At 40.9% G+C, this 144,179-nt stretch overlaps 1 protein-coding gene across 1 annotated transcript; it reads right to left on the bottom strand.

Moving 5' to 3' along the window:
* Positions 1-70,590: 70,590 nt before the first annotated feature.
* nxph1 (neurexophilin 1) lies at positions 70,591-133,283 on the bottom strand. The gene is made up of 2 exons (XM_086061924.1): positions 132,865-133,283; positions 70,591-72,859 (listed from the first exon to the last, which is right to left on the bottom strand). Exons 1-2 carry the CDS (start codon positions 132,913-132,915, stop codon positions 72,104-72,106), a joined length of 807 nt encoding a protein of 268 aa, XP_085918050.1. The 5' UTR covers positions 132,916-133,283; the 3' UTR covers positions 70,591-72,103.
* Between the last annotated feature and the right edge of the window lie 10,896 nt (positions 133,284-144,179).

Genomic DNA, 144,179 nt, shown 5'->3' with positions numbered 1-144,179 from the left:
CACAGCACTAGTAAAATATTTGATGGTAAATGTCTTCTATAATTTACAGAATGTACATCAACCAGTGGATCCAAGAAAAAAGGTAAACATATATATTTATATATATATATATTGCATCACACTGATCTAAAATAAATATTATATGATATTGAAATGTATATTTGCAGATCCCAAAAATTCTGGCTGGCATGAAACAGGCCGGCAGCCAAACACATTCCCTTTTACCGAAACACCAGGACCAAGGGGTGCCGCAGCAGAGCTGAATTCAACCCTGCCAGCTGACTTCCTGCAGCTGTTCATCACGGACGAACTTCTCCAGCACATTGCTGACCAAACAAACTTATATGCACGTCAGTCTATGCAGAAGCAGACTGAAAGTCTGCCACACTGTAGGAGTTGTGCTTGGAAGCCAGTGTCTGTGTCCGAACTGAAAACTTTTTTTGCACTTCAATTTCTTACTGGGTATATAAAAAAGCCCAGTATAGAAATGTATTGGACTCAGGATGAAATTGAAACAACACCATTTTTCAGTCGCGCGATGCCTCGAAACTGCTTCCAGCTCATCTGGAGTTTCCTACATTTTAACAATAACGAGAGACACAGTTCAGACGACAAACTATTTAAAATCCGTCCTGTGTTCAACCATATTGTAAAAAAATTCAAAGAACTGTTCCAACCCGGGAGGAATGTGTGTATTGATGAGGGAATGATGAATTTTCAGGGACGTCTATCGTTCAAAGTTTACAACCCCCAAAAACCAATCAAATATGGAATCAAGTCATACATCCTGTGTGACTCCCAAACAGGATATTGTTTTAATATGCAACCTTATGTAGGTACCAGTTGTTCTCTGCCTGATACCGTGTTCAATTTGCTAGATCGTCTGCCAGGAAATGGGTACACGCTGTTTATGGACAATTTTTATAATTCAATTGGCTTGTGTGAACGTCTCCTGGCAGCACGTACAAATGTTTGTGGAACACTGAGAAAAAACAGGGGTGAACCCAGTGAGATCACTTCTCTTACAAACACTGGCATTGGGGTGGGGGGGAAATTGGTGAGACACAACACAAATGTTTTGGTTGTGGCATGGCAGGACAAGCGTTTGTTGAGGATGGTGACTACTTTTCACAATGATGAAATGCGGACAGTTGATGTGTGGCGGAAGGCACTAAAAAAAAAGAGTGCCTTTCCCAAAACCTGTGTGTGTTTTGGACTACAATTCCACGATGAATGGCGTGGATAAGATGGATCAAAACATCTCTTACCACCCATTCACGCGGAAGACGTTGAAATGGCACAAAAAAAATTGTTGCCTTTATCCTGCACAAAGCAAACCATCCTGGCAAATGTCAACATTTTTTGGAGTTTATCCAGCAGGTGGTGAGAGGGTGGCTCTTACCACAAGACCAGGAGGAGGACGTTGCTACAAGCATACAAACTGAAGGACATGAGGAAGCCAGACAGAACACCAGGTCACCGTATAACGATCCTGAAAGTCGACTTGATGGCAACATGGCCAAACACACACTGCAATACATACCTGCTACCCCCCGGAAAAAAAAGCCAGCAAGAAAGTGTAGGGTCTGCACGCGAAGGGGCATTCGCAGCGAAACAAATCTGTGGTGCAAATCCTGCTGCGTCCCCTTGCACCCAGGGGAATGTTACACGATATACCACACCAAAAAAAAAATTGTGTAGTTGAAACATCCACACAATTGTAAATAGAAACACATACACACACCACACATGCACAGTTGCACACGTTTGTTTTATTACACTGTTGAATGTTGAATGTAAATAAACTGTTATTTTGCTATCAAAAAACACTTTTTCATTCTTGGTGGTAGTGTTTTATAGAAGTAAAGCACTATTTAGGTGTTTGTGGCATCATTCATGGACAAAAAGAAGTGTAAAATTCACTAGAGTGCATGAAATAATATCGTTTCACTAAAAGCTTGATTTCTCCGTATTTTGGTCCAAAACAAGCGCATTTGGACAAACTAACCATTTTCTATTGTTGATTACTAAAGAACGGAATAAGGTAGAAACAAACTCTTTCTTTTCTGATGAAAGATGAAAGTTCAATCTTTCATTTGGTAGTATGTGTGTTTCCATAGTCCAAACAGAACATTTTCTGTGGAACTTGAAAGATCAGTCAAAATGCTTAAATCGGCTGGCACTGACAGCATCCCTTTTCTGAAAACGTCTGGCAGTCAAAGAGTTAATATTATATTTATAATATAGCCTATACATAATAAGTATTAATATTTTAGGTCTTATAACCAAATATATGTGTATACATCTAATAATCAAACTAAGTCCAGTTCCACTAATGCCAACTAGAGCAGCCAGGGAGTGGAGTTGGGGTTCCGGAATAGTTGGCCATCGATGTATAGCTTATCATCGTAGTCCGTTTACCGTTTACCGTTTACGTCTCATAATGGGAAACAGTACCTTTCGCCGCTCATTAATCTCTTTCGTGAATTGGTCATTCATCCCGAAAGAGGTCCCTTTAAGATCCAGTCCTTTACTTTTAACAAATTATTTCTGTTTAAAATGCTCAAACTTGGCGATAATAGGACAGGGCTTGTTGCCTCTACTAGCTCCAAGACGATGTACACGGTGAAAAGAGATATTATTTACCGTCTCCTGAGGAATTTTTAACGATGTTGTCATAATTTTTTTTATCTCGGCCTCTGGATTGTCAGAGCTGTTCTCGGATATGCCTGAGAATATTAAATTATTCCGCATGCTACGGGATTGGACATCCAAAACCGTTTCTTTTAGCGTTTTATTCTCCTTTTTAATCGTCTCCAACTCGGCTAAAACAGCCGCGTGTGAAGAACGTAACTCGGTATTATCTCGTTGGAGGTCACTTACCTGTTGGCAGACAAATTCCAAACTCAACTTTAATTCCTTGACTTCCTCGCAGATGAGGCAGAGTACATCTAGCGCACTACTGATTGGTGGGCTGGTGGACTCCTTTCGCAGATTGTATTAGGAGTTGGATTCATGTCTTGCATGCATAAATTATGCAAATTAAGCGGTGCGAACGGCGGCTCCCGATTGGTGGACTATTTTCACGCTCGCTCATGTTCGGCTTCCTTGAGTCAGTCTTTACAATTAGAGCAGAAACCAGTCTGACACACTTTTTTTCCATCTCATAATGCCAGAGTAGCGATGTTGGAAGAGGTAGAAATATTTTGGAGAAATGAGGGGAGACTCCTTGATAAAGTAATTTCATTGAAGATGACGTTGTGTCATTGACGTGCGTGATGAACCGTCTGCAGGGCCGCTGAATTTCTACTGTGGCCACAAACCTTTATGCTTCATGTTACAAGTGTGATTAAATTAAAGACAAATAAAAAAGTTAACACTGTTACTCAAAACAGCTTTGTATATTCACAGACGTGTCAGTAGTCTCCCTTTCAAGCACTCTCTGCCGCCCGCACAGAGTGCATATCAGGCTTTTGATGACTTATGAATCAGATGCATGTTTACAGTGCAGACGCATCGCATACATGTCCGATTTATATCCACATACGAAAGAGGCCCAGGTTGGGTGTGAAAAAATTGGAATTGTACCATTCAAACTGCATGAAAAAATCTTATAAATCGGAATTGAGCTGCTGTATGAACGCAGGCTTAATAATAAGTCTGCATTCAATCGCAGCAACGAGCTGCGTGGTGCAGATCCTCTCCTCCGTGGTGAAAAATAAACTACCCTACTAAAAGTAGCGCTTTCACAAAGGCAAACGGGAGTCGCTAAGCATGCTAATAGCGCATGTGAAATGGACCCAAAATAAGTGCTTGGGCATACAGTAGACTTTTCACAGAAGTGTGGTTAGAACCTATTTAAGGCGGAGAGCTAGTAGCTATAAACAGAACATTCGTACTACAATTAATACGGATTCTAGACTGAAAATAAGATGACGGATACATTATGCCTTTACAGTTGGACTGAGCACGCTAATGGCTGACGTCAAGCTCGAGGTCCAAAGTAAATTAATATCAGCATGTTATTGAAAATGTTATATCCATAAATGTAAATTTCTAAACTTGAAACCAACAAGAAATGTCATTTGATAGTTAATATCCATGCACAAATATTTAAAAATATATATATATATCTCTTGGAGCTACCTGAATGTTTTTCTGACCCTTTTTAAAAAAAAATTAAACTTTTCACAATTATGCCAATCAGAATTACTCCATTAGGATTTTTACACTTTTACACTCACCATTACAGTAAAAAGACCAAAAGAGTTAATACCATGATACAAATTTCACAGTATATGACCTCAGTCTCTGTTCGAAGCAGTTAAGTCTAGAGCAAAACTATGGGAGTATGGGGAAGATATTTATTTACATATAATATTACACACATTTTCAAAGAACATTACATTAGCATGAAATGTAAAACATTTTTGGTTACATAGACTGCTACACATAATTGCATATTAGTACTGTAGGTCTTGCCTTTATTTGAACTATTTAAAAGGACTGCCTCTCTCACACAACCTCTTTTGCATTATTCGAGTAATAACTTTTAATATTTTGATGGTATGTCATTTTCAGTCATTTTTGGAAACATTATTGTACATTGTGAATTAAAAAGCTAAATGTGAACAAAATTAATTATTTATTATTTTTTGCTGCAGCTAATGTTTGTCTATGTTCCAGTGCATATGTTGCCAATATCAGAGAAAATGGCAAAGCAAAAGCCTCCTTGCAAACCTGGCCGTGTGCAGTCTGCTCCGGATTATCTGAGCAGAGAGCCATCGGCCATATTGTCCAGTATTGAGTGCAAAGAAAATGGTTTTCTTGGGTTAGCATCTTCTTAAGATGCCCACTTGGTCACCTTTCTCTGACATTAACCATTACAAGGAACGGCCTTCAGCTTGGAGGTAGTATCATGGCTCAACAAACATAAATATGCAAAATTTGTGTGCCATTTTTATTTATATAATTTATCATTCAAATTCCAAACAAACTGGATGTGGTTAATTTTACTGTCATTAGATAACAGCAAACAATAATAATAATAATATGAATATGAATATATATTTTCATAAAACCATGACTTAAAAATATACTCTATGGTATGAAATACAGCAATAGAAAACTTCCATGCAAATCAAGAACTTAAAACTGATGGGGGTGGAAAAATAAATGAAATGCTTCTCTAAAGAGACTTTAAATGTTCCTAACTAAGCTGTTCAGGGGAGCGTGAAGTAGACCCTATGCATACATTCAGGGCATCAATGGCAATTGATGCAAGTGGTGTCTCAGACAAGTAGCCTAATGAGTTTTAATATACATGCAGGTGGGGGGGAGCTGGGCTGCTGAAGCCCCTAATAAACCCATGACAGACTAATTAGCCACAATTTTCAATCAGGGGCACTGAAATGCTGCCATACATATTTGTGTGAATTACTATTTTTAAAGAAGTCAGAGAACAAATGGAAGGATGTATTTTGTACAGCGAAAAGGGAAGCCCCTTAATGCTACAGTGGGCTTCCAAGTCATGTCCTAATCCTGTAAAACACGTTAAAAATAAAGGTTTTATTGCAGAAATCAAAAAGTGCTTTGCACATTTTTTACTGCATTTTTACCATCACCTCTGCCTGAAGCTGATCACGAGTACACACGCACACACGCGCTTGCACGCACGCGCGCGCTCGCTCGCACGCACACACGCACACACACACACACACACAGTGGTGATCAAAAGTTTACATACACTCGTAAAGAACATAATATGGCTCTCCTGAGCTTCCAGTTATTTCTATAACGCTGATTTTTCTCTGATATAGTAATTGGAACGGATACTTTGTCACAAAAAAGATTCATTAAAAGTTGTTCTTTTATGACTATTAGTGATTAGAGCTCCTTTGACTGTCCATTGTTGCATTTGTGGGCATTGGTATCAATGAGCCCTATTTCAATGGCCTCAGAGAAGTCACAGTCACTCATAATCATAATCACACACAAGAAGATAAGAGGCAATAGTATGAAGCTCATTTAATTGACAAAGTTTCACCAAGTCACCAAATTGCTAATTCATAATATATTTTATTTATTATATATTTCATGTATATTTTTGACCCAGCAGATTCAGTCCCTTTTTCAGCAGATTCAGTCACTTTCAGGAGTGCCATTATATTATGTTCTTTACAAGTGTATGTAAACTTTTGATCACGACATATATATATATATATATATATATATATATATATATATATACACACATATATACAGAGTGCTCAGCATAAATGAGTACACCCCCTTCATAAAATTAAACTTTAAACAATATGTCAATGAAGACAAAAACAATTTCCAAAATGATGACCAGACTAAATTTATTTAACATCTGTTTAGCTTATAACATGAAAGTAAGGTTAATATAAATTATATTACACATTTTTCAATATAAATTCGATTACACATTTTTCAGTTTTACTCAAATTAAGGTGATGCAAAAATGAGTACACCCCACAGAACGTCTCTGGAGCAAAGACCAAAAAGCCCAAATTTTAGACTAGATACGTCTAGTTGAGTCTCATAATTCGTTACACAAGTGTCAAGCAGACAGTTGACTATAAAAGGGGTGTCACTTAAAGAAAACATTGCTGTTAGCAATGGCACCACATGGAAGAGAAATATCACAAGATCTGAGAAAGAAAATAATTTCTTTACACATCAAAGTTCAAGGCTACAGGAAAATCAGCAAAGCTTTACTTATCAGTCAGAATACTTAGCAAAAGTGATAGAAAAATGTAAAAAAGATGGAACTGCAACCATCTGACAGAGACGTCCAGGTCGTTCACGGATGTTAACAACTCGACAGCAGCGTCTTCTGATAAGAAGGGTGGAAGAAAATCGACATGTAAGTTCGCTGCAGTTATCTAAGGAAATAGAAAGCCAAACTGGGGTGACTATTTCCCATGACAAAATATGGAATACACTGCAGAGGAATGGCATACATGGGTGCCGTCCACGGAGGAAACCTCTCCTAAAGCCCAGGCACAAAAATGCGCGCCTAGAGTTTGCCAGGGCCCATGCTGACAAAGATGAAGACTACTGGGACTCTATACTCTCTAAAAGAGGCCATTCTTGAAGAATGGAAAAAGATTGATGCAACAAAACGTTGCCAGCTTGTTCATTTCATGCCTAAAAGCTGTGCTGTGATTAAAAATTGTGTAGACCATACAAAGTACTAGATTTCATAATTTTTGTTGAGGGGTGCAATATATATATATATATATATATATATATATATATATATATATATATATTCTTCTTTTCCTTCCGGCTTTCCTCGCCACAGTGAATTAGTTGCCTCCATCTAACCCTAACCTCTGCATCATCTGCTCTCACACCAACACACCAACTACCTTCATGTCCTCTTTAAATACATCCATAAACCTCCTCTTCGGTCTTCCTCTAGACTTCCTGCCTGGCATTTTGAAACTCAGCATCCTTCTGCCAATATACTCACTATCTCTCCTCTGGACATGTCCAAACCATCTCAGTCTGGCCTCTCTGACCAAAGCCTCTGTGCAGTCCCTCAGATGTACTCATTCCTGATTCTATCCATCCTGGTCACTCCCAAAGAGAACCACAGCAACTCCATCTCCGCCACTTCTAGCTCTGCCTCCTTTCTTTTCGTCAGTGGCACTGTCGCCAGTCATCGCCGGTCTCACCACAGTTTTATAAACCTTTCCTTTCATTTTAGCTGAAACTCTTCAATCACACATCACACCTGACAAATTTCTCCACAGGTTCCAGCCTGCCTGCACACGCACACGCTTCTGCACTTCTTTTCCACACTCTCCATTGCTCTGAAAAAGTTAGTTTCTACCTTATTCCGTTGTTCAGTAATCAACAATAGAAAATAGGTTAGTTTCACCCAAATGCTCTGTTTTGGACCAAAATACGGAGAAATCAAGCTTTTTGTGAAACGATATTATTTCATGCACTCTAGTGAATTTGACACCTTTTTTTTCCATGAATGATGCCACAAACACCTAAACAGTGCTTTACTTCAGTAAAACACTACCACCAACAATGAAAAAGTGTTTTTTGATAGCAAAATACGTTTATTTATATTCAACAGTGTAACAATTTGACAAAACAATTTGGCAAACTATTTACAAATGTGTGCAACTGCGGTACTGTTTACAATTGTGTGGATGTTTCAACTACACAGTTTTTCTTTTTGTGAGGTATATTGTGTAAAACTCCCCTGCGTGCAATGGTACGCAGCAGGATTTGCACCACAGATTAGTTTCACTGCGATTGCCCCTTCGCGTGCACTTTCTTGCCGGCCTATTTTTCCGGAGAGTAGCAGGTTTATACTGCAGTGTGTGTTTGGCCATGTTGTCATCAAGTCTACTCTCAGGATCATCAGTTCCTATACCGGGTGGTAAGAGATGTTCTGATCCATCTTATCCACTCCATTCATGGTGGCATCGTAGTCCAGAACCAGTGTCTTCTCCGTGATCAGACTGTACCCACTCCTTCGATGAATATGCATTGGACTCGGGGTACTCTTCATCGTCCGATTGAACGTCCGCCTGTACAGAAGTGCTCGGTTGTGCACCACGTTTTCCGGTGTTAGCATCGCTAGCCGGTGAGGCTTTACGACGTGATCGAAGCCGCCGCGTCAACGCTTCCAACTTCGGCGTCAACGCTTCCAACTTCGGCGTCAACCTCGGAGTCACCATCATCATCATCAATGTGCTTTTTAGCATTGGTCGATGCTTTTCGTCTTTGAAAAAAATGCTCAAGCGTGAGCTGCTTGCAACCGGTCGCCATTTTCGCTTCCTCAGCCATTCTCCCCTCAACACTCTAGCTCCGCCTCACGTCTTCTACTGACTCCTACCCGATCTTGTCCAAAGAGAGTCATCGCTGCCATCTAGTGCCCAAAAATAGTCATTATACTAACTCGATCTGCTTGATACTTTCAGCACATCTTGCCAAGGCTTTCCTCCACCCGTTTCCCCCCCAAAAAAACAAAAAACCTAGTGAACGTCTTTTAACTCATTTGGATTTTACTAAACATTATTAAATGTTTTTGGCGGTCAAAGAGTTAATGATTAAATGAATAGAATCTAAAAGGATATGCCAATATTAATCGGTCAGAAAATTATCATGGTTTTGACTTGCAAGCTTTTTGTATATATATATATATTATTAGATATGTTAATAATATCAAACATTATTATTAAAAAACACTTGTTCAAATTAGACCTGTAACTGCATTACAAATCAATTTAAAATAAATGTATATGCATGTTATTATTTGCTAAAGCTTTGTGTTTGACAGTCTGTTAAGTGGTTCACATGAATGATTAAATGAATAGAATCTAAACCGATATGCGAATATTAATCCGTCAGAAAATGATCATGGTTTTGACTTGCAAGCTTGTAATATTCATACTGACATGGTTCAGCCTGCGTGTCAAGCTTAAGCATGTATGTAATTACTTGGGTTTATTGGAAACCCTTTTGTGTGTGTGAGTGGGTTTCTTTGTTGTGTCCAAGACATGGTATGCAAAATTGTTGATGTACAATTTTCAATCTTCTCTTCCATTTCCAATAGACTCCTCAGTGTAACGGCTGTGGGCCAGAGTTGCATTTTAACAGCATTGTTGTGCAATCTGTCTAAACAATGAGTAAGCCGATTTGTATACAAAGAGACAGAATGTAATTCCAAATGAGAATTTGGACTATTCATCCCCTCTTCACTGGCTGTGACGGGTAATTCTCAAATATTTCTGGATGACATGATCATAATTTCCAAGTTTTTTCATCATTGACCTGTGCTTCTTTAAGTTAAATCACATCACAGGGATTAAAGGAAGCTATTAAAACCAAATCCCCTCATGTTTGCCAAAGGATGAGATTCAACTTGAATTGAAGTTTGAAGCTTAGCAGTTTCATTTTGTTATCGATGGGATTTTCAGATTTTTTTATATAAAGCTACACAAAGGCTCTTCACAAACCTAAATTAATATGAACGCTTTCTTCAATGCGGAGATCGGAGTAGTCAATAATTTCCTGACGTTAGTACAGTAGCATGAAGTCTGCTGGCTCAATCACTATCAGAAGCACAAACCTCTATTTACAACTTACATTGAGTTGGTAATAATTATTTCTAACAGTATTTTGTCTTCATTTCATAGTGTGTGTCTTGACAGCGTAGCTTCTAGTCATTTATGGTATTTTTTTTATTGGTCCAATCAGATTTTAGCTTCTATGAGTTGTCATAAGCTGTAAAGCCCAAAGCCTTCAGAATCCCGAGTGCTGGTGTCGTACACACACACGCGCGCACACACACACACGCACCCCCACACACACGCACACACACACACACACAAATAGTTGTGTGCATTAATTTCATATAGGTGTGGGATAGACTTTCAGTGCTGTGAGTAAGCGTGTTTCAGCTGTGTTTATGAGAGAGCGTTCATCTCGATGTATGTACAAGACATTTACATTTATCAAAATAAAACACATTGGCTGGCCAAAAAGCATTAAGTAACCTAACTCAAGCCGCAGCATAACTTGGTGACATGGTGTATAGTAGATGCACATAACGATCCGTCTATTTGTCATATACTTGTTGATTATTGCCTTACAACATCATTCTTATGTATGCCAGCTTTTATAGATTGGTAGAAAGCTGACATAGTTTAAATATTTGCAATTAACAGTTAATGCATTGATGAACTTTTTGCATTTGAATGCAGCTGCAGTTTGGCTCGCCGAACACTGTTATTTGTTTACGCTCCCGTTAGTGGCTAGTAGCTAACACTGCAGACTTGTGTCGTATCATACAATGACAGACCACCTCTGATAGTATGTCACTAAAAATGAAACTGTGATGTTATGGAAACCAGTGACTGTCTTTCTCTGTGATATTGAGGATATGCAGTAATCCATGCCTCAGTAAATGTGCTAATAAATTGGATGCCTGGACAAGAATCTAACTGGATGCCATAGTAAGACCTGCTTAACTAAATGCAAAGAAGGTATATAGCTGAGCATAATTGCACAGGTTTTTACCAAGGAAATGTGCATCTCTCTTTCATTAGGCACATGCAGCACACTGGAGGAAGGCAAATTGGGCCGAACTAATTACAAATTAAACGAAACCATAATTGGACATTTTGTGCTTGTCATACGATGAGAGACAGATGGGTATGTAATTACATTACAAGTCTGACATCACTGCGGTGAATTACATGGCAACTCCCCATGCCCTTCATGGAGTGCAGCAGTAAAGTGGCCCAAATTCAAAAACAATTTAGTGATGATTTCCGTAATCAGTCACGGTTGACACGGAGATACTTCATCATACAAATCAGGATAAATCACCACACTTATCAACATCATGTTAATTATATTTAAAGCTTTCATAGCAAAATTAGATGAAAATGGAAAGATGTGCATTTACTGAATAATCTTGATTACAGAGGAAACTGTAATAATAAATGCACATATGAAATACTGTAGTTTAATCTATTTTTGGTCGCTCCTCTTAACTCACTGCACTAGTTTTGCACAATACACTTTGTTTATAGACATATAGGGCACATAACACACTTGGGGGGGGGGCGGTAGCCTGGAGACACTGTCTTCGCCCTACAACCCCCCCCCCCCCCCAATTTTAATGCAGCCACACAACTGGGGGGGGTGCCATCGGTTGGGGCAGACCGCGGTATAGAGCAGTGCTGCGGTCCCCTGTCCGTGTCCCCGGGGTCTGAGGGTCGGGGGCGGCGGCTTGGTTGGGGTGGTGGTGGTGGGGGGGGTGCTGGGGGCGGCTGGGGCTGGGTTGGGGTGGATGGCGGGGGTGGTGGGGGGCAGGGAGGTCGTGGGGGGAGCGGGGGCTGTGGACCAGTGGGGTGCCTGGCGGGCCTGCAGTGCCCCGTCCTGCTGCGTTGGGTTGGGGGCGCGGGCCGTGGGGGGGTGCTCCTGCTCCTGGGTTTGCTCTCCGGCCGGTGGCCCCTGTGGGGCCCGGGGGTTGTCCCTGGCGCTGCCGTGGCCTGGGGGGCCCTGAGGTGTTGCGCTTGCTCTGTCCTGGCGGGGGTCGACGGCTCCCCTCTTTGGTGGAGATTTTCATGCACGCCACCACACCAGCATCTATCGAAACTCAGACACAATCTGCTTCTTCCTCAGGTCATTGAATCGGTGGAGGCTGGTGGTCTGGTCTGTGGATCTCACTCTGCTTCGTCTGTCCTTCCTTCCTTTCCTCAGTCTCTCTTTTGGTCTCTTCAGGTCTCCCTGATTTGTTGGAATTTAGATGTTTCTGGGGTTGGTGAAGGACTCTGGTTGGGGGGCCGGTGGGTGGTGGGTGGTGTCTGGTCAGTGATGGATTTCACTTTCCTTTATTTTCTTTGGTCCTTCCTCGGGTCTCCTGACGGCCTCACGACTCTGACTGGATTCTGAAGTGTTCGGTTTAGGTGAACGAATACATACACACTCACACGCACGCACACACGCACGTACTATTTGGTATTTTGTTCTATTTTGTTTGTTTTAACTCATTTGCTCACAAAAACTTATAAATATGTTCTATTTTAAATATGACAATGCTCCCAAATACGTATTTATACGTTGTCGTTTTTCTTTAATGCTAGAGCATACAGAAGTCTTTGATGCAGCCTCTGAAATGGAGAATGCTTGAAGAAATGGTAGTTATTATAAAAACGGCCAGCAGGTGGAAGCAGAGTATACGAGATCAACCAGGTTCATGTTGCAAAAAGCTCTTTTCCCTACTGTTTTAAACAGATTTAGGAATAATGATGAAACTTAACTATATTCTAATGCTATTTGCTGCAAAACAGAAACAGATACAAACATACTTTTTTTTCCTGATGAAAGAAGAGTCTCTAAACTTTCTTTTGGTAGGTTACGTGTTTTTATAGCAATAGAACACAATATTCTGTGGGCCTGGCAAAATCAGTCAAAATCCAGTAAAACAGCCGGGAGCAAAAGCGGTTGCTTCAGTGAAAATGGCTGGTAGTGAATGAGTTAAGATCTTTTTGCTCACTTCGTTTTGTCAGACAGATTCTATTTTAAGAGATTCCTGTTATGTTCTGTCTTAGGTATGTATGTTTTGTTTTTACAAGCTGTCCATATGATCTGTTAGTGGCCCATAGGTGGGGCAGCTGAGCACAGAAGTGCACCTGTGGGCAATTAGTTCCTTGTTTTATGGCTTCCCCAGCATACCAGCTGGTTGCTGGATCCATTCCTGTGATTGCAGTGTGCATTCTGGTTTTCGTCTTTTTGGGTTCCTGATTTTTTTTGTACTTTGTAATTTATTTCCTAGCCAATTGGTAGCACCTTTTGTTCCACAGTTTTGTTCTTTTGTACTTTACAGTTTTGTTTGCCCCTTTAGTTTTTTTGTAATATAGACTATTTTAGTTTTCTGACGTCTTTGTTGCTGCTTTGGGGTCCAAGTTCCAACTAATCACAAACCGTAACAATTCCATGATTAATCATGCCTGAAGATCCGACCCAGTCAGACCTGTTGGAGCAGTCGTACTCCAAGCAGTAGAAAGGGTTATGCAGTGCACATCCAATAGGAGCAGAAAGAAAAAGGAATCTGCAGTGTTTAGACAGCCCTCAAAACAAAGCTCTCACATTGCTTTTGAGTAATGAAATGTCCGCATTGTTTATAAATGTGAATGAATACACAGGTGACCTGTCAAAATTTGTGTTTTAATTTTGAGTTAATTTAAAGTTCCTTTAACGGCACAAATTGTTTTACTTGGAAAGCCTGTACTGGGGGAATTCCAGTCGCAACGCAGCAGACAAGTCCACGTCAAAATGTTGCAGTAATACATTTAATAATAGTGCATATATTTGTGAAGACTGGGGTCAAGTTGGATTTTACAATTTAAAAAATGTGCAGAATTTCACAAATTACTTAATGTTAAAGATTAGATAGCTCTTAATATGAAAAGGAAAAATGCACTGAGCTGTCACCAAATGCAATTATGCCATCTAGTGGCAGAATAATGACCTCAACACAAATCAATATCACACACATTTTTTTACAATACAGTACATATTTTTAAATTTTGACTCAATTTTATGAATTATTATGAAATTAATGTATCAATGACTAAAAGATGCAGCCATATTTCTATTAGTTTAACATATTTTTCCACTTTTATGTTAACAGGAGTATGAAAAATTAGAAACAAATATTTTATTGAAAATTTAGAACAGATCTAAAATTTGTGATTAATAATTTTTAGTTAATTATTGAAGTTATGTGAATAATTACGAATAAAACATTTAATTGCCCTACACCCATAATTTCAATATTCTCTGCCAGGTGAACCATGTGTTGTTTCACAAACAGAAATCTCAATAGACCTCTCGCTGCTAGCTCACTGGAACAGGTAGTTAAACTATACATTTGAAGAATGCAGCACAAAAATGATCAAGCAAAAGACACTCAAGATGATTACAAATTATATTATTTGTACAGTCATCACTGCATTTTGTATGTGCCGTATTGTTATTACACAAAGACGTTCAGATTAAGGTGCTCTGGTTCACATTCTTTGCCGGCAATCTAACAGCATTTCTGCCTCTTTGTTGCTGCTGCTTTTCGTTGTCAGTTAATTAATTTGTAATTACAACTACTGGGCCTAGATGATATTGCAGGCAGTCTGTTTTTGCAATCAGGGGGCACAGGCATCCAAAACCAATTAAAAATGTCTCGTGTCTGGCATTTCCTTGGAAGGCAACCAGGTAGAAGCATACATATCATTAGACTATGAAACAAAATACCAATGCCCTTAAGCACTCAGAAAGTAGCAGTACAACAAGACACCCACTATGGTATTTCACTTGCATAGTTATCATTAAATTATTGTAGCTTGGCATATTTAATTCCAGTGAGACAAATCTTTATTTGAAAATCTTACGCCATTTCACTGTTTCATTCTACCATTGTATGTCTCTAAAAATCGCTACAAATCATGAAATAAATGCTTTACATAAGCACACAAAGTGGATGTGTTGGAGAAACAGTAGCATCCTAGCCATTCATGAGAAATGTCATCTTAAATGAACAAATATCACAAAGTTTGAGAAGTTGCATGAATGAGGTGTTATTTTCATCAATTCATTATGGTTGAAAAAGAGCTACCCAGTGTAGAATTTCAAAATAGGAATGCTACATTATGCTTTTGGACTTGGGCTCTGGAGCCATAGTGATAGGATAAGTCCTGCAGCAAAATAAATTGCCACTAGTTGCAGAGACGCTAGTCTAATGTAATAATGTTGTGATAGTGAATAGGAAATCAAAATGAAATCCAACTAAATAGGCTCAATTTGTGTCAGGAAATGCCAAAGAATATTTAATGTGGTGGTATATTACATCAAAATGTTGCAATTTACAATAAATTCCAAATGGCGGGAGTTCAAATTGGCATGAAAATACAATAACAATAACAGCCCCTCAGCTTCCCTTAATCCAAAGAAATACCCAGAAACACCAAATGTGCAAGTAGCACTGCAATGCATTTGATTTAAAGTTCACAATCTTCCCCCAAAAAATAAAATAAAAAATAATGGCGGCACACGGTTAAAAATTATGTGAAAATTTAAATTGAATTTAACAAAAAATCTATTTAATTAAAACAACAAATACTCTTGTTCGAAATTCTGACCATTTGCCAAATTGAGGTGTGCAAATGTACAGTCCTGCTCACCATTATTGGCACCCATGAAGGTAAAGTATATAATGTGGAATATCTTCTAAAAAATTAATCAATTAAATCATTTTATTTGTTTACAGTGAACTTGTGTTTTATCCTAAAGTCCAAATGATTAAAAAAACAACAATTTAAAACAATAAAGAATGGGCGGGAAAAAATTTAAATCTTAAAATGTGCTCTGTCACTGGCATTGTAAATCAGTATGGAAACACATTGTGACTCAGCTTTGGTAAATCACAAATGATAATTCCCTGTTTTAAATTGTCTGTGCCTAATTGACATGAATTAACCAATGAATGATGACGTTGATGTTTTTAAAAGCCACGTGTTACACTTTTCTTTTGTCAAAATTGTGAAAACAAAGGAGCTGTCTGAGGACATCAGAAGTGCAATTATTCACAAACACAAGACCTCCAAAAGGTATAGAACCATTTCCAAAGATTTTGGTAGCCCTGTTTCAGCAGTGTGTAATGTTATTAAGAAGTTGACGAGCATGGAACTGTCAAGAACCTTCATGGACGTGGGGGGAAGAGAGAAATTGATGACAGAAGTCTTCAACGGTTGGTGCAAATGGTGGAAAAAACACCACGTTAAACCAAAGACCTGAAAGCCAACCTGCAACAGTTTGGGATTATGGTTTCAAGAAGCATCATACGCCACACACTGAACCAAAAACAGGGCTTCATGAGCGAAGACCATTCCTAAAACAGACATAAAAAATAATGGCTAACCTTTGGCAAGGAGTACCTAGACAAACCACAATTCTTTTGGGAAAATGTTCTGTGGCTGGATTAAACATAAATAGAGCTTTTCCGCAATGCACACCAACAGTTTGTTTACAGACAATGAATCTTCCAAGAAAAAGAACACCCTTCCGATAGTTAAGCATGGTGGAATAATAATTATGTGGGGCTGCTTTGCTGCATCTGGTACTGGAGGCCTTGATCGTATCACACAAATTATGAAACCAGAGAATTATCAAGACTTCCTAGGGAGACAATGTCCTACCACGTGTTAGACAACTTGGTTTGAGTTGAAGGTCATGGGTTTTCCAGCAAGACAGACCCAAAGCACACATCAAAAAGCATACAGGAATGGTAAAAAAGCAAAAAATACTGTTTTAAAAGCAATGACCCCTGATCTCAATCCGATTGAATATCTTTGATATGAGCTGAAATGTGCCAATATCAAAGAGGGGTGCCATTATTGCTGCACATGCTGTGTTTTCTATTTTTTCCATTATGTAAATTGTCCTTTTTTTTGTCCGTTCAATATTAAAAGATGTCCGGCGGTTTTGGCATTTTTGCTAGCAAGGAAATGACGTACAGTCAGATAGCCACACATGGAGATTTGTTTACATTTATTGAACCAATGATATACGAGATTTTTAATTTAAGCCACTCTTGGCCAATACAGGCCATTTGTGACAAACGGGTGGGGCTGATGTTGGGTCACATAAAATCAACCACGTCTCATTTTCTTTAAAAGACGGACAAACCAGCGTCCAGCTTAGGGTTGCGCAGGACGCAGGACACATCACTGAAAAGTAGGACTGTCTGGCCTAAATCTGGATGTCTGGCCACCCTAATGTAGACTAGCATCTCTCCAACTAGTTGCAATTTATTTTGCCTGGTGTAAAACTTGACCAAGGGGTCTATTTTAGTGCCAAATGCAAATCTGCCACAAAAAGCATTTTAACTGTGCGCATGGGTGGAGTTTTCGATTGGTATTTTCGAAGACTGCGAACAGTAGAACTTGGCATAATGGAAGTGCAGTCAATCCAAGTATGCCAGGCCTGACATAGCGGAAACAGAAAGAGACTCGCTGGGGTCCTTCGTTGACAAAGGGAGGTAAACGTCAAGGTCTCTTCTTTTGGATGATATGATGTGGGCAATGTGAAACCACCTTGCATCGACGACGTGCGTGGTGACACGTGGGACTCTTCCCCGAACCCTGCGTGCGCCTCACGACCCATTGTGCCACGAGCAAGGTGCTGCATTAAAAATGAATTTCGGATGATGATGATAATAATGTGTCATACGCTTTCGCTAGCCCCTCATTGACTATATTGTCCCGCACTATATAGTTGTCTAATATATAGTGCCCTTACTCAGGCGATTCAGACTGCCAGCTCACTACTTGCTTCTCGTCGCATATCACGGGACCACTGTACCTGTCATGACGCACTAGCGCATAAATATCTGACTATTTATTGTCAATAAAAACGTTTTAAAACTGTATTTTATGTCTTTGTTGGACATCTTTTCAATTACAATTAATTATTTCCATAGTATCTAGTTAATGTAATTATTTTTATTTTTATATTTTCATACACGCATTGCATTGTGGTCTACATCAACCGGTTGAGTGACCATCGATGTTCACTTATTTTTAAAGTGCATTGTGGGTAATTTTTATTGCACTAGATTTTTATCTTTTGAACATTCAGACACCCATACAAATTGCCGTCCCTTAGTAAATGGTACTTGGTAAATGGTCCTTCATTGTGGTTGAAGCATTCCCACCATTACTGGTATTGTGAGTTTTATTCTCCGCAATTTTTTGCCGTGAAACAACTCCCACATATTATTTCAAATTTCAACTTTCTTCAAAAAATTACGCCTTCTGGGGTATTTATTGTCTGATTCCACATTACTTACAGTATTCGCACATTTTAACGTTAAATATAAATTTTTCCCATTAATTTTCAATGGGACTGATATTGAACTTTTTTCTAAGTCCCACTTTCCACGCTCACTTCCATACATACAACTGATCATCATTACCAGCTCTCTGATACTGCTCAGCGGCGCACTTGGTAAATTGCATTGTCCAGAAACCAGGAGGTCACGAATTCGAATCCCACCTCCGACTGCACATAGCAAATGTATCCATGGCAATTATACTAAGTGTTACATGCTAACCGATCATTTCAGGAAATGCATTATCATTTCACTGAAATTATTAAAAGCATGTGTCCCCATTCAGCATCAATACATTTCAGCATCAGGTGACACTTTTAAATATAAATACCCATAAGCCATGATTTTGAACAAGAAAGTTAGGTCAGTTGTTTGAGCAATTGCCTGCCACACTGGAAGACCTGGTTTCAAACCTAGTTTGGACAACTCTTTAGTACAAATGCAATAATGAATACTAATCATTGTCAAATTATTTCACTAACTATACTTTGTAATTTTCACATAATTTATCTTTCAATTTAATTCATAACAATTCAGTTTAGCATTCAGCTTTCAGCATTCCCATGAAATTTCAGCAGAAATTGTACTTAGTCTAGTTTATATAGTAGTGCACATTTGGACAAAGTCAATGACTATATACAATTTTTCTACATGTTTGTATTACTGTGTGTTGTTTAAATAAAGTTCATTGTAAAAAACAAAACAAAAAAACAAACCTCCTTAGCCAATCCTAGCCAACAGAGATCCTTTATTGAAGTAGTCGCTCTCTCACACATATATTCGATGCAGTCCTCTCACGAACAAACACACAAAAGAAGCGTGTGCTTCCTTCCGTCAGCAAAACAGGTGTCTGCCTGTGAGTAGCACTTGACCCGTTGAGTGACATATTACAGAGTCCAACTGTGTTATACTGACAGCTAAGGTCAAATCAACATGTCGTGACAAAAGTGAGGTGTGAGCTTTACCATTTTCTGAGCTGCCAAGTATTGTCTGTATTTTATTATTGGAATCACAGAACGCAGCTGTGTTGCATCCGATGCTGCTCCCTTCATTAGCAGCGAAGCTATCGGGTAGAAAATAGACGAGTCCTTTTGCCTAACATTTTGATGCTAACCCCAATCACTGTTACTTATATTAGGCAGCGTTACGCCCAGTACTCAGTGAAATAACGCATCACAGCTATCACTGGTTATTCAAGAGCAACGAGGCTAGCGAGAGTAGCATCGTTAGCAGAAAGCTAACGGCTTGATGCTAACCTAACCCCAATCACTGTTATTCTTATCAGAACGTGGAAAAGAAGGAAAGTGAGGTGTTATGAAAAGATCAAATGTGACCTACAGTGCCTGAACATTTTATTTTGCCAACAGAGTGCCATAGCAAATAGTTTGCTGCTCAAATGGGATGTCCCATTCATCCGTCCTTCTGTCACTGGCGCTGTTATAGTCTCAAGACCGGGAGTTTACCGGATATAAAGTACACGTGTGTGTGTGTGTGTGTGTTAATATATTTTAGTTGTTACCTGTTTCTCTTTTCTGAATGGCTTTAAATCAGTAGCAGGTGCCGTTCAGGTCTCCGTCTTTTTCACGGAAAACCGCATCCTTGTAGAGCCGAAACAGGCTCATGCCATCCTCCCGTCGCTTCGAACAAAAGCTAGAAACGGAACGTAATGGCATAATCCAAATGTATCAAAACATTTAAATGAATCAGTAGGAAAAAAACACATGCACAAATAACTAGCAGGTAATTGTTTACATGGCTGTAGTACATCATATTGTTTACATGGCTGTAGTACATCATATCAGGTTTGGCCGCTGAGCTCGCCCGGCTTGGAAGGTTTTACTAAGTACTGATTTGAGGAAACGTTAATTTTGCCATGTATATTGCAATGTTTGCCGTGTATATCATATTGTTTAATACAACATAATAAAATGTGTCCCACGAGCGCAGTCTTCCAGTTACCAAATTGCCAGATGCGCTGGAGGCGCGGCTGCTGTGTCCACCTGAACGGCAGGAAAGGCCCAGACGGTAACAGCGCAGAATCGTGTTGCACTGCCACGTAAATTGAGATGTGCCCATTTTTATGCCGAGCATGCGTTCGTCAGTCGGCAAAAATAGAGCCCCAAGTCTAAAAACATAACATAATATTCCAATTTTCAAATTTATTGGGTAGCTCTTTTTAAAAAAGAATCCAAAATGCATTAATTGATTTGATGAAAATAACTCCTCAGTGCAACTTTTCAAATTTTTAAATATTTGTTCATATAAGATGGCAGTTCTCATGAATGGCCAGAAGGATCTCATTGTTTCTCCAACATCATGCATTAACATAATAAAATGCAATACTTTCAATAAAACAATTAAGTTTGACCATGAATAAAAGACCCCCAAATTGAATGAATTAATAGTCTTCTATTTTCTCCTAAAATGGGAAACCCATGCTATTTTTCGCACCTCATTTACACTGTTAGAAATGTTTGATCTCTTCATTTTCATATTATTGACTGGCTTTACAATTCATTACAAGTTAACTACAATATTGGCTAAAACATTAAATACATTTTAATCCACCAATTTTTTTTTGTACATGTACATTTGTACAATGACTAGATTATAGAAACTCCATGCTTTAATTGTTGCAATAATATCAAGGTGGCTTTTCAACACCCAAATCCCCTTTAAACTCAGTGTCAGCCAGACTTCACTTTCTGTCTGACATTAATTACAGGTGACAGGCCTAAGAACAAAACGCCACACAATTATAACAATAACTCTAGTGAAGGTTCTTCATGCTTTCACTTTCGTCTGCTGTGACAGGAATGATTATGCAGACTCTGAGCTTGTCACGACTACAATTTCAAACCCCAGACAGTGGCCAACCAATATGGGTCAAAAGACAAAATCCAAACAGCATTAAAAATACAATTTTATCCGTCATTCCAAGAGCTAGAATCTAATCTAAATGTCATCTAAATTTGAATCCTGGATTCATTACTCTGTCAGAATCACTTTCCCTATAGTTTATGACAAGCATATTTAATCTCAATCTCGGTGACTATTTCAGAGAAATTCTAATCACTATTGCATCCGAGAGAGGTTGCACAACAGTTGGTTCAACAAATCAAAGTGAAGTGAAGGTGAAGTTGTTTTTAGAAAAGTGGTAGAGTAAGAGGGCAAGTGAAAACTATGTACTACAAGCTTGACAATTTATAGGTGCTTCTTAATGTAAGTGGGACATGAAAAAATACATCCAGAATGTGTGTGCGTGTGGGTGTGTGTGTGTGTGTGCGTGTGTTTAGATCACATCACGAGGGCCATTTTCTGGGTTTTGATCATTTTGAGTCGAAACCACTTTATGAGGGTTTGAATTGGGTTTTGGTTGGGGTTAGGGTAAGGGTTAGGGTAAGGGTTAGGGTAAAGCAGTCAGTTGTGATGGTTAAGGTTAGGGTAAGGGTCTAGGAAATGCATTATGTCAATGAGATGTCCCCACAAGAAATGTAAACCCAACGTATGTGTGTGTGTGTGCGCGCGCGCGTGCGTGCGTAAACCCTGTAAACCCTCGAAGAAAACAGTTTTAAAGCAAACATAAAATTGTCTTCCCATAAAAAAGACACTGAGACACTGCAGCTTCAAAACAATAAGTATTATGCCAACATTAAACCATCTTTGCCAATCCCATCCTAACCTAATCCACGCTTTGTCCCAGAACAGAATTTCAGCTTTAATCAAAATCAGAATGGGAAAAAGACCCTGCGTGCCTCTGGGATATTTTTCCATTAACCATTTTGACACATGACTGACTGTAGGGGATTATTGGTTTTTGAAGAACTATTAACAGCTCTACATTAGCATTTTAATACAGTTCTCCTCAACATACTAATGCAATTTACTTCTCAGCTTTGTTGCCAACTCATTCCTGTAGCAATTCAAACCAACAGAAATAAGAACCCAGCTTTAATTATTTTTAAATATTTTAATTATTAATCACTTTTAAATCTTCTGACACCATTGAGTGAAACTCCTGTCTGGATTGTAACTTATGACTTCAGGTAAAAAAAAAAAAGTTAGACAACCTGAAAAAGTAAATTTTTGATAGGCTTGAACTGAGATACTTGCTTTATGACTACTTTTATTGTTTCCAAAGTTGCATTGCAGACAAGTGAACAAATTAACCATCCATTCCAGCATAAATCTCCAATAAATCTTCAAATAGCCATTAGAATTACAAAAAGATTAATGAAATAATAACTCCAATTTCTGTGTGTCAACCTGTCTGGCCTTGTGGGATTGCTAGGTGAAATGTTTCTAGGGAGTTGCCTGATTGAGGTCCCAAAAGGGCTCTTGAGCACAGTGAAAAGCTTCTAGTGAATTAATTATTCAAATTCCTTGTCATGTCTAGTCATTCAATGCACATTTTATTTGGAAGTTTGTCACTCACTTTGTCCTGTTGTTAATTTGTTGTTCAGTAAGAAAGGCAGCAAAAGAATACCTGCAACCACAGCCCTCGGACGCGGCGTCCAAATGACCAATAATAAATACAAAATTACCTCTGAATGAATGGTTGTTGTTGCATTCACATTGGACACCATTAACTGATCACTGTTAGCTTCGCAAAATACTAAATGCCTGCAGCTGAACTGCGCGGCTTGCAAATCCTGCTCATGCACAAGAATACACACAAAAAATAATAATTGTGCGTGCAAGTACCATGAAAAGAACTATCCGTCCATTTTATTGTACGTTGCTTCCAATAAAACTGCACACTACGCAAAACTACTCTGCCATTAAGTAATAAACACGCTGCCCCTTGCCCTTCTTGTCGTCTCCTTCCCCCCTCCCTTCCCCCTCCCCTGTCCGCCTTCCTTCCCCTCCCCTGGGCCGGGGGCTCCATCCGTGGCCCGGGTATCGGCGCTCCGGGGGCCGGGGTGGGTTTTGGTGTTGTGCCCGCCCCGCTCCGGTGGAACTCCTGGCACCTCAGGCGGGCCCCAGTATCCGGGGGGCGAGCCCTATCGCCCCGCCGGGCTGGTCCCATATGCCCGCCGGGGCCCCGTGGGGTGGGTGGGGCTTTGGTGGGCGGGTTGGGGGGGGGCCCGCTGGTCGCTCCTCTTAACTCACTGCACTAGTTTTGCACAATACATTTGGGGGGAGCGTGGGCTGTGGACCGGTGGGGTGCCTGGCGGGCCTGCAGTGCCCCATCCTGCTGCGTTGGTTTGGGGGCGCGGGCCGTGTTGAGGTGGGGGGCGCTCCTGCTCCTGGGTTTTCTTTCCGGCCGGTGGCCCTGGTGGGGCCCGGAGGTCGTCCTTTGGCGCTGCCGCGGCCTGGGGGGCCCTGAGGTGTTGCACTTGCATGCCAGATCCACCACACCAGCATCTATCGAAACTCAGACACAATCTGCTTCTTCCTCAGGTCATTGAATCGGTGGAGGCTGGTGTCTGTGGATCTCACTCTGCTTCGTCTGTCCTTCCTTCCTTTCCTCAGTCTCTCCTTTGGTCTCTTGAGGTCTCCTTGATTTGTTGGAATTTAGATGTTTCTGGGGTTGGTGAAGGACTCTGGTTGGTGGCCCGGTAGGTGGTGTCTGGTCGGTGCTGGATTTCACTTTCCTTTCTTTTCTTTGGTCCTTCCTCGGGTCTCCTGATGGCGGTGTTCGGTTTAGGTGAACGGTATGGGATTTTTTAATAGGTTTTTGGTGAACTAACGAATACACACACACTCGCACGCACGCACGCACATACACATACTCACCCACATACAAAATAATAAAACAATTTAAAAAAAGAGAGCGCAATGATGATGACATTACCGAATGAACAATACTGAGCTCTTCAAAAAAAAAAAGAACAAAAAAAAAAGTAATAAACAAAAAACTTTATTACATTAAAATGTGTTAACAGTGTATTTTAAACTGATACAATTGAACTTCCGGTTTTCGTTTCTATAGTAGTTCCAGTGGATAATATTAAGACTTTTGTTTTATTTATCGTCGCAGGAACCTCGTGGACTCAAAATTAAATGACCAACAGATCTTTTTTCTAACCGGCTTCTTCTCAGATTACGGACATCATGGAATACGATTAAATGGTACTGTGTTGTCATTTCCTTCAGCCAGTGTATTGGTAACAACTCTTTTTTAAAGCTGATGCAAATTATTGGTGTAAAGGGTTGGTTGCTGGTTCGAAAAAGGTGGTTTATTTTATCTCTGCATTATGCAATATTGGAAATCTGGTGATTGATTTTACAGAGAGAAAAAAATATTGTCTCTAAAACTCGGTCACCATCCGCAGACCACCTTTTCTGAGAACAACCTTAATTAGCACATTCAGGATGGATAAAGTGTATTCCTCCAGGACATTATATACTGGTGTGCACTGAACTTGAAGCACAGAGGCAGCGTCACTGGTCCCCATCGTGATGCTCTTGACCAAAGGTGGCCTCTTCCATCAACCATCAATTCCCCTTAATGATAATGTCCACCTTTCTGCAAATGACGCGAAGCCTCGAAAAAATATACGGACTGAGCACCGATTGAAGCATGAGTACAGACGGTCGTTCTCCTTTTGTGTATTTTTGCCAGGCTTCGTGTGACAAAGCATTCGCCAAAAATGCGGAAGCACTTATGTTTGTGTAAACACAGTCCAGTTTGTTTTTCCCCTGCGTTGGTACGGTGACATCCTGCCGTCAACTATCCATCAGTTCTACGTGGTTAACTCATTCACTGCCCAAATTCATTTTAAGTATTTCTATTAGTTTAACATTTCCCCCCACTTTTGTTAACAAGAGTAAGAAAAACGAGATTTAAAAAAAATTGTATTAGAACAGATATAAAATTTTAGATTAATCGGGAGTTAACTAGTGAAGTTATTTGATTACAAATTGTAATCGCCTGATGCTCTTAATTTTTAATAATATTTTCTTTTTTTGGAAAAGATACAAAATTAGGGGCGTCAGGCGATTAATTTATTTTATCGTAATTAATCGAATGACTTCACTGTTAACTCACAATTAATCACAAATTTTAGATCTGTTCTACATGTAATTATTTTTTTCTAGGTTTTCATACTCTTGTTAACAAAAGTGGGAAAATGTTAAACTAATAGAAATAGTTAAAATACATTTTTGATTTGACATACCTATTAGTAGGTATGTTGTGCCAATTTAGCTAATAATAATTAGGCTACTTGGCGCAGTAGCACGCATGCATTGAATGATAGCAATGCAACATTACTGGCTTGTTTTTATTTAGAGGCATGATGGATATCAGGTAATGGTGGGGTTGAGGACCCAATCACAGAAAAGCAAGGCGGCGAAGCAGGTGTGAACTCCAAAAGGCAATTTGATTAAACCTAAACAAAAAGGCAAACAAGCCTAAGCCTTACCCAAAAGTCCAAATCAAGATCCAAAGTAACAAACACACAAGGAACAAGACATGGCAAGTACATGACATACACAATGAACTGACAAGGACTGAAAAACAAAATAAAAGTACCCAAAATTTACATTCAGTACCGGTATCGATTCTCAGGTACTGAGAATTAAAAGCAAACTGGTTCTAATGTGAAAGGCCATCCCTAGTGTCCCAAATGGCAGACAGTAGGTGAGGGCAGCAGAGCTTGCGTTGCCAAAGCAGGAGCAGGAAGCGGTCGCATAGCTTGTGCCGCCGCCAGAGAAGGATCAGAAAGCAACTGCAAGGAGGAAGAGCAGAAGGCAGCCGCAACTCGTGCGCCGCCAGAATAGGATTAGTGGGAGGCCAAAACTCATGCGCCCCAGAACAGGAACAGAGGAACACGTTTGGAAGGACGGGACATGGAAAACGAGGAAGAAGAACTAGGGGAAACAGAACCTTTACTTTGGTGTCTACCTTGGCCACCCCGCGGAGGTCCCGGACAGATGGCCAACCAGGTGCCCTAGTAAAAGTCTGAGGGACAGGATTTGGAGGTGGACCTATTCGAGTGATCAAAAGATGTGACAAAAACTGTATTGAGATTGGAAAATTACCAGTAAAAGTGACATCTGTATCCAAATAAGAATCTGAGTCAGTAAGAAGATTAAACACGACTAAAAAGGAATTTACCTTCTTTTTCGCGGTGCACTGATTTTTTTCTAGAATATTTTTTTTTCCTTACAAATAATTATATTGCTGATAAAATTGGTATAAAAATACATCCTATTATTATTAGGGACCATGCATCAGTCTTCCTCACCCTAAAACCTAATACCTTTAAACCACCCCCGACATGGTGTTTTAACAACTCACTGCTAAATGATGCATAGTTTGACAAAATTATAAGAGTGGGCAGACTTCCTGGAAATAAATGACTCTCCAAACGTATCTCCATTTCTTCTCTGGGAAGCTGGGAAAGCGGTAATTAGAGGTAAAATTATATCATATTCATCTTATAAAAAGAAACAGGATCAAAAATTAGAAAATGACCTGGAAGATCAAATTAAACGACTGACGGATGAGTACGCAATAAACCCATATAACCAAATATGGACTGACTTACGAAATACAAAAATACAGTTAGACGATATGTTATCTAAAAAGACAGAGTTTATAATACAACAAATGAGATACAACAACTTTGAATATAATAACAAATCAGGTAAATTTCTTGCAAACCAACTTCAATGTAATCGGGAAAAATCTCTTATAACGGCTATTAAAGGGACATACAATATATATACAATCACCAGAAGAAATTAATAATATTTTTTATAACTATTATCGCAACCTATACTCAGAAACTAACAAGCCTAACCCTGAGCATATTGAGGCATTCCTCAGTATCTTAAATATGCCTCAGTTATCTACTGAAAGATAAAGATATCATAGATGTGCCACTGACTATAAACGAGCTGTATAGTGCTCTAGATAGTATGCCTAATGGCAGAGCACCTGGCCTGGATGGTTATCCGACCATATTTTTTTGAACACTTTTGGTTAATGCTTGCTCCATTATTCTTAAGAGTAGTAACATAAATTAAAACTAATGGTTACATACGTCCACACATGAATAGCAGCAATTAAACTTTTATTAAAGCCAGAAAAAGAGCCCACCCTTCCGTCAAGTTACGGTCTGATATCACTAATTAATACTTGTCACACCGCGGTGAGGTTGTCTTGTCATTTCCTGTTTTATTTTGAAAATTCTGACTCCTTTCGTTTCAGGTCACTTGCCGTTCCTCATGTGGTGTCAGTGTCAACCCTGATTCCTGATTGTGTCCACCTGTTTCCCATTACCCTCATGTGTTAAATGGTCTGCGTCTCCCCTGTGTTGTGCCTAAGTGTTTTGGTCATAGCCACTCAAGCCAGTCACAGTCCTCAGCCTTGTTGTCCTGTCTCTTGTGTGAGCTAACCAGCTACAATATATCATTATATGGGCACAACCCAACAGAGATACTAACTGTTGGCTGGAACAAGAACAGAAGGATTGTAACAACCTCAGACTTTTAGATTTACTCTTTATTACAATATCGACTAAGCGCCATAACTGCTTTAAAAATCCAATGATTTCCGCCACCCTGACTGCCTGGTGGAAGGCACTAGAAATGACAAAAGCCCAAGTGGAGCCCAGCGGGCTTTCTCCCCTATGGCATAACCCCGACTTTCAAATTAACAACCAATCGTTTTATTTGAATGTGTGGGAGCAGAAAGGAATTACACATCTCCACCATCTCTTCTCAGATAATATGTTTATATCATATACATCCTTGCTCCAAAAATATAAAATAAAAAACGGAAACTTTTTACATTATTTGCAAGTTAAAAGTATGATAAAGAAACAAATTCCAACACTCCAGGGTATGCTCCAACCGCCTGTTTTAGCTAAAGATATTACCAAGCTTTCTCCGACAACAACAAAAAAACTCTCAAAAATATATAAGTTACTTTCATATACTGATAAAACGTCTTTACCCATCTCAAAATGGGAAACAGACTTGTCTATAGTTCCGGAATCTGTCTTTTGGATTCAAGTTTGTGAAAATGTTTTTAAAATGACAAAACACACAAATTTACAACTTATCCAATATAAAATTATTCACAGAACATACATTACTCAATATATGATGAAGAAAATGGGACTCTCAGACTCCGACATTTGTCTCCAGTGTTTACAAAACACTACAGACACTTATTTTCATGCTTTATGGTTATGTACTCCGGTTATGTGTTTCTGGACTAAAGTCTTAGAAAAACTTTCCGCTGTCTTGGACTGTAGGATACCGTTCTCTCCAAACTTGTGTTAGCTAGGTGACTTAACAACAATTGACTTACCACATAAACAATTTCAATCTATACTTGTAGCCCTTACTATCGCAAAAAAAACAATTCTTGTTAACTGGAAAAATAAACAAACTTTGAATATCGACCAATGGTCTAACCTCCTCATAAATCATATTTTAATGGAAAAAATATCTGCCTCAAATAAAAACCAAATGTCAAAATTTAAAGAAACATGGTCTACGTATATAGAATTTTTTAACCTAAACTTGGATTTTAATTCTGCCTGTTAGCGAGAGCCACAGCAGCGTTATAACTTGCATTGATGTTTCTGTATTAGGCAATTTGTAACTAATGGTTGTGTTTCTATAGTCAGGAACCCGGCTGCTGCCAGCAGGATCGAGCAGATTCACCTCCGATGGGCACCAGGGGTTGATATTCGGATTCACGGCATGCCAGTGGGTTAATTTTGTGGGTGCTGTCCCCCCTGGCGGGGAGTGGGCGGGTCTGCCCCTCTGTTGGCTGCTGGGTGGCGGCTGCGTCTTGGCCGTTCCCTGGGTCTCTTGGGGGGTGCTGCGTTGCGGGGCTTTCCCTGGTGTCGGGGGCGGCGCCGTTCCGGCGCGGTTCGTCGCTCTGGGCCCGGCGACGCGGTTCGGGGCCTGTGGGCCGCCGGGGTGCCCGGTGGTTCCCTCTCCCCTCCCCCTTCCTCCCCCTTGCTGCCTCTCCCTCCTCGCCTCTCCCCGCCCGTCCTCCGCCTCCCTGTCCCCTCTCCCTCGTCACCCTTCCTCCTCCTCTCCCCCTCTCCTTGCGTCCCTGCCGCTGCCCCCTGCCCTTCTTGTCGTCCCCTTCCCTCCTCCCTTCCCCTTCCCCGGTACGCCTTCCTTCCCCTCCCCTGGGCCGGGGGCTCCATCCATGGCCCGGGTCTCGGTGCTATGGGGGCCGGCGGGGGTGGCTGGGGTTTGGTGTCGTGCCCGCCCCGCTCCGGTGGGCGTCCTGACACCTCGGGCGGGACCCAGTATCCGGGGGGCGAGCCCTATCGCCCCGCCGGACGGGTCCCATATGCCCGCCGGGGTCCTGGTGGGGTGGGTGGGGGCTTGGTGGGCCGGTGCGCCTCCTGCCCCCGCCCAGTTGGGGAGGGCCCCGCTGGTCACACCTCTTAACTCACTACACTAGGTTTGCACAATACACTTTTATAGACATATAGGGCACATAACACACTTTGGGGGGTGGGGTAGGGTGGAAACACCGTCTTCACCCTACAACTCCCCTCCAATTTTAATACACCACACAACTTGTGGGTGGGGGGGGGGCTTGTGGGGGTGCCATCGGTTGGGGGCCGCAGTATAGAGCAGTGCTGCGGTCCCCTGTCCGTGTCGCCACCCCCCCCCCCCCGCCCTATCTTTTTTTTAATGCACCACATACACTCAGCAACATGCTTGGGTGGCGGGTGGATCGGAGCGTGGGAATATCATTTCCATCGGCTCCGGTTCACCTGCTCCTAATTTTAATGCACCACACACACACACTTGTATATACACTGGGTGGGGTCACATTCACGGTTTAGGGGTAGAGTTCGCCAGTCCACGAGCTGGCGGACTCAGTAACAGGGGTTAATTTTCACAAAGAACGCTGGGGTGACGACCGGGGCCTTCCCCCGCTGGGCCTGGGGTTCGGGGGTGTCGGCCGCCCTCCGGTGCCCCCATCTCCCCCTTCTGCCCCCGGTGTTCCGTCCTTCCACACGGCGGGGGGTGGGGTGGGCGCGGCTGCCCTCTCCGCTCCGCTGTCCGGCCCCTCTTCGGCGCCGGTGCCTGGGTGCGGGTGGTCCCCGGGGGCTGGGGGTTGGGGGGATGCCGGTTGGTCGGGGGGGGGGCGGCTTTGTTGGGGGGTGGTGGTGGGGGGGTGTCTGGGGGATTGGGGACCTGGGGGTGGCTGGGGCTGGGTTGGGGTGGGTGGCGGGGGTGGATGGGGGGCGGGGGTCGTGGGGGGTGCGGGGGTTGGGGGCCGGTGGGGTGCCTGGCGGGCCTGCAGTGCCCCGTCCTGCTGCGTTGGGTCGGGGGCGCGGGCCGTGTTGGGGCGGGGGGCGCTCCTGCTCCTGGGTTTGCTCTCCGGCCGGTGGCCCTGGCGGGGCCCGGGGGTCGTCCTTTGGCCTGGGGGGCCCTGAGGTGTTGCGCTTGCTCTGTTCCGGCGGGGGTCGACGGCTCCCCTCTTTGGTGGAGATTTTCATGCATGCCAGATCCACCACACCAGCATCTACCGAAACTCAGACACAATCTGTTTCCTCCTCAGGTCATTGAATCGGTGGAGGCTGGTGTCTGTGGATCTCACTCGGCTTCGTCTGTCCTTCCTTCCTTTTCTCAGTCTCTCCTTTGGTCTCTTGAGGTCTCCCAGATTTGATGTTTTTTGGATTTGTTGGGGTCTGGATGTTTCTTGGGTTGGGGAGGAGTTCTGGTGGGTGGTGTCTGGTCGGTGCTGGATTTCACCTTCCTTGGTTTTCTTTGGTCCCCTCGGGTCTCCTGACGGCGGTGTTCGGTTTAGGTGAACGGTATGAGATTTTTTCTAGAAGTTTTTTTGGTGAGCTAACAAATGCACGCACGCTCGCACACACGCACGCACGCACATACACATACTCACCCACACACACACAAAAAAAAATAAAAAATAAAAAAAAATAAAGAGCAATGATGATGACATTTCCGAATGAACAATACTGAGCTCTTTAAAAAAAAAAGAAAAAAAAAGTTAAAAACAAATTCCATCACTTTAGGGTGCGCTTCAACCACCTGTTTTAGCTAAGGATATTACAAAGCTTTCTCCGACAACAAAAAAACTCTCAAAAATATATAAGTTACTTTCTTACACAGATAAAATGTGGGGGGTCATGGGAGAGCGGGAGCTGTGGGCCGGTGGGGTGCCTGGTGTGCCTGCCTTGCCCCATTCTGCTGTGTTCGGCTGGGGTGCAGGCCATGTTGGGGTGGGGGGTGCTCCGGGCTCCTGAGTTTGCTCTCCGGCCGGTGATCTCTGCGGAGCACGGGGGTTGTGCCCAGGTGCTGCCAAGGCTTGGGGGGCCCTGGGGGGTTGTGCTTGCCCTGTCCTGGCTGGGGTCGACGGCTCCCCTCTTTGGTGGAGGTTTTTCATGCATGCCAGATCCACCACACCAGCATCTACCGAAATTCAAACACAATCTGCTTCTTCCTTAAGGACAGCAACAGCATAAAAGGTTCTCAGTAGGTATGTTATCCTTATTAAAATTTCAGTAACAATATGGAAAACAATTAATTTGAACTAATTATGTCTGAAAAAGCCTTTGCCCTAGGGCGTTCTGAAAAAGTCTATAGAACGATCTAGCATTTCAAAATTAGGAAAGTTAACTACTATCTGATGTACATAACCCTAATTTTAGCTTCTCCCAAGGACATCATCTTTCTGACACTTTCCTGCTCCTCTGATTGACTGAAGGAAGAAAAAAAAAACACTCTCTATAAACTTTGTGACTTAAATAGAAAAAGTTTGCAACTCTACTGACTTGAGGGCTAAATGGGAGTCAAATACAGGGCATGTCACTTTCTTCACACTTCCGTTTGTATTTAATATGTTTTGGTATTAAGGGGGATTATACACTAAATACTGCATGGGTTTAAAAATTGAAGGATATGTATTTCTTCATACAGAGTCAAATGTTATCAAAAGTTGAACAACAAAAATCTGCTTTAAAACCCTAAAAGATGATTTCCCCCACAAACCCCGTGCAGAAATACAAAACAACCAATGGTAATTCTAAATTAGATACAAAACCGTTATAAGCCAGGTTTACATGGAGCCATGTATTCCGATTAAAATTAATCAGCACGGCCAAACGAAATGAAAATGCTCCATATAAACCCCTCAATTGGAATGAAAAGGTTGAATCCGAACGGAATTTCATTAGGAATCACACGGGTGGTATATTCCTTTTGTCAATCTGAACGAGCGTCATGTAAACACTTCAATCGGAATGGTGAGGCTACGTGCGGCATGGCATGCATATGCTCTGTCTTGACGTAAATGCATCATGACGTCGTTGTTTCCACCCACTAAAATGGCAACGTCTCCCTAAGAGCTCGTCTGCAAGGGGAGAACTTGTTTTAAAGTACTTGAAACTTGTTTTTATCAAGACATTAGTATCGATTGGGTATCTACTACGCTATAATAAAGTATCAACACTAACACTCTGAATTAAAGTTGAGCATTTCTCGCAATGTGATATAAGTCAATGCAATTTGGGCGCATAGGCGAGATGCATTTGCATGCTGTACTGAGTAGTTGTTCAATTAGTACTACTATTAGTTTAACTATTCAGTTGTCAAAAAAATGTTTTTCCCAATTTCCATACATTTGCTCAGTTTTTGTTAGTTTTTTAAATTACATATCTGTACTAAATAGAACATTCATAGTTATGTTCTACATATTGTATGCATTATCAAAGTAAAGTTATTAAATGTTAAGTGAGAGTATTATTAACATTTAATAACTTTACTTTGATAATGCATACAATATGTAGAACAAAACTATGAATGTTCTATTTATCTGGAATCTATGTTGCTATGATGAATTAGTAATGGATTAATACATTACTATAAATGTCTCCTAAGTGTGGCCATCTTGAAATTTAGTTAACAACTAGTCTGTTATTGTTACGTTTCGGTTTTGTAGTGGTTGGGGTTTTACCTGTATGTTTCCCCTGTCTTGTTATGTCTGATTACGCCCGCCTGTGTGTCTTTCCCCTTCCCAGTGTGTTTGACCAATCAGTGCCCTCACCCTATTGTGTTTCCCAGCTGTTTCTCATTAGTGTTGGTGTATTTAGTCTGTTGTCTTTGTCCAGTCGGTGTGGGATCATTGTCTATGTCAGGTGTCAGTGTCGCAGTTCGTCAGGAATCCGTGCATGTGTTTTTCGCTCAAGCCAAGCCAGAGTTTATGCAAGTCATCTTTGTTTCAGTCTAGTCACCCACGTTTCCGCAAGGTTCTCCACGTTCCTGCAAGGTTCTCCACGTTCCTGCAAGGTTCTCCACGTTCCTGCAAGGTTCTCCACATTCTGCCAGCTACAGTCATGGCAGCCAGTCTCCACTCGCCCGGTCCAGTCACGGCAGCCAGTCTCCACTCGCCCGGTCCAGTCACGGCAGCCAGTCTCCACTCGCCCGGTCCAGTCACGGCAGCCAGTCTCCACTCGCCCGGTCCAGTCACGGCAGCCAGTCTCCACTCGCCCAGTCCAGTTGTCATGTTTGGGTTCTGTTTTTCCTTGTGTGTCTCCCTTGGTCTTGTTAAGTGTAATCCTGCCCTTCCCCGTGTCAACCAATCAGTGCCCTCAGCCACTTGTGTCTTGCCCCAGGTGTGTCTTATTGTGTTGTTAGTGTGTGTATTTAGTCTCCTGTCTCCCCTCTGTCTGTGTCGATTCATTGTCATTTTCCTCCCGTCATGCTGCCAGTTTTTTGCCTTGTAGTCCTCCCCATGGTTTGTTTTGCTTGCCATTTGTAGTTCGCTTTTGTTTCGTATAATTAAATTAATTCAAGTCCCCGAACCACGTCTGCCGCAGCCTCAAGTCACCGAACCACATCTGCCGCAGCCTCAGTCTCAAGCCTTTTCACCTGTGCCGCTGGCTTCCTTGCCTCTGCTATGGCGGTCTCAAGCCCATGATTGTGGACAGGCGGCGCACGTCCCACTGCCGCCATCTGCTCCTCGGCCGGCGGCGCACGCCCTGCGGTCGCCCTCTGCTCCCCGTCCGGCGACGCACGCCCTGCCACAGCCGCTTTCTGCTCCAGTGTGGTGACTGGGATGCCCTCCGGACTGGCCCTGAAGGGTGGGCCAGGTTCCTGCCTCTGTGCCCTCTTCCCCCCGCCCTGTTTTAGGGACGTCTGGGAGCCGTCCCTTGAGGGAGGGGTACTGTCATGGATGGGTTATGTTTTTCCTTGTGAGTCTCCCTTGGTCTTGTTAAGTGTAATCCTGCCCTTCCTCATGTCAACCAATCAGTGCCCTCAGCCACTTGTGTTTTGCTCCTGGTGTGTCTTGTTGTGTCGTTAGTGTGTGTATTTAGTCTCCTGTCTCCCCTCTGTCTGTGTCGATTCATTGTCATTTTCCTCCCGTCATGCTGCCAGTTTTTTGCCTTGTAGTCCTCCCCATGGTTTGTTTTGCTTGCCATTTGTAGTTTGCTTTTGTTTCGTATAATTAAATTAATTCAAGTCCCCGAACCACGTCTGCCGCAGCCTCAAGTCACCGAACCACGTCTGCCGCAGCCTCAGTCTCAAGCCTTTTCACCTGTGCCGCTGGCTTCCTTGCCTCTGCTATGGCGGTCTCAAGCCCATGATTGTGGACAGGCGGCGCACGTCCCACTGCCGCCATCTGCTCCTCGGCCGGCGGCGCACGCCCTGCGGTCACCCTCTGCTCCCCGTCCGGCGACGCACGCCCTGCCACAGCCGCTTTCTGCTCCAGTGTGGTGACTGGGATGCCCTCCGGACTGGCCCTGAAGGGTGGGCCAGGTTCCTGCCTCTGTGCCCTCTTCCCCCCGCCCTGTTTTAGGGATGTCTGGGAGCCGTCCCTTGAGGGAGGGGTACTGTCATAGTTGGGTTATGTTTTTCCTTGTGAGTCTCCCTTGGTCTTGTTAAGTGTAATCCTGCCCTTCCTCATGTCAACCAATCAGTGCCCTCAGCCACTTGTGTTTTGCTCCTGGTGTGTCTTGTTGTGTCGTTAGTGTGTGTATTTAGTCTCCTGTCTCCCCTCTGTCGACGTCGATTCATTGTTGTTTTCCACCCATCATGCTGCCAGTTTTTTTCTTTTTTGCCTTGTTGTCCTCCCCATGTTTTTTTTTTTTTGCCATTTGGAGTTAACTTTTGTTTTGAATAATTAAATTCCTTTTTTGTGCATCACCTTTGCCCTGCTTCCCAGCGTTTGGGTCCGCCACCAAACTTTAACCCCTGACACCAGTCACGTCTTCTCCAGTCTTCGCAGCCCTTATCATGACAGTTATATTGTGCTAATTGATTCATGATTACGGCATCATTAATAATAATAATAAATATTATTATAATAATTAATTACTCAGCAGAAGAAGTACAAAAAACTAATCTTTACAGCTGAGTGGAGTCCCTTTTGTTCACTGTTACTGTTTTGATTGCATTGTTAATTAATTAGAGACAATAATTGGAAAAGCAGTGGGTGGGGTGGTTGGGTGACAAGGGTAAAATAGGTTTTTGGATTTCTAGAGCCACACTTCAGGCTTTCAATAACAGGATTAATGTGGCCCCCGGTGCTACTGTTCCAGCTGGAATGGGATCAATCTAAAAAAGGCAAAAGCGTTTTAAAAGGATTATAGATTAGCAATTAGATGTCTTTTTGACTGCAGGTTAAAAACAGCGCTCACACAGCATTGTTAGTAGTTTCAGGTGAGTTGAATGAGTCGTTGACACTGTGGTCCACAGTTTATCTTCTTAGTTTGACTTCTAAAGGTTTATCTCAGCCGACAGACTCCTAGCAGTTCAGTAGCAAGTAGCGTCTGCTAATCTTTTTGCTACATACAGTACATACATGTACTGTATACATACTGTACTAACTTTTCTTTAAAAAATTAAAAACTTGAAAAGTTTAATTGTCAGATTTTATTGTAGTCCACTGCTGCTGTAGCATGAGGCTTGTTCATGTTTTCAAATTGAACATGCAATAATAATTTACAGTATTACAAAACATGCAGTATTTATTTATTTAATTTAACAATATCCTTATCCACAGAATCCATCTAAAATGTCTCCCCATTAATATCAGTTAACAGTTCCACTCACCTTGTAATGATCCGAAGCATTTTTAACTCTATTTATTTTAATAAACAACAAGAGCTAATGTACAGTAGGTATTGTTTACCCTAGATCACATTCCTTGTGTAAATGTTTTGAAATATATCTTTATCTGTTTATATCACAAAAATGACATTATAAAATAACTAATATAAGAGATGAACTGGCGGAACAAGGGCTTGCTCTCCCTCTCCAGGGAAAACAGCTATATTAGCATTTCTCCCTGTGTCACTCTTCTACCTTAGATGGTGTCTTCTTGCTAGAGTGCAACTATCAAGAGCAAACCCATATGGCCATAAAATTGGTAGTATTCGGGCAATCGTTCTAAATTTTCTTACAGAGATGTCATCATAAATTTTGTTGATGATTGAGTACAGTTTTTTACATTACATATTTAGACTATCACTGGCACAATCCCAGTATGCAAGTGAGGAGGGAAAACTAAAGAGCCATTTGGACCCATTTTGTGAAACAAAAGTTAAACAAGTTACACATTAATGAGTTAAAAAAAAAATACAACTAAAATGAAGATCGATTTTCTTTGCGTTTCTTTCTTTTTATATCTGCTGCTGACAGACACCTGTTCAGTTGGGTTTCCCCTTTGAAGCTCTTTTGGAAGGACATTTGGGAGAACAGACCATTTTCTTACGTCCTGTTCGGGCGTCCGTTTAAAAAAAAAAAATTATGAAAAAGTCCGGTTGGCATTGCGTGACTAATAGGAGGTGAAGTGTGTGTAACTGCGACTGGTACCACAATTTCAAGGCCGGGACAAGTGTCCTCTTTTTTTGGGAAATGGGAATATGGTCACCCTACCATTGACGATTATTGACTGGGAGTGGCAGTGCTACATGAGTAGAGTACGGTAGCATCAAATATTTGGAATAAAGCAGATATATGGAGCAAAGTGTACTGATTTTGTAGGGTATTGACAATTAATTTATTGCAAGATACAAAATAATTATCATACATTTCACAGTAACTGCTGATGATCACTCATGCTTGTAAGGCCATTGCCTGAGTATTAAACCATGAATTTTCTGCTCCATTAGGTGTCTTCTATTGCGTTTCACCCATAAAAAAAAAAAAAAGGCATATCTATCAAGAAGTGACCTGTAAAAGGCTTCACATGGCATAACCTGCATCTCTGCCATCACTTTAAGCTGACTGTATGTATGTATATTTGTTATGTCCAAGGTGACTCTGCAGGGTCATTTAAGGATTTGGGTGCAAGAGATGAGACATTTCTGAAGCTTCACTTGAATCAAAAATATGTTTTTTGTACATATATATGTCCAAAATTGGTCTAAAACCTTATTTGCTCAAAAGAGGAAATCCCAAACTTGTGAAAATAGATACATCTCGGGTCCAGAAAGAATCTTGGATTACACATTCTTACTAGGCCTATTTAAACTATTTTAAATTTACTTAGGTGCATTGTTGTTAGCGACAGTGCAGAGATGTCTTTTTAAAACCATGCGCTCTGTAGACGTTATTTACTGAGACTCAGGTTTCGGTAAATATCAGCTGACTTTTGATAGCAGGCTGTTTTAAGCCCATTACATTCACTAAAGCTTTGTTCGCCTTGACAAATATTATTCCTTGTTTTAAAACACTCCTTGATATAATTTACCCACAGAACTAAGGCTTGGGAGCATGGTCCCGCACGAGTGTTGTTGCGGACAGGACCATATGCTCAGTTTCCTCTTTTCTCTGATGATCAGCAAAGTGTTTTAGAATGCTCCTCTCCTTATGCCCGGCCTGCCTCAGTGAACTATGAACTAAGTTCCATGGCCCTGAAATGACAAGTAATACTGGCTGCTACAGGACAAATTTGCACCCAAAAAACAACCATAAAACGCTTTGTGCCCACAACTGTGGTGCACGGAAAGTGGACTTAAAAATAAATAAAAACAAAATCAATACGTCTTTGACTCTGCATCTGATATTTAGAACACAAGCTAATGAGCACCATTACAAAGTAAATTCTGCAGAGTAAATTTGACTCTATTTAGAGTGGGACCAAATAGACTCAGTTTTAGAGTAATATTTACCTTTGGAAGAGAGTAAAATAACGAATTGAAAGAAACGACCTTCAGCTTGGGAGACCACCAATTTACTTGTGCAGCTCCTGATTTGTTATTAGTATATTGCTCGTGTCAGCTGGAATCTTCCTAACTCCAAGACAAAAAATTATGTTTTCGGTCTCCTCTTGTAGATAAGCAAACAGGAGGAGGGGAATAGCTCAGGCGGTAGTGTGGCAGTCTCCCAAGCTGAAGGTCGGGACTTTGTTCCTCAACCCTTGAGTGACTTGTATTTGTATTTTTTGCAATTCTTTATTTTACTCTCTTCTGAGTGTAAATATTAGCCTACTCTTAAACTGAGTCTATTTGGTCCCACTATAAATAGTCAAATTTACTCTAAATAGAGTAAAAATTTACTGTGTAGAACAAGTAACGACTTGATACAAACAACTTTAATGAATACAAATTTTATGAAAACAAATTATGAACATATATGACATAAATCAACATCGGAAATTATGCATATGTAGAACACCATCACGGAAATTTGGGGGAACAACCTCCTTTCGCTCCTTGGCTCCCGAACGTATAAATATGTTCTAATTTAAATATTACCATGATCCCAAAAATGTATTTATACTTAAAAAAAAAAAAAAAATATGCTAGAACATACAGAAGGCTTTGATGCAGCCTCTGGACTGAAGAAAAAGCTTAAAGTAATTGTATGTATTACAAAAAGGGCCAGCAGGTGGCAGCAGAGTATAGGAGATCAACCAGGGCCAGGTTGAAAAAAAGGCTTTCCCCCCCAGTGTTTTAAACAGATTTGTGAAGAATGATGAAACTTAGCTATATTCTAATGCTAATTGCTGCAAAACGGAAACAAATAGAAATAGAAATATACTTTTTTTTTCCTGATGAAAGAAGAGACTCTAATCTTTTTTTCGCTAGTTTCAATGTTTGAATAGCAATAGAACACAATATTCTGTGGGCCTTGCAAAATCGGTCGAAATCCAGTAAAACAGCTGGGAGCGAAGAGGGTTACTTCAGTGAAAATGGCTGGGAGTGAATGAGTTAATTTTTGAAGATGATTGATTTTGAGCTTTGCATTTTATTTTATTGTATCTTTCCTTCAATGTCGCATTCCCTCAGTCTGCTTAGGTCTCTCCACCCACCTCAAATATATCCACTGTTTAATTCCTAATGTGGACAGGAACATGCATTGGTACACTGAAATTCTTCTGGAAACTTCTTTCCACCTGTTCACACTCCTCACTTCTACCAACGACTAGACAAACAAATAAACTCATTGTGTGAAGTTTTGTCAGTGTGCAGGGGATTCTTATTTCTGGTTGTCATGAGTATATGTTATTTTAGCGTGATGTGGAGGCTGCCACGTTACGTTTAAACTTTCTCCAAATTTAAGATGTGGCCTGTAGGGCAGTACTCCAGTAGCTACTGTGTTTCGTGTCCTGCAGACATCACTAGCTACATTCATCCCAAACTTCTTCTTCTTTTTTTTATTTATTTTTTTATTTACTTTTTTTACTTTTTTAAAAATACCCTTTTTAATTTGCCTTATTAGGCCTGCTGGTCAACTGCTCCAAATTCATAAATTCAGAATTATTGTCATTGTCACAAAAGAACAACAAAACTTCGTTTGGAGCATCCATACAGCTCATACAGAGTTGGTAATGTGTAAAGTCCCACAAAATAAATAAATGCACAATCACTACCCTGACGTATAATGTAAGTGTACAATTTGAATAAACTGTTGATTAAAATTTTTAATTTTAAGTGTTTTAATTACTCTTTATCCAAGCAAAAATATATTTAATCCGAGTACTTGAGTGCTCAAAAGGATTTTCAGTCAAGTATTCAAATACTAAAATTGCAGCCCTACTGTATTCCTGAAAAGGAACCACATATTTTGATTGGGACTTTTTTCCTGGCCACTTGATTATTTGTTTCAATATATTTATCAATTTTTTATTATTATTTATTTTAATGTGTGCTCTTTGCAAAATGACTTTTATGAGAAAATTGAAAGAATATAATTGCTACTGTCAAGCAATTTTAAGGAAATTTGCTATTATTGGAATATATAGGTCTTTTTTTTATCTGTTTGTTTTTTGTGTGGAATTTTTATGTATCAAAAGTACTAAGGTATCGGCACTTGGCATTGGTATCGGTAAGTACTGACGATTTGAGTATCGCATCGGTATTGGTCTAAAAAAAAAGTGGTATCGAACAACCCTAGTTCTGAAGATTTTTTTTGGGGGGGGGCACAGACTAATATGGCATACTAGGGATGCCCCAATCACACTTGGACCCGAGTCACCTTATTTTTAGATTGGCCGATTCTGAGTCCCAATCCGATACCTCGGCATTTTATTAAGGAGATTTTTTTTTTTTTTGTTAAAACAAAACACCTCCAACATCTTTTATATGGTGAGTGGACAGTGGTTAAACTAAGTAAACCATTTAAACCCATTTAAATGAAAAAACGAGTGACATGGGACTGGAAGGATATGAATTGTTTGCAACAAATAGGGAAAATAGAAGGGGGGGGGGGTCGCAACATATGTAGACCAAGCTCTAAGAAGCAGTAAAATTAAACATTTGACTACCACCGTTGACAACATAATGGAATGTTTAACCATCAAAGTACATATTTAAAATGCACCAAATGTCATTATAAGTTGTATGTATAGGACACCAGGATCATGTCTTGACATAAAACTAACGGACATTCTCAGATAGACAAATGATTAAAAAAAACGCAAATAATGTGTGGTGATTTTAACATTGATTTGTTAAATCCGAATGGGCATCAGAAAACTGATTATATATATACAATGTATAGTAATAATATTCTATGTAATTATGAAACCTAGCAGAATAACAAGTGATGCAGCTACACTAATAGATAACATATGTATAAATAAAATTGACCATAAAATAGAAAGTGGACTTCTTATTAATGATATACAGTAAGTGATCATCTTCCGGTCTTTGCGATCTTCCAAGACTATTTTGATTAAAAACAAACAAAAAAACAACAACAATAACTTACACATCATTAACAAGACTAAGAACACAACGCTCCATGGCTGCCTTTAAATTGGATTTAGAAAAACATAATTGGTCTGAGGTCTATTCAAATGATGATCCCAATATCGCATAGAGTGTATTTCAGTCTACCATTATTTCCCTATACAATAAACAAATAAGGCATGGATGACAAAGGGGATAGAGAATGCATGTAAAAAAAAAAAAACATTTATACCAAAGATTTATTAATTTAAGAACTATGGAAGCTGAAATAAAGTACAAGACCTAAAAATAAACAATTTCATATTATACGAACAAGTAAGAAAGATTATTATCATGCATTACTAGAGCAGAATAAAAGCAACACACAAATCATGTAATTGAAAAAAATAGATTATCCAGAATGTTTTATAAAAGATACAAAATATTGTTATTGAAAACATTTCAGACATAGCTAATGATTTTAATGAGTATTTTTTTTAATGATGGCAGAAATTTGGCAAAAGAAGTCCCTGAGCCAAGAAACAAACATGAAATAGATAAGCACATCCCCCCCCCAAAAAAAAATCCATCCACTATGTGGCTTAATGCTGTTAATGATACAGAAGTACTAAATGTTGTTAAAATATAAAAAAAATAAAAAGTCGACTGACTGCTTCAACATTGATATGACATTAATAAAAAGTGTTATAGAATGTGTTGTGCAATCTTTCACATATATATATGTAATTTGTCTTTTAAAGTCAGTATATTTCCATCAAAAATGAAAATAGCAAAAGTTATTCCTATTCATAAAAATGAAGAAAGACATATATTCACTAATTGTATCAATGCAGCCACAGTTATTATTTTCATATAGACTGGACAATTTGAAAAACATAAGCTTTTAAGTAAAACTCAATATGGGTTTAGAGAAAAACGGACCACCTCAATTGCAGTCATGGAACTCGTAGAAACAATATCTACTAACATAGATTAAAAAATAATTAAATCACTTGAAATTTGTATAGATTTAAAAAAAGCATTTGATACTATAAATCATTTTACACGAATGAATAAATCAGAAAGATATGGTATGAGAGGTTTGGCATTTAAATGGATGAAAAGTTATTTGGATATTATATATCAGTACTTAGAGTTTAACAATATACAATCAAAACACTTGAAGATTACTCATGGAGTCCCCCAAGGGTATGTGCTAGGCCCCAAATTATTTATATTGTATATAAATGATATCTGTTGTGTCTCAAAAATATTCAAAAGTGTCTTACTCGCCGGTGACACAACTCTCTACTGTTCAGGAGAGAACCTGAAGCAGCTTCTGACTTCTGTGGAGAATGAACTAAACACATTAAAAAACTGGTTTGATATGAACAAATTATCACTAAACTTAAATAAAACAAAGTTGATAGTTTTTGGTACTAGACAAACCACACAACAGGTCAAAATTGTGGTAAATTCAATTGAAATAGAAAGAGTGTATGAAAATAAATTTCTTGGCGTAGTTATTGATGAAAAATTATGTTGGAAGTCACACATAATGTCAAAAGGAAAATTATAGAGATAATTTCTAAAACTAAGGATGTCCTGAATAAGAAATCATTATACTGTCATGTTTGGGTTCTGTTTTTCCTTGTGTGACTTCTTTGGTCTTGTTAAGTGTAATCCTGCCCTTCCTCGTGTCAACCAATCAGTGCCCTCAGCCACTTGTGTCTTGCCCCAGGTGTGTCTTGTTGCGTCCTTAGTGTGTTTGTGTAATTAGTCTCCTGTCTCCCCTCTGTCTGCGTCGATTCATTGTCGTTTTCCTCCCGTCATGCTGCCAGTTTTTTGCTTTGTTGTCCCACCCACTTTTTGTTTCACTTGCCATTTGGAGTTCGCTTTTGTTTTGTATAATTAAATTATTTTTTTTTTTTACATCACCTATGCCTCCTTGCCCTGTTTCCCTGCGTTTGGGTCCGCAACCACCACTATCCCCTGACAAAATGAATCGACCACAGAAGGACCCAGCGGGGTCATGCCACAAAGAAATACTTGCCTTCGGAGCTCTGACGATAACATTGTTGGACGAAGCCCTGCAGCACCTGGCTTTGGCTGGTGGTGCTCTGGGTGACAGGTCGGACAGTCCTCAAGTCCCCGAACCACGTCTGCTGCAGCCTCAAGTCCCCGAAACACATCTGCCGCAGCCTCAAGTCCCCGAACCACGTCTGCAGCAGCCTCAAGTCCCCGAATCACGTCTGCAGCAGCCTCAAGTCCCCAAACCACGTCTGCAGCAGCCTCAAGTCCCCGAACCACGTCTGCAGCAGCCTCAAGTCCCCGAACCACGTCTGCAGCAGCCTCAAGTCCCCGTCCCGGCTCCACGGCAGCCTCAAGTCCCCGTCCTGGCTCCACGGCAGCCTCAAGTCCCCGTTCCAGCTCCACGGCAGCCTCAAGTCCCCGTCCCGGCTCCACGGCAGCCCCGGCTGGGCCTCCTCGCCTCTGCCTCCTTGCCTCTGCCGCTGCAGCCCCGGGCCTCCTTGCCTCTTCCAACGGCGGTGCACGCCCTGCGGCCACTCTCTGCTCCTCGTCCAGCACCGCATGCCCTGCGGCCGCCCTCTGCTCCTCGTCCGGCGAGGACCGAGATTGCCCACCTCTGCTCAAAGGGCTATTATTAACCAATATATTAACTTTTCACAAGAGCTTTTTTGGGGGGGGAGAACCTACTGTAGTCGTTATAAAGCAAGCTACTTAACACAAATTGATGTACTAACCTAATGTTGTTTTACTTTAGGAAGAATAAAAACGGTATATATGTGTGTGTGAAACTTCACAACACACAAAAGGCTGCAAGCAAATGTATTGTAACGTCTTGCAAGAACGCCACCAGCAAATGTTGGTTGTGATGCCACCCTTTTATTTCTCTCAACAAATGCCACTGTTGACCATTCCCAACACCGGAAAACAGAGTACAACTCACAAGGCTAACAGAAAACCCCCCAACAACACATGCAACCAAACCGCACGTCTTGTCCCGCCTCACTCGCTAGACCTGTGTTGCGTTCACTTACAGTCGGACATAAGAGTGCTAAACAGAAATGGCAACCCTGGAAAACACAACACGATTAGTTCGTTACAGTATTTAATCTTACCATATCATGACTTTGGGTCTGGACTCGCAACAGGCTAGATTACCGGCCCGGGCGGGATTTGGTGACCGCGCTAAGGACGTCTGACCATCCGGATTCGAGCTAGGCTAGGCGAGGCGCCGCTCCCTTCGAAGGGCGTCCAGAGTTGCCGCGGGGAGGAAACTGTAATGAGGCTTGTACACACTTGTCACTGGGCATTGTGGAATTTGAGCACCATGTTAGTCTGTAGGCACAGGGGAATGACTTTGCTGCAGCGTGAAGCTCTTTGACCTCTGCCACGTCCACCCAGACGCTGGAGGTTGCTGTCTGCAATCGTGGACCCGATGACACATTTCGGCCCTCCCTGGAGCTCACCCCGACCAATGAATGCACCCTGCTTCATCCAGTGCACTTCAACCCGTCAGACTGAGCTAGATGAGTTCCATAGCAAGACAGTTCACTTCCTGCTTTCTCAAAAATGTTTCAACAATACCATAGCCTGTTTTTTGGGAATGCCCTTCAAAATAGCTACTAGCAATACTTACCAATACAACGTATCAGCAGCTGGGGCGCATCCCGTTCGCAGTTTGTAATCAGTGAAGGCCATCAAACCCCCATCTGCTTTGGAACTTTAGCATCAGTTTCTGAAATGACACACTCAGAGAAAAAACAAATATTAAAAATCATTATTATTATTTCGACTTCAAAAACATTTCTAACTACTCATTCAACTATCTTAAATCTAGCTACAGCTGTACAGATGTAGGTATAATTATGTTAACTTAATATAGCTCAATACAAAATACTATTATTTTTTCATTATTCTTTATTCATTTTCCTAAAAAAGAGAAAGCTAACAAATCTATCCTCTGTATCAAAAATAATATAATATAAAAGACTTTCTATCCAGTCACTTAAAAAAAAAAATCGAATCTAATATTCTTCTACAAGAATTCAGCAATATCCTTCAAATACTGTTATTTGTTTTTTATTGTTTATCATTCCTCTCTTACCTAGAAAAGAGAAAAACTCCCATCTCACACACACAAAGCCCCCCCCCCTTTTTTTTCTTTGTTTTTAGAGACAGGGGGGGAGCGGAAAAAGAAAAAATCTTAGCATCATCACATCGCAAAACCTATTTTACCACATTCCCATTCGAAAAACAAACGGCATTATCACACCAGTCTCATCTCACACAAAAACAACAGCAAACATACAGTTAAAGATATTGAAGAAAAACAAACAAAATCTCAATACGCACATTTCTCACTCACAATCACAACCCACTAGGGTAGCCCCCACCTTTGGTATCTAGGTCACATACGATTACTCAACAAGTCTCCCAATTTCTCAAACTTTTGCAAGTACATACACATACACTCTTTATTTTTTTCAAAATAATAAACGGTTTTATTCTGTCAATTCGTTGCCTGCAAATCTTGCAGCATTTGAACCGCAGTTTTGTACGGTGATTCAGTAAACGGGTTAATAGCTTTAAACAAATCACCCGTAAGCGACTAACCATATGCCGGAGGAGAAGTTATTTTAGCAACAAAATCAGCCACTGTATCATCACCAGCTTCTATCAAAGCCCCCCGAGCGATTTTAACGGAACTGGCCAAAGCCAACATTCTAGCATTTCACATAATTTGATCCACTTATTTACAATTTCGTCCGACTCTTCTACCATTCAAAGAAAATACAAAAGTCTCTCGTACCATTTTGTCCAGCGACAGCCGTTCATTCAATCAATCAATAGTTTTTTCATTTTTCGTCGATGTTTTTCGGGCATGGCTCCGACTACAACCTCGGAAGCATTCTTAACTTGTGCATCCAAGAATAAGTTCCGACTATGAACCGGAATCACATTTAGATCAAACCATTCGGTGTCACGGACAAAAGCGCCCTCCATTATTTATTTTAATTATTCACTTCAGTTTATATTCTACTCAAGTCGTATTAATATTTATCAATACAGTGACGTCTCACTTGTAGTATGATAGTTCAATAGGTTAAATTTATTCGACAACGTTAAACAATTTCACAAGAACAACACAGACGCCCACAAAAACGCACACACATAACAGACCTTAAACATACATAAATAACGAATCACGTGACCTATCGATCGCACAAACAGCGGTACAAATCCAATCCCCGCTGTGTCAACCTGTCTCCTTTAATACTGTATCATTTATACAGGGCGCCCGTTTAAAATAACTCGTCACGTGCTAGCGAATATACCGTAGAGGAAAAATTAATCACACATGGTAATCCTGAACCAAAGAACTGTCGAAACAGAGGCGCCTACTATGACCCATATAATTCTTAGTGGAAGAAAAAATCTCCACGTCACTCCGTAGTCCCCTAAAAATTTACAAAATAAATGTCATAGTCTAGCGATTTATTCGTAGCGAGACGGAATAAAACAAAATAAAGAACCGCTACTTCAACCTGTATTCCAAAAAATGGCTTCTTCAGCCGCGCGCATAACCTTCCCGGGCCAGCACTTCCGTCACTTCATGCTCCACCCCACGTACGTGTACAGTTCAATGTCGTAGTAAAAATCCCAAATCAAGGACTCCGCGTCCCTCTGTTAATTGAACGACATCAAACTACAACTCGTTCACACAGACCTCATGTAAAAATTTAGACAATTTAGAAGACGAAAACCAGTAGCAGCGGTCCCAAACAGACAGAACTTCCCTACGTGGATAAAAGTCTCCACTTACCGTAATTATTGATTTAGGCCTAGAAGTTCTGCCCGTCCGTGAACGCCGCAGCTCGCAAACATCTAGAACGTCACCATTCCTTCAAGAATTCAGCGTCGGGGTTCACCATTTGATAGAGTAGACAATATTTTTGTACTCTTTGCGTGTTCCAATAAATTGAAGTTGAGTCTCTGTGAAGAAGTTCCTTTGCAAAGGTTTTTTATTCAGAAGCTTCTGATCACAAAATGAAGTCACCCAAGCAGTGATCCGTTCAAAATGTGTCTCTCTCCTCGAGCGCACAGCACATTTATTGAAAATCAGTGAATACAGGAAATCGCCTCTCCCCTCCCCTCAGCAAGTTCTCAAAAGTACAAAATCAGATTAGACTTCAACAGCAGTATACCAGCCTGTCCTTGGACTTTCTTTGACCGAACAGAGACTCCTACAAACACTACTCCCTTTAGATAATAGAAAAGAAACCTGTTACCTTCCTCTTTCCCAGGCAAGAGAACAAAGGACTATAGATTGACTTAACATATTAATTAACTATTGTCTTATTATTACACAGCTCTAACTAATATCCAAAACGGTTAAAATATAAATCAAAACAGAAAAACAATGTTAATAATCTAACAAAACGAAGCACTTCCAAGTCGCCAGCGCCTAATGGCGGCAGGGCTGCTTGGCTGCCCGTCAATGAAGTGCAGCGGTGCAGCGGTGCAGCGGTGCAGCGGTGCAGCAGTGCAGCGGTGCAGCGGTGCAGCGGTGCAGCGGTGCAGCGGTGCAGCGGTGCAGCGGTGCAGTGGGGAAGTGTACAACGCATCTACTGTACTTCCTTTCCACCACCCAAAATGCTCACTTTGCACTAGTGATGAGCATGACAGTTCTTTTAGGTGAACTGAATCATTAGAACCAGTTTATTTAAAAAAATAACATTCAAAAGATTTGTTCACCGAATCGTTCAACCAATCCCCTTCCCCCGCACAACCGTCGTAAGTAAAAAAATAATAAAAAAGGAATGTAATGCGGTCTCTTGATTATCCCAACCCAGGATTGGTGCCTTATTCGCCTCCTTTTCTGGATATTGACTTTCCAGGTCTCTGAGGCTTCCCTTTATACTGCTTCTCTTTATAATTCAAAGAAAAACTAAGAAATTACCGGTAAATATAAGCTGTGTGTCTTTGTGCAAAGGTATGACATTACACACTTTCATGTGTGCAGTGTCTTTGCCATTTATAACCCCTTTATTATCATATCTTATTCTATAAGCTCAAGAGGTTCCTTCTTCCATCTTTCATTTCTACTTTCCATTTTCCCTCACTCTTGTACCATTGTTTGACATAAAGGCAACATTACTATAGGTTGACAGCAGCAATTTTTTTTTTATATAAGACCATTTCATAAACATTTAGTATTCAAAATAGGCGGTCGCCTAGGGTGCCATCTAGTGGATGGGTCACCAAATTGCAGGGCAAAAAAAAAAGATAAAAACTATTTGCGTTGTTCTATTGTGCTATTATAATATAGTTGATACTTTTATTTTGAAGGATACAGGAAAAGGTCTCATAAACCGGTAGGAACTGACGTAAGTAACCGACCTACTTAGTAGCGTTGTCTTCCAAGTGTAGAGAAGACGTGTGCACGCCACAGGAAATCAGAGAAAGCTGAAGCTTACAACTAATTCAGTGAACGATTCTTTAGCACCTGGCTGAGCTGAGGTTCATACTGGAGCAATATTTCATTGTTTAACTAATGTTGCTATATTTCATGTTCATTGTGTAATTTACTGTATAGTAAAACGTTACCGTTTTCGTCCACTGGAGTGTGCTAACGCTCCTTGGTAAATATTTAGCAATGCTATTGCTCAAGATTCTGTTTTATTGACTAAGAATCTGTATTTCTGTAAGGTTTATTTTTGTTTTAAGGTATTAATAAAGGCAACATGCAAGGTTAAAATGTTTATTTACAATATAAATTGTACTCAAAAGATTGTCATGGCTATAAAAGGTAATAATTTAAGGCAATTCATTTATAGTATACGGTAGGGAGACCAAATGTGTCGTCTTTTGGGTGGACAGACAATTTTTTAACATCCTATTGGGGCATCCGGGGGTTTTATAAATTCATGAAAATGTCCGGTTGGCATTGCGTGACTAATAAAAGGTGAACTGTGTAACTGCGACTGGTACCACAATTATAAGGCCGGGGCAATTGTCCCCTTTTTTTGTAAAATAGGAATATGGTCACCCTATTATATGGCTTAAATATGGTAAAATGATACACAAAACATATCGTTTGAGTTATTAATGGCAATATTTGTTTATTTGTATTGTAGCTCTTACAATGTGTTCACACAAAGGAAGGTTTAATAAAAGTTGTGAACCATCAGTTGGAGAGACCACCTATATTTCAACCGAGGATGCTACAAATGTTATAGAGCATACATATATATATTTTTACATTACAAAACAACAGTTAACAATGTCAGCACAAATTGCACTAAACAGTTGTATTGCACTGTACTTATGCTATTTATTTGTATTACTTGTAGTTGTCTGGGGTGGGGGGGGCTACAATCTATACTTTCGCCTAGGGCACCAAATCACCTAGGTACCTAGGTAGAGGTGGAGTCGTGCGAGCCACGTTTTGAATGACAAGTTTGACGTCCAAATTAAGATATGTTTTAAATACATGACATCACAAAATGCTTTTTCATTGGTCATGTACAGTACTCAAATTTAGTGTTTGGTATAAGCAAAATAAATTGTTTTGGAAACAATTGTTTTATTATGTCGCAAGGTTCTGGTTGGTACTCACAAATAAGGCCGAAAAGTTTAATGCAATGTTCCAATCTATTTGAAAACAAGTCACAAAATTGTTCACAAAAATGGTTCTCTGCCAAAAACTGTGTTCCTCTCCCTACCAGATCCCAACTCACACTGCCCAAGACACCGATGCTGGCCCATTTTAACACCCAGGCTCGTCCCCTCAGCCAATTAATTCATAAAATAGCCGTTTTATCCATCAACACTACATTCCAATAATTAAAAGTAATATTGATAATTATAGAAAAATAAGATTAATGTAGCCGCAAGGGGGCACAAGCCAGTGTCTTCTTTGTGTCGGTCCCAAGACCGGATAAATACAGAGGGTTGTGTCAGGAAGGGCATCCGAAGTAAAAACTTTGGCCAAATCAAACATGCGAATCAAATATATGACTTCCATACCAGATCGGTCCAGGCCCGGGTTAACAACGACCGCCATCGGTGCTGTTGACCTACAGGGTGCCGGTGGAAACTTGACTACTGTTGGTCGAAGAAGGAGACGAGGAAGGTGTGTTCGTAGGAGGAAAGAGAAGAGGAACACCAAGAGTCTAAAAATGAGAGTAGGGACTTTGAATGTTGAAACTATGAGGAAAAGGTCGAGAGCTGGTTGACATGATGCAGAGGAGGAAGGTGGACATATTGTGTGTTCAGGAGACCAGGTGGAAAGGGGGCAGAGCTAGAAGTTTAGAAGCAGGGTTCAAGTTATTCTATCATGGTGTAGATAGGAAGAGAAATGCAGTAGGAGTTATCGGGAAGGAGGAGTTTGTTAGGAACGTCCTGGAGGTAAAAAGAATGTCAGATAGAGTGATGAGCCTGAAGCTAGGAATCGAAAGTGTGTGATAATCAATGTTGTTAGTAGGTATGCGCCACAGGTAGGATGTGAGCTGGAGGAGAAGGAGAACTTTTGGTTGGAACTTGATGAAATGATGCAGAACATCCCTAGAAGTGAGAAAGTTGTCATTGGGTAGACTTCAATGGACACGGTGCAGGAAACTGAGGTGATGAGGAGGTGATGGGCAAGTTTGGTATCCAGGAGAGGAACGCATAAGTACAGATGGTGGATGACTTTGCAAAAAGAATGGAAATGGCTGTCATGAATACTTTCTTCCAGAAGAGGACCTGAAGAAAGTAGGCAGGAGTACAGGAAAATGCAGCGTAGGGTGAAAGTAGAAGTGGCAATGGCCAAACAAGGGGCTTACGATGACTTGTATGCTAGGTTGGATAGTAAGGAGGGAGAGACTGATCTATACAGGTTGGCAAGGCAAAGAGACAGGGATGGGAAGGATGTGCAACAGATTTGTGTAATAAAGGACAGGGATAGAAGTGTGTTGACAGATGCCAGTAGTGTGATGAGAAGATGGAAAGAGTACTTTGAAGAGTTGATGAATGAGGAAAATAAGAGAGAACAAAGAGTAAAATAGGTGACAATTGTGGACCAGGAAGTAGCAAAGATTAGTATTAATAAGTGTCTAGGGGAGGTAGCAGTAGAATTTCTGACTGGGTTGTTCAACAGGATCTTAGATAGTGAGAAGATGCCTGAGGAATGGAGGAGAAGTGTGCTTGTACCCATTTTTAAGAACAAGGGAGCCGTGCAGAGTTGTGGTAACTACCGAGGAATAAAGCTAATGAGCCACACAATGAAGCTTTGGGAAAGAGTAGTTGAAGCTAGACTGAGGGCAGAGGTGAACATTTGTGAGCAGCAGTATGGTTTCATGCCAAAAAAAAAGAGATGCAGTATTTGCTTTGAGGATGTTGATAGAGAAGTACAGAGAAGGTCATAAGGAGCTACATTGCGTCTTTGTAGATCTGGAGAAAACTTACGACAGGGTGCCCAGAGAGGAACTGTGGTCTTGTATGAGGAAGTCTGGAGTAGCAGCGAAGTATGTTAAAGTAGTGCAGGAAATGTATGAGGACTGTAAGACAGTGGTGAGGTGTGCTGTAAGTGTGACGGAGGAGTTCAAAGTGGAGGTGGGACTACATTAGGGATCAGCTCTGAGCCCCTTTTTAATTGCTATGGTAATGGACATGATAACAGATTAGGTTAGACAGGAGTCTCCATGGATTATGATGTTTGCAGATGACATTGTGATCTGTAGTGAGAGCAGGGAACAGGTGGAGGAGAAGCTCGAGGTGTGGAGGTTTGCCCTGAAAAGGAGGGGAATGAAGGTTAGTCGTAGTAAGACGGAGTATCTGTGGGTCAATGGAAGGGGCCCAAGTGGAAGAGTGAGGTTACAGGGAGAAGAGACCAAGAAGGTGGAGGAGTTTAAGTATTTAGGGTCAACAGTCCAGAGCAATGGAGAGTGTGGAAAAGAAGTGATGAAGCGTGTGCAGGCAGGCTGGAATGGGTGGAGAAAAGTGTCAGGTGTGATGTGTGATAGAAGAGTTTCAGCTAAAAAGAAAGTAAAGGCTTATAAAACTGTGGTGAGACCAGCGATGTTGTTTGGTCTGGAGACAGTGCCACTGAGGAAAAAACAGGAGGCAGAGCTGGAGGTGGCAGAGTTGAAGATGCTAAAGTTCTCTTTGGGAGTGACCAGGATGGATATTATCAGGGATGAGTACATCAGAGGGACAGCACATGTTAGAGGCTTTGGAGATGTCAGAGAGGCCAGACTGAGATGGTTTGGACATGTCCAGAGGAGAGGTAGTGAGTATATTGGCAGAAGGAAGCTAAGTTTCCAAATGACAAAAGTCTAGAGGAAGACCAAAGAGGAGGTATATGGATGTAGTTAAAGAGGACATGAAGGTAGTTGGTGAAAGCAGAGGAAGCAGAGGACATGGTTAGATGGAGGCAACTGATTCGCTGTGGCGACCCCTGAAGGGAAAAGCCAAAAGGAAAAGAAGAAGAGGATAGGAAAATAAGATTGTTTAACCTGACATATCAAATTATAGTATTGTAAAACCCGGTATTTCGTATGTGTGTGTGGAGTTAATGTGGTTAACAACAGTGGTCTTTCTACAGCACCTGACGGAGCTACTCCGCCACATATTAACATAAACGGACTATGTGCAAACTTTAGCCCAAGATGAGAAGACAGGATTAATTTTGAAAATATATATTTGACAAGGTTTTTCACAATGTTTCGTGAAGTAACAGGGAAATTGATATTTACATTGTAAGCCCATTTTACACACTGAAGTACTAATGGTTGAGTGTATTGTTTTTAGTGCAGCACCCTGGATTGAGACACACTCTTAATTATTTTTATTATTATTATTATTATTATTATTATTATTATTATTATTATTATTATTATTATTATTATTATTATTAGAGATTTGAGGCAGGTCATGAGTTGTTGTCCAGATCTATGTGGATTTTTGGTCTCCCTTGTGTATCAAATTATTGCTACTTTTGGTATAAAATTATTGTGAAAGAAAGTAAATGTTGAGCAGCATATAAAGCATGATGTAAGAAGGTTTGTTGGATGCTACCGTACGTATCCAGGGCAGAGTGGTGGTATCAGCTCCTGCGCCGAAGCTTATCTTAAATGCAATCTTTATCTGGCAGACTGAATTCTGCGGCGAGTCAATGATTCTCCATGAGAGCAAAGAGATATTATCAAAAGGAGAATTAATATCCACTCTGCTCTGTCCTCTGTGGCTGGCGTGTTGCACACCAGGTCTTTGCTTTATATGATTGTTCAAATGGCAGATGTTTGTCACTTCCTTATCCATTCAGAGATTTACACACATGTATTAGAAATTGAGCCATGTTTATTATTAAACTGTGCACTCTAAAAACAGTTGGGTCAAAAATGGACCGATCCTCTACTTCGGTCTAGTTGACCCAACTTTGAGTCAAGAAATGGGTCTTTTTTCTGCTAGGCTAAGCTACACGTTGTGTGCTAAGCACGCTTAAGCCCACATTAGGAGAGGCAACTCCCCACCGCCCCAGCCCCACACGGAATGACATGATCCCTGACGTGTTTAGGATTTTACTCTGATCAGAATTGGCGGAGTAATTGGCATAGAAGACTGTCTTTTTCGTTCTCATTACATCAGCAAACTCCCATTGAAATGAACGAAGGCAGCTTTCGTTTATGCACGGGATACATCATCACAATCACGTGCCCAAGATAATGGCATTCACCACGTTTAAAAATAAATGAATACTTAATCGGTTTAAAAGAACTTTCAGGGAATAAAATGCCAGAGATATTTGCACTTTTATTCTTTATACACAATGCCTAATCTAATACTGGAAAATTAGTTATAAGTCTTGTACCGCTTTAACATTTCTTCCAACCCTTCTAGCAACTATTAAGCAAAAAGCCACCAGCGACAACATTTTGTGACTATGTGCTGAGTTTTTGGTTACTCTGAGACTTCATAGACAGCAGGGGGTGTATTTCACAAAGCAGGTTTAGTCAGAACACTGGGTCAAGAAACCCTGAAATGTTGTAAACTCTGCATCTTCCATTTCAGAAAGGGAGGTAACTGAAACCATAGGAAAAGAGGTATCTCTAGCCTGTTTCATAAAAAGAGGTAATTTAAGCTCCCGGTCAGTTACCATAAATAAACATTGTCCATGAATCAAACATGGTCGGTTGCAGGTTTTTCACTATGAACTTCGAGGTTTTCTCTGTCCTCACCCCCTTTCAGCCACGCACGACATTTCATTTCCTCATTTATAAAGTCCACTGCGGCAAGTTTTTGTGTAAATACGCCTACAGTCTATAGCGTAAATGCCACAAACATGGCATGTCCTCATGACAATGACCCTATTGATGAAGGTGCCGCAGCAGTGCGCAGGGAATTAAATATTGTTATCAGACCGCGAAAAGATATGCTGGCATTTCCGGACAGTTAACTTTTTGAACGGTACCGTTTCACATCACAGTCCATCATCTACATACACAACTTAAAGGTGTATTCAAGGATCTTTTGTCACTGTGTCTTCCAGGTAGATAATCTTAACGATTGGTTATCGATCCCATCAATCAATCTGCCATAACAACGTCGTGCGTGCTCGTTCCTAGCTGCGCATGCACACTTAGAGTGCTTGTAGCATGTAGCCGCAGAAATTCCGATTCAGCCATTCATCATTGTAGCTCTGCCGATCTCATCGCATACTTTGAAAAATGGCTGACAGCCGCAAGAGGACATCCGTCTTTGAAATTAGGCCGGCTGCAGAGACTGATGAAGATGATGATGAAGATGAGCTCGCATGTTCCCGACATTTGATAGACGTTTCCCCCGAACGAGCAGGAGAGCTGGTAGAATGGTCTTCCGCATGTGCGTTTTAAAAAAAGTGACAAACGGACGTTTGGCTTCTACTCTTTGAGAAGATCCTTGAATACACCTTTAATTCATCCTTACATTTGCAACAATCCCGGTGCCGTAGTCATGCGCTCACATCACAGCATATATTGTGTGTTGCGCTCTGTGTTGCGACTACATTTAAATTTACGTATTGACCCGAGCAGCAACGTTCTTCCACGCTGCCTTCCTCTATAGAGAGCCGCTGCGGTGTTGCATTTTTTTTTCTTCTAAAGACATGTTCAAATTCGCCATATGATCGCATTTAGATTTTCAGTTTGAGAGGGGTAAAAAAAACAACAACACGGAAGCAGAGGGCGGTTCCAATGTGCTTCCCCATTGTCATGATGACTTGACTAATCGGGGCTCCATTGGTGTGTCTTTTTTGGTGTAGTGGCATCGACTGGTGAAATTACTCTGCGTTGATATAACTGCCTCAAATCAGCTGTCCTGGAACCATAAACGCAGAGTTTCCTATCTCAGGGCATGTCAACTCACTGTTCACGGTTAGTCTCGGTGTTTGTTGAACATGCTTTGTGAAATGGACCCCGGGAGACGCTCACCATTCTAGTACAAACTATGAATGGCTATTGTGGAATTTTGTACAGCATGTCAAATAGATGTAAGACTCCTCCCTCACATTAGTCAGATGTCTCATGTTGCAATGCATCACCTCGTGCTAAATTGGGGCCCCCACAAAAGATGGGGCCCTGTGCACATTGTGTGAACTGCGTGTAAGGAGGGGCTGTTCTAAGGCCCTGTTTACACGTAGGCAGGGGTTTTGCAAACGGGAGACATTTTTCTGCATTTTGCCCTGTCATCCACACATCCCCGGGGAGTTTGTTCATTAAAAACTAAGGTTTCTAAAATACACTGGCCAAAGTAAAGATTTGTGGATTTCTCTGAATTCCTGTTTGCGTGTGACCGTCGTAAACAGAGTTTTACGTCATCACTCTACATGACGTCATTCACACACATACCTTAAGTTGTTAAAAAAAGACAAGTGAAGCTTTATTAAAATTTATATTTATCCTCTTTGTTTTCTTCTTCTTTCCATTTATGATGCACTCACTCTGATTGACTTGATATATTTTTTTTATTAAAAAAAAAAGTATTGTGTGCGCTGACAGTGCGTGCTTGTGTGACGTATAGTGAAAGTGACGTCAAGGGTCGATCAGTATTTGGCAAACTACTGCCACCTTAAGGCTTGGTATGAATCTAAATGATCTTAAAAATGCACTTCTCCATTTTTGTGTGCGTTTATGTAGATGTGTGGGTTTTTCTTTTAAGCAAACGAGTCAGTGTGGATAGATTTTTTTCTACACAGCGAGGAGGGAAATATTCTGTTTTGAAAATACCCTGCTTCTCTCTCTCTCTCACACACACATATGTACTGTGTGTAAATATATATATATATATATATATATATATATATATATATATATATATATAAAATGCTTTTTTACAACTGCATCGAATACACAACTTTTAAGATAGCATTATGGAACGAGTTTGAAGATTGACTTTGCCAGTCCAAAACATTCCGCTTCATACCCCTGATGACCTCACTTGTAGTTTGTAGTTTTGCCAGTGTGTTCACATTCATTATATTTCTGCATGATAAAAGATCTCCCAATCAGTCTTGTTGGTCCCATCTTTAAATTGGCAAACAAAATGTTGCCTTGGACAACTGAGTTTGTTTTGCTGCTGCCATCATGCAGTAAATCAGTGACTATTAATGAGCCCGCTCGAGATAAGGCCACGCAACCCAAGGCATGACCTTACCTCAGTGAATTTTTACAGACCAGGTTTTTTGTTGGGATTATGAGGAGACCCTTTCTTTCTTGATGATTTAAACTTTAGCTCTCAGCGTCACAATTGCTTGTTTTTCCACCCATAGACAGCTCTTTAGTCTCAGAATTATGATTCAATATTATGATTCTTGTATATTTGATGTTTTCAGTGGTGTACTGAATCATAAAGAAAGCTGTATAAAATATTTTAGTTCACTGTTAGTTGCCACTCACAGCAGCCACTCAATCTGCCCCAGGGCAGCTGTGACTACATATGTAGTTTGTTGCAACTAGTGTGAATGTTTGAGTGCATGAATAATATTTTCATTGTGTCTTTGAGCATCCAGAAAAGCGCTATATAAATCTGATGCATTATTATTAGACTTATGCTACGCTCACTCTGCAGGGTGTGATGCCCAATTCGGATTTTTGTTAAAACCAATCTTTTTATGTACTCGTTCATGACACAACGTGGTAGTTTTAGAACCCAGACGCAGAGATAGAGGTTGAGGCTGAAGCAGCTTTTATTAAACAAAACAAAAGCTCCTCATTGAGAGTCATCCATAATGAAGCGGGAAGGAACCCACTGTCTCTCCTCGGGCCCATACCCCTCCCAGTCCACCAAGAACTGCTTGCCCCGGCCCCGATTGCGGACGGCCAGCAGTCGCTTCACTTTGTAGACGGGACCCCCATCCACAATCACAGGAGGCGGCGGGGCCGAAGGAGCCGGAACCAGGGAACTCTCCCTGACTGGCTTGACTTGGCTAACGTGGAATGTTGGGTGAACACGAAGGGACCGAGGCAGGCGAAGACGGACAGCGGCCGGGTTGATCACCTTGGAAATGGGGTACGGGCCCACAAACCGTGGTGCCAACTTTTGGCATGGCACCTTCAAGTGAAGGTTTTTGGAGGACAGCCACACTTTATCCCCCGGCTGGTATGCTGGAGCAGGTCTCCTCTTCCGATCAGCTGCTCGCTTGCCTCTGTCCCTCTGGCGCTCCAGTACCTGCCGAGCGGCTGCCCAGATGCGATGGCAGCGATGGACCAAGGCATGGGCAGAAGGAACAGAGGCCTCAGACTCCAGGTTAGCAAAAAAGGGGGGATCGTAGCCAAAAACGCATTTGAATGGGGTGAGTCCTGTGGCAGAGGTAGGCAGGGAGTTATGGGCTAGCTCAACCCAGACCAGGTGTTTGCTCCACGTTGCAGGATTCTGGGAGACAAGGCACCGTAGACCGGTTTCTAACTGTTGGTTGAGGCGTTCAGACTGGCCATTAGCCTCAGGGTGGTACCCTGAGGTTAGGCTGGCTTTGGCGCCGATTAAGCGGCAAAATTCCCTCCAGAAACGAGACACAAACTGGGGCCCTCGGTCCGACACAATGTCTCTAGGGAACCCATGAACTCGAAAGACGTGGTTAATCATGACCTCAGCCGTTTCCTTGGCTGAGGGAATCTTAGGCAAGGCAATTAATCTGACCATTTTAGAAAATCTGTCGACTACAGTGAGAACTGTGGTTTTACATCGGGAGATGGGGAGTCCTGTGACAAAATCCAGGGATATTTCTGCCCATGGTCTGGAAGGAATGGGAAGGGGCTGCAGCAGGCCCATGCGCGATCTGGTGGATGTCTTATTTCGGGCACATACAGAGCAGGCCTCGATGTACTCCCGGACCTCCGGCTCCATGGAAGGCCACCAGAATCGCCGGAAGATGGCGTACATTGTCCGTCGGACTCCCGGATGACAGGAAAGAAGCGAGGTGTGGGCCCAATGGATCACCTGTGGGCGCAGCTGCACTGGGACAAATAGTCTATTAAGCGGGCATCCATTTGGTGGAGTTGCCTCACCGTTGGCTTGTTTAACATCCCTCTCGATTTGCCATGTCACGGCTCCAACCACACAGTTCGGCGAAAGGATGGTCTCTGGTTCCTTAGCTGCAGGCTCGGGCTCATAGAGACGGGACAGGGCGTCGGGCTTGACGTTACGAGACCCCGGCCTTTAAGTGAGAGAGAAGGAAAAACGGTTAAAGAACAGCGCCCACCTGGCCTGGCGTGGGTTAAGTCTCTTGGCTTTGCGTATGTACTCCAGGTTCTTGTGATCGGTCCAGACCACAAACGGATGCTTCGCCCCCTCAAGCCAGTGCCTCCATTCTTCCAAAGCAATCTTGACAGCCAGAAGCTCTCTGTCCCCAACATCATAGTTTCGTTCAGCCTTGGATAGTCGTCGCGACAAGAAGGCGCAGGGATGCATCTTTCCATCCTTCTCTGCACGCTGAGACAGGACAGCTCCGATCCCCTCATTGGACGCGTCCACTTCTACAACAAATTGCCGCTGTGGATCTGGCATTGTGAGGATTGGTGCTGTGACAAAGCGTTGTTTGAGTGCTTGAAATGCGGCTTCTGCCTCCGGTGACCAGCTGAACCTCACCAGAGGGGAGGTGAGGGCATGCAGAGGGGCAGCTATTGCGCTGAACCCTCTGATGAAGCGTCTGTAAAAGTTGGCAAACCCGAGGAATTGCTGAACCTTCTTGCGGCTATAAGGTGTGGGCCACTCCCTCACGGCACTAGTTTTAGCCAGATCCATCTGTACCTTCCCAGGGGCTATGACAAAGCCCAGGAAGGAGACGGTTTTGGCATGAAAAACACTTTTCTCTGCCTTGACATATAGTTTGTTCTCAAGCAGTCTTTGAAGAACCTTGGAAACATGGATTTGATGTGTGGCTAGATCTGACGAGTATATAAGTATGTCGTCTAAATAAACATACACAAACTGGTCCAGAAAGTCTCTCAACACGTCATTAATCATGGCCTGGAAAACCGCAGGAGCATTAGTGAGACCGAAGGGCATGACTAGGTACTCGTAATGGCCACTAGGTGTATTAAACCCGGTTTTCCATTCATCCCCCTCACGGATCCTAATGAGATGGTAGGCATTGCGCAAATCCAATTTGGTAAAGATCGTAGCTTGTTGAAGATTTTCAAACACGGAAGACATGAGAGGAAGGGGGTAGCGGTTCTTTATTGTAATGTCATTAAGGAGGCTATAGTCTATACAAGGCCGTAAGGAACCATGCCCCCATCTCCCCCTTCTGCCCCCGGTGTTCCGTCCTTCCACACGGCGGGGGGTGGGGTGGGCGCGGCTGCCCTCTCCGCTCCGCTGTCCGGCCCCTCTTCGGCGCCGGTGCCTGGGTGCGGGTGGTCCCCGGGGGCTGGGGGTCGGGGGTTGGGGGGCTGCCGGTTGGTCGGGGTGGGGTCGGGGGGGGGCCGGCTTTGTTGGGGGGGGGCGGTGGTGGGGGTTGCGGGGTGGGGGGGTGCTGGGGGTGGGGGGTGTCTGGGGGATTGGGGGCATGGGGGCGGCTGGGGCTGGGTTGGGGTGGGTGGCGGGGGGTGGATGGGGGGCGGGGGGTGGTGGGGGGGCGGGGGTTGGGGGCCGGTGGGGTGCCTGGTGGGCCTGCAGTGCCCCGTCCTGCTGCGTTGGGCCGGGGGCGCGGGCCGTGTTGGGGCGGGGGGCGCTCCTGCTCCTGGGTTTGCTCTCCGGCCGGTGGCCCTGGTGGGGCCCGGGGGTCGTCCTTTGGCGCTGCCGCGGCCTGGGGGGCCCTGAGGTGTTGCGCTTGCTCTGTTCCGGCGGGGGTCGACGGCTCCCCTCTTTGGTGGAGATTTTCATGCATGCCAGATCCACCACACCAGCATCTACCGAAACTCAGACACAATCTGTTTCCTCCTCAGGTTATTGAATCGGTGGAGGCTGGTGTCTCGGATCTCACGCGGCTTCGTCTGTCCTTCCTTCCTTTTCTCGGTCTCTGTTGGTCTCTTGAGGCCTCCCTGACTTTATGTTTTTTGGATTTGTTGGGGTCTGGATGTTTCTTGGGCTGGGGAGGAGTTCTGGTGGGGGGTGTCTGGTCGGTGCTGGATTTCACCTTCCTTGGTTTTCTTCGGTCCCCTCGGGTCTCCTGGTGTTCGATTTAGGTGAACGGTATAAGATTTTTTTTTTCTAATAGGTTTTCTGGTGAGCTAACAAACACACGCACGCACGCACGCACACACACATACTCACCCACACACACAAAAAAAAAAAAAAAAAAAAAAAGGTATGTATGTATGTATGTATATATGTATATATGTATGTATATATGTGTATATATATATATATATATATTTAAAAAAAAAAAAAAAAAAAAAAAAAAAAAGAGCAATGATGATGACATTTCCGAATGAACAATACTGAGCTCTAAAAAAAAAAAAAAAAGAAAAAAAAAAAGGAACCATGCTTTTTCCCCACAAAAAAGAAACCTGCTCCCGCTGGTGATGAGGAAGGACGAATCAGTCCAGCCTTCAGGGAAGTCTCGATGTATTCCTTCAGGGCCGCCTTCTCTGGTCCTGAAACAGAATATAGGCGTCCCTTGGGAATGGTGGAACCTGGAATCAGCTCTATGGCACAGTCATAGGCACGATGGGGTGGGAGCGACATGGCTTTGGTCTTGTTGAAAATCTCCTGGAGGTGATGGTAGCAAGAAGGGACGATGCTCAAATTTGGGTATTCAGAGTCTGTGAAGGAATTAACAGAAATGTGATTAACAGTCGTGATGTCCACTTCTCGAATTGGCGAACCAACCCCATGGCTCACACAATTCTTCCCCCATCCCAGAACTTCGCCAGTCAACCAGTTTACATGGGGGTTGTGTTCACACAACCATGGGTGTCCTAGGACCAGAGTCTGTGAAGGAGACTGAAACACATGAAAAACTAGGTGCTCCTTATGTTTTCCAACTTGGAACTGGATGGGTTCTGTGATGTGTGTAATGGTGAATAACTCACTTCCATTTAGTGCCCTAGCCTTAATGGGCTTAATTAGTGGCTCAGTCTTGGCTCCAAAATGTCTCACAAGCCCCCAGTCTATCAGGCTCTCATCAGCCCCAGACTCTATCAGGGCATGGAGGTCTGTGGGAGTGGTGCGGTGAATGATTCTTACTGGTGTGAGTTTTCGTGGAACCGACACTGGAGTCGTAACTTGACTCACCGTTTGGGTCCTTTTGGCTGGGCAGGCGGCCACGAGATGATCTCGGTTACCGCAGTAAAAGCACAGACCTTCCAGCTTTCGGCGCAGTCTCTCCTCCAGCAAAAGCCGCGCTCTGCCCAGTTGCATGAGCTCCTCCTCTCGCCCCAAGGGAACGGGTTGGCGCTGAACTGCCGAAGAACCGAGAGGAGCTGACACACCTGGTGCTTGGAAGAGCGGGGATCCCTCCATCGTCCTTGCCCGGCGACCGCGGCTCTGCGTCACCTCCTGCAGCCGATGATCCGTCCGTATGGCAAGGGCGATGAGGGAGTCCAAATCCGGTGGCAGATCGACTGAGATGAGCAGCTCTTGGATGGAAGTCGCCAGGCCCTTAAGGAAGACGTCATAGAGAGCCGTGGAGTTCCAGCCACTCTCTGCCGCGAGAGTGCGGAAGCGGATGGCATAGTCGCTCACGGAGTCCTTTCCTTGTATCAGGCTGCTTAGCTGCCGGGCCTTTTCCCGGTCGGAACAGGCTGGATCAAAGACCCTCTGAAGAGCGGCTCGGAATTCCGTGACGGAGCCGCAGAGTGGGGAACTGCGGGCCCACTCTGCCGTGGCCCAGGTTCTGGCTCTCCCAGTCAGGTGGGAAATCATGAAAGCCACCCGGGATCGATCTGTGGGAAAGGCCTGGGGGGAGTACTCAAAATGAATGTCACAGTCAGTCAAAAATGCCTTGCATTGTCTTGGCTCCCCAGAGAATCGCTCAGGGGAGGCTAGCTTGATCCCCGACCCGGTATACGGCACGGGCGGAATTGGCATGGCTGATTGAGTCTCTGGCACGGCAGGAGGGCTATTGGTGCGATCCTGAACGTCCTGTAACTGTGCTGTGAGCTGGACTATTTGCGCTGCCATGGCTGTCTGAAACTCCTTTTGCTGGGAGAGACGGGCTTCCTGAGCTCGCATTGCTGCGGCAATTTGCTCCCTCTCTGCTGGGTCCATACTGGCCTAAGTGTTCAGACACAACGTGGTAGTTTTAGAACCCAGCTGCAGAGATAGAGGTTGAGGCTGAAGCAGCTTTTATTAAACAAAACAAAAGCTCCTCATTGAGAGGGAAAAAACAAAAGCTATTCAAGGTTAAACTAAAGGCGCTCCAAAAGGGAGGAAGTCTAAACTACAATCAAAACAAAATCACTCCTTAACTAAAACAATACTGTGGCTATTCAAAGTTACAAACCAAAGTTCTCTCAAGGGACAGGGCAACAAGGCTGTGGACGGTAACTGGCTTTAGTGGCTCTGACGAAAACACTTAGGCACAAAACAGGGGAGACGCAGACCATTTAACACATGAGGGTAATGGGAAACAGGTGGACACAATCAGGAATCAGGGTTGACACTGACACCACACGAGGAAGGGCAAGTGACCTGAAACGAGAGGAGTCAGAATTTTCAAAATAAAACAGGAAATGACAGGACAACCTCACGCGGTGTGACAGTTCTGGTTTACAAGAACAAATGTGACTTCAATTGTGAACGCAACGCGCCCGTGAGGCGACACTCATGCGTAAATAGGACACGTCAAGCCGCCTAGGCAAGCGGCTTTTATCAGTCCCATATGCTAATTCAGCTGCGCAAACCCCCGCACTCCTGGTTGGTGGACTGTTTTCACGCTCGTTCCTGGTTGGCTGCTGTCCTCGTCTATTTTGAATGTGGTGTTTACAAACAGCAACAGAAATCCGTGTGATTCATTATTTCCATCTCATATCAACAGAGTAGCGAGGTTGGAAGAGGTAGAAATATTTTGGGGAAATCAAAATGAGGGGACACTCCTCGACCTCCTCATTTCATTGAGACACCTACGGAAGATGACGCCACGTCATTGCTGTGTGTGATGTCTGCAAGGCTGAATACGACAACTAATTTGGAGGTAACTTGTTTTGCACAATCACTTTGCCTTTGAATGGATCATGAATCGCCACTAAGTTACTTAGATGAAATCATCAACAATTTTTTTCTTTTCTTTTTGATATTTATTGGTAAGATGAATAAAAGAATCAAAACATTTTCACACCAAATTCACAAAATGAAAAATACAAAAAAGTACAATAATCCTATCAAATTGTACAAAGTACAAAATGCACTGTAAATAAAAATGTTTTTGTATTGTCTCCCGGGCAGAGAATGCTAGCCACGCCTCCCGCGTCTAAAGCCGACACAGTACTTTACACGACATACGACCTTGCTGGATTTGAGCTTGTGAGCTGAAGTGGAATCGCAAAATAAAAAGATTGTCTCGACCAACAACCAACCCCATCGCCGACAGTCGAGAGAGCAGCTGGTCAAGTCATCTCAGAAGCCATTTAGATCACGCCTGCCTGTCGATGAAAGACAGTGGCCACAAGGGCCATGAAACAATAAAAATACTTTGACAATTTCAGCACTCTTTAAATAAACCATTCAACTAGAGAGTAAATTCCTTTGCTCGCTGGCTCAAGTAACGAACATGTTTTCACGATGTGAGCTTGTGTTTTTTTTGCATTTTCCATGTCGGTGGGAAATGTTCAAAATGTACCCGCCGACAAAGCGGCGATCTTATGCATAACGGTGGTTGGAGTTCGGCAAGCGCCAGCTTGTTTTTGTGTGTGAGTGTGCGTCTGTCAACGTAAAGTCTATCGTCAACTCCCAACTTGATCATTTGTCCCGGAATTGAAATAGTTGACTGGGCAGTCCCCCAACCGCAGCGTCCCCTCCTACCCCACACCCACACAGAAACTCCTGCAAATGGCAGCATTTACCAATGAAAGGGGGGCAATTGTATTCAGCAGAGTTGTTAGTTAAAACTTTGAACAATTTTGTGGGAATTGACCGAGGTGCAGAAATCCAGGGGGTGCTGGTGTTAACACCCGCCAACCTGCCAAATGCGGGGTGGTCAAAAATATTTACTATCCAATTTGGCTGGTAATGTGAGAGGAATAGACCTTCTTCACAAAACCCAGAAGTTAAGTAATCGTTGTCCGGTGTCGTTCCCAGCGTCTAAACAATTCCGTGGGCGAAAAATAAAAGACACTGTTCCTGCATTTTAAACTTTATAAAACAGCCATACCTTTAATTTCATTAGTTTCCCTGCGACACGGAACTAAAAGAGAAGTGGATTCGAGCGATTCGAAGGCAGGAAGGACTTTATTATCGGGAAAGGGTAGCATGCAAGTCTACAGTAGCATTTCACCTCTGAGGATGATTTCGTGTTGGGGTTAAAGTGTCAGATGCCCGAAACCCGAGGCTATTCCAAGCCTTTTCCCTTGGATTAACTTTATGCCGCCTCTTACGAGGGAATCTGTGTTTTTGATCGAAGCTGCTGCAACACAAACGAGCCCTCACCGGAGACTTCGTCAGTACATACTGGGATTATGACACACGTACTAAAACACAAACACACATTACACGTTGCCATCATCATCATTGAAAACAGACTATAATACTAAATAAGGTCCTCTATATCCTTACTATGAATTAGGCCAACAGAGTTAGCGGTTACCGTCGTACCTTATGACAGGTTGTAGGGGAGGGTGGGGGGAGCTCGTACGTGGCTTAATTTCAGAAAACCAATTGTAAACAAACCGATCATATTGCTATTTTAAGAGACTGATATAGGCCTAAATCGTACGCCCAGATCAACCTCTGAAAATAAAAAAAAACAATCGCCACAGTATTTTGTATTGGCATTCAGCCTTCCTACCCATAGACGCTCACTATGAAAATCTTAACGTGTTAACTATGACCAATCACCACCAGAATTGACATGCACATCTCTAACTTAGGCCTACATCAATCTCTTAAAATAGCAATACTGCCATAGATATTCTGTTGTTACTTTATGTTAAGGATTTCAAAAAGAAAAAAATCTCTGAAAATTTTCATGGCGGGATAAAAAAAAATTGGCTGGTGGAAATTGTGTTTGGCTAGTAACTTTAGAGAGTCACCAGCCACGTAAAAAAAAAAAAGAAGTTAATTTAGAGCCCTGAACACTGAATTTGATCTGTAATTTGCAGAACCGACTCCAGACACTAAGACCATCCACAAATGAAGGATGTGTGTATGTTTTTTTAAATTTGTTTCTCAAAGCCAAAAACTCAGAGGAAAACATTTGAATGGGGGTTCAACTTGTGCAGACGTCCAAAAGACCAGTTTATCAGCAGCGAAGTGAAGCCTTCCACCTTCATATATATTAAACATTTTGTACAGATAACAATCCTGATCCCTTGCCGGCCACCGCCTGTCCCCAAGAGGTAAGTGATTGGCTTTCTTTTTTTGTTTGGCGTTTGGCACTACACCAACTGCCGGACAACAATAATGAATAACAAGAAAAAATGCTAAAATGGCTTGCTTGGACCTGTCTAGCTAACTGCCTGTTTTGCTTTTCATATAAATTGTGGCATGGTGGTGACGGATAGCGTTTTGAAACTGGAGTATGTCAGTCAGTGTGGTAGGACGTTTTGAAAGATTTTTTCCTGTCTTTTTTTTTAGTCCTCTACACTTAAATCATTTCTTCAATTGAACATTAGTATGTTCTTTAACGTCTATACCAGTGAATTTGGCACCGGGGACATCATTCTCGGACATAATTAGTAGGTTTAGCTCAGTAGACATCTTGCTCGTGGACTGTTTATATGCGTCTAGCATGACTGACCCGCCGAGTTTGAACCCCCCCCACAATGAATATTAATTAAGTGTGGTGATGTGTATCGTGCGGCACGATATTGAGCTGCAGTGTGAACGTAGTTTTTGTGTAGGAAATACATTTTCCTAAGGGGCCACATGAGAAACTGGAACTGTTGTAGAGGACCACACCAACATGCTAACCTCAATTGATTTAAATATTAATTATTTAATATTAATTATTTATGATGAATATATATAAATGTATGTTTGTATGAATGTATACAATAAAATGGTATATGTGTCCAAACGTTTTTGTTCGAGGGTCGCATACAGAGAAATCAAATGATGCGATGACCGCTTTGACATTGTCTGACTTTATCAAATATGATAAAAGCAATCAAATCAAGCAATTATGCATTATGCTTATTCTAGCATTTTTTTGGTTTGTTTTTGTTTGTATTTTTCCCCCAATACTGTTATAATACTGTTTAAGGTGATAAGGTCAAGAGTTTAGGATTTTTCATGATTTTAGGGTGGTGCACAGCCCTGTATCCCACTAGAATAGATTTGCCCCTTCCCTTAGTAGATATTCACATTCAGAATCAACTAAAGAGTAATCGGTAACAAGATAGCAACTTTTAAAGGAGTGTTTTATTGAGGATCTTAGTTAATCATTCATGTGATATGTTCACAAATCAGACGTTGACACAGACAGTAGAAAGTAGAGGAAAACAGTTTTGCTTCTGAATTTGATGGCCTCAAATGGCTCCCGGGACATAAATTGGACACCATTGGTACATAATTAACATAACAATGTGTGTCCAAATAAAACCCCTAACATACTCTTAATAAGAACTCACAGCCACTGTAAATAAGAAAAGGAACTGTATTTCTAGTCTAGTCTAGAAACAGTTCATGTTCTCTGAAGTCTTTTGATATTTCGCTAGAATGTCAAGCTTCCTTTTAGTTAGTTTTTTGCTGACATCTCTTGGGGTTTTTTTCAGTATAGTATAGATTTCAAATAGGTGATGTGTTTGGCAGCATTATTTTTGCTATTTTGTCATATGCACTCATGTGCAAGGAATCCCTACAGACTTGTTAAACATTTATGGTAAACTTTTAGAGGCGGACCTTTAACGAGGACAGCTAAAAAAGCACCCTGTGGACCACGAATGAACACACAAACCTGGCATCCACTTTAATTACTGATAAGTTGAGCAAGCTAAATGCAGCGGATTTCCCAGCCCCAGTGGCTCTAATCTGTTTTAAGCTGACTGCTGATCCAAACTGCTGAGTCGGAGGATTCAATAGCAGGTGCCACTCTGAAGTCCCTGAACAGACGCTATCAGTCTGTCATCCCCATCTCCACATCTCTCTGGGATTGAAAACCAAGTTTGCCTTGATGTTCAACTTTCTAGAATGCTTTATTATTAGAAAATGTGGTTGTTTATGCTTGCTGTGAGATCTGAAGAACTGCTAAGAAGTAATTATTATCAGGCGGCGATCTCGTATTCTGACTGTGGGGGTTTCTGTGTTGGCAGAATTACAGGTTACTTGGGCTGTTTGCAAACACTAGCTGCTCCCAAGTCAGGGTCTGCATCCTCCAAAGGACCCAGCCTATGGGTTGATAATGTCCACATCTTCAGAGGTCACTCCGAAGTCCACGCCAACACTTGTTAAATGGGATGGTCAAAACCTTCATGAAACTTCCTGGTGTTCACATGCATACATTTACACCACTGTGTAAGAATGGGTGTGGGGGAAAAAATTTCATTAAACAAAAAAGATATGGCAATGTCTGTGATTGGCTGGCAACCATTTCGGGGTGTACCCCACCCCAAAACCAGCTGGGATAGGCTCCAGCACCCCACGACCATTGTGAGGAGTAAGCGGTTCAGGAAATTGATTTGGCAATGTAGCAAATGAGCGATAGTTTTTATTTATTTAAACTGTGTAATCAACTGTTTTTATTTAAAAAAAAAATTACATTGTGTATAGGAGGTTCACCAAACAACCTGTTTTACCTGGAAATGTCCAGTTTTTTTAGATCCTGTCCGGTTATCCAGGGAGGTTTTATAAATTTATGAAAATGTTCGGTTTTCATTGTTTTTCACTGAATCTATTAGCATGTGTTGAATTTGACAGACACGTTGCGCGACAAATGGGAGCCGGAGTGCACCGTGTTGTTACCGCGACTGGTAAACTTCGGACTGCTCCCAAGTTGATTGCGAGGGGTTTGCTTTATGTGTGCGTGTTATTATTGTTGTATGTTAAAACAGTAATTTTTTTTTTTTTTTTAAGAAAAAAGTAGGTCAGCTGAGCTGTATCGGCGGCACAGAATTTTACCTCACTGGTGCTCCCAAACCGGAGACGTGGTTGTTTAATTTCTGGTTTCCGGTTATATTTAGTGCAGGTGTGAGCAAACTAAGTGCTTGTGGGCAGGATTCCTGCAGGTTTTAGAGGTTTCCCTCCTCCAAGACATCTGATTCCAATGAACGGGATTATTAATAACCTTATACAGAGCTTTCTGATATTAATCAGGTTTGTTGGAGAAGGGACACATCCAAAACCTGGAGGACTCCGGCCCTCGAGAAGTGAGTATGATTTAGGGCTGGGCAATATATCGAAAAAATATTGATATTGAAATATTGGCAATATTTTATTGTGTTATTGTGTATAATATTGTGCTTTTTAAATTTGGCAAGCAACATTTTTTGATAAGAAACCATTTTAATTAAATGATTAATAGATTAATCAAAATTCTAAAATGTATTAATCTGATTCTGATTAAAAAATGTAATCATTTGACAGCTTTTATATATAACACACAGTCAAGCCCAAAATTATTCATACAAATTTTGATTTAGTTAATTGTATTCAACCAGCAATTTTTCCCTGGATTGGAAATGACACAGGTGCCTCCCAAAAAATAATAGGAGGTTGTACAAAAGGCATTACTGTGGAAAACAAATATTTAGCTCTTATTTGCTTTTGAACAAAAGGTAGTACGTACAAAATTATTTCATACACTTTGCAAACTGTCGAAGTCTGTGGGAAAATCTGTGATTGACTGAATGTGCATGGCCGGAAGTTAACGTTACTTGCTGATTGATGAAAGATATTAAAGAGATGTTAAAATTAAATACTGTAGTTCTTTTATTTGGTCTAAATAAAATGGTTTTCAGACTTTTTACCAGTAAATAATAATAATAATAATAATAGTAATAATAATAAAAATACACAAAGGCTAATACTTTGTGATTGGATGGTCGAGGGCGCAAAGACGGAACTTCCGACTCCCAGCGCTAAGCCATTCCGCATTCGCAGCACGTAAGAAAAATAAAAATAGATTAGCTGTCGGACACCCCCCTAACACTAGCACAGAACAACTTTGGAGTGAAGGAGGTTGTTTTTGCTGTAATGTCCTATTTTGTGGATCCGATCAATGACGACATTGATCGATCAGGCAAATTATGACATTACAGGCGATCACCGTCATTGATCATGCATAAAATGCCTATGCTTATATATATATATATATATATATATATATATATATATATATATATATATATATATATATATATATATATATCCTTGTTAAATAATTGTTGATAATAATGAGAAATCATTAATGAACAAACTGAGTGCATGATTAGTGGACAATACAGAACAACACAATTCAAACAAAAATCAGTCAGACAATACAATTTACTATATTTTTATTCATATGTACATGTCCAACGTTTTCTGGCAATAAAGATAATTGTAATGAATAATTGTATTCTACACAGTGTCCACAAAAAACACTCTCTGGTTTCAAACATGTACATTTACTGTGATATTATTTATATTTAGTAGCTACAGTAGGTGTATGATTTGATACAATTTGATATGGTATATGGTAGCATTACAGAAACTCAATGTAAAGCCCTGAGGTTACAATTGACAATAGTCTAGCTCGGGTCATCAGGCTTAAATTTTCAGCTTGCAGAATATTGCCTTATTTAAACTTTTTTCTTTATGTACCCCCATTTCGGAAATCATGTTAAGGAGTAGTAGAGAGATAGCAAGGAGCCAAACAATATTTATAGGATTCTGTGGGGAAATCGTCTAGCCTGGGGATTTGTTGTCAGACATTTGGAGTAAACCCTTAATGTACCCCATATAAATCAAAGCTATCATCTTCATTATTATTATCATTATCATTATTATTATCATCATCATTATTATTATATTTAAAGTAGTTGACATGTCATAACTATAATCTGGGAGGGTTTAAGTGGACACATTTTATGTAATCAGTCATGAGGTTCTGTACAGGATTGCTGTTTTCAAATCACATCTAGGGTAACAACATTATTCTTTGATAAAATACCCAAGAACAAGCACCAAATGGGTGGGCTAGTAGACTAAGCAAGAAAGGAGTAACACGGACAGCTCACGGGGGTGCGTATACATAAGCAGAAGGAGAAATTATTTACAATACAAATCGTTTATACAAATTAGGCAATAAGATATAGAATTCAATACATTACATTTCTATAACATGTGTAATATTAAGTGATAATGCGTGAGTTCCATCTCCCCAAAACTACCTACTGACCAGGTTACAGTCAGGTAATCGTGGCCACTCAGCTGAGAATCTGTTTGCTCTAGTAATAGCATTCTGAAGACATCTGAGGAGTGGTAGTGTTCCAGAGTCAAATCTTAATAATCAGTGTTAACACTGAAACTCAGCTGGGCAGCATATGCTCAAACCCATTTTAACCCTATACAGACTACCTCACATACTAAAACATTACACGCACATTAGAATCTTCACAGCATATTCAACTGCACTGTGCGGACTAGTATATATATATATATATATATATATATATATATACGTTTTTAAACATTTGTTTAAATGATGTCTTTATACCTGCTTTAGTTAAATAATAGATTTACAATGTGTTAATAATAAAGTTGTGAGTATGACCAAAAAATTAAGAAAAAATATAATCTGACATTATATCGTATATTTGACCTCATTGGATTATGCACATATATCTACTTCTGTGGCTTATTGGTGTCCAATCAATCAAACCCTGATATCAACATATTCCAAAGACATAACATTCAGGGAAGGGGTTTGATACACATTCCTCAGTGGTAGGTCGAAGCCCTGGTCTGTGTCTCACTCATCAACGATATTGCATTTGTTTGTATTAATATATCAGCCAGATGGGAAATAGGGCGTGTCACTATGGTAGTTGTAGTCCGGACACACTTTCTGCACCAATTTGTAGTCAGTGCTATAGAAGGAAATGAAGATGCAAATAACTTTAAAAGGTTTTGAGCACAGCCAGGAGACATGGCTCTGGGTTTGCTCCTGGTAGCATGTCTTGGAAGGGTCAAAGTTGCAGAGCGTGTTCTTGGCGCCCTTCTCCACCTTCTCGTACTCTATGCGGCAATTGAATGACTTTGAGTCCTTGGCATCAATGACGGACTGTTGAGCCGCTATGTCGAATTCCACTATCTTAGTTGGAGGGACCAAACTGACAGATACGTTGCCCTGACCTGTAGAGTTGTGGCGGAAGTAGACACTGAACGTGCCATTACCATGATCCACAATCTTGCCGGTGATCAGCAGGTTGAGTTTGACTGTCTTTATATTAGAGTGGAAGTCCCCCCAGCCAAACATCTTTTTAAACTTTCCAGTCTTGACCATAGGCCGCCGTTTAGCCCGGGGCCGTGCGTCTTGCAGATCTGTGGAGTTCCTCAACCATTCCCACAGATCCTGTTCCAAATAGGGCTCTGGGGTATCATAACGAAGGTCCAGTGCGGTATTGTTCTCTTTGCCATGCAGAGTCTGTAACAACAGCCTACTTATGGACATGTATTTACTGCTTTCTGTCCATATATGCTTGAGAGTAGATTTGGGGCTCCCAGACTTTACAATCTCTGAATTTGAGGAGTGGATACTTGAAATCTGATTGAGAAAAAGAAAATGAGAGAAACAAGTAGAATCATCAATATTGTTATGAGTTTTACACTTTCATGCTGTATGTACTACATATATGGATTAAAAAAACAAAAAAAACACCACCAACAACAAAAGCAGTGGACCCTTTTAACCTTTTTTTTGAGGGCGGGGGGGTTATTTTGATCATTGTTTGTATAATAAAACCAAAATGATCATTTTACTTATAAATCTAAAAACAGAGAAATTGATAGCTTTGCAGTTGCCTTTATTTTTCTCTCCAGAACCATGTATACAGTGTTGACAAAGTACCTGCTTTCCTCTCAAATTCTTACTTTTTTTGCGGTTTCCCTATGTTGAAGATCAACAAAAGTAAATATAATTTAAAATATTAATTGTATCTATTAAGGGGGGGGGGGGGACTAGATAAAGCTACCCGGTTACCAGCAGCAATATGGATCCAATCCCTTCATATGAGGAAGGACATAAAAGTAGGACACAGAGAATCTTTACCAACAGGCAATTTTGAGTCTGAAGTTAACCATGCAAACTCCACATAGAATGGCCCTAAGCAAACCAAGACTTAAACATGAAATCCTTTTGCATAACAGTCTGAACAAGCAATCATCCATTTCAATGGTAAAGTAATCAAAATGCAGCTTGTTGTGTAAGAAACAAAAGAATAAAGTGTTAGTAAAACGTATTGCTTCTACAGAAACGAATATTAACTTCCATCAGAAATAAAGGACTGTTCAGCAGGTAAAAACGACCCTATTAACCAAAGAGTGCTCATTGAATGAATTGATTTATGAATGCTAGAATTTTCATTTTTGTGTCGAATGAGTGGAGTTAGATTCATACAGTGGAGGTGGAGGTGTATGTGGTATTGGCATTGATTGGCTGATTTATGCCGGTATGACAGACAATCAGTCATGATAGTTTTTTGCAATTTATGGGTTGGCCTTAGGATCAATAAAGGGAAAATAAGGGTTCGTTAACAATCACATATACCTTCAAACTAACTTGCCTCAAAGCTACCATAGCGACATTATGAAACATTTCACATACTGATACATGGAGAGAAATTTGGTAGTGAGTTACCTGTACATATTGGCATTAAAATTACATCTACAATGGAAGCTCAATTTAACGGATCCTGATTTAATGGCCTTCAGATTTAATGGACAGAAAATAGTGTCTGTTCCACTCAAGAATCCCTTTTGTACAGTAGCTGAGTAGCTGTCAAAGTCTTTTAATTCCATCATGGGTCGCTGTTGTCTACTGTACAGGTGCTATATATACATACAGACATATATATATATATATATATATATATATATATATATATATATATATATATATATATTAGGGGTGTGCAAAAAAATCCATTCTCATAAGAATCACGATTCTCATTTAGTACGATTCAGAATCGATTTTAAATGTCCCAAAATCGATTTTATTTGAATTATTTTATACTGTCTTGCCTTTGTCTGTGTGTGGAGCGCTGTTCATGTTGTAGCCGGTTTGGCCACTGAGAGGCAGTGTGGTTCCACGTGGTCTAATAGTCACATTAGAAAGTAGAAGGAAAAAGTCACGATCAAGTTATATATATAAAAAAAATAAAAAATATTCAGTGTGGAGCCGTTGTTTTGAGTGACAATACATATATATATATAGATTAGGGGTGGGAATCTATGAATGTCTCACGATTCTATACCGATTTTTTGGGCCTGCGATTCGATTACTACTATTACTATTCGCGGCACTTTTGTCACTCAAAAGAACGGCTCCACACAGAATTATTATTTTTTTTTTTATTGGAATAACTTGATTGTGACTTTTTCCTTCTACTCTCTAATGTGGCTACAACTTAACAGTGTATTAGACCACGTGGAACCACACTGCCCCTCAGTGGCCAAATTGGGTACAACATGAACAGCGCTCCAAATAAAGGCACACACAGACAAAGGCAAGACAGTACAAAATAATTTAAATAAAATCTATTTTGGGACATTTAAAATCGATTCTGAATCGCACCCAATGAGAATCGCGATTCTTTTGAGAATCAATTTTTGGGCACACCCCTAATATATATACATACATTTATTGATTGATTTAAGAAAAGTCAGATTAAATTGATTTAGAAGCTGAAGAGATATTGTACGTTTTGCTAATACGCCGATAAAGAAGACGACTGAGGGCTGCTTTTTATGAAATCGTCAAGGAGAGCCTCTAAAATGTACTCAGTGTGGCGCCAATATCGATTGCATGATTTGTGCGTGCGCTGTGGCAGCTGAGGCTGTGCCGACAGAGAGGTAGTTGAATTGCGCAAATGGCGCGCTGCTGCTCGGCGGGGTTGTGGCAGAGAGGGGCACTACAGTACAATACTGTACCATAATGTATGATGTGGCGCGCAATAAATGTTAACTTGCACGCAAAATACAGCTTTTTTAGATCATCAGTCAGCCTTTGTTCGTATCTGTGTAATGTAATGTTCATAACGCAAATGTTCCCAACTCCCTGTATGTATGTATGTATGTATGTATATATATATATATATATATATATATATATATATATAAACACAATAATAATAAATGTGAATAACACACTCCTGTATATAATTCATCCAACACACACACTATTTTTTCCAGATACTTGTGTATAATAGGATCCCTCGGTTTGCTGGTATCCTTTATTATCATAGTGAATGATATGAATGAATATCTATTTGAAACATACCAATTAAGTGTAAATGTTTTTAAACACAGGTTTAGAAATAATAATAAATAAATGTTATTCACGGGATTTGACAGGACACCTTCGTTCTTATCTGTATTAATTGCCTGGTCCAGTGGGTTCGCTCTCTGCACTACACACGTTTATCTGTGCAGTTCATAGACACAGACAGCATCTAGCAAGTTCTAGGATGCAACCAGCTGCTTGGTAGCTTTCTTAATTTGCCAGCTGCAATGCACTCACCTGGGGGAATGGTACATCTGGTAAAGAAATGCTGGCACTGATAAAAGACAAGGCCTCACAGATACCTTAGTAAATGCCAGACAGTCAGTTTTTGCCCATAGCAAATAGAGTCTGTGCTGACAGGTCCTATGCACATGTACTGTGGGAGGACCAAAATTGCCAAAACTAAATATGGATAAATAAAAGTGGAAACACACACACATATGTACAAGCAGACAAGCAGACTTTCACTTGAATGTAGTGGCGCGGATGCATTAAGCATCGTCATTACTCGGCAGCCAGTGTTTCGGGTAGGGATGTCTCCATTCCATACGTGATCAGAAATCGGACCCGATGTTGTCTCCCGATCAGGACTCGGATAAATATATGAGGTGATTTTCATAGCTTTTTATCAGATCTGAAGTTACGCAGTGGCACAGAGTGAGACCTCTTTTTTCCACACAGCTAAGCGTGCAACATGACATCACTTTGCTACAATGAGACTTTTGGCTGAATGCCCTACAGCCGATAAAACAAGAAAATAGACCTAAAACCCGGAAGTTAAGTGATTGTTGTGTGCATCAACTTCCGGTGCCGTTTACAGTGACTGGAACAATGCCACAGGCGAAAAATAAATGTATCATATTCATCATACTAGGATGCTCTTCCTCCTTACCTTTCATTTTATTCGTTTCCCTGCGACGCGGAACTAAAACAGAAGTGGATTTGAGCAATTCGGTGGAATTAAAGACCGCATTATATTATCAGGAAAAGGCAGCACCCATGTCTACAGTAGCATTTCACTTCCGAGGATTTTGTGTTGGGGCTAAAGTGTCAATGTGTGATGTGTGTTTTTGTTTTTGTCCACATGTCATAATCCCAGTATGTACTGACCAAGTTTCCGGTGAGGGCTCGTTTGCTTGCAGCAGCATTGATCAAAAACACAGATTCCCTCATAGGAGACGGCATCAAGTAAATTCAAGGGAACAGCCTCCGGTTTTGGGCATCTGACACTTTAGCCCCAACACGAAATCCTCGGAGGTGAAATGCTACTGTAGACTTGCGTGCTGCCCTTTCAAGATAATAAAATGTGGCCTTTAATCCCGCCGAATCGTTCAAATCCACTTCTGTTTTAATTCCGTGTCGCAGGGAAAGGACTGAAATGAAAGATAAGGCTGCTTTAATAAAGTTTAAAACGCAGGAACAGCATCCCAGTACGATACAGTGGCTTTTATTTTTTGCCTGCGGCATTGTCCCAGTCAGTGTGAACGGCACCGGAAGTTGATGCGCACAACGTTCACCTAACTTCTGGGTTTATAGCTATTCAGTATGTCAGCTGTTTGGAGGTATTTGGAAATAGATAAGTTATCATCTTTATTGTGTAAAGCCGAAACAGTTGGGTTTCCATCCACCCATTTTTATTAGACTTTTTAAGAAATGCGAAAATAGTGACCTTCAACGAAATAATGCCGAGTTACAATCTTCACTCGCGGCTGTTTCAGCCGAGTTGGAAACGATTAAAAAGGAGAATAAAACGCTAAAAGAAACGGTTCTGGATGTCCAATCCCGTAGCATGCGGGAGAATTTAATATTCTCAGGCATATCCGAGAATACCTATGACGACATCGTTAAATATTCCTCAGGAGACGGTAAATAATATCTCTTTTTACCATATAAATCGGCTTGGAGCCCGTAGGGGCAACAAACCACGTCCTATTATCGCTAAATTTGAGCATTTTAAACAGAAATAATTTGTTAAAAGTAAAGGACGGGAGCTTTCGGAATGAATGACCAATTCCCGAGAGAGATTAATGAGCGGCGAAAGGTACTGTTTCCTATAATGAGACAAAATAGGCAGGAGGGTATACGGACTACAATAGTCGTTGATAAGCTATACATCTATGGCCAACTATTACGGAATCCCAACTCCACACCCTGACTGTTCTAATTGGCATTGGTGGAACTAAACTTTGTTTGATTATTAGATGTTTACATATACTGTTAATGTGGTTATAATACCTAAAATATGAATACTCATTATGCATAGGCTATATTACAAATATAATATTAATACATAACTATATCTAAAATATATTTAAACAAAAAATCTTGCTTAGGTTACCAGTTACTGGTGTATTGTTACATGTTTAATCCCCCGCTAATTTCCTTCACTTCCACCTCCCTCCCCGTTTTTTCACTGTTATATTCACTTACACGTTACCTCTTATTTCATACAAATTACATAAACCACCTAACCACTTTGATTCCTGCCGTTAAGAATTTTTACTGGAATAAGAAAAAAAGCAAAGATTAGTCTATCTACTCTTCAGAAAAGTAAATCCAAAGGTCTAGAGGCACCAAATTGTATGCACTACTATAAAGCTAACCAGCTACAATATATCATTCAAAACAGTCATGTTTTAAAAATGCAACATTTGTTGGCTGGAACTAGAACAGAAGGATTGTAATAACCTCAGACTTTTAGATGTACTCTTCATTACAACATTGATTAAGCGACACAATTGTTTTAAAAACCCAATGATTACCGCCACCCTGACCGCCTGGTGGAAGGCACTAGAAATTACAAAAAAATTGGAGCCCTGCGGGCTTTCTCCCATATGGCATAACTCCGACTTTCAACTTAACAACCAATCATTTTATTTAGGTGTGTGGGAGCAGAAAGGAATTACTCATCTCCACCATCTTTTCTCAGATAATATGTTTATATCATTTACATCCTTGCTCCAAAATACAAAATAAAAAATGGAATTTTTTTACATTATCTGCAAGTTAAAAGTATGATAAAGAAAAAAATTCCAACACTTCGGGGTTCACTCCAACCGCCTGTTTTAGCTAAAGATATTACAAAGCTTTCACCGAATATAAATATAAATATAAATGCTATTTTAGATGGAAAACAGCAAAGGAACGCTACGGTTTATCAAGAATTACAAAACCAAACTCATAAGACATCATCGCACGGCGCAGTCGCTTCCTGGTCTTCTTCTTCCTCTTTAAAATTACTGGTGGATTACATCTCTTAATGGTGTATACGGCCAACTATAACGGCGGAGTCCCCTCTCAATATTCAGAAAAGAAGAATGGATGTAAAGGGGCATGTCCATTTTGGGCATTTTCAGTAAATTTGCATAAAAAAATTTAAACAATTCGATGGAAACTTGACTGGTGCTACTTGAAGTGTGAGCAAAGTCAGCATTTTGTGTGGCGGAAAGGATATAGATGCGTTCCACGCTTCCCCGCTGCACTTCACTGACTGGCTGCACGATCAGGCACCCGCTTTGGGCCCTTCCCGCAGATCCCGCTACGCCGCACGCCGGGACTCCTTAGTAGCGTCGTTCACCCCTGGTGGGGACACTGGCACCTAGCCTAGCCTGGTGCAAATCCAGGGCGTCAGTCGTGCTTCCCAGGAACACCTAGCCGAGTTTGGTGCTAATCCGGAGAGTAAGTCATCGTCAGAATACTGTAAATACATTGTTTGCTTGCCCTTCAAATGCAGCTTTTTGTTTGTCGTGAAGTTGTCCCCTCACCACACGCAAAATTTGAGGGAAATAATCTGTTACGTTCATGCTGGTTTGCGTCATTAAAATATATTTTTTTTGTGCTGCTACTGTTTTGCAGTTATTAGCAATTATTTTTTAGGTCGTTCACAGTTCACCCAGCCCCCATCTACTAAGAAATGGACCCAAAATGGTACCATTTGTTTGTGCTGCTACGGTTTTTATAGATATTACCGTAAACATTTTAGTTTTGTGTGATGACTCACCCAGCCGCCCATCTACAGCGAAATGAACCCAAAATGACACAATTCGTTAAATAAAGCTTTCGTGAAAAATTAATACACTGGTTAATAGTAGCCCTTTGAGTAGCTCATAGATGTGCCAACAACAACAAAAAAGTTTACTTGGGCTGCCTTTCACACTGCAGCTCAATTAAAAAAATTTCAGTATCTGATTTTTTCAGTGAACGGTACAATTCCGATTTTTTTCACACCCGACCAGGGCCTCTTTCATATGTGGATATAAATCGGTTATGTATGTGTCTGCACTGTGAATGCTCATCTGCACGCATCCGATTCATACGTCATCAAAAGCCAGATTTTCGCTCTGCGCGGGTAGGAGTGCTTGGAAGGGAGACTACTTACACTTCTGTGAATATATACAAAGCTGTTTTGAGTAACAGCGTTACATTTTTATTTGTCTTTAATTTAATCACACTTGAAACATGAAGCATGACAATGACGTGTGGGGATAGTACAAATTCAGCCTTGCAGACGGTTCATCACGAACGGCAAGGACGCAACGTCATCTTCCGTAGACTTTACAATGAAATGAGGAAGTCGAGGAGTGTCCCCTCATTTCCCCCAAATTACCTCTTCCAACCTCGCTACTCTGGCAACATGAGATAAGAAAAAATAAGTCAGACGGATTTCTGTTGCTGTTTGTAAACAGCACATTCAAAACTGACGTACGAGGAAGCCGAGGATACCAGCCAACCAGGAGCGAGCGTGAAAACAGTCCACCAACCAGGAGCGCGGGCGTTCGCATAGCTGAATTTATATAATGTATGCAGACAAGACATATGAATCGTACTCCTAACGAGTCCCCCAGTCCCCCAATTTGTAGCGTACGTTGGCACAGCTAAAATTGCATATTACACTGATAAAAGTCGCTTGCCACAGTGACTTGACCGGCGGAAAAACGTTTCAAGTCGGGACAATATTTACTTCCGTGAAGACCGCAATGTGACGTCGTTGTTTTGGGTGTACGTCACTCGACGTGTGCTCTTTGCGCATGCAAGTCGCATCACGGCCGCTTGCGTTCACATTAGATGTTGTCATGTTTGGTTTCTGTTTTTGGTTGTGTGTTTTCCTTAGTCTTGTTGAGTGTAATCCTGCTCTTCCTCGTGTCAACCAATCCGTGCCCTCAGCCACTTGTGTCTTGCCCAAGGTGTGTCTTGTTGTGTCGTTAGTGTGTGTGTATATAGTCTCCTGTCTCCCCTCTGTCTGGGTTGGATCTGTCGCTGTCACCACTGGTGTTTTGGTGTTACTTTGATTTTTGGTCTTTTCAGATCTTTGTTGGTTTTGTTCACCCAGTACACCTGTTAGTGGTTTAGTTAGTGGTCCCTGCATTTGGGTCCTCCACTCCGAATCGTGACAGAATGATCCAACCAGAAACGGACCCAGCAGAGCAAGAGGCAAGTACCAGTTCCTGTTCCGACGGCGCAAGTCCTGTGGCCGCCTCCAGTTCACATTTCCGGCGGCGCACGTGCTGCGCCCGCCACCAGTTCCAGTTTACGGCGGTGCACGTGCTGCGTCCGCCCTCAGTTCCAGTTTACGGCGGCGCACGTGCTGCGCCCGCCACCCATTCCAGTTTCCGGCGGCGCATGTGCTGTGCCGCCACCCTTTCTAGTTTCCGGCGGCGCATGTGCTGCGCCCGCCACCCATTCCAGTTTCCGGCGGCGCATGTGCTGCGCCCGCCACCCGTTCCAGTTTCCGGCGGCGCGTTTCCGGCGGTGTGTTTCCGGCGGCGCGTTTCCGGCGGCGCATGTGCTGCGGCCCGCCACCCGTTCCAGTTCCCGGCGGCGCACGTGATGCGCCCGCCACCCGTTCCAGTTTCCGGCGGCCCACGTGATGCGCCCGCCACCCGTTCCAGTTTCCGGCGGCGCATGTGCTGCGCCCGCCACCCGTTCCAGTTTCCGGCGGCGCGTTTCCGGCGGCGCGTTTCCGGCGGCGCATGTGCTGCGCCCGCCACCCAATCCAGTTTCCGGCGGCACGTTTCTGGCGGCGCATGTGCTGCGCCCGCCACCCGTTCCAGTTTCCGGCGGCCCACGTGATGCGCCCGCCACCCGTTCCAGTTTCCGGCGGCGCATGTGCTGCGCCCGCCACCCGTTCCAGTTTCCGGCGGCGCGTTTCCGGCGGCGCATGTGCTGCGCCCGCCACCCAATCCAGTTTCCGGCGGCACGTTTCTGGCGGCGCATGTGCTGCGCCCGCCACCCGTTCCAGTTTCCGGCGGCGCACGTGATGCGGCCGCCACCCGTTCCAGTTTCCGGCGGCGCACGTGATGCGCCCGCCACCCGTTCCAGTTTCCGGCGGCGCACGTGCTGCGCCCGCCACCCGTTCCAGTTACCGGCAGCGCACGTGATGCGGCCGCCACCCGTTCCAGTTTCCGGCAGCGCACATGATGTGCCCGCCACCCGTTCCAGTTTCCAGCGGGGCATGTGCTGCGCCCGCCACCCGTTCCAGTTTCCGGCGGCGCACGTGATGCGCCCGCCACCCGTTCCAGTTTCCGGCGGCGCACGTGCTGCGCCCGCCACCCGTTCCAGTTTCCGGCGGCGCGTTTCCGGCGGCGCGTTTCCGGCGGCGCGTTTCCGGCGGCGCGTTTCCGGCGGCGCGTTTCCGGCGGCGCACGTGATGCGCCCGCCACCCGTTCCAGTTTCCGGCGGCGCACGTCATGCCGCTGCAGCCCCTGGCCTCTTCGCCTGTGCCGCTGCAGCCCCTGGCCTCTTCGCCTGTGCCGCTGCAGCCCCTGGCCTCTACGCCTGTGCCCTCTTCCTGGCCTTACTGCCATGTTTGACTTTTGTTTGAGACGTCTGGGATCCGTCCCTTGAGGGAGGGGTACTGTCATGTTTGGTTTCTGTTTTTGGTTGTGTGTCTCCCTTGGTCTTGTTGAGTGTAATCCTGCCCTTCCTCGTGTCAACCAATCCGTGCCCTCAGCCACTTGTGTCTTGTTGTGTCGTTAGTGTGTGTGTATATAGTCTCCTGTCTCCCCTCTGTCACGGTTGCGGAGTGGAGGACCCAAATGCAGGGAGGCAGGAGAACCACGGCAGGGATGCATGTTAAACTGAACACAATTTATTTAACAGAAACACTACCAGGGGTACTGGGTGAACAAAACCAACAAAGATCTGAAAAGACCAAAAATCAAAGTAACAACAAAACACCAGTGGTGACAGTGACAGATCCAACCCAGACAGAGGGGAGACAGGAGACTATATACACACACACGAACGACACAACAAGACACACCTGGGGCAAGACACAAGTGGCTGAGGGCACGGATTGGTTGACACGAGGAAGGGCAGGATTACACTCAACAAGACCAAGGGAGACACACAACCAAAAACAGAAACCAAACATTGCAAAATTTGTTTTTGTAATGTTAACGTTACATAAAAAGATCGGATTTAACAAAAAACTTACGTAGCCTTAGTTTTAACTAGCGGTGAGCCGGATATTCGTACAACACGAGTATCCGGTACAGATAATGTATTTTTCCCGGATACGATTAAAACACGGATAGACTTCCTTAATATCCGTACTGAAGGAAAGCCGGCCCCTCCCTCCTCTTCGCGAGAGGATCTGTCCGCACGGCGTCGCCTTCTGGCACGCGGACAGTAATTAATTATCTCTTAATTAGTCCTTAATTTTCTGCAGCCGCAGCGTTCTTGACAAGGCAGAGCTTGGTTCGCGTAGCGTCAGTCTCTCATGTTGGTTGCTTAAGTCCATTTTTATTTAGCTGGTAAAAGCACTAAACATGCACAGCTGAACACATTACGAATCAATATATATTATTTAAAAAAAAACATGTTCTAAATAGTTCCCTTACTTTTGTGATAAAAAAATGTGAATCTCTATTCTCAGACTGTTCTGTAAATATTTATTCATACACATAGCCTACTAGGGGTGGGGAAATTTCAGATTCTTAGATGTATCGCGATTCAGACATGGACGAGTCTGAATCGAGCCACAAACGTTGATTCAACTGATGATTAAAATATGTTTAAAAAAAAGTATACAGAAGGTTCAAAATATTGTGAAACTCAGAAGCGCGGTACCGTCATTTTCCGGGGACTTTGGGAAGCACACGCGTCACACGCAGTGCGCGGTGCACAGACGAAAACAAACATAGATGATGCCAACCTCGTCGTGAGATCCAAAAAGCTGCTTTTTATTTAAAAGCACGTTCACGTGACGGCAACAAGATCAGTCCACATTTACTGTAAGTAGCATATATGGGAGCATTTTGTGTGACTTGCGACTAGTTTGTGAGTTGTCAAGATAGCTACAAACATTAAATAAAGTACCATGTCACCTGAACAAAGGCTAATTTCAAAATAAAATTCAAGAAAGAATATGTTGATGCCATGCAATAGCCTTAGTACGCTTTTATTTTGAAGTTGGCCTGCATGGTGGCGTGACCGGCTGACGGCAAGCTTGACTTGCCTTCTTCACATTTCGGCTTGCCTTATCATAGTTTTTCATTCATTGCCATTACATGCCAGCATCAACACATCGCCATCCCGAAATCATATAAATTGATAATTTAGGGCACTAAGAAAGATCTAGTTCATTACGCCGCAATTGTGTGATTGGTCTCTTGTGTTAGCGGCTAGTCGCTAGCTGCTAGAAGTGAGTGCACATTTGCCTGTTTTTAAAGTACTGGTAGTCCGACAACTGTGGCTTTGTTATTTTACTTTGCCTCTTTTTCAATGATGAGGAACATAGGCTAGTTTGTCATTCACTCTGTAGAAGGAGTATGTGCCTTAAATTGCAGTTTGAGGTATTTTTCTTTCTTAAAAAAAAAGAAAGAAAGAAAATATAATTTGAATCATTTTCATCCTCATTTTCTTTATAAAACTTTTTCCCTTTAAATAAATAAAAACATTCATCTAAAAATGTCAAATATGGCTTGTGTTCCTAGATTCTAAATGGACATATTTGGCAATTTGAGTTGAAGTGTTTTATAAAATAAAAGGAAGACAAAATTATATTCATCTTTTTTTTTTGCTGATCCCAAAAATGATCTGATCGTGATTCAAATCCGTCATCTCACTGAACCGTGAAGCTTTTTATTATCCATTGCACCAAGTGATCAATACTTAGTGAGATTAATAGAAATGAGTAGTGTAAAAAACTGCATCAATATACAAAAATTAAAAATGGATCAATAATCGTTTAGTAATCGAATTGTTGCCCCTGAATCGTAATTGTAATCAAATCGTGAAGTGTCCAAAGATTCCCACCCCTATAGCATACATTTTCTAGTTTTAAAAACATTTTTGAAAAATAGTTATTTTGTGATCAAAAGCATTGATTTGAATCTTTATTAGGCTGTTTTGTCAATGATTTTCAAATAAACAAAAAATATAAAAACTTTTGATCAAACCATATCAATTTCAAACAAAATTTTTATTTTTTCAATTTCATATTAAAAAAATTCAGTAATGTATTGATGTAAGCACCACTCATTTATGTTAAGCCACGCCTACCTCCGGTTACACCACATTCATATCCCGTTTATGCCACGCCCACTCTGAATACAGATACAGATTATTTAGTAGCTCGAACAGATACAGCTAGTGCTGTACTCGCTCAGCCCTAGTTTAAACCACTGCTACACTCACCATATAAAAGGTGTTATGTTGGAATAGTTTTGTTTAAAAAAAAATTATGCACTTTTTTTTCTCCTTAATACAATGCCGAGATATCGGATCTTCAAAATGAGGTGACTCAGACTTGGGTCCAAATAAATGTTATCGGGACATCCCTAATTTCGGGCCAGCGTCGAGAGCATACTTTGAGGCATGGGTGGGCGCTGAACATATGCAGGCAGACACTCAGCGGATGTTAAATAAAAACAATATGCGATGAAGTCATCTGTGGGAATGTGATGCAGCGTACCAAGCATTACATTTCCACACTGATTCCTTCATTTCTACCCCAGTTAAATCTACACGACACGTCCCCCTCGGTTTCATAAAGACTACGATATGTCCCCTCCTATTTCAAAATGTTTGTTTCACGTGAACGCATCGTGCACATTTACAGGAGTCATACTTTTGTCCAAGAGGATTCATCTGATTGGTTTCAATTTTGGGCTGTACTATGTCAAGACGTGGAACAATAAGTGGGGGAAAAAATATTGAGTTTTCAAAATACTATCTCAATAGATTGATCATTTGTATCTTATCCATCCATCCATCCATCTTCTGTACCGCTTGTCCTCACAAGGGTCGCGGGGGTTGCTGGAGCCTATCCCAGCTGGCTTCGGGCAGTAGGCGGGGTACACCCTGATCTGGTTGCCAGCCAATCGCAGGGCACCATTTGTATCTTATTTATTTATTTATTTAATTGTATTTCTAGGATTCATTTTTATTTTCTCTTTTATTTATTTGGACCTCATAATGTAGAACACAATGACAACATTAAAAAATAAAGCATTTGTTGATTTTATACCGAATAAATACGACACCGCCTCTGCTGATCACAATTTGATCTCAATTCCTTCAAGACACAATAATAAACAATGTCTTTCAGTTTTAAATGCATGGTACTCATTTATAGTAAGAAAATGGTAATAAATATGTCATTGGTATCAAACTTTTGTTTTTTTATTTAATTAAATTTTTTAGGAATGCTTTATTTCCAAACATATGTTAACATTTTTGCTTATTCGTGCACATGAACATTCCTGCGATCAAGGTCACATGGAGGACCTTCTTAACAATTTCTGTTCTAATTCCTCCAAAGCATGAGCTCTGTGCGCACCTCAAGCCCTCCCACACCAAATGCCAACCATGTCTTAATGGACCTTTCTTTGTGCACTGCAGTAAGGTCAAACTGACATTTACCCAGACCAGAAAGTCTACAAATTGTCTAAAATGCTGCAATAATGTAAATTATTCAGATTCCGCTACAACTGAAGAATGTATTCTAACTTATTATGTGTACATCAACCGATTAAGAGACGTATCCCAAGAGAAACATCACACAGAAAGGCTACCTAAAAGAAGCGGATATGTCTTATTCTGCTCCATCTTCATCCTATAAATGGCAAGCATTCCCAGCACTGTTAAATTGTTCACTAAATGCATCTTCAAGTAATTGAGGCAAAATTTGATACACTAAGAGGCGAGACTAGGCCGCCGCAAGAAGAGTCGCTGTAGATTCAGTCTCAACTACTTGGTAGAGTAGACAACAGTCACTGATATTGTAAAGCAGGGGTGCTTAAGTTTGGTCTTCAAGAGCCCCTATCCAGCCTGTTTTCCATTTTCCCTCCTGCAGCACAGCTGAATCTAATGATCAGCTAATCAGCAAACTTTGCAGAAGCCTGATAATGATCCTGATCATGAATCAGGTGTGTTAGTGCAGAGAAACATGGAAAATAGGCTATAGGGGCTCTCGAGGACCGAACTTGAGCACCCCTGGTGTAAAGATTCACTTGGCTTCTTCTTCTGCATGCACTCTAAAAACATTTATGTCGAACATAACCCAGGCTGGGGTCTGATCTTCCACTTGGGTCAATTTGACCCAACTTGGGTCATATTGTACAACACAGCCCAGAAGATTATGTCCCTTTTTGACCCAAATTGAGTTAATTTTGACACAACTGTTTTTAAAGTGTGGTTTCAGTTTCCACTCAATAACGGTGCAGTCTGCCTTTCAACTAAATTCAACTTGGCTATGTTTCAGTGATAATGGACAGAATAAACATAAGAAACAAATGTATGAATGGATGAAAAGTTGAGTGCATCCACACATACTGTACCACAATTAATTGGTTAGAGCACTCTTGAGCAAGGCACCAAAGTCAGCCCCTGCTTCATTGTGTCACTCAACAATGGTGTGCGCTTGCCCTATTCACTACTGTAATGTTAAATTATAAAGGATTTTTACAGATACCAGCTATAGATATGTGTACAAGATAAATGATACCTATCGACAATGAAAACATCTGTAAAGTCAGGTAGCAATTTATATTGCAGCATTAATGTAGACATTGAATTTAAGACTCAAGTGCATTATCGCAGGGGGATACTTATCGGCAAACAGCTATAAAAATCGCCTTGCTCATTAATATTCTCACGGTACGATAGTGGTTGGCACCCCTGCCCCACACTTAAAAGATGCAGGTTCAAATTTTCATTGGAACATTTCTGTGTGAAGTCAGCATGTTCACCCTGAGATATAACAAGGGGTTTCTCTATGTTGACCAATTTCCTTTCACATTGCAACAACAAAGTTCCCTAAAGTTCAATTAAAGATTCAAAATTACAATTTTTTCAGGACGATAAGACACACTTAAAAGTCTTAAATTTTCGTAATAATCGACGGTGCGCCTAGTAGTGAGGTGCGAGTTTTGTGTGCACTGAGTTCCAAAACCTATAAACCTGTAAATGACTTCGGGAAGCGCTCCGCTTGACTGTCTGTGTGGGAACATTTCTGCTGACATATTGCTTATATACAGGATATCCGACCATGGTTGAAGACTGGCAGGTATGAGAACCCAAAAGACTCCAGTGAAAGATGATGTGAGTCTTTTAGTTTATCATGCCTGCCAGCAGTCTTCAACCAGATCTGGGTTTCCTATATTAACTCTTTGACTGCCAAGCATTTTCAGAAAAGAGGATGTGTGGGTGCCAGCTGATTTAAGCATTTTGACTGATCTTTCAAGGTCCACAGAAAATTTTGTGTTTGGACTATGGAAACACAGATACGACCAAATGAAAGATTGAACTCTCATCTTTCATCAGAAAAAAAAATAGTTTCTACCTTATTCCGTTGTTCAGTAATCAACAATAGAAAATAGGTTAGTTTCATCCAAATGCTCTGTTTTGGACTAAAATACGGAGAAATCAAGCTTTTAGTGAAACGATATTATTTCATGCACTCTAGTGAATTTGACACCTTTTTTTTCCATGAATGATGCCACAAACATCTAAACAGTGCTTTACCTCTGTAAAACACTACCACCAACAATGAAAAAAGTGTTTTTTGATAGCAAAATACGTTTATTTACATTCAACAGTGTAACAATTTGACAAAACAATTTGGCAAACTATTTACAAATGTGTGCAACTGTGGTACTATTTACAATTGTGTGGATGTTTCAACTACACAGTTTTTCTTTTTGTGAGGTATATTGTGTAAAACTCCCCTGCGTGCAAGGGGACGCAGCAGGATTTGCACCACAGATTAGTTTCACTGCGATTGCCCCTTCGCGTGCACTTTCTTGCCGGCCTTTTTTTCCCGGGAGTAGCAGGTATATACTGCAGTGTGTGTTTGGCCATGTTGTCATCAAGTCTACTCTCAGGATCATGATACAGTGACCTGGTGTTATGTCTGGCTTCCTCATGTCCTTCAGTTCCTATACCGGGTGGTAAGAGATGTTCTGATCCATCTTATCCACTCCATTCATGGTGGCATCTTAGTCTAGAACCAGTGTCTTCTCCGTGATCAGACTGTACCCACTCCTCCGATGAATATGCATTGGACTCGGGGTACTCTTCATCGTCCGATTGAACGTCCTCCTGTGCAGAAGTGCTCGTTTTCCGCCGTTAGCATCGCTAGCCGGTGAGGCTTTACGACGCGATCGAAGCCGCCGCGTCAACGCTTCCAACTTCGGCGTCAACGCTTCCAACTTCGCCGTCAACCTCGGAGTCACCATCATCATCATCATCATCATCATCATCATCAATGTGCTCTTTAGCATTGGTCGATGCTTTTCGTCTTTGAAAAAAATGCTCAAGCGTGAGCTGCTTGCAACCGGTCGCCAATTTCGCTTCCTCAGTCATTCTCCCCTCAACACTCTAGCTCCGCCTCACATCTTCTACTGACGCCTACCCGATCTTGTCCAAAGAGAGTCATCGCTGCCTTCTAGTGCCCAAAAATAGTTATTATACTAACTCGACCTGCTTGATACTTTCAGCACAGCTTGCCAAGGCTTTCCTTCAAACGTTTAAAAAAAACAAAAACAAAAAACATAGTGAACGTCTTTTAACGTCTTTGGCGGCCCTCATTTGGATTTTACTAAACGTTATTAAACGTTTTTGGCGGTCAAAGAGGTAAGATACAGATGTACGTCTTGGTGCTTTTGCTAAAGCGAGTTACGCCACAATTTGTGAATGGATTGTGCATGTTTGGTCTAACGTGTCTGCTTGCACTAATGTTTGATCTTTCGCAAAAGTTCTGAGGAGCCGCATGATAACGAGATTGACTCTGACAATACGACAATGACCAGAGGTAACCTGCCGTGTTTGATGAAGAACTAGCCCAGATGTTCGTTTCAGATACAGAAGATGAGGACTTTGAGGGATTTGTGGATGAGCATTGATCAAAAGTTACGTGAGTACATTGTTAAATATTTCAAGTACAACTGACAGCAGTTTTGCTCCGCTGCCTTTTTAAAAACATACGCTTGCATTTTTAGCATGAAAGCATGCTACCATATGTTTTGAGCTATCGTATGTTTAACAGTGCCTGCACCCAATAGTACAGTGTGCCTTATTTGTGTGTTACATACAGAAATAGCACCCGTAACTGAGACTGTGTCTTTTAATAAGGGCACCTTGTGGTCGTGAAAATACGATAATTATTCAGTATGTGTGAATGGTTGTTTGTCTATGTGTGCCCTATGATTCACAGGCAGCCAGTCTAGGGCAATGTTTCCCAACCCTGGACCTCGGGGAACACTATCCAGCCTGTTTTCCATGTCTTTACCTGAGCCCTGAGCAACTGTGATGTCATTTTCATTCTACAGCAAGTGGCAAAAATGCTGCTCCCTGAGATGGATAAAAACAGGTGGATTTTTCTACTTAATTCATATTCCACAAATGCAATATTCATCTGCATGATGTGTTTATACTACTTGGGGCACAGAGAACATATTGTAAGGAATTATTTTGGGGTTGACTTCCTTTTCTAAGCTCCAGTTACCCGCAACCCTAATAAGGTAAAGAACAATGATAGGATGGGTGGATACTGTTAAGTGGATGGTCATACAATAGACAGTAATTGCTATGGCCGTTACAAATATAAGTTAACCAATGTAACTATTAGTATAATTATCCACATGTTAGTAAGTATAAGTATTAAAAGGTCAAAGGTAAATAAAATGTTCCACAAGTCTCCCTCAACTTTAGTGGCGATGGAAGGCAGAAGCAAGGCTCAACAAAAAGTCTGTCTTAACTGTTACACAAGTGGAACAAAAAATCAAACACTGATGTAACATATTAAAAAACAAAACTGAAAATCTAATGGCAGCAAGCCAGTTGTCAGACACCTAGCAACTATCATAAAAACAGCAAACCAAACTATCTGTGGGGATTAGAGACCACGTCCTGACACAAATATTAAATACTAGACTAAGTGCAATTTCTGCAGAAATTGCGTGGGAATGCTGAAAGCTGAATGCTAATGCTAAATGTTAAGTTGAATGCTTATGAAGTAAATTAAAAGATAAATTACGTAACAATTACAAATACTAATTGTCGTTGAAAGATAAATGAATAAAAACACTTGAACCCGGGAGGCGTGAATTTTTTAAGCAAATTGAAAATTATATGGAAAAGTGTTATCTGAAAGTGGAACTAATGATATCCAATGGAAAAATGCAAAAAAAAATAGCACCACCTAGTCTTGCAGTACTCTCCATTCATTCCATGCTTCCAGCATTCCCACAATTATCAACATCCCTGTTCAAAAATAAATGGTTTACAGATTATTAGATTTTTGGAGAGAAAATAATTAAACTCAATCTGTACTGCCTCCTACTATAGTATATATAGGTAATATTTATTGACTGAAAGACTGATTGAAATTGTATACTGTGTAATTGTGTTTGTGTTGTGAAATCCCTTGCAACTTAGCTCTAGCATGATTAATTGCGCTCGCATTGACAATGTGTGTTTTATCGGCATCACATTATTGTCCTAACAATGCAAATATGTCTATAGCAATGCCAATTAAATTGGGTCATAATTCCATTGGTCCACAGAAATTAAACTTTGCCAATATAAATATACTCATGTACTCTGTTCTTATTCAGCATAAATGTTTACATTACATTATCCTGAGAAAATCCCAAATGTGTTTTTTTTTATGTAGGCTATTCAGTTGTACAAGAGAGAGTTAACCACATAATATGTCAGAGAAAGGCTATGAAGTTATTGACTATTAGGACAGGACCCTCCGTGAAATTCCACAAAGGCATGATTGGGTGAGTGTGCTGTGGAAGACTTGCTATACAGTCCCTCTATCTTAAAATCAATGTGTGACCTTGGAACAGCTTGTCTGGTATAATCGAGGGGGAAAAAATCCCAGAAAAACTAAAAAAAGAATTTCAGAAAAAATTCCAGTACCTTCCAATATTGTTGTCATTAAAGTGTATTCATGTTTATTTTTAAATAATAACAGATAACGCACTAAGTGTATTTTACAAGTCATCAGCAAGCTCACCAAAATGCACAATTTGTAACAAGAGAATAGCTAAACAGTGGATACAACTATTACTCTATGTATAATATACGGATGGACTGTTCCGGCAATGCAAAGCAATGTGTATGTGAATAATGATCTCTTTTGTGTATGCGGTGGTCAGGGACATAATTGTGGCATACCTTGCACCCACTACTGAAATACTCACATGCCTGCATGCACAACTGATTTTTATTTTTCTTGCTCATCAACACAACTGAAATGCTCTCACAGAAGCAACCAGCTTGAAAACACACCAAAACCAGCTTGCTATGCTGGTGAACTATGCTAGTCTGTGCTGTCCCCGCAACCCCCTAAACCCCCATGGCAGGGTACTCTTTGAAGTACCTCACTTCAGTAATGTCTACCCAACAGTGCACTGCACTGCACATAGTTTAAATGAAGCAGTAGCATTTCTTAACAATATAATGTCTGCTGAGACCATCAAAACCTTGTCAAATGCAGCAACAATTGGATAGCAGCCGACTGTTTACTCCAAGTGCAGAAATGGTGGATATATTCACATTGCATCACTATTTCCTTCCTGTATTTAAGGCTGCAACTAATAATTATTTAAATTATTGATTAATCAATGTTTTGGGCAAACAACAAAATGTTTACGTTTTTATCCCTTTACTAACAAACAGAGCATTATCTCAAAGTGACAGTCCAGAAACTACACGATTATGATGCCATTAAGAAGAATAGTTTGGTCTGTAGGAAAAATGTAGTGGTGGGCGGATCCAAATATCTATATTATCGATACCAAGTCCGTATAGATATCGGGTCAATACTGGCACAATAATATCGATCTAGTAGTTTTGTTTCAGTTTGGCTTGTATGCACTGCTGTGGTTTAGTCAAACAGATAACAGGCATGTTACAGTCGCCACAGGCAGACTTGCTCCCGCTCTCCCTCCTCCCCTCCTGTGTTTCGACCGTGCCGTCACGTGACTTAGCATCTCATTTTTGTAGTAGATTGCATGAACACATACAGTATTGTACTTGAAAAATATTTTTTTTGTGTATGTTGCTTCTTTTATGTTTTATATTTGTTGTTGCATAATAATCTTTAACATCTTGTTTATTTAGGTTGAAAAAGAATTGATGAAGGGAGAATTTTTTGTTATTTTTTTGTATTTGTAGTTTCTGAACAGTATATGATTAAGTATTTGTTTAAATGTATTTTCCTATGGTTACTTTGTGCACTTAAGGAAAGTAAAAAAATACATATTTTGTTTTGGTTGTAATGTTTCTGTTTGCGCATGTGTGGTCAGTTTCCCAGTAGAAAAGTCCTTTACCCAAATAGGCAGATCGTTACACAGCCTTTTTACGTCGCTGTATTATTTCTATGTGAACGTATGTTCGCACAGTGCATTAGTGAATTCAAAACACACTTATTGTACAGCAAAGCGGTAAAATGACGCCACTCTGGAGAATATCAAACTATTTTCACGACTTTTTTTGAGGAAAAACGTCAGCTTTTAAACGCCTTAACTACCGGATCTTCAGCAAAGTAAGGGACAAAGAATTATTCGTACTTTTCACAAAGAATGGTGCAAAAGGAAAGATTGGCTCTGTGGATGTGCTTCGATTAACTGGCTGTTTCACTTTACGATACATGGTGTTTGGTATAGCTATTGCTAGCCTTTTTTTTTTCTTTTCTTTTTTCTACCCATACAGAGGAGGCATATGTTAAAATAGTTTGACTGTTTGGCATCTTGTATCTGAGTATCAAATATCTCGTGGTCGGGCTGAGTGTCCTTTTTTTTTGGAAATGAAAATATGGTCACCCTAGGATACATTGTACACTCGCCTGCCAACACACAAATTTGTAATTGGTGTGTGCGTCTTAATTTGCGACTTCCTGCCTCCCCAAACCTAGAACTCACCGCACGTCACTGAAAATATATATATATATATTATTTACCATAATTTCCAATAAGTATCTATCGGAATCGGTATCTGCGATACTGGCCCTGCATTTACTTGGTATTGGATAGATATCAAAATTTGCAGTATCGCACATCACTACGAAACGTGGATCGTTGTTCTCCAAAGCAAGTGTTTTATTTTGATTCAACATAAACATAATCAGTTCACTGTTGAGAAGCTGAAATTCCTAGCATGTGGACAGTTTTAGGTAGCTAAACGATTCATCGAGTATCAAACATAATTATCATTTAATTTCATAATCTGCTCATAAACTGTCAACAAAATTATTAACGCTTAATAATTATGTCCGTTATCTGTAAAAGGTATTTTTAGCTGAAAAGTATACGGATATTTACAATGAAACAAACAAACAAAATAACATTAAATTAATAGGCCTCTGTATTTCAAAGCTCATTTTCTAGTGAAAATATATCAACCAAAAAAAAAAAAACTTTTTTCAGTACTGCCAACAAAATCTGTGTGGGAAACACTTTTGAGCTTGTGTGACACAGATTACAATTCTCAGATGTGTTTTCAGTGCAAGTACATTAAGCAGCATATTCAGATATGACTAAAGCATTCTGATCTAATTTTCTCCTCATTGTCCACGTCTCATAAATCCTGAAACACTGCCACTTTACAGCTTTCCCACGTGAATGCCAAACACAATTATGAACTAAACTATTGCCGCTTGCTGCCATACTTCTGCAAAGGACTTCAATAATAAAAAGTCTCTGTGGAGTGATTGACATTATCAACTGGAATTAATTCTTCATGTAAGACATTTTTAAAAAAAGAAAAAAGAAAAGAAAAATGCACACCCACAAACCACTTTACATTCCCAAACCGTTTTACAAAGTACAAGGTTGTGTTATTATTGTGCATACCAATTCATGTTCATGGCATCCATGTAAGGCTGCCAACCAACTCATTAGCAGCAATTATCTGCTTCGTCTCCAATTCCTGGCATTGCACATACTGGATCATTGTCACATGGTCATGGTTTACCAAGACACCTGCTTAAACAGAGCTATGATACCAGATGGGCTGGCTGTAAGATCTGATGGGAATGTACATTGAGTGTCAGATCTATGACTGAAAAATTGCCACGTGTTTCTGACAAGCTTTCCTCAAAAGATCACAAATGAGACAAGTGGCCTATACTTAAGACATGATTAATAAATACAAATTCTCATTGATTTCTGAACTTAGTATTTATTCAACTACCAAAACTCCAGAGTAGAAAGATTTCAAAAATGCCCCGTATGTTCCAATGCAATCCAGCTTAAGGGGGATTCTCCTTCAGTGATGATGTAGTGGTCGCAGCTCGATGACGACGCATTGTTGTAGTTTGATGACGTATGCTCCAATTCTCGCGTGACTGCCAGTCTGTCAACAACAACGGCGGATAGCCATGTCGCAGTCGTTTTTGCGCAACCTCCTTAGCTTGCTTATGCTTTTACAGCAAAATATTTTGCATGATGTTGTACTTGAATCACCCGCCATTGTCACTTCTCCTGTGTTCATCTCACTGATCTGTATATATTACTGGATAGCTGATAGCCCATACACGCCCATGCAAGCCGTTGACGCGATAGGGCGGCAATCTTACTCCTCCCATCTCGCGAGCAGACTACTGTATAAATTACTTTGAAGACACCCTTTTTCTTTTATCGCTCAGTTACTTAGATCCCAATATTAGATTTGGCAGAGGCATCTTTTGTTGAATTAGTTATAATTCTTTAATAAAAAAAATATACAAGTTTTCTCCTGTAAACATCACTAAGCATATAATTTATACATGTATTTAAGGCAAGTTATAAAATGTCTGAAGTCCTCATGTTTATGTTTAACAAATTTAAAACATCATAAATCATGCTGTTTCTACAAAGTACCGTCTCAAATGTTCTCCAATTTTGATACTGTAAATATGTATGCCGAGAAACGTTTCTTGGGAGAAGTAATACAGCGGCCTCGCGGCTTCAAAAGTCTTGGCTGATTGGCTATTCATATCAGTGGTTCGTCTTCTTCGCTGATTCTTTTTCTACGCTTTCCATTAACTCCATTAACTCCCTGTGGCCGCACTACAACTCCGCTCCAGACTTGGCATATACATTATAAATCTTGCTCTAACCAAATCAGCAAAAACTGATCACAACAACCAGTAATACAATTAATTACCTTTTTATTATTTTTGAATACCAAAGAAAAACAAATGGTCAGTATTACCTCACTGTCAAACAGAATCATTCACTTTTCACCTCAAATGAGCCTGGAACCTGAAATCCTTGTTGAAGAGTTGCCTGTGGGGTCTGATGGGCCTGTCTATTACTTCCCCGGTCCCTAGCACCAATGAGCTAACTTGGCAACAGACTTCTCGGCATCTGTACGGGTGACCTGACTGCTTTATGTAGCATTTTTGGTTTACAATCGCCTTTTTATTTGGCCATTATGACTCAAATATCTTCTAATTAGCATATTAACACCTTTGCTTTTTACAATGGGTACTCCTCCAAGCCTGTGGGCACTAGTTTGTAGACTGGATTCGGGTTCGAATTTCTTGCTCTCTGTCTGCAGATGTGATGTTATGCGCGCAGCGTCTAAATGAAGAAGCATGAAGAAGGTGAAGAGTGTGCAGTTTAATTTTTCAGCCACAAGTGGCAGTAGTGATTCAAAATTCTATTTCCTGCATTGTGCAGCTTTATTTTGACGTTTTAATACGTCGAAGAAGAAGAACGGTAGTCTTGACAACTTCCGGTTACACTAAGAACAAAAAGGAGCTTGGCTGTTTGATCAATTTTATTGATTATTTAATCCAAATTGTTGTACTTTGTACATTTTTTTTTAATTTGTCCCACTATGTTGTTGTGTTGGTTTTTTTGCTGCTGAGTTTCTTGGAGAGAAAAAATAAGAAAACATGAGGAAGGAGGGAAGCCCAAAAAAAAGAGGACCAATCTGTGCTCCTTTAAAGGGGTGCACAGTATGTGTATTGCAATGCATTTATTACATGACCCTTGCATGACAGTTGCAGCCTGAATTGAAGTTAACATAGTGGTCTATGGATGGAATTGACCTTTATCAATTCTGTTTTCAACCATAGTAAAGAATGTCTATTCAATCAGATTAATCAGATCTTAAAAGTCAAATTTAAAACGGGAGACCGTGGTTGGGGGGCGCAGGGGTGGGGGTGCGAGTGTTGGAACGCGGCCATCAATGGCCGGAAACTACTTACTTGTCAGAAAACAAATGGTCCAAATATTTTTTCCCAACTCAGACCTGAGGAGGAAGTTAAAACTCAAAAGTAGAGTAGAAAAGCAGCAACTCTTTGCCTCGTATCCACCGATATTCTGATCAGCTGCTCTAAGCTTCCCCCTGAGCTGTTTCAATACAAAATAAATAATTGCAAACAATGCTAAAGTCTCCTCTTAGCCCCTTTGTGAGTTCATTCACTCCCACTTTGGTCCCACTCAACTAATCTTCAGTCACACTTAATGAGATTTTTCAAAATTGAAAAAAAGAAAAAAAATGGGCCAACTCCCTCATCACACTCAAATGCTTTTAAGCAACCACCTCTGCATCTTATTCTGCTTTTATGGATTCAAAATTGAGGATTATTACTTACACAAATCGCATTAAATTATACACTGTGAAAATATAAAGCTGTTGAGCATGTGTGTAATGGGTGACATTATTTGCTTTCATAATGAATGAGAAATTTCTTCCTCTTCAACATTTCCAGAGAATATGACTCATGACTCATTAAATATGACAGCAATCATCTTAATGTGTGTGTCACTATTAGATGAATGAAGAAGAAATCTCTTAATTATGTTGTGTCTATTTTAATTCTTCTAATTTGTGTTTTCATTCACGTGATGTTAAATCATATGGTGAAACGCAGAGCTGCCAAATGTTACAGAATTTGATGAACGATAACTTGTTACATCCAAAACATGTTGTGATTATTCTGAATATTAAAAAATATATATATAACAAAAAAATAATAATATAAAATAAATAATAATAATAATAATAGTAATCAGTCGTTGCTACTATTGAGGGCTCCCTCATCACCGATTAGAGAAGAAAGCACTATTCGGGTGTGAGCCGGTTTTTATATCTAGCCTGATAACGATCCTGATCATGAATCAGGTGTTAGTGGTGAGAAACATTGAAAACAGGCTGGATAGTGGCTCTCGAGAACCAAACTTTGCCACCCCTGACCTAAACACTAAGTGAAATTGATGAGAACATTGATTAACAATAATAAAGTTCCATACAGCTATTTTCTCTCAAGGTATCTTCAATTAAGTTTCCAAAAATTATATTAGCAAAAAGAATACAGTATTTGTTTTATACCTAGTTAGCTGGTAGCTCATAAACACACAGCCATGAACGTACTTTATTATGTTGCATGCCGTCACCCTTTTAAAATAATTGGCTATGTCGTTTTTTTTGCAAAATATATATCTTTTTTGCCTGAACCATCTCGTCATGGTTCAAATGGTTAGTTATATGCTGCATTCTAGAATAGTCGAAAGTTGGAGTTGTTTTTTTCCCAGCGTTCAAGGCGAAAGTAAACAACCAAAATGGCAGACAGTGATAATTTTTTTTTTTTTTTTGGTCCTCAAAAGTCATTTTGGCCTCCAGCAGACTTGCCTTCTCACAATTTAGCTTGATTTATTGTTTGTATCTTATTTCATAAGCATTCTATACAGTTCAGTAGTTCACCGTATAATTTCATGCAGGGAGATAGCGGCATACTGTCGTTGTTTAATGTGAGTTTGTGTAGAATATTTTTGAATGAAGAAAGCTATCTAGTTTTATACTCGAGTAAATTGTGTTTTGCCATTCACGGTCTGTGTTTCCAAAGGGGTCGCCATTGTAGAGTGACATCACTCGTAGTCCGTCTCTGAAGTCCGGGTCCTTTTTTCCTGACTTCGTAAGTGGAATTTCCGCGTTCAAAGGGGCGTTCCCGTACGCACTTCCTGGTTTGAACTCGGAAAAGTCCGATTTCCGATCATCCTCGAATGCAGCAATAGTATTTGCTTTCGGCAAACTTATTACAAGTGTGAGGTCACTTCCTGTCCCGCCCCATACCCAAATATGGACTTCCTATGACATCATACTTCTGATGGCTGAGAACATGTCCCAAAATGCCCTGTTTTGACCCTATATTTCGGTAGGGGGCGGGGTCAAAACAGGACATTTTGGGACATGTTCTCAGCCACCTGAAGTATGACGTCGTAGAAAGTCCATATTTGGGTATGGGGACGGGACCAGAAGTGAAGGGGCAGGACAGGAAGTGATGTCACGCCTGTCAAAAGTTTGACGAATCGGGATACTATAACTCTCTATGGTTACATTTTTTGTCTTTCCTGAAAAATCTGAAAAAATGATAGGCGATTATCTTAAAAAGGCCGTAGATGCTAAAATGCTAGATGCTCAAGTTAAGTTGCACAAAGGCTGTTGTTAAGCCTTATATGTGCCTTGTGTTTTTGATACCAGAAATGCTAAGTTTAAGTTTGTTTGAAATTGCCCCACTGAAAATCCTTCCAGACAATAAAATACAGCCTGTTGATATGCGCAACAAATATTTTTTTTGGATTATACATATAAAAGGAATCCAATTGGTTTATAAACCAAAATGTATACAGTAAAATGTTGTTTATCCAAATACATGATTATTCTGTAGAATTTTCTGGAGGATACTCGAATACTGAAATTGTCAATAGCTGCTACAAGAAGTGACGGGGGTTGAAAGTAATGATAGATGCACATAGCTGGCCTTGGCAGTTTGCATTGTCCTTGAAAGAAAGAAAGAAAGAAAGAAAGAAAGAAAGAAAGAAAGAAAGAAAGAAAGAAAGAAAGAAAGAAAGAAAGAAAAAGCAGTAGCTGGGGTCTGTTCTAAAAATAACTTGCCATTGATGGGACACTGACTTGCAAAGAAGAGTTTAAACATAAGAAGATCTTAACATGTATTTATTTATTTATTTAAACACGGGACATGTTTGTTAATGCCCCAAATATTCTATATTTAAGAAAAAAATTAATCGATTGTGTTAAATGGGAGAAAAAATCAGTTTTTACTTACACAAATACTGCATTTAAAAAAAGACATTTTAGAGCTGTAATTTTAATACTGTGAAACCATGACACAGCAATATTTTTGCTCACTGCTTAGAAAATAACTCAGAAAAACAGCCCAGAGCAACTGTGATGCCATTTTTGGACAAAAGTAAGTGGCAAAATGGACGCCCACTGAAATGGATAAAAACAAGTGGATTTTGCTGCTTAACTCATATCCCACAAACCTTTAAACAACATACACCGTCATATATACATAAAAGCATGCACAGACATCTTCAAAATTGTAATTTAAGTATTCACACAGTGATGGCGAATATGTGGCTTTTAGTTAGCTGTATCTTTCTTTCTTGATTAAATTTGCACCACATGCTTCTCATTCACAGCATGTGGCCTAGCCACAGGCTTTGAACACATTGCTGTGTATGGGAAGTCATTATTCATTCCAATAAAGTTAATCAAGTGCTCACCTGCATCTCAGAGCAGCCTTTAGGAGGGCAGGATGAACGGATGTGAGGCCCCGGCACACAACACTAATGTGGATTCTGTATACGCTCAGTTGTAAATGAACAGCAGCTAGCTGGAGATTAGCCCTTATCTGGCTGACTGGAGCCCCTGAATGAAAGGGGGGGGGGGGGGGGTTCCGGGATAGGGCTTAACACACACTGCTCATTTTTGAATATCATAAGTAAGTCAGGTAGGTTTAGGATCCTCTAGTCCGACTGCTAATGGGAAAATCAAAGACCTGTGCAGTCTGTCTGAAGCCTTGAGGGCGGAAGCTGTTAAGTGATCGCCTCGCTTCAGATTATATACCGTGTCTGTCTTTCTCTCTTCGCCTCATCAAAGCAGAGCAGACGATAAATGTGAACTGTTACCCGTTACCTGAGGCCTAATTGGCCCCTTTAATTTCATAACAGATCGTTGGACACCTCAGTGCCTCTGAACCGGCTGAGTGGCCACACAACGTGTGCGATGTTGTTGAGATTTGATAGAAAACGGACCTTTTGAAGTCAGACACCCTTTCAAGATGGTCCTCATGCTTTGCACAGTGGGACACATTGTTACATTTGAGTGACAGAGAGACAAAACACTGAAGATGATAAAACAATTATCCAAATCTATCACATACTCAACCCACAAACACTAGACTACAAATAATAAGTACACATTTAAATTATATTAACGACAGATGATTCATGAACATCACCACACGTAGCTGAATCCATAGTCGGTACATTAGTCAAGATCAAGCTCTCTCAAAAGCATAAAACCTAATATAATCAGACAGTTTAAATTGTAATTTAAACATATTACACATATTATAGCCCTCCACAAATACCATGGACAGCCTAAAATATTCATACCCTAGCACAGGCCTGGGCAATTAATTTAGAGAAAGGGAAAAACTGGCCAACATGCTAACCTCAACTTTGTCTATATTATCTTTTAAGTATTTATATTAAAAATGAATAAATAAAAAGCCTATTGTCTTGTTTCAATAAAATGTGACGTGTGTAGATTTGGTATGCACAGTTATAATTTGTAAATACATTTAAAACAAATTATGAGCGGTCAGTAGAACACTTAAGAAATTGTAACAAGTTTGTGCGCTTGAATTTTTTGTTAGAAACTAATACACCCAATTTGAATGTTGTAGAAACTAATACACCCAATTTGAATGTTGCTAAATTTGATCAATTTTTTTTAAATAGTTGCTAGAGAGGTCAGAAAAGTTGCTAAATATACTGTAACGCTAAGTTAGCAACACAACACAAGTCATATGCTTCCTACCTCGCCTGTACTAGTGTCCACACATATACACATAAAATAAAAGCAAAACTTTCTAAATAAAAGCACCACATATTTTACATTTTACTTTGAGATCATGTTCACTGATCTGCCCTACTATATTTTTTTAGTTTAAGTGATTATGTACATTATTATTTGTATTCTTTATTGCATAGGTACGTATGTACTGGCAGTGTAATACTGTAAGACATGTTTTGGAGATGTTAATGTTGATACAAGATTACCAACCCTCAAAATGTTGCCTAAATGCAGTCATTTGCACCGCTCAATACGATCCTGGTAACTTATCTCAGGATTTTAATCAACTTGAAATGTATCTTTGGCATTCTAAACAACCTGAGAAGATAGATCTCTTAACTCATTCATTGACAGCCATTTTCACTGAAGTAACCCCCTTCGCTCGCGGCTGTTTTACTGGATTTTGACTGATTTTGCAAGGCCCACAGAATATTGTATTCTATTGCTATAAAAACATGGAACATACTAAAATAATAAAAAAAAGTTTATTTGTATCAGTTTCTGTTTTTCAGCCATTAGCATTAGAATATAGCTAAGTTTCATAATTATTCAAAAAAAAATTGGGAAAACACTGGGAAAAAGACCTTGTTGCAACATGGCCCTGGCTGATCTCTTATACTCTGCTGCCACCTGCTGGCCGTTTTTTGTAATAACTACCATTGCTTTAACGACCTCTTCAGGTCAGAAGCTGCATCAAAGCCTTTTCTATGCTCTAGCATAAAAAAACATAAAGATCATATAAATAAGTTTTAGGAGTGAAGGACAAAGTATTAAATACCGTATTTATACGTTTTTGGGTTTGAATGAGTTAATTGAAAAATAAAATATTATATTATATTGACAAATTGAATTAAAGCGCTTAACTTTTTGTCATGAACAGTTTTTATTTAAACCTGTATCTTAAGCCTCTTCGAAAAGATGACTGCAACCAGTGCCCTTCATTTTATAGGTAATTTGCAACACCACCTGTAAACTCTCCAATTTATGAGGCCTTTGCTCCAAAGAAAAAAGTGCTGCTATTTAAACAAAAGGGTACAGGTTGACTTTGCCCGTGTCAAGACCTTGTCTTTTATCTAGCTGAATGACAGCGCTTTTGTAGGAATAATGTCCACTTACAAGCCTTCATTGTTCTCTCAGTGTGCCTTTCAGCTTTGTAGCTATGTAGTATTGATCACAGAGGACAGCAGCCAAGTGACATGGTCACATAAATGCCAATGATCATGCCAAAGAGGAAGCGGGGTGAGAGGTGTCATGAGTGAGGGTAGTACATGCCATATACCAGTTACTCGTGGACAACTTTTTCCGCATCCACAGTGTTCGTGCAAGCATGTGTAAATGTTACAGTGGCTTTAAATAACTTTGTTTTATATATGGATGGGTACCACTTTTTGTGGTATGGACCGATTTGGGTCGGTACTTCTGAGCACCAATTCACGTAAATTCAAACGGTTCCAATGTTTCGATTCTGAAGCACGTCTTTTAAAGTTGTGATTGTGCGGGAGTGGAAGAATTAACGATTTTCCATGGCGCACTTGATCGGAACATTATATGTGCACCAGCGTACTGACTTCACCCACTCGCACAGGATTTCACAATTCACATGCGAGGGCGCGGTCGGCCGGCGAGCTGAGTGACCAACCGCCACCTCGGTCTACCCTGCAACGTCCACACAACCTGGTCCTGGCCGGGGCGTGAACGGCGCAGGGACGCCTACATTTTCGGTTTTGGAAACGAGCGAGATTTTTGCGCTGCCAAGCCAAACAAATATACTGTCGTTTATGAAGTATGAAAGCCTCCGCCCCGGTTGGAAGCTAGCAATGTCCCCGCACAATCAGGGAGGTTTTGGCGGCGGTCTTCCCCCACTGAATGCAATCAAGCATTTTTTAAATATTTTTAAAAATATTTTACTATTAAATAAACAATGATGAACATTTACTACCACCCAAATAAATTCCATCCATCCATTTTCTTAACCGCTTGTATGTTATGCCCCAATAACGAGCGGACAACGGCTGGTGCTTGCTTAACTTTTATTGTGTCTCATACACTCTCATTAACACTGCGTTGGGCCCGGTCACCGTGACGTCACAACCCTGTGACCCAAAACTGTGGCTTAAAGCCATACACCCCCCCACCCCTTCAAAATAGTACAAACAAATTTGAAATAACAATAACATCAAAAGAGGCTTGAACATAGGTGGCCTGTCTGGATGAACCGGGTAGACTACCAGTTCATCCGCATAACCTCGTGGAGTATTCTGCCACGTAACAGGCTATGCACTACACCTAAGTGCCCTGGAACTTTTAAACATAGTCCTAGAGGAGGGCCTGGCGCGGCTCAAAATGCATGGGCGCAGCTGGCACATCCAGCTCTGGTGGATCTGCTGCCAGGGCCCCTGGTTGTGCAGGGGAACAGTCCCAGTCCACATCCATTTAATCCGGTTCAGCTGCAGCCTTCCAGTCAGTGGCCGGTGGTGAAGAGACTTGTCTTAGGCGGATGGCGCTGGTGTGCCACTGTGAGCCATCAGCCAGACAGAATGTCTCCCAGCTGCTCTTTGATCTGCTGTTGTGCAGACCAAAACGAAAGCAGTTTGTGGGGTCGGCTGGGTCTACGGATCCAGACCCACTCTGATACTGCCTGCGTGGGGCATCTCACCCGCCGCACCCGCTGCTTCATGCAACGCTGCTGCTCTGCTTCTTGGTCACTTGGAGGTGTTGCTACCCCTGGAGTGTGTTGTAGAGGAGGCCGTATACGATCCAGGTGGGTGTGGCTCTGGAGAGCATGTTGGCCACGACATTGTCCCTGCCTGGTGTGAACACTGTCTTGAAGTTATAGGCCTGCAATCTCTATGACCACCGGTACAAAAGGAGCGGCTTGTGCCCTGAACCGGTTGTGGCCAGGAGAGCTGTGAGGGCCTGTGGATCCGTGCGGAGCGTGAAACGTCGCCCGTATAGATACATGTGCCACCGCTCTCATGCCCAGACGCAAGCCAGGGCCTCCACCTCCCCCACAGAGTACTTGTGCTATGTCGACGCGAACACCACAGGGGCCCTGGAGCTGGGACAGGACGGCACCGTTGGCGGCGTTAGAAGCTTCGCAGGTCACAAACGTGGGGCTCTGCAGGTCGAAATGGGCGAGCACTGGTGCGGAGGTGAGTTGTGCCTTCAACCGGCGGACAGCGGCACAGCACTCGGGCATCCAGGACCAGGATGTGTCCTGTTTGAGGAGAGCACGCAGCGGGGCAGTGGTCTCCGAATAACGAGGCAGAACCCGCAGGTAGAACGCTGTCATCCCGAGGAAGGACGATAACTGAGCGGGGCAGGAGGGCTCAGGCAGGCGCAGGACAGCATCAACATTGGAGTGGAGCGGGCTCCAACCGTTAGCGGTCAGGCGATAAGTGTGAGGTTGTAGTGAGCAAGCACGTCAAGTACCTTGGCGAGGCGTTCACTGTTTTTCCCGCAGCCGGGGGCTGGTCGTGTGCTCGGCCAGTTGATCCCGAATCATCTCCTACTCCAACGATCCAAATTTGCACGGGCTAGCCAGGCCCCGAAGGTCGGCAACGTAGTGGTGGACAGACTCACCCGGCCGCTGTATGCATTGGTGAAAGACAATGCGGCGTACTATAAAGCTCTGTGGAGCAGAAAAATGTCCGGACAGCAAGTCCACACAGTCATTTAATTTTGGTGCGGGTCCAAGACTTCGGAAAATCGGTTGTCCTTGGCTGCCCAGGCTGTGGATTAGCATAGCCCTTAGCCGAGCATTGCTAGCGCCGGCTAAGCCTATGGGCTCGATAAACGTCGTAAATGACTCGTACCAGCGGGGCCACGGAACCGGCGGTTCGCCAGCTGGGGAGGCAGAGGTGCAAGCGGAGGCTCCATCCTCGTCGCCAATGTTATGCCCCAATAACGAGAGGACAATGGCTGGTGCTTGCTTAACTTTTATTGTGTCTCATACACTCTCATCATCACTGTGTTGGGCCCGGTCGCTGTGACGTCACAACCCTGCGACCCTAAACTGTGGCTTAAAGCCATACACCACATTGTCCTCACAAGGGTCGCGGGGGCGCTGGAGCCTATCCCAGCTGGCTTCGGGCAGTAGGCGGGGTACATCCTGAACTGGTTGCCAGCCAATCGCAGGGCACACAGAGACGAACAATCATCCACCCTCACAATCACACCTATGGACAATTAGGAGTGTTCAATTAACCTGCCATGCATGTCTTTGGAAGGGATTAAACCGGAGTACCCGGAGAAAACCCACGCAAGCATGGGGAGAACATGCAAACTCCACCCAGGAAGGTCGAAGCCAGGTCTCAATCTCACGTCCTATGCACTGGGAGGCGGATGTGCTAACCACTCATTCACCGTGCCGCCCCCCAAATAAATTAATAAATAAAATTGAACAAATACAATTTTTTAAAAAGAGTGGTCAAAAGTACCGAAAATTGGTACCGTTGAGTATCGGTATCGAATCTCAGGTACCGAGTATTGGAACAGTACCGGTTCAAATGTGAAATGTACCCATTCTTATGTGTGGGTTGCGGGAGCTGCATCAGTTGGACACCTAATAAAACCGATTACAGTATACTGTTCCATCTAATGAGACAGTAAGTGGGGTTTCCATCTACCCATTTATATTAGAATTTTCAAGAAATGAAAACTAAATGGAATTGCTACAAATTTGAAAAAGGCCCCAGCATTCGCAAAAAAGTTTTTACGCTTGGACGGGGGATGGATTTTGAAGTGTATTGAAAAAAGGAAAATGTGAATTTTGGCTATGGAAACAGGTTTTGCGAATAACCGCTGGCAAGACTGATACACGTCACATTTTGACCGGATATTACGTCACACGTACGTTTGTAGTTACAAAGAAATAGTAGACGATAAAGTAAGGTATGTTTGGGGGGACGATGAAACAGAAATCTTTTTAAAATTAATTAAAGAAGTGAATATTAATGCAATTTTAGATGTAAAACAGCAAAGAAACGCTACGGTTTATCAAGAATTACAAAAGCAAACTCATACGACGTCATTGCACAGCGCAGCCGCTTCCTGGTCTTCTTTTAAATCACGGGTGGATCACATCTCTATGGTGTATACCGCCACCTACAGCGGTGGAGTCCCCTCTCAATATTTGCAAAAGAAGAGCAGATGGAAACGGGCATAAGTCGCATCGCATCATCATTGACTGGAATTGATGATTAATGGAAGGGCCCACCTTTTGGCGCGTGCTTCAGCACGTTCAGCGAATGCTTGATAATGCGAAGCCTCACAAAAATATACGGATTGAGAAGGACCCTGTGTACTCATCGCGATCGATAGAAGTAATCCTGATTCATTCTGTGCTCACTCTGTGTATTTTTTCAAAACTTCGCATTATCAAGCATTCGCTAAAAGGTGGGCACTTCCATCAATCATCAATTTGGGTCAACGACGATGCCCACCTCTGGTTTTGCACATTTTCAGTAAATTCGGTTAAAAAATTCAAAACAATTGGATGGAAACCTGACTACTCAGCTGCAATACATCTATCCAACAGTGTGTGGGGGTAATGTGTAAATCAGTTGTTTACAGAAAAAAAAAAAAAATTATCAGAGCCAACCAATAAAATAAAATAAAATATTAAAAAAAGACACCAAAAAAACTAAAGACTTAGTGATGGTGGGGGAAGACTCTGACTGTTGTGCAGACCAAAACGACTGTTGAGTTATACTTTAAATCTGTGGTTCCCGCCCCTAGCCACATACACAATGAATGGATTTGACGGAAAGTGCATTTTTGCACACAAAGAAATAAAATCTCAATTTGTACTTTTGGGGTGGTAGAATGTAATCTGTAAGGATTTAAGATTTACAATCGGAAGATGGCAGCAAGTTGTTGGAGGGATGCTAGGCTGCTTCCTGTTTGCTGCTGAGATGCCCTTGGGCAAGACACCTTCCCTATCTCCCCAGATGAAGAAATACAGCACTGTTTGCATGCTGCTTTCACTCTGACATGTGTCATTGCTTCCCCGAACAAGTGTAATTTGTTTGTATGAATATGACATGCAACACTAAATATGAGGTAGAGTATAGAATCACTTTCCCCTTGAGGGATTGTACTTATACCGTAGTAGTAAAAAAAAAGAAAAAGTGAGCTAAAACTTAACTAATAGGTAACTAAAGACAAGACCAATTTTGTAAAGCCACAATATAATTCAATCAGTAAATTGTATCCTACAGTTTCCGTTTGCTAATCCATCATAAAATAAAGTAGAGGGCAGCCGTGTCTACTATTGACACTCAGTGCAAGCTCCCTTCAAGAAAGCTAATCCCCACATATTGCAGGATTCTATCAGATAATCAAGTCAGAAACAGCTGTCCTGATTTAGCAACATCTGTGATTTTTGCTTTTAGTTGAATTGTCACATCAACAACTCATACTTCTTAACCGCACACACACCCTGTGCAGTGCGAATCACTTCACCTAGCTTTGAATATGGCAGGAAGAATGCTGCAGCAGTTAAATGACAGGATTTGCCACATCTGTGAGAGCAGCTGCAGCATTCGCCGCACAGGGTAATTCTCACACCAACTGAGAGCTGCTTAAACCTATTGAGGGTTTACTCCAACTATTTAAGAAGATGGATTAGAAAAATAATTCCATTCTTAGATTTTCCACTACCAGCCAGTGTTTTGCTGAATTTGGAGTTGCATGCTTTGAAAATGTACATTTCTGTCAGTGTATTTTACTGCAATTATAACTTAAAAAACAAGTTGGTTAAGAATTGAGAAAATTATACATCAATATCATCACATCTTTCAGTGATTTTATAATGCAGGATATATACAATGTTTGTGGACGAGCCTAGCTAGCAGGTTTCACCTAGTGTTATCCACTCACCACACATTTTGGTGCCAGCCAATCAGTTTCCAGCCTACCCTTGCCTTTTATCTGTGTACTTTGCCTGTACTTATTCATTTAATGTACCAATTTCAGTATACTATTAATTTTGTTTCATTTATTTAATAGCAGAACCGGGCAATTTCGTCTCCCGTCACTTCCCGTCATTGACAATGCCCACCTTTCGGCAAGTGCACAATAACGCGAAGCCTCGAATAATACACAGACCGAGCACATTTACGTCCGTCAATTGGGGTGAGCACAGACGATCCATGTCATTCTGTGTAATTTTGTATTTTTGCGAGGCAAAAATAAATAAAACTTGGCGATCGCCAGTCAGTATACTCACACATGCTAAAGTATAGGCAAAGTAAATGTATACCTGCTTAGAATCAGGAATGAGTACATCAGAGGGACAGCACGTTAGAGGTTTTGGAGATTAAGTTAGAAAGGCCAGACTGAGACGATTTGGACATGTGAGTATATTGGCAGAAGGATGCAGAGTTTCCAAATGCCAAGCAGGAGGTCTACAGGAAGACCAAAGAGGTATATGGATGTAGTTACAAAGGACATGAAGGTAGTTGTTGTGAGAGCAGAGGATGCAGAGGACAGGGTTAAATGGAGGCAACTGATTTGCTGTGGCGACCCCTGAAGGGAAAAGTCGAAAGGAAAAGATGAAGAAAATAGGACGCAATATTTTCCGATTTGATAAAAAACACTCGCATTCTGTCGCAGCCCTTTTAGGTGAGTCGTGGAATGGGTAGTTTCCCATGGTCTGTACAGGCTGTGAAGGTAACGCAGCCTTTTGTTTTGGTAATCTAAGTGCGTTAGGAGCTGTTGTGTTTTGGCGTGGTTATTGCAAATTGTCATTAAAGTTATTGTTAGTTCACCGCTTGCCTTGATTAGTCACCAACGCTACAATACATATACATTAAAAGAGGCATTAGTAGTTTCAAGATTTAAAACAACTTCCTATATCCCCCCCCCTACATTTCACGGCAGATGTTTTAAGTCAAAGTAGCATAGGGTTGTGTGCAATCAATCTAGTTGGTAAATGTTAAACTGTGCTATCTACTCTAAATGTGGGTTTGTTAGTAAAAAATATTCAAACTTTCACCATCACAGAAGACTAGAAAGAGGTTAAAAGCTTTCAACTGAAATATGTAAAGAAACTTTTCAAACGTGACTAGTTATTTGACTGTCCACTTTCAGTGCATAGAAACCACTTCTCATTGTCAAAGTGGCTTACTGCACTCCAAGTAAGTAATCTTTTAAATAATGACTGTAAGGTCTGACAGATCAGCCTGAGCCTTCCCCTGAGCTGTAGGCCTAACACATGAAGGGGGGAAAAAAGACAGAGCAAATCCATCAAAGTGACAGGATAAATTAAGGGTGAGACACTTCACTACCTGTAAGGAAGTACTCCTTTCAGCAGTAATTGTTTTGATAAATGTATGAGCAGAGTGAAAGATGAGGGGGACAGACAGCTGAACAACACTTGGTGTCGGACTTCTTCGGCGGGTGCCTGTACGTTAAAACACTTACAGTATGTACAATTCTTTTATTATGCTATTCCGAACTATGTAATTTTGTAAAGTGCATGTTACATTGTAAAAAGGTAATGAAATGTTTTACTTTTAGAAACATCTAATTTAAATAAATAAATAAATAAATAAATAAATAAATTAAAAAAAGAAACATCTAATTTTTGCTCTCCTGTTGGGAAAAGAACCCAGTATCAGTCCTTAACTTAAAATTGCATGTTGAGTTAATTCCTCAAGCACCATTTAGGAATTATGATTGAATTCTGTACTTCTTTCCTTTTGAGTGATCATGAGACATTTTAGGATTTTGTTTTTTATGGTTCTAAATGTTTTGATTATACATATGAGGCCATACACGGAACATTGAAATCACGTATTGTTAGTAAAATACTACTAATAATAATTAATTCAAAAATTCAAAAAATACATAAAAAATGCCCAATAATCTAAAATTACCAGTAAGTAAACCTGAAGTAGACATTGCAAACATGAAGTAGACATTGCTGCATATTAAACAAACTTTGTGCTTCACAAACTCAAACTAGCTGCTGGAGTGTATATAATGCTCGTGGGCAGGACTAATCCTGTAAGCAAGAAGCTTTGAGAATTGATTCTATTAGAAGAATATAAGATGCTTGTAAAGCGGAGTCTGTTTTGAACGTTTTGTTCAATAGTTGTAATTTACAGGAAATGCGTTGTATTAAGGGTCAAAAAAGCTATTAGAACAAACATATGCTAGTCATATGCTATTTGTTATGTATATATATATATATATATGTGTGCATATATATATATATATATATGAATAAATGGAGTCAATTACTTTATGATGCATATTTTTGGTAGTCACGGGCCAGTGAATATGGCAGGGTTCCACTGAATTGAATTGTATCATCTGTTCAATTAAGACGACTTGTGGTTAACGTCAACGTAATCATGTCAAAATAGTGCACACTTGTTGAGTGTAGTGATTTAGCAGAAATTAGAATATAGACTGTCGCGTTTCATAGGAAAAATCATTTTCTGGCAGTTTTGAGAGTATAATTAAACCCATAAATGCTGATGCTCCAGATACTCAAAAGGCTTAAATAAAGGCCACTTTATAGCTTCTATTATCGGCACAACCGTTTAAAACTCTACCAACATAATTGCACAAGGCTTTTTACTAATCATGAATTAACATTTTGACATGCTTAGCTAACACTGCATGCTATTAGAATTATTTCTAGAAATGGGCCTCTGTGCACCTTTTTATGTAGTCCATTTAAAATTATGAGTCCATTAACCGTTACATAAAAACATTTGCAGCTAGAATAATCATTTACCACATTACAAAATCGAGACTGTAGCTAAATTCATCGAAAAAAAGGAAAACGAAGAAAAAAAACACAGCAAGAGTCATCTGATCTCCATTTAAGCGATACTGTATTCCCATCCATTTTCTAAACCGCTTATCCTCATGAGGGTCGCGGGCAGGCTGGAGCCTATCCAAGCTATCAATGGCATGCTGGATTCTATCCCAGCTATCAATGGATAGGAGGCAGAGTACACCCTGAACTAAAGCTGGAATCAAACCCTGCACCTCAGAACTGTAAGACGTGCTAATCAGTGCCCCATCGTGCTGCCCCGATACTGTATACTTAAAAAGAACCCAGAATGTAATGACAAGTTTGTGCCATGATTTATTTGGTTGTTATGAACATAACTATGAGATTCATTAAAAAAAAAAAAAATTCCAGTTGATTACATTTTGTAGAAATTGTATTTGTACATATGCCACCATTATTATTTACGTCGCAACGCTTTCATTGCGTAGTGACGTAGAATGGCGGCTGCCTCTCTGCCGAGCAATGCAAAGTGGGTACAAAGAAAGCGAGGTAAGCCTCCATAGTGTTCCTAAAGGGACGATCAAAACTCTTGAATGCGTCTGGTAAATGACGAGCGCACGGCATGGGAGGGTGACTCTCCCGATCGCAGGTTGTTTCTTTAGGAACGCTACCTTGCTTTCTTTATACGCCTTTTACATTGCTCGACAGGGAGCCAGCATCCATTCTACGTCACTACGCACTGAATGCGTTGCGATGTAAATAACAATGATGGCGTACGTCCAAATAAAGTTTCTACAAAATGTATTAAACTGGAAATATTTTTGAAAAAATTATCTCATAGTTATGTTAGTAACAACCACATAAATCATATAGAGCAAACTTGTCATTACAGTCGGGTTTCCTTTTAAACAAAATCCACCATGGAATTTATTTCCTGTGGTCTATTGTCATTTTAATAGAAAGAAAAGTGGTAACAATGATACACACGTTTCATTACCAGGTTAGAAAGGATGCATAAAGTCAAAGATTAAGATGATAATAAGAGTTTTTCATAATCATCTGACTAAGAGTGTGCGGAATAGAAAGTGGTCATGAGAAAACAGTAAGGGCTCAATGAAAATGAAAGATAAGGAAGATGTGATGCCCTCTCTCACTGAAGGGTTAGTCTCGTCCCGCATGATTGACAGCTGTCACACACCAACATGCTTCTTGTGGCTATTTTTCAGGCCCTCCCCTGAGACAAGAAACTGTCCTTAAACCTCAAATTGAATTGTAATTCTGGAAATCAATACAGCTGCAGTCTGCAGGGCTGCTGTAAGCCCTGTGATGTCCCCACAATGGCAAACTGATAAGAAGTCAGATTGGTCAAGTCAATCATCAATATAGGCCTCATCTAGTTAAAAAAAAATAATAATAAGGGGGACAAAGACATGCACTCTAATTTATTGATTGGTAAACAAGGAATCGCTACCTTCTTGCAGAGATATTGTATTTCTTATCAAGGAGCTGACATGCTTCATCCCTGGGGAGTTACTCCTCATAAAATATAATTGGATTCTGTTTTTTATTCCAATTGAGGCACTCTTGGGGTTCAAAATTATTGACAGGTAGCAAATTATTAGATGATCAGTTACTAATTATGTGAAAAATACTCACGAATAACCAACACAAAGTCAATGGCCACAATATTAGGTACATTGTTTAATAAAACATTGTAGTGTTTTGTTATCAATTAAATGCTGTCTCATATTTCCATACAGCACCTCAACAAGCTGCTTGAATCCAGGGCAATCTCCCAACACACCCATCCTCTTATCAGGATTTTCAGGATATCAGGATCTTTTTCCATGTTGCCTGAAGAATGAAAATTCCCGAAGTGGAATTACTCTATAATAATACCCCTATACACTGAACTAATGACGCAAGGCTAATTTCACTGCAACGTGATGTGCAAAAATGACATTGACAATATTTTTTTTACAGTAATATGAAAAAAAAGAAACGTATGCAGTGATTACAATATCCATCCATCCATCTATTTTCTGCAGTTTTCCGCATCAAAAGGGCAGAAACTTTAGCAAGGTAGCCCAGACTTCCCTCTCCCCAGCCACTTCGTCTAGCTCCTCCGAGGGGATACCAAAGTATTCCCAGGCCAGATGAGAGAGAGTGTCTCCAGTGTGTTCTGGGTCATCCCTGGAGCCTCCTACCGGTGGGACTTGCCCAGAACAACTCTTAAGGGACGCGTCTAGGAGGCATCCGAACCAGATTCCCAAGCCACCTCAGCTGGCTCCTTACAACGTGGAGGAGTAGCGGCTTGACTGAGTACATCACAGATGACGGAGCTTCTCACCCTATCTGTAAGGGAGAGCTCAGACACCATGCGGAGGCGTGTCAACCAGGATAGGCCCACAACATCCAGAGCTTTTAGGAACTGCAGGCCTAAACCTGTTGCTGTGATTAGAGTGCACTACATTAACAGGGTTGTGATAAAAAATTGTACCATTGACCTGTAAGCTGAGCTAATCAAGCCTTTGATAGTTTATTACCAATAAATAAATATTGATGAGTATTTAGCAGAAAATCAGAAAAGTGAAGGTTTATTTTTCAAGAATTCTGAAGCCCAGTGTCCTCCAATTCAGACACTAAAACGTGTATTTCCAATTCATAACCATATATTCAGTCAAGAAATTGTCAGGGAAACACTTTGGTATGCTTAAATCTGGAGCATATTACATGAAACAAATGTTTAATGGTATCCGCAAAATGTATTATAGCGGTGTTAAGGATGAGGGAAATCATTGAAATGAACAGCTAATTAACTTATGGTGCCATAAAATGATGCACAGTTAAGTACACACACAATTACAATTAAACAACAGGAGACCACAGGAACTACAATTATTGATAAAACATGCAATGAGCTACAACCAAAGCCATCGATGTCTGCAACTATTTACAAATGGTAAAAGTCCTTATTCTTCTCTTCAATTTCAATGACAAACAAGTTGTGCTACCTACTCGAAATGTGGAGCATAGTTTACTGAAATATCAACCAATAGATCACACACATTGAACTGAACTACACTAAACGTAGTTTTAGATTGCCCTTTAAATGGCTCGTCAATCATGAAGATTTTTTTTTACAGTTTTCATAAAGTCATCCATATATGTTTGCAGCGTTGTGGCAGACCTTGCATGGCCAGTCACTGTAACATAACAGTCAGGGAAGATCAAAAGGGGACGATCGTGGACATAGCTGGAATTCCCACCAGTGGGTGCTCTTACTGTCGGGCTGAGCAATCCGATGGTAGAGGCATCGCTGCCAAGGCAGTGGAGGGAAACGTTTCCTCCTTTTATCCCGATGCCTTCCGCAGAGCAATATCGCAGCCTGCTCTGTTTCACTGGTCAGCCAAGCCAGTCATCAGGTTAGAACACAGGGTGATCCATCACTGTGCTATTGCAAATCCACTTCCTGAATTGCCCAACTCAGTCAGTGCCAGAACTCATGCTGCGTTTCGGGTGTCACTCTACAGCTAATGACTCAATACGGCCCAAGCAATGAAACAGAAGCGCTCTTCCTTGTCATGTATGGTCCTAGGTCATGAAATGCATCAAAATCATTAAGTGAATGAATAGTATTAGTTTCTGGCTTAAAAACCAGATTGTTTAAAAATGATATTCACTAATATAATGCTAATTTCTTGTGTGATATACTTATACTTCTTCTTTTTTTTTTGCAGCAGCAGCATTTTCCCAGAATTTGGCTATATGTGGAATTACCTTTAAACAAGTTGAGGTAGATGATAATATGTAATAATAATATAAATAATATAATATAAAGTAATAGATAAGATAAGATAATATATTATAATAATAATAATAAGATAATATAAAGCATACAGATGAGTATTCCTGCAATCTCTTTATCTAGGCATGGACGCTTAACGAATATCGTAGCAGTTTTACATTATAAATATGATCAGATTCTAATCATAACATAACATGCAAATGTTATTGATATCACTGCTTCAAAGACAACTGGTAACTCATTTTGAGTTTGCCAAATTTTTTAAAAATGCAACATTTGTTGGCTGGAACTAGAACAGAAGGATTGTAATAACCTCAGACTTTTAGATTTACTCTTTATTACAACATCGATTAAGCGACACAATTGTTTTAAAAACCCAATGATTTCAATCACCCTGACTGCCTGGTGGAAGACACTAGAAATTACAAAAGCCCAAGTGAAGCCCTGCAGGCTTTCTCCCCTATGGCATAACCCCAACTTTCAACTTAACAACCAATCGTTTTATTTAGGTGTGTGGGAGCAGAAAGGAATTACACATCTCCACCATCTTTTCTCAGATAATATGTTTATATCATATACATCCTTGCTTCAAAAATACAAAATAAAAAATGGACATTTTTTACATTATCTGCAAGTTAAAAGTATAATAAATAAACAAATTTCAACACTTCGGGGTACGCTCCAACCGCCTGTTTTAGCTAAAGATATTACCAAGCTTTCTCCGACAACAACAAAAAATAAGTTACTTTCATATACTGATAAAATGTCTTTAACCATCTCGAAATGGGAGACAGACTTGTCTATAGCTCCGGAATCTGACTTTTGGATTCAAGTTTGTGAAAACTTATTTAAAATGACAAAACACACAAATGTACAACTTATCCAATATAAAATTATTCATAGAACATACATTACTCAATATATGATGAAGAAAATGGGACTCTCAGACTCCGACATTTGTCTCCACTACACACACTACAGACACTTATTTTTATGCTTTATGATTACGCACTCCGGTTATGTATTTCTGGACTAAAGTCTTAGAAAAACTTTCCGCTATCTTGGACTGTAAGATACCTTTATCTCCAAACTTGTATTTGCTAGGTGACCTAACAACAACTGACTTACCACAACCACAACAATTTCAATCTACACTTGTAGCCCTTACTATCGCGAAAAAAACAATTCTTGTTAACTGGAAAAATAAACAAACTCTGAATATCGACCAATGGTCTAACCTCCTCATAAATCACATTTTAATGGAAAAGATATCTGCCTCGAATAAAAACCAAATATCAAAATTTATAGAAACATGGTCTACGTATATAGAATATTTTAATCTAAATCTGATTAATTAATTCTGCCTGTTAGCGAGAGCCACAACATCGCGATAACTTCTGTATTTGGCGATTTGTAACTAATAGTTGGGTTTTATAGTCAGGAACCCAGTTGCTGCCAGCAGGATCGAGCAGACTACATCAAATGACACCCTACAGTCACCAACTCTTCAAGATTCACTTCCAATGGGCACTCAGGGTTAATATTCGAAATCACTGCATGCCAGTAGGTTAACTCTATAGGTGCTGTCCCCCCTGGCTGAGCGTAGGCGGCTCTGCCCCTCTTTTGGCTGCTGGGTGGCGGCTGCGTCTTGGCCGTTTCCTGGGTCTCTTGGGGGGTGCTGCATTGCGGTGCTCTCCCTGGTGTCCGGCGCTGTCCGTCGCTCCGGGCCCGGTGATGCGGTTCGGGTCCTGCTGGTCGCTCCTCTTAACTGACTGCACTAGTTGTGGGCCGTTGGAGTGCCTGGCGGGCCTGCCGTGCCCTGTTCTGCTGCGTTGGGCTGGAGGCGCGGGCCGTGTTGGGGTGGGGAGCGCTCCTATCTCCTGGGTTTGCTCTCCGGCCGGTGGCCTCTGCGGGGCCAGGGGGTTGTCCCTTGGCGCTGTCGTGGCCTGGAGGGCCCTGGGGGGTTGTGCTTGCTCTGTCCTGGCCGGGGTCGACGGCTCCCCTCTTTGGTGGAGGTTTTCATGCATGCCAGATCCACCACACCAGCATCTATCAAAATTCAAAAACAAGCTGCTTCTTACTCTGGTCGTTGAATCGGTGGAAGCTGATGTCTGTGGATCTCACTCTGCTTCATCTATCCTTCCTTCTTTTCCTCAGTCTCTCCTTTGGTCTCTTAAGGTCTCCCTAATTTGTTGGAATTTAGATGTTTCTGGGGTTGATGAAAGACTCTGGTTGGTAACCCGGTGGGTAGTAGGTGATGTCTGGTCGGTGCTGGATTTCCCTTTCCTTTCTTTTCTTTGATCCTTCCTCGGGTCTCCTGACAACCTCACGACTCTAGCTGGATTCTGAAGTATTCGGTTTGGTGAACAGTATGGGATTTTTAATAAGTGAGCTAATGAGTACACACTCACACGCACGCACACATGCACACACACATACACACGCACATGCACATACTCACGCACATACAAAATAAAATAAAATAAAAAAGAGAGAGAGAGAGCAATGATGATGACATGTCGAATCGGTAAAATTACCGAATGAACAATACTGAGCTCTCTCAAAAGAGAGAAAACAAAAAACAAAAAAAAACTGCAAGGGCAACATTTTGGGGAGACACAGTAAAGAAAGTCCACACTGGCTTCTGCCATGTTGCCATGATGCATCTTCTGTGAACACGAGGTCGCGCGCATTATGACGTCACAAATATGCGACACTAAAATAGGCCAGGGGAGGGGTTGATGAGTTGAGGATAAGGACACAACTTGAGCCACAACCACAACAGATGGACCAACGTGGCATTTCTATTATTATGGGCGGATTTCTTTATCGTCTGGTTTATCTGTATGACATCAAATTGGTCGATAATTGCTGATAATTATCGGCCACCGATATTATCGTGCATCCCTACTTAAAAACAATTCCGAATATTTTTAATTTATATTTATAATTATTGAATTCGATTATGAAAACATTTACATCTCATCCTTGTTGATGTCATTGTTAAGTGATTAGAACACGTTACTTTCATTTCTAAACTAAATAATTTGACTAGTTAAAGCCTCCGCAAAATTTGGTTAGGAATTTAATATTCACATGTCCTAGACATTTAAGAAGAATTGATGTGCCATATTAATCGATATCTGATTGAAGTGAATCGGAAACAAATCAAAATCGAATCAAACTGAACTCTTGTGAATCAAAATCGAATCGATTGTGGAAATTAGAATGGATACCCAGCCTTAAGTTACACAACGAATGCACATGATTTTGGAACAGGGGCAAAACACAATGAAAGAACACACACAACACTACCTCACAAATGGAGCCAGCACTCCTGAAATACCGTGGACCATGAAAGCATGTTTTGGTGTGTGAGAGGAAAAACACACATTATGGTATATGATCCTTGTTACTCTGATCTTCCTCGTCTGAACATTTTAGAAGTGGGAAGCTCGCCTGACCCTAATTATCCTAATGATGGGTGTTGAATGAAGCCGCTATTATATGCCGTCAGTGAAGTACTTTTTTTTTTTTTTTGCTCTTATAAATAAAATGTAATTGCGCATCTGCTACAGTAGGTGGCAGTGACACTCATTGTCAGAGCGTGCAGAAGGAATATTAGCTCATCTGCGGATGTCCACTTTTATGGACAAATATTACTATTTATAGTCGCAGCAGAGAGTTGGGGGTTGGGCGCTAAATATGTTCTTCTTCCTGTGGGGAGCATAACAAAAAAACAATTGAAAAGCACTGCCCCAGGTGAATCGGGACTGTTTAGTTCCCCAACTGTACAGGGGCATTCCCGTGTTTGAAGCTTAGTCTACTTCACCCGCCAGTTTGGGGATCCACCATGGTTCCCTGGATCCCACCTCTGCTGTCCCTATTCAACCACTGCCATAGGTTGACCCAGTTCAGGCCCGGGCTGACCCCAGAGACAGCAGAGTAGACCACAGTGGTTTCAGGATTTTTTGTGTGTTTTGTTGACCCGTCAGGGCAAGGAGCTTCATAAAGCTTCTAAATAAGAGTGCTGACAGGAAAGTGATATGTTATGTTATGTACATTTGCCTAACGGTACTTTTTTTGTGTGTCTATTTTAACTATTTATGTTCTCATACTTGTTCAAATAAACATTGATCATTATTTTTGGATGATATTTAATGGCAATTTAGATTTTTTTTTAAATCAAATACAACGTGAATATCATTGGAGGAAATGATAAAATAATATGAATTAACTCATTCACTTCCAGCCATTTTCACTGAAGCAACCCCCTTCGCTCCAGTCTGTTTAACTGGATTTTGACTGATTTCGCAAGGCCCACAGAATATTGTATTATATTGCTATAAAAACATGGAACCTACCAAAAGAAAGATTAGAGTCTCTTCTTTCATCAGAAAAAAAGTATATTTCTATCTGTTTCCATTTTGCAGTTATTAGCATTAGAATATAGCTAAGTTTTATCATTATTCACAAATCTGTTGGGAACACTGGGGAAAAGAGCTTGTTGCAACATGGCCCTTGTTGATCTCTTATACTCTGCTGCCACCTGCTGTCCGTTTTTGTAATAACTACCATTGCTTTAGGCATTCTCTTCAGTTCAGAGGCTCCGCGAAAGCCTTCTGTATGCTCTAGCACAAAAAGAAAACATAAAAAACGTATTAAACCATGGCAATATTTAAAACTTGTTCATACGTTTTTGATAGCAAATGAGTTGACATACTATTAAGGGTAAAATTATTATCTTCATTTATAATGTTCTAAACTAAAATGGGCGACTGAGCCATGAAACTCCAGGGCTGAAAATGAGTCCCAAGTATGGCTGGCTGTTGACATCAATGGCAAACCATAAAATATAAAATATAGCAAGTTTATTTTAATTTGAATGCGGACATTAATATAAGTACTGGAAAAGAGTGCTTCGTGACTTCACCTTTCAAAGAATAAGGCAGGCTCCAGAGTCACTTGAACACCTGCGTATGTAAAGAAGGTGGGATAAGGTTATCTAATGGTTTTCCACCTTCAGAGGAACTTCTCTCACTGGACTGCTTCAAAATGCTGTTATCAAGGTGCCATACGCTTTTGCCATAAAAGGATTGCAGCGAGAGCAGTGAGGGAGTGGGCTTACATTTCTGGATTCTGGAGCCTCGCTACCTGGGTCATAGGGCATCTCAGATTTTTTTTTTTAAACAGGGCCCTTCAACAGCCAACTCCATCTCTGACCTCTGAACTGTGAACAGAATTGAAAATCTGGACCAGCACACGGATGAGAGAATAGAAGCTAGTGTCATTAATCATCTATGCCAGCTGCTTCCACACACACAAAACACCCATCCAGACAGTTATGTTCATTTATTATGGGACTGCTGAAGCATTCCCACACGTTATTGTGATTTTTAATCTCGACACCTTTCTGCCACTCCCACATAATACTTCAGATTTACACCATTCAAATTTCAACTTGCTTCAAAAATTCACGCCTCCTGGGGTATATATATATCGTCTGATTCCACATTACTTACAGTATTGGAACAATTTAACATTAAATATCAACTTTTCCCCATTCATTTTTAATGGGACTGACATTGAACTTTTTCTAAGTACCACTTTCCACGCCCACTTCCATACATACAACTGATCATCATTGCCAGGTGTCTGATACTGCTTGGTGGTGCAGTTGGTAAAGTACAGTAACCAGGAGGTTGCAGGTCCAAATCCCAGCTCTGACTGTGCATTGCAAATATATCCATGTCCGTTATGCTAAGTGATATATACAGTTGAAGCCAGAAGTTTACATACACTGTCCAAAAACACACATTTCATTTTTTGTCTCACTGTCTGAAGTCAAATCAGACTAAACCTCACATTTTTCAGGTCAAAGGTTTACATACATTTCCTTAGTATTGATTACCATTTCCTTTGAACTGCATGAGTTGGGTCAAACGTTTTGGGTAACCTTCCACAAGCTTCTGAGAGTACTCCTGGCCCATTCCTCCTGACAGAACTGGTGTAACTGAGTCAGGTTTGTTGGTTGCCTTGCTCGCACACGCCTTTTCAGATCTGCTCACAGATTTTCGCTGAGATTCAGATCAGGGCTTTGTGATAGCCATTCCAAGACATTGACTTTGTTATCCTCAAGCCGCTTTTTAAAATTTTGGCAGTATGCTTAGGTTCATTGTCCATTTGGAAGACCCACTTGTGCCCAAATCTTAGCTTCCTGGCTGATGTTTTGAGATGTTGCCTTAATATCTCCTTGTAATGTTCTTTCTTCATGATGCCGTCTATTTTATGAAGACCTCCGGTTCTTGCTGCAGCAAAACAGCCCCACAACATGATGCTGCCACCTCCATACTTCACAGTTGGTTCTCAGGTCCACAAGCTTCCCCCTTTTCCCTCCAGATGTAACGTTGGTCATAATGGCCAAACAGATCACAGGACATGTGTCCAGAAGTTAAGATCATTGTCTTGGTGTCTTTTTGCAAACTGTAATGTGGCTTTTTTTATGTTCCTTTAGGAGTAATGACTTTATTCTCGTGAGTGGCCTTTCAGCCCATGTCGGTGCAGGACTTGTTTCACTGTGGATAATGACACTTTTTTACCAGCTTCATCCAGCATCTTCACAATGTCTTTGGCTTTTCTTCTGGGTTTGATTTGCACATTTTGGACCAAAACACATTCACCTCTGGGACACAGAGCCCGTCTCCTTCCTGAGCGGTGTGAGGTTTATACTTGCATACAATTGTTTGAATAGATGAACGTGGCACTTACAAGCATTTGGAAATGGCACTCAAGGATGAGACAGACTTGTGGAGCTCCACAACTCTTTCTCTGATTTCCTGGCCAATTTATTTTGATTTTCCCATGATTTTAAGCAAGGTCAGCAGAGTGTTGCAGTTGTGGCTTTAAATACATCCCCAGTTGTGTCATCTAATAACTCGCATGTTCTCATTTAGCCTATCAGAAGATTTCAAAGCCATGACCTCATCATTTGGGCTTCCCCTTGTTCTTTGAAGACATAGTACTATTTGTGTATGTAAACTTTTGACCTTAAAGAAAATCATATAAAATTATCAAAAAAATTATCTTTCTCATTGTTGTGGTATTTAACCAAATTAAATAATTTTGGTAATCCTGACTGGCCTGAAAAAGGCAAGGTTTAGTCTGATTTGACTTCAGACAGTGAGACAAAAAATGAAATGTGTATTTTTGCACAGTGTATGTAAACTTCTGGCTTCTGTATTCAAATCTTAGCATTCAGCTAATAGCATTCAGCTTTTCAGCATTCCCACACAATTTCTGCAGAAATTGCACTTTGTCTAGTATTTGCAAGGAGATTCCTCTCCATTTCAACCCTCGGAGATCCAAATCTCAGCCAGATTTTTTTCATTTGCACCCCATCTGGATGTGAAATATCGTCCTCGTAATGATGCATGCAGTAGGAAATTACAGTGCTGATTCCTTTCTCCACAGTAGGTAGGCTACTATTATCATTGACTTAATAGCCAGCCACCAAGGTCAAATGTTGTTTTTGGCTGTTTGCGGGTGGATGTGAATACCCCTGGGGAGGGAGCTCTCAGATCACACAGCCCTGGACTTACACACCAGATCACATAGGTTACGGTTCACATGGTCTAAAGCGCTACAACAAGCCTGACTCACCTTGATGTGTCAAATCGAAAAAGATTCGAAGAGATTAGGCATAAAGCAAAGTATTTGGAGTGAAAGTTAGAGATGAATCTTCTGTGTTGATAATACAACCGTGCTAACAATTAACATAAAGACTTAAAAAAATGTCTGGTGGCACAGCAGTTGAGTTAGCTAAGGGGAACACAATCAAGCATTTGTCAGATAATGTGATTTATTTGTGAAATTGGAACACGCTCGCTGATTATTTTGTCATTATGATTCATGCATTATTACTCCCGTCAAGGTTTTTTTTTTTTTTCATTACCGCTTAATGTTATTTTATCTTTATTTAATTTCTAATGCTGTTCATACATAAAAATGTGTATTGTTCAGATTTTGTGGCTAGTAAGAACCAAGGTTATTTTATTTAACGAAAACTAACGAAATAACTAAAACAAAAAATCAAAAAACATTTTCGTTAATGAAATAAAATAAAAACTAGGGCTGGAATGTTTTTTGTAAACCGTTTAAATCGATCGGTGTAATAGTTTTGGTTCAGTCAATCCACGCTCCGTTCGGTCCCTTCACGCAACTTTTTTTTTTAGCCCACCTCATGAGCGCTAACCCATCGTGGCACTCACGAAGAGCAGTGAGGCTAAGTTCACACTTCACTTTCTGTAAGCAGAAGCCCTCACTTACCTTCACTTCAACGCCACACAATGTAGGCAAGTCATTATTCCACGTCATGCACAATCACGGTCTCACATCAAAACTAAAATCACCACATAACAGCGAACTTGATAACGTCACAAATAACTAATAAAACAACTAGACCACTATCTAAAGAAATAATTAACACAGAACATGCACTTTAAACACTACTTTAATCCTTGGCGCCGCAAAGCATGCTGGTAGCGCCTTGGCGTCCATGGTTACGACGTGTGTTATAACCTTCTAGCGATGGGACAAAGTCTTCTCGGGTTTCATGATGACTGCTGGCGTTCCTAAGGCATCGCTACCAAGTTTTTATTGATCCAAAGCAAACCTTTCTGGTACATAAAACGGACCTCGGAATTACAAATGGCTGGAAATCGCTATGTTCAAGACTGTGGTGTTTTGTTGCAAACGGGAGCTTAGTTTAACCCAAGGATATTCGAGGCTAGCATATAGCAAGCAGCTAGCCGACGCCCGCCCAGTCCTCGATGCACATTCCGACGGACTTTCCGATTTCCAACATCGGATTGGGGTATCGAGACTTAGGAGGCAAATGTTGACCGTACCGCAAATCCCCTCAAAATAAAGTTGTAAGTCTACAATTCAAGCATATCCTGTTTCATTTGAAATCCAGTGTGGTGGTGTTTAGAACGTGAATGAAGAGATGACTAAAAGGTTCCGTAGCTACTTAGAGCATGAGTTCAGCTCATTCACACATCATGTAGTGAGAATAATAATGCATGATCATATTAGATATGAATTATTATGACACATCGTTGTCTTACGTCCATCAAATAAGACTTATTTAGTAATTTCATTTTAAAATACTGTAATTGTAATTTGATCTGAGAGTAATTTTAAGATGAGGAGCCAGTGTTTTCCAACCTGTGGATCCAAGGCACTTGTTTTGCATAAGAAAAACCTCACGCTAAACCAGAAAAAAATAAAAAGCTTGCATCATGAAATAATGATCTTAATTCATTTTAGTCACAAATGTACTTCGTGTGAAATCTGGGCTTGTGTCGTTGTTTGCAGATAACCATGGCTTAGTCTCTTGTATGAATGGTAACAGACGGACACAATTAATTGTACTTTTTGCCATCCAACTGAGCAGTTATTTGGTATGCCTGCCACTATAGGCTACTAGCATAAATATAATAATAATAATTATGTAAATGATAATGCAATGATAATAATAATTAGCTGTAAATGATAATACAATGATAATAATAATAATAATTAGCTGTGAATAATATACACTGTCACTTTTAACTCCAAGACATAATTGATTTTTCTAAAACTGCTAATCGAAATCAACCGAAAACCGTGAGCACAAAACCGAAAACCGAACCGTGGAATTTGTGAACCGTTCCACCCCTAATAAAAATGAAAATGCTTTTTAAACAGTGAAACTACATTTTACATTTACAAAACTAACTAAAACTAACCATAATTATACCGAAAAGGTCCTTAGTTTTAGTCTTTGGTAATTTAATGTAAGACATGAGCATTTGGGGTTGATTTTTAATGTGATTTTAAGTTTTTTTATTTTGATATTAACCGGAATAAAGACGTTTGAAAGTGCGTCACTCAGATGACGTCGTTCTTAGCAGAAAATGTTGCATGCTCGACTTTTGGCTCCAATGGCTCGGCCTGCCTGCTTTTCATTTAACTCAGCCGAAATGCAACGCTAGGTAAGAAATGTGTTACTTTTTTCATTTTACCATGGTGTTTAATAAATATTGCACACAAGTAATACACTTTTTTTTTTTTTACGGAAACTTATACTGAAACTAACTAAAACTAAACCAAAGTTAAGCATAAAAAAATAAATTAAAAAAACCACAGTAATAAAAACTAACAGAACCGCCATGAAAACTAATTAAAGCTAAATAAATTTATAAAAGACTCAAATAAAAACTAGCTAAAATGAACATTCCAAAACTATTATAACCCTGGTAAGAATTTTTATAGATGGATGGACTGGTATTGACTAAATTTATCATGTGACAAAAGTGAAGATAATAAATATTTTTATAGAGTTCCACTCTATGCCATGTCACATGTTTGTTTACTTGTGTGTGTGCGAATGGACAGAGATTTGTGACTGTTATGCCAGCTTGTAAAGCAAGACAAATTAAAGCTTTTTTTTATTGTATTTTTTCAATATGTGCTATGATACACAACTCTATTATCCTACTTTCTAAACTTCTGGATCAAAAAATCAAGAAAGTAATGCTGTACTTTGTACTCTAATACTCAAACTCACCATGCACATTGTTACCTGTAATCAAAGTTAAAGTTGAGTGTTTTTGTTTTTTATGTTTTATTGTAATTAACTTCTTTTTTAGCTTTTTGCAGTTCATCCAGGAGCACAAATTAATGATGATTTATACATTTATTATGCATCACTAACAATAAGCATTTTATTGTCTTAATATTAAAGAGTCCATTATTGGAAACGGGAGGAATTGTTTCACATTATGATCCAGCATCTCTGAAAGGTGCATGATTGATTATTGTGCTTGACTGTTTTAAATTAAACAAGAAGCTAATGCAAGGGTGTCACAGAAGCACTCGTCATCATTTCACTGTGTCTGCATCAATGGTGTATAACTGTCACTTAGGGATATTTGGAATAACATTAGGAAACTTGAATTCTATGAAGTCCAATAACGGCCTTTCTGAAGAGCACATTTGATCTTCACTGATATAGTCCAAACGCTAACATCACTGGAGTATCCTCACGCACAATCTCCTTGAACTTGCATGCACCCGAGGATCTCCATCTTAAGAGCACCTGGTCACTGAGTCATGGAGAGTGAGAGGGAGGGAGGGAGGGAGAGAGAGAGAGACAGACAGACAGACAGAGAGAGAGGCAGAGACAGAGACAGAGACACAGAGACACAGAGACAGAGACAGAGACAGAGACAGAGAGAGTAGAAGAACTTGCCTGAGCCAAGGACAATGAAACTTTCAGTTCTTTTGCATTTGAGCACAGAAGTCAGGCTTGACTGAGGCCTATGCACTCATTAAAAAATATTGGCTGCCTGTTTCGTTTACTTCAGTCTAACATGTAATCGGTGATCAATAACTCAATTTCAACTCAAATTTATTTTACTCTTTAAAATAAAAGAAATGAAAGAGGACAGAAAGAAGTAAAAACTTGTTATATCTGCCCCTGATCAACACAAAAAAATAATAATCAACACAAAATGAATGACATCGAGCTGTCAAGACGCTTTCAATGTAACAATTCTATAAATTAATTCAACAGCATGTCCTATATATTTTTTCCAGTAATTGTGCTTTTATGCATTTTTTAAAAATACAGATACTGAGAAGATTTTGTTTTACAATCCAGATTGTTCCACAAACTGACACATATTTTTGTTTTGTTGGAAAAAAAATTCCTCTTAATTTGTACTTACTTTCCCTTTTTTTGTGTGTGATTTGTATATTGGCTGGTAAAATTTCATGATGGGCTTTATACATTATTCTAAGGCGGTTAAACTTAAAATTTATTAAATGTTAAATTTTTTAGTTGTATAAATAATGGAATAGTGTGGTCTCCATTTTCGTGACGGGGGTGCTGGAGCCAATCCCAGCTGCCTTCGGGCAGTAAGCGGGGTACAACCTGAACTGGTTGCCAGCCAATTGCAGGGCATTAATAGATTCAGTGACGTCGAAATAACTGGAGGCAATCAAGTTTCTATACTGAGACATCATCACGTGGTGGAAAACTTAACAAATGTGCTTTTTACTAGGGCTGCATGCACAATATATGGAAAAAATATTGATATCGCGATATTGGCTAATGCAATACGCATATCGCAAAGACATGCAATAAATTACATATGGAATTTTATGCTTTTATCTGAATTGGACCAGTCAGATAACAACTTAAATATGCATCACCATCCAATAGTTGAACATTATCGAGAGGTAATTACAATTAATTAACAAAGAATATATTGAGTTTGCTTATTTTGCTGCATGAAAAAATGTATTCTCTCATTTGATAATAAAATTGTCATTTATTTAGGTACATGTTAAATATCGCACTAAAATCGATATCGCATGGTTTTCCAATATCATGCAGCCCTACAAATTTTGCAGTGATGTTACTTGTGGCACAGTGGTAAACTGGTTAGCACATCTGCCTCACAGTTTGGAGGCCGTGGCTTCAAATTTGAGGTATGGACTTCCTATTTGTCGACTCACTGTGTCTGTCTGAGTTTTCTCTGAGTACTCTGTTTTCCTCCCACATTTCAAAAATCTACATGATGAGTTACATGAAGCAGGGGCGTCTAAACTTTTTGTTCCAATGGCCACGTACATACAAATCGAAAGATGTAAGGTCACTTTGCTAAAACCTTTCAACCAAGCAATTATATATATTATTTCTTTTAGCATTTTTCTGTAATAATTATTTGTAACTTTCTGTTAAAGGTGCTAAGGCAAATATGGTAACACTTTATAATAAATATCTGTTATAACTAGTTAATAGATCATTAGTAAACTGTTAATAAATTATTAATGATGTGTTGTTTGTTAACACTTTAAGAATTTATAATGCTGCTTTAAGATGGTTAATATATCAATAATAAACTGTTAGGTAATGGGTTATAGTTAATGATTTATAACTACCTACTAAATGAGTAATAGATCATAAAAAAGCTATTAGTAAATTACTAGTGAATTGTTGAGTATCAGTTAATAGTTTATATATTTTATTAGAACATTATTCTTAAGTTGCAATTTTTCCTCATTAACTGTTAGTAAATAATTAATTAACAGTTTACTAATGATCTATTAACTAGTTATAATGGATAGTTATTATAAAGTGTTACCGCAAATGATAAATATTATGGCATTTTCATGGTTTTGTGGTAATCCACAACCCTGTATTACTCTAGAACAGATCTGCCCCTGCCCGGAGAAGACCTTCACAATCTGTGAGAAGATGACAATTTTTCAAGCAGTGTTAACTTGAGGATCTCACTTATTCATTACCATAATCAGACCTTGACACAGCGGAATAAAACATTGTCCTTCTTAAACCGAAAAGTATAAAAAGAAATGTTGTTACTACTTCAGCTGTAAATAATTTCTTTACAAAAATAGGAAAGCTCTGTAAGTTAAATTTATTATTAGTAATAGTCATAGTAGTTCTCAGGTGTGTCGTACCACCACACCCAGCTTGGAGACCAAAATGTGTAAATCAGCTGCACTACCCTGGAAAAATGTTTATTGAACTGAAATAAATTAATTTGGATCCAATCCTCGAAATTCAGTTAAAGTAACCATAAATAATTAAGTTGACCTAACCCAAATAAAAAAGATAAACAAATACAATTGCTTAATGTTTCAAGAAAATAATTTAATTATGTGGACATTCTTTCTATGATTGTTGAAAGAGCGTGTGTGTGTGTGTGCGTGGGGGTGTGTAGGGGTGTGTGTGCGTGCGGCAACACATTCAGGCCACCTGAACAGGTAATTAGTACCTTGATGCATGTGGAAAATGGTTAAATTAACATCAGGATTGGGGTCACAAAATTGACGGCTACACACTCAACTCATTTGAGAGATTGTGGATGAGTAATTGATGGATAAGTTTGTCCGATGATGCCAAGTTTATGAATTATCATGTGGTGCAACCAAAAAGAAATAACCAATTTGGGACTTTTGTTTAGAAATTCATTTAAAGACAGGAGCAGTTTGTATCATCCACAAGACAGTAAATAACTAATGGTAGCAGCTATCAGGTGTGTACGGAAGAGGATTAGGGCAAGTGAAGAGAAGGAAAAAAATTCTGACTATAATAATGCTGACTTTAATCACAAAATTCTGACTTTAAAGTCAGAATTCTGACTATCATCACAGAAATCTGACTTTAAAGTCAGAATTGTAACTTTAAAGTGAGAATTCTGACTTTAATCACAGAATTCAGACTTTAAAGTGAGAATTCTGGCTTTCATCACAGAATTCTTACTTTATTCTCAGAACTCTGACATTCTGACTTCCCCCCACAATTCATAGCGCTACGTCACAAAGTCAAAATTCACACTTAAAAGTGAGAATTCTGTGATTAAAGTCAGAATTCTCGGTTTAATGTCAGAATTCTGAGAATAAAGTGAGAATTCTGCCAATCCTTTTTTTCCCTCTTCACTGGCCCTAATCCACTTCCGTAGGTTTGTGCTTTTCACAACTATGTCTAAAAGTTACAGTTTTAGCAATTGGTGGTCATATTTGGACATCATGTTGTATGACCTGATAAAAATAATTAATATTAATTTATTTTCCAACAAATATAATTTTCATTATAATTGTACTTGTGTGGCTAGCTAGCCTCAAAACCTTCAAGTTGAAAATATGTGGCGCGACCATTATACAAAGCTTTCCATGAGAGATGCATGTGTCCTAAATTATCAATAATAGTAAAATTGTAGATAATAGTAAATTAGAATAAAGAATAAATATTTTATGTGTTTTTAGAATAAATTAACTGTGCTGGGTCTGGTGAATCCTTTGCCGTCAATGGTTCATATCCATGTGTGTATGCATTACATGTGTGAACGTGCGTGTGAGCAAATGAATATTGTTAAAGTGACATGTTTTTGATTACCCAATAATGAGTAAATAAAAGGAATAAATAAAGCACACTACCTTTGTGTTGTTCGATGTGAAAAAGAGTCAAAAAGAAAGAGGCGCGGGTTCACGCCATATGAAATGTACTTCAGAAGTATGTGTGAGAACCCCCCAACCCTCCAACCTCACTCAACACATGTAGTGCTGGCTGCTTGCTTCTGCAGGCCACATTTGCACTGTTTGATAATAACAATTTAATGTAGCTTCTATCGCTGGTGCCCCCGGGCTCAATGATAGTGGGTGATGGCAAACAAAGACCCCTTCTTGCTTGTGTTGATTCTTTTCCTCATCTGGGTGACAGATGGAAAGTGAGCATGACACCAAATCTTGACTTGATGGAGAAATATTATTTTGCCGTTTGTAGGTTGTGAAAAATAATGAAAAGATTTGTGAAAAATAATTAAAAGATTTGTCAAAAATAAATAGTGATTACCTAATTTAATGCATTAACATACTTCCACTCTCTAATGGCATCGCTTTCCTCAACTATGCAATAAATCGGATTTACACAGAAATTTGGATGGCTGCAGATACAATTAATGCTGTATTGGCAATTATAACGAAGACAATAAAGAAAATTAAATGATGATATATGAAAGCAGATCTGTTCTTGGTTTGTGTGGCAATTGTTTAAAAAAAAATCATATGGACCAAATCATGATAAGAACAGATGGGATTCTTCTTTAATGAGTCTTCTTCATTTAATAGGTGATGATGACCCACTGTGCTTTATAGACTGCATGGCTGTCTACCTGCGCTTAAGCTGTTATCGAGGTCAAGGCAAGGATCTCAGACAAGAGGCTTAAGGAGAGACAAGTGTCTTTAACACAAAGTAAAACCATCAAAGTTCAGGATTAATCCTCTCTGCTGCGGATAAGGTGCCTGTTACCGTGCTGACAATAGGCTCCCTTTACCCCAGACGGGGTGCCGTGTGCGCACAAGCACATTTCTTTACTCTTAGGCTATTTCAGGGTGTATAGGATTGTTGGGGATTGATATTATTTATTTATTTATTTATTTTTAAATGTTCTCAGTCTGATTTGGAATGCAAGCAAATCTAATTGCTTAAACTCTTGTTTTTCAAAAAGTAAGATGCTGTCGAACCGTGGAGAGTGCCTTCAGAAACCACATTAACATTACATTAATACATTTGTGATAATTCATATAAATGTGCAGTATAATGTAAAACAGTGCACGTATAACAAGGACATATCCTTTAAGTCGTAGATATGCAATTTATTTACATTTATTTAAAGGGACAGTTTAAAATTAGACGTATTAAAATAATAATAATGTGTGAGTCCAGATAATAAGAGCACAATAATAATAATAGCTGTATTTTGGGAATCCTCAAGACAATCACATGTAGAACACTTCAAATGAAGTAAAATAAACAAACTATTAAATTGATTGAGGGATTATAAATTGGGTAAAACCTGGTCAATTAAGACAGCCATGAGTTTCGTCTATAATTCTTGAAGTCAACGTGCAGTTGTATACACGAGCAGGTTTATAATTTTTTCCTTTTTCATTGAAATATATTAACCTATTCTTGTATCAATAATGAAATAAGTCAAAATGTACAAAGAATAAGGGGTAGGACTAGATAAGTTTTCAACTTTTTCCTACTCTCTTTTGAACATGTAAACTGTGACTAATGATGATTGTATAAGGTTTTTTTCTTTCTTCTTTTAAATTTGTATTTTATTTTTCTGCTACTTGGTTATATGTTCAATAAACAAACATTTTGGACTCCAGCAAATAGTCGGGGTTTCTGTCACAATTGATGAAAAAAGAAAGAAGAAAAAATAATATAAATAGAAGAAAAAAGAAAAAAAAACGAGCAGTGGGATAATACTATCGTCGAATTTCCTCTGTTCATGAATGCAGACGCAACATCGGCATTTGGTTTGTTATGGCGCCCCCGTGAGGCAGTCTGACATCAGTTCATCCAGGAGGTCATTACTGGGAGTGTATATTGTTCCCCCCGAAAAAAAAGTTTTGAGATATTTTATAACACTTTCATTCTTGCATTATATGTAAACAATACAATTATGGCGCTGCATTTTACGCACACTCACACGCACACTCACACGCACACCCACAAACAAACAAAAACAAAAAAAACTCAATAACATCGATTTAAAATATAGAACAATAGCAACAATAACAAAGGGTGAAATAAATAGAAAGAGTTAATTTAGATAAAATACAGAAATATATAAATGTACTAATTTGGAGAACGTGTTGGACTTTCTGCAAGTGCGCAGTAAAAGTGACGTTCCCATTTCCCGCATTGAAAGCAGCAAATATATTAAATGTACTTTAACAATAATGTGTTGTGGAAAAGTTTTGTAAAAATGCAAGAGTCTAACTCACCAGGTAAAGTAGAGGCGTCAGGACAAACACGGCGCACCACGTCCCCCGCATCGTCCCGCTGCTCAAACCTCCACTAATTTCCTTCGGATGCTACGCCCGACTTTACGGACCATAAATCCACCCGGTGTCTATACCTCACTGCACAGTCAAGTCCTTAAGTAGCCGGGTTAAAAAGAACACGGCGCAACCCATGACCGCAGGCTGGAAGAAGAGGTGAGGACGGAAAGAAGCAGCAAAAAGGAGCCGCTGGCGCTGTGTTTCAAGATTGAGGGTGGCGTTTAAACAGTTAATTGATCGTTAATCCAAGTGCGAAGGAGAGTGCGGTCAAAGTTGGGCGCAGGTTCAGTTTGTGATTGTCTGGCTGCCGGTGATGTGAAAAGCTCGGACACAAGGGAGCTTTGCGCTTTATATCGCGCGCCTTCAACACGATCAGAGAGGTTCTCACTCAAGAGGGTGGGGGTCGAGTAGGGATGGGGAGGAGGAAAAACGCAGACAAATGCAGATTGGTCAAAGGCAGAAGGTGTTTGCGTGGTCAAATTAAACACGATTTAAAAGTGGTTTCTTTCAGCGTTTTTTTATTTGTATTAATTTTTTTTAACTCTAAGAGTTCACTTCTATAGCCTGTGCGTATCCTTGAAGCATTTTGTTGTTATTTGAAGATTTAGAATCATTATGTAATCTGATACGTATTTTTCTGATTTTTGAGTAGTTCTTCATGGTGCTAATGAAAGCCAATCACTACAATCTACATCAGTGAATGTTATGAACTCAGACCACAACACTGAGAATTAATTAATAGTTTATATATTTAAATCTTGAAACAATTCATAAGTAATTGAGAACAGCAGCAAGGCATCTTTTACAAAAAGGAACACATTTACAGATTGGGGTGGGGTCACCGTATTACTGTGATTATTGTGTCCTCGTCAAATACCTTTTCTGTATTAATAAACAGTTTCCCCAACCTGGTCATAATGTTATGATATCTTCAATAAATGTTAATAAACCAGAGATACAATGTTCAGTAATTTGATTGTCAATAAGATAACTTTATGAAGTTTGTCTGTTCAATACCACAGCACCAATTTTTTTTAAATCAAGGAACAATCTTGTAGTATTTTCTGTATTTACTATTTATGTACTCGTAAAAGTGTACTACCTAAATAACTCAGCACATACTGTGTATTTGAATATAAATGCATCTTGAATTAGTGCATACATACACATTTATTCATTGGCATTAATTGTGAAGTTTATTTTATTTCTGTGTAAGTCTTCATCACACTGAACTTCAGCTAAAATGACATACAGGCACCAAAAAAACAAAATATCCTGCTGTGTCAGAAAAGCGTTAATTAAAAAGTTGTCTATTATTATTATTAGGGATGGGCGAGTACTGATACAGGGTATCACTTTTTTCTTTTTTTTACTTTATATATCTAGCAATAGTACTAGTGGCATCAGTACTTGGTATCGGTGACTAGTCAAGAGTTGTGGACTTATACTGGTGACGGTCCCTAATTATCATTGTCGAAGAAAGAAATCGAAACATAAATGCAATACTCATGAAAATATTACTCAATGGAGGATTATTGATATAATCGTACATGCTTTTGAAATGCAAGAACAATACCAATAATAAAAACAATAATAATAATAAATTATTTATACATTCATTTGCATTTGTAAGAGGTGTGCATTTATGGTGCAGTCACTCTGTCACTGTCACTCGAGGTGCATTGTGTAAGAACAGCATCTCTACAGAGGGCGCGTGTGTGTCGGCCCTGTGTGTGTTAATGCTGGTGTTTTTGTCTCCCATTCATCTGCCCACCTTGAGAGCAGAGAGGTAAGACAAGGTGAGTGAAGTTTGCTCTAATGCTGTGTGTGTGTCCCAAGGTTGGGGTTAGATAGCATCCTTTTTGTCACAGAACAGAGAGGGTGGCAAGAGGAGCAGAGAAGAAAAGACAGGAGGGGACTTTAATAAATCCCCACGCAGCCTTATTGCTACAACACTGGAGTGCTCTTGTATTTTGGCCATAACTCAGCCGGTCTGGCTGATGGGATCCTGCGCTGAATGGGCCAGATAGCCTTCACAGGCCCAGCATGACATGTAGAGCCTGAACAAGGGGGATAAATCACAAGTGGTTGGCTTGCTTCCATTGTTGCTGCAATGAAGGACAATATAGGCTACATTTCAGGGGCTGATGCTCCAGCATTCATTTACAATATACAATTAAATTCATAGCAAGTTGAAAGTTTGAACATAGGCATAGAAATTAATTATGGCTCCCCATACCATTTCTTCTGACACCACTGTGGTGTACGGTGTCTGTATGGTATGCATTGCAAAAAAATAATTTATTCTGTGTGAGTTGGTGTCATATAAACATTAGTCAGGTTTCCATCCAAATGTTTCAAAATTTTGAAGGACATTTTGTGAAAACGCGCAAAACGGACATGCAACTTCTGCCCGTTTTGATCTGTTCTTCTTTTGCGAATATTGAGAGGGGACTCCACCACTGTAGGTGGCGGTATACACCATAGAGATGTGATCCACCAGTAATTTAAAAGAAGAAGAACAGGAAGCGACTGCGCCGTGCCATGACGTCGTATGAGTTTTCTTTTGTAATTGTTGATAAACCATAGCGTTTCTTTGCTGTTTTCCATAAATATAGCATTAATATTCACTTCTTTAATTAATTCCAAAAAGATTTATGTTTTGTTGGCACCGCCAAACATACCTTACTTTAGGCTATCATCCGCCATTGCCTTGTGACTACAAACGTACGTGTGACGTCATATCCGGTCAAAATGTGCCAAAATTCGCATTTTCCTTTTTTCGATACGCTTCAAAATCCACTCACTCCAAGAGTAAAAACTTTTTTTGCGAACTTTGGGCCCTTTTTTGAATTTCTAGCGTTTACATTCAATTTTATTTTCGCATTTCTTGAAAATTCGAATAAAAATGAGTGGATAGAAACTAGTGTTGTTTGGCCGTTTTCACCATTTTTTGGCCCCCGAAACCGATTCTGATACCCAGCTTTTCAGTATCGGCCGATGCCGATACCATATCGATACCTAAAAAAAAATTCTTGACCTGAAAAAGCTGTCATTGGTTCAGAGCATTCAAGGGCCAATAGAATATCTTAGCTCGGCATGCAGTGAACATGTCACACATCAGTGAATGTCGTGCATGAGCAAGACACAAGATGCTGCATCCAAAATTCTACATTAGTGTCAGAATTAATGGTATCGGCATGTTACTTGTTAGTACTGTTGGAGGATGCTTTTTCCTCCGTGTGTTCGTTTAATTTCGGGTAGTGAGAATGTTGGTTATCTGAATACAGGCTGGAGATGATGAACAGTTCCTTCAAAGCTTTTATTTCTACAGAATATTCTGGGCAAATGAGTTACAGACAATGGCTGTAGCAGCTCACATAGCGAAGTTACAGAGGACTTACAACATTCTTATACTATCTTGAAGGGCGGTACCACAGTAAACAGTTCAGCAAAGTTAACTGATAAGCCGGACGTGCAGAGATACGCGATGCCACTTAAGGACACATCCGGCCACAGAACAGAGCTCAACTGAGGAAATGAGGGAGTTATACAGTCATGACTAAATCTGGGCAGAAGACACACTTCAATCCCCCTTTCGGACTCAAAAGAGTCCGACACATGAAATGAGCAAAATTAAAGAAAGGTACCAGCAGCGTCATCATTGCAGACGGCTGGCGCAACATTAGCAAGGGTTGTGTGGAAAGATTGGACATCATCATCTTATCAGTCGAACAAGAAGCAAAAGCACGCAACAATGAAGCTCGCAAAAGAGGAATAACACATCCGAGGCAACACAAGATAAAAAGTAACACCATAGAGTTAAGGCGCCCAAAGTAATATTACCAATGTCTTGGGTATAACATTGTTCGTGAACATAATGAGTGTGGTTAAAAAACACTTTCACTGCCAATGGTGGACCTGTCATGTTGAAATGAAACACAGGAAAGAACAACGTACTACATCTTCCATTCTTAATAGCAACAGCATGTTGATAGGGAGGAGCAACAGTTCCATTTAGAACTATCCCATGGTGTTGGAAGCCTAAGTGGGACATGGATGCGAAACATTTGGCTTCCTCTATAGACATCCCTTTAGCAGTGAGAGAAGGTTGTTTGGCAGTATGTGGCATTAAAGAGCATACATAACAATTTGATTCATTAAAAGATTTTGCAGTGGAGTAAGCATATGTGTACCACATGTTGATAGTTAAGGGATGTCCCCTGTCCATGGGGTGCCAGATGTCCGCCGGGGCAGGATCATGAAGGAATCGACGAAAGCGTCGTGTTGGTGAGCTGGACGACCAGGAGAGACACACCAAAACCAGGAGAGAGGCTGCTGCAAGTCTGAGTGGAAATGCCATGGTGAGACGGGAGGAGGGTCTTGATTCACCGGGGTTATTCTGCCCGTATACCGTGAAATCAACCTTTGTTGAATGATGTCATCAACAGGGGGCAGCTGACACTGGACCAGTAGACGTGGTTTTCCGGTCGTCGTCAGGTGGTGGGATCGCTGAGCCTGAGGCGGATCTGGCGGGTCGTGTAGACGGGATGTGGAACCACGTGTCCCCCTTTCCTTCAAGACGGACTGCTGTGGCTGTCCGCTCAGTGACCTGGTAAGGACCTGTCCACCTCGGTTCAGACCATTTTCGTTTAATTACTTTTAACCACACAGATTCACAAATATTCATTTTGAAGGGAGCGTCTGGTTGTCTTTCTGTCAAATGAGAGAAATTGATGGTTAGTTGTTTGAGCCCAGGTGGGCCTGGAACTTCAGCCGCAGCCAATGGAGCCGTGGGTGCAGGAAACGGTCTGTTAGTGTGACGCTCGAATGGAGTCCAACCTTTAGAAGAATTTAATGACATTCGAACGTTCATTAATGCCAATGGGAGAGCTTGCAACCAATTGAACGTGGATGACGCTAAAGCCTTAGCTATTTTTTCCTTGATGTTCCTATTCATGCGCTCAACCTGTCCTTGCGATTGTGGATGATACACAGACTCAAAATGATGTTTCAAACCTAAAAAAAATTCTACAGCCTGGAGATGTTTGTTTTTGAAATGAGTTCCATTGTCTGATCTGATTTTTCTAGGAAACCCATGCGTTGGAATGTAGTGATTGACCAAATGTTTTATCACTATGCTTACTGTTTCAGATTTGCAGGATTATGCCTCTGGCCATCCTGAAAAGGAATCTACTATGACTAGCAAATACCGGTAACCTGACACTGTTTTAATCATGTCAGTGAAATCCATTGAAATCACCTGTCCAGGGGCGTCCACGTCCGGATCGTGTACCCCCTGCGGTGGTTTTGTTGTAGGCATACTGTTATACCTACTGCAAACGCTGCAGTCTTGCACTTCACCTTTAACAATTTGTCTCATGAAATGATGCCACCAGGAGTGGAGTTGTCTCAGTGTTTCTTCCACACCTACATGGCATGTTCCATGGGCTTCAGAAATTCGATTTTTCAACTGTTTCTGAGATGGAATGCATTTACCCTCTTTTCGCCATATGCTATCCTCATCTTTGACACCCCCTTTCGACTTCCACACACTCTTTTCTTCTGGACTTGCTTTTTCCTGCCACAACTTAACTGTTTCTACTGTCACCTCCTGTGGATTGTCACATTCAGACTCACTTACAGTTAGTTGGAGTGTTGGTCGGTACCCCGCAACCTTTTTTGCTGCTCGATCTGCTGATTCGTTTCCTGCCGATACAAAATCATTAGTTCGAGAGTAACCTTTGCATTTTATTACTGCCACCGCTGTTGAGAGCATTAAAGCATCTCGCAATTTGAGAATGTTGTCCTGATGTTTAATGGGTGTACCGGTTGCAGTTTGGAAATCGTTTCGCTGCCATTCTTTTAATGCAACATGAACTGTCATGTGTGCATACGCCGAATCTGTGTAAATGTTTACTGACTGGTTTACTGCCAATCTGAGAGCTGCTGTCAATGCCAAAATTTCAGCTCTTTGTGCTGACTGAGAGCCTGAAATTATTTCTGCTTGGACTTCTTCAAAACCTGTTTCTGTGGGTTGGGTTACTGCAAATCCAGATTGTAGGGCATCGTTACCTTTGAAGCAACAACATGAAAAGGATCAAGTCCGGGTTGTCAATAGGTGTCTCATAGAGTTCAGTGCGGAGTGAGTTTTCTTCCGTAGTTCTTTGTATGCAACAATGTGGTTCTCCTTCGAGCAGACCTTCAGCCATGTTTACTCCTTCATGAGTAAAGAGAATATGTGGTTGTGTTAAAATTGCTTCAATTTTTCTCTGTCTTCCTCCGGTCATGGTGGAAGCTTGACTTTTGACGTACTGGACTGTACTGTGTGAGGTTCGCACAGTCAGCGGGTGATGGAGAACAATGTGAGCTGTTTTCTGAATCACTCTGGCTAGAGCAGATGCGAAAGAAGCGCAAATTGGGTGTCTTTGCTCGTATTTTTCCAATGGAGTTGATGCATACAGACAAACTTGTCGACTTCCTCCTTCCCCCTTCTGATAAAGGGCAGCAGAAACACTGCTGACCTTTTCAGACACGTCAAGATAGAACATGCGACTGTAATCAGGAATCACAAGAGCTGCAGCAGTGGAAAGATGCTGTTTCAAGGAGACGAAAGAAGTGTCTCCTTCCGTGGTCCAACAAAGAGTGTTAGAAAGGTTTCGCATACCCTGTTCATTGACCATCTGTCGGAGTGGGTGAGTGAGTTCAACAAAGTTTGGAACATGATGGAGTTGTTGCAAAGACCAAGAAAGGCCAGCATGGTTTTGACATTTGTTGGTTTTGGGTGATGGAGGATATCGTCTTTGTGAGAGGGAGACATTCCTGTTCCGTGGCGTGAGATCAGACGTCCGAGAAAGGAAACCTGTGATCGGGCAATCTGGAGTTTGGACTTGGAACACTTCAGTCCAACAGAGGCCAAATGAGAAAGCAAAGACCTGGTGGCTTCAAGACAAGAAGTTTCAGAATGAGCTACCAGCAAGAGGTCATCCACATACTGCACCAGGAGAACACCAGGGGGCAGTTTAAGTGGAGACAGCAACTGGCGAAGACAGTCGTTGAAGAGTCCAGGTGAAAGGACAAAGCCTTGAGGAAGGCGATTGTAGGAGTAGCAAACACCATTCCAAGTGAAAGCAAAAAATTGCTTCATTGAAGGATGGAGTGGAATGCAAAAGAAAGCATTAGCCAGGTCAATGCAAGTGAAATGAGTGTGGGTTGATGCAATTTGGGACAATGCCGAGTGAGGGTTCAGGACGGGCAAAGTGGGAGTTAAGACGGCCGCATTAATTGCTCGCAGGTCATGGACCATGCGAAACTTTCCAGTGTCTTTCTTCTCAACGGGTAAAATGGGCGTGTTATAATCAGAGCCGGGAATTTCACACAACACTCCTGCTTTGAGCAAGCCGTCAATTGTTTCCGAAATGCCAATCATCCCAGCCTCTTTTACAGAGTATTGGGGAACATATATTTGTCCTGGTTTCATCTGAAACACAACAGGTGAGACGTTGCAGAGACCAACATCAGTGGGATCCATGGACCACAGCGATGTGGGAAGGGAATCAAGAAGGTGACCAGCAAAATCGCTGTCGGTTGTTTCACGTCCATGGTGCCTATCCAGAAGCTGGTGCTCCAAAACGGAAGTGGGTAAAAATTAGACTGAATCCAATAAGCATCAAGTGACGGGGAATAGAGCAATTGAGAGTGAAATGAATTTTGCCAATCAGTGGCCTGTGTGCATGCCAGGACAAACGGACCGAGATCCTTCGCTGTGTGCTGAGGCGAGACCATCAAGGAGACATGTGGGTGGCAAGGAGGCATATAGGATCCGGAGGATCCGCCATCATGTACCATTTGAGTTGTTCAGGAGTCAGGGACACCGAAAAGGCGACACCTGGTTTGCCTGCAAACAAATCACCCATGTTCAATTCCCATATGTTGTTTTCAATTTCTTGAAATGCCTCGCTATGGATCTCATCCCCTGATCTGTCATAGTACAGAGTGCAATGCATACAATCAGTTACCATATCATAAGATCTGAGGTTACGAACCCAAGGTGACCAGAGAGTCCAAAAGTGCTCAGCTTCGAGCCAACCACTGGAGTCAATATCCACTCTTGCTCAGTAGATGTCGGCAGTGGCGCATGCCACAGAGCGTTGTTCAACAAGCGGGAACTGGGAGGTGGCACTGGAGGCAGAGGAGGCAGAGCAGCAGTAGGTGTTACCATCCGGAAATTCCAGGATAAGTCCATCAGGGCTGCATTTGATAAGAGAGCATGTGGCGATGAGGAGATCTCTGCCCAAAAGATTGACTGGACAGTTAGGTGCAAACACAAAAGAATGCAAAAGAGTCTGTGAAAAACATTGAACAGTCACTAAGCATGTGGATTCAGGGCACCATCATTGTGGAAACTGTCCACCAGAGGGAGGCAGATACTGTTGGTTTGGCACCGGGGAATATCCTTGTTGCTGCTGCGGTTGCTGCTGGTGCTGTGCAGGATATCCTCTCCCTCTGGGTTGGTTGTAGCCTCCTCGATTGTAGCCACGTGCAGGTTGTTGGCCTCTGCCTCTGCCTCTCCACCCAGACGCTTGAGGACGCTGTCTGCAATCGCGGGCCCAATGACCAGGCCGTCCACAATTGAAGCACATGTTACGGCCACCAGGCGGCGCACTTTGACCCATGAATGAACCTGCTTGATACATCATGCACTCGGAACCGACAGAGGGAGATGAGATCACAGCAAGAGCGGCTTCTTCCTGCTTTTTCAGATTTTGCAACTGCAACATAGGAAGTTGTGTTTCTGTACTTCTGTGTTTGTCTACCTTAGACTCTTTTTCTTTAGCATGTCTCCTCAAATGATGTTTAAGATGTGACAACCACCGGTCAACCTCAGCACCGGGAAGATCCGGATTGGCCTCCATGGCCTGTGCCACAGACTTGGGAACGCCCTTCAAAATGGCTGCTCGGAACACTTGCGAATGCAAGGTTAATGGGCGTAGGGGCGTGTCCTGTTTTCAGAGTGTAATCAGTGAGGGCCCGATCAACAAAAGCCGCGGCCTCCTCATCTGCTTTGGGAGAAAACACCAGATCTGAAATTACACTCAGGGAGGGGAAACAAAGCGTCTAACGCTGTAGACAAGGTTAAGTAATTTTCTCGCATTAGAGCCTGATTATCGGGGAGAGAAGAGAAACCTGAATTTTGCATTAGAGTGTTCAACTGTGAAAGCGGACATGATTGTGTAAGAAGAACACGGATGTCACCTGCTGTTAACATTTGTCCCGTAACCGCTCTCTGCAGTGCTTGCAGCCAATTGGCACCACCAGATTGCATAGGCGGAAGTTTCTGCATCAACACACTCACATCAGTGGGAGAGAAAGGTTTGTAAAACATAGCAGAGTTACCAGTGGATGGATCAACTTTGGCTAACATGGGTGCCTGCAAGATTTGGGAACGAGTCACAGGCCGATGAGGAGGAAAAGCTGGACCTTCGGAAGATTCTTCGGGGTCTTCAGGACCTCTGGTTCGGTGCAGAACGGAGTCAGGGTGGGCACCTGAAAGATTCTGGACATGACACTTTAATTCTGCTACTTGATTCTGTAACCGAACAATCTACAACCTGTTTTCCACTTCCCCATTCAAAGGGCCTCTAGCTGCGTGTTCCGCAGTGTGGAGGACGCGGTTCTGCTCTTCCTTGGCAGCCAAACGGGACAACTTTAACACACATCCCATCGCCATCATTCTTGATCTCGCTTTCATTTCCACAACTTTCTTAGCATTCTCTCTCACCTTTCTACCTTTTGGAGACAACCTGGTTTTTTTTCACTTCCAATTTTAGAGCCGCCGCTCTTTTAACACAAGCTTTTTCCGTTTCTCTCATTAATGTCACCAAACACGCAGTCCGAAATCACGTCGGGGTCACCAATTGTTGAAGGATGCTTTTTCCTCCACATGTTCGTTTAATTTCGGGTAGTGAGAATATTGGTTATCTGAATACGGTCTGGAGACGATGAACAGTTCCTTCAAAGCTTTTATTTCTACAGAATATTCCGGGCACAAATGAGTTACAGACAATGGCTGTAGCAGCTCACAAGTGTGAAGTTACAGAGGACTTACAACATTCTAATACTATCTAAAGTTTCCAGTAAACAGTTCAGCAAAGTTAACTGATAAGCCGGACGTGCAGAGATACGTGATAACACTCAAGGACACATCCGGCCACAGAACAGAGCTCAACTGAGGAAATTACTAAATCTGGGCAGAAGACACACGTCAGTACTCACCGATTCCGATACCATTGTTTTAATGCAGTATCGGGGCCTCTGCCGATACATGTATCGGTATCGGAACAACACTAATAGAAACCAACCACTTTTTATTCAGAATCATAGAAACAAAAAAAAATTATGCTGTCACTCAGTTGAATGGTGGATGATCAAATCGGACAATCAGTTTTGACTTAAAAGATGTGAGTGCATAGAATCAAACCAAATCTCTCTTGCATTTTCTTCAGTCGGGTTTTCCATCACTACTGACAAAACGGACGTTTTTCTGGCAAATAGCAAATGACGAGAACCTTGAAAACATTATGGACAAAGCAATGATGGAAGTGTTCTTTCGTTTGACAAGTGACAAACTGACAAACTACACTAACACAACGGCCACCTCTGTCAGTCCCAAAATAGTGGTGATGGAATGATGACAGTAGTGTGGTTAAAAAAAAAAAGACGGACAATGACTGAAGGATGCCCAGGAAGCTAACATCCTGCGGACCAGCAAAAGTTTGTAAAATTCACCTAAAAAATACCTCTGTTGTTTTATATTAGTGGTGTCAGGCGATTACAATTTCTAATCGTAATTAATTGCTTGGCTTCAATACTTAACTCACGATTAATCACAAATCCTATATATGTTCTAAATGTACAATGAATTTACAATAAAATATTAGTAGTTTTCATACCCCTGCTAAGATAAAAGTGGAAAAAATGTAAACTAATATAAACACGGCTGCCTCTTTTAATCATTAATACAGTAATTTTATAAAATTCATAAAATTGAGTTAAAATTAAAAACAAGTGTGATATTGATTTGTGTTTTTTTCTGCCACTAGATGGCATAATTGCATTTGTAAAACATTGGTGACAGCTCAGTGCATTTTTCTTTTCATATTAAGAGCTATCTAATCTTTAACATGAATAACTTGTGAAATTCTGCACATTTTTAAAATTTTAAAACACAACTTGACCCCACAAATATATGCATTATT

The sequence above is a fragment of the Leptonotus elevatus genome, chromosome 19 (genome assembly GCF_054856555.1).
Source record: "Leptonotus elevatus isolate MCC_2025b chromosome 19, RoL_Lele_1.0, whole genome shotgun sequence".
NCBI classification, from domain to species: domain Eukaryota; kingdom Metazoa; phylum Chordata; class Actinopteri; order Syngnathiformes; family Syngnathidae; genus Leptonotus; species Leptonotus elevatus.
Note: the sequence above shows the minus strand (reverse complement) of the source record. Positions and strands in the feature narration are given on the sequence as shown.

Coding starts and splice junctions, on each gene's coding strand:
- nxph1 (XM_086061924.1), bottom strand. CDS start 132,915: ATGCGGGGGACGTGGTGCGCCGTGTTTGTCCTGACGCCTCTACTTTAC. Junction 72,860..132,864: donor TGACGCCTCTACTTTACCTG/GTGAGTTAGACT, acceptor TTTCTCAATCAG/ATTTCAAGTATCCACTCCTC.